This window comes from Harpegnathos saltator, unplaced genomic scaffold (assembly GCF_003227715.2).
Source record: "Harpegnathos saltator strain DR-91 unplaced genomic scaffold, Hsal_v8.6 scaffold80, whole genome shotgun sequence".
Lineage (NCBI taxonomy): Eukaryota > Metazoa > Arthropoda > Insecta > Hymenoptera > Formicidae > Harpegnathos > Harpegnathos saltator.
The window spans coordinates 975,733-1,115,111 of NW_020230649.1; the positions used below are offsets into that span (position 1 = coordinate 975,733).

General features: G+C 47.8%; 12 protein-coding genes and 1 long non-coding RNA gene across 24 annotated transcripts in view; 7 read left to right on the plus strand and 6 right to left on the minus strand.

Moving 5' to 3' along the window:
• The first annotated feature begins 7,781 nt into the window (after positions 1-7,781).
• On the plus strand, positions 7,782-9,323 carry LOC112590424 (cilia- and flagella-associated protein 251-like). Its single transcript, XM_025306817.1, has 2 exons — positions 7,782-7,846; positions 8,669-9,323. Exons 1-2 carry the CDS (start codon positions 7,830-7,832, stop codon positions 9,288-9,290), a joined length of 639 nt encoding a protein of 212 aa, XP_025162602.1. The 5' UTR covers positions 7,782-7,829; the 3' UTR covers positions 9,291-9,323.
• Positions 9,146-42,339, plus strand: LOC105182594 (transcriptional regulator ovo). Its single transcript, XM_025306820.1, has 11 exons — positions 9,146-10,370; positions 31,097-31,560; positions 32,129-32,372; positions 32,502-32,717; positions 33,277-33,826; positions 34,003-34,301; positions 35,089-35,285; positions 35,813-35,950; positions 36,066-36,356; positions 36,809-36,967; positions 37,268-42,339. Exons 1-11 carry the CDS (start codon positions 10,211-10,213, stop codon positions 37,400-37,402), a joined length of 2,853 nt encoding a protein of 950 aa, XP_025162605.1. The 5' UTR covers positions 9,146-10,210; the 3' UTR covers positions 37,403-42,339.
• Positions 42,340-43,218: 879 nt separating this feature from the next.
• On the minus strand, positions 43,219-81,808 carry Nadsyn (NAD synthetase). Of its 4 annotated transcripts, none has more exons than XM_025306815.1 (13): positions 81,658-81,808; positions 49,602-49,810; positions 49,185-49,440; positions 48,282-48,474; positions 47,900-48,140; positions 47,416-47,649; positions 47,217-47,332; positions 46,845-47,149; positions 46,233-46,441; positions 45,920-46,145; positions 45,101-45,277; positions 44,391-44,499; positions 43,219-44,147 (listed from the first exon to the last, which is right to left on the minus strand). In XM_025306815.1, the coding sequence occupies exons 2-13, from the start codon at positions 49,745-49,747 to the stop codon at positions 44,119-44,121; spliced, it is 2,241 nt and encodes a 746-aa protein (XP_025162600.1). In that variant the 5' UTR covers positions 49,748-49,810; positions 81,658-81,808; the 3' UTR covers positions 43,219-44,118. The 4 variants fall into 4 exon arrangements, with proteins under 4 accessions (XP_025162600.1, XP_011138409.1, XP_011138407.1 ...); XM_011140107.3 differs by lacking the exon at positions 81,658-81,808 and adding an exon at positions 64,133-64,328 and having other exon boundaries at positions 43,219-44,077; XM_011140105.3 differs by lacking the exon at positions 81,658-81,808 and adding an exon at positions 64,133-64,328.
• Positions 52,722-63,537, plus strand: LOC105182596 (cytosolic carboxypeptidase 2). Its single transcript, XM_025306819.1, has 15 exons — positions 52,722-53,157; positions 53,979-54,205; positions 54,409-54,561; positions 55,200-55,516; positions 55,713-55,862; positions 55,931-56,042; positions 56,446-56,691; positions 57,243-57,575; positions 57,995-58,222; positions 58,941-59,032; positions 59,432-59,663; positions 60,019-60,130; positions 60,193-60,385; positions 61,881-62,105; positions 62,571-63,537. The coding sequence occupies exons 1-15, from the start codon at positions 53,085-53,087 to the stop codon at positions 63,250-63,252; spliced, it is 3,375 nt and encodes a 1,124-aa protein (XP_025162604.1). The 5' UTR covers positions 52,722-53,084; the 3' UTR covers positions 63,253-63,537.
• On the plus strand, positions 68,417-77,699 carry Cyp4g15 (Cytochrome P450 4g15). The gene is made up of 8 exons (XM_011140108.3): positions 68,417-68,526; positions 69,062-69,297; positions 70,101-70,298; positions 74,702-74,954; positions 75,264-75,480; positions 75,552-75,740; positions 76,246-76,483; positions 76,881-77,699. Exons 2-8 carry the CDS (start codon positions 69,069-69,071, stop codon positions 77,246-77,248), a joined length of 1,692 nt encoding a protein of 563 aa, XP_011138410.1. The 5' UTR covers positions 68,417-68,526; positions 69,062-69,068; the 3' UTR covers positions 77,249-77,699.
• LOC105182597 (uncharacterized) lies at positions 77,882-86,919 on the plus strand. The gene is made up of 8 exons (XM_025306821.1): positions 77,882-78,605; positions 78,847-79,038; positions 79,438-79,665; positions 81,708-81,883; positions 84,896-85,021; positions 85,242-85,353; positions 85,765-85,899; positions 86,097-86,919. The coding sequence occupies exons 1-8, from the start codon at positions 78,284-78,286 to the stop codon at positions 86,201-86,203; spliced, it is 1,398 nt and encodes a 465-aa protein (XP_025162606.1). The 5' UTR covers positions 77,882-78,283; the 3' UTR covers positions 86,204-86,919.
• A 689-nt stretch (positions 86,920-87,608) lies between these two features.
• On the minus strand, positions 87,609-92,721 carry LOC105182579 (axoneme-associated protein mst101(2)). 2 transcript variants are annotated; one of them, XM_011140110.3, is made up of 4 exons: positions 92,276-92,721; positions 90,971-91,222; positions 90,603-90,755; positions 87,609-90,477 (listed from the first exon to the last, which is right to left on the minus strand). In XM_011140110.3, exons 1-4 carry the CDS (start codon positions 92,390-92,392, stop codon positions 87,619-87,621), a joined length of 3,381 nt encoding a protein of 1,126 aa, XP_011138412.2. In that variant the 5' UTR covers positions 92,393-92,721; the 3' UTR covers positions 87,609-87,618. The 2 variants fall into 2 exon arrangements, with proteins under 2 accessions (XP_011138412.2, XP_011138413.2); XM_011140111.3 differs by lacking the exon at positions 92,276-92,721 and adding an exon at positions 91,568-91,647.
• Positions 92,722-93,634: 913 nt separating this feature from the next.
• LOC105182580 (perilipin-1) lies at positions 93,635-97,377 on the minus strand. 2 transcript variants are annotated; one of them, XM_025306818.1, is made up of 4 exons: positions 95,915-96,612; positions 95,800-95,841; positions 95,142-95,557; positions 93,635-94,240 (listed from the first exon to the last, which is right to left on the minus strand). In XM_025306818.1, exons 3-4 carry the CDS (start codon positions 95,543-95,545, stop codon positions 94,117-94,119), a joined length of 528 nt encoding a protein of 175 aa, XP_025162603.1. In that variant the 5' UTR covers positions 95,546-95,557; positions 95,800-95,841; positions 95,915-96,612; the 3' UTR covers positions 93,635-94,116. The 2 variants fall into 2 exon arrangements, with proteins under 2 accessions (XP_025162603.1, XP_011138414.1); XM_011140112.3 differs by lacking the exons at positions 95,800-95,841; positions 95,915-96,612 and adding an exon at positions 97,129-97,377.
• Positions 97,378-97,870: 493 nt separating this feature from the next.
• LOC105182581 (TWiK family of potassium channels protein 7) lies at positions 97,871-102,097 on the minus strand. The gene is made up of 7 exons (XM_011140114.3): positions 101,736-102,097; positions 99,891-100,022; positions 99,627-99,816; positions 99,303-99,518; positions 99,087-99,236; positions 98,706-98,907; positions 97,871-98,463 (listed from the first exon to the last, which is right to left on the minus strand). Exons 1-7 carry the CDS (start codon positions 101,925-101,927, stop codon positions 98,277-98,279), a joined length of 1,269 nt encoding a protein of 422 aa, XP_011138416.1. The 5' UTR covers positions 101,928-102,097; the 3' UTR covers positions 97,871-98,276.
• A 13,200-nt stretch (positions 102,098-115,297) lies between these two features.
• Positions 115,298-117,533, plus strand: LOC105182584 (TIP41-like protein). 3 transcript variants are annotated; one of them, XM_011140117.3, is made up of 6 exons: positions 115,298-115,437; positions 115,869-116,050; positions 116,128-116,307; positions 116,381-116,603; positions 116,682-116,840; positions 117,033-117,533. In XM_011140117.3, the coding sequence occupies exons 2-6, from the start codon at positions 115,872-115,874 to the stop codon at positions 117,246-117,248; spliced, it is 957 nt and encodes a 318-aa protein (XP_011138419.1). In that variant the 5' UTR covers positions 115,298-115,437; positions 115,869-115,871; the 3' UTR covers positions 117,249-117,533. The 3 variants fall into 3 exon arrangements, with proteins under 3 accessions (XP_011138419.1, XP_011138418.1, XP_019696671.1); XM_011140116.3 differs by having other exon boundaries at positions 115,300-115,540; XM_019841112.2 differs by having other exon boundaries at positions 115,316-115,334.
• On the minus strand, positions 117,500-118,895 carry LOC112590423 (uncharacterized). Its single transcript, XR_003114193.1, has 3 exons — positions 118,705-118,895; positions 118,494-118,633; positions 117,500-118,421 (listed from the first exon to the last, which is right to left on the minus strand). It is a non-coding gene; the product is annotated as an uncharacterized LOC112590423 (long non-coding RNA).
• Positions 117,760-121,524, plus strand: LOC105182583 (uncharacterized). Of its 2 annotated transcripts, XM_019841111.2 has the most exons (13): positions 117,760-117,888; positions 117,979-118,284; positions 118,608-118,696; positions 118,849-119,008; positions 119,126-119,250; positions 119,340-119,538; positions 119,759-119,924; positions 120,018-120,172; positions 120,318-120,480; positions 120,644-120,852; positions 120,952-121,079; positions 121,156-121,273; positions 121,360-121,524. In XM_019841111.2, exons 1-13 carry the CDS (start codon positions 117,774-117,776, stop codon positions 121,422-121,424), a joined length of 1,998 nt encoding a protein of 665 aa, XP_019696670.1. In that variant the 5' UTR covers positions 117,760-117,773; the 3' UTR covers positions 121,425-121,524. The 2 variants fall into 2 exon arrangements, with proteins under 2 accessions (XP_019696670.1, XP_011138417.1); XM_011140115.3 differs by having other exon boundaries at positions 121,156-121,439.
• Positions 121,525-131,113: 9,589 nt separating this feature from the next.
• Positions 131,114-139,379, minus strand: part of sty (sprouty signaling antagonist) — a 39,713-nt gene continuing 31,447 nt past the window's right edge. For 3 of the 4 annotated variants that reach the window (XM_025306809.1, XM_025306808.1, XM_025306810.1), the window contains exons 2-3: positions 133,468-133,726; positions 131,114-133,252 (exon numbers count right to left, since the gene is read on the minus strand). In XM_025306809.1, the coding sequence (XP_025162594.1) occupies positions 131,547-133,252; positions 133,468-133,720 (1,959 nt within the window). In that variant the 5' untranslated portion in view covers positions 133,721-133,726 and the 3' untranslated portion in view covers positions 131,114-131,546. Of the gene's footprint in view, positions 133,253-133,467; positions 133,727-136,948; positions 136,972-139,379 lie in introns of those variants that run through there. The other variant, XM_025306811.1, reaches the window with a different exon arrangement.

Consider the following 139,379-nt stretch of genomic DNA (forward strand, 5'->3'; position numbering starts at 1 on the left):
GCGCCTGCGTTCGCGCTTCGGCCGATCGATCGATCGATCAATCAATCGACCGACTGACCGTTCGATTGATTGAGCGGACGAAGTCGCGCCTCTTTCAAACGACAAGCGTGCAAGCGCATAATGTACCCAACGATCAAGCGTGTTACGCACAATTAGAACATAATGCTGCAGCGCAGAGGGGCACGGCGGCGAAGGAGGGAGGGGAAAGATGTGCTGGTCGAGCCGTACGATCGACCAGTGGAGAGAATTGCGCGCTTCGGAAAATTACATCGTTACGAGGAACCACGCGAGCGAGCTCAAAGCTACACACACACACACACACACACACACAAGTCTTGATGGGAGGAGGGAGGGGCCCCCTTCTACCTGTTCCCTCTGCCTTCGCCCCTCCAACGGAAGAGGCCCTTAATTGGTCAAGCCGCCACGCCAGCGCGGGAAGCGTACGGGATCTAAAGACGTGTCTTCGCAACGAGCACGCATACACGCGTGCATCGACTGGGTCGGAAAACTGACGCACGTATGCGTGCGATCCGCCGAAGCGCAAGTGCACCCGAGGCACGGGGACTTGGCGTCGCGGCGAATCGCGTAATTTTAACGAGCCAGTGCTGAGAGTTCGACGACGAAGATTTTGCAAGAGATCGCGGTGAGATTATTTTCCAAGTGTCTCTTTCGCTGAAACTGTCGATAAATTGTAGGCAATTGTAGGCAATACCGTCTCTCAGATACAGATAAACATAAATCGCGAACGTTATTCGCTCAGAAATAACGTCGCAATGTACGCAGCCAATAGCCATTCGCGATTTACCGTATCTGAGAGACGATATTGCAAAAACTCCCCTTTATCCGGAGAGGACACGGTAAATTTGCTCAACAGCAACTCGAGGGACTCGAGTCTCCCCGAAATACAAGATTTCTCAATATAAAGAGACCGAAGTCAACGCTTCGGCTGCGGAAGCTTCCGTGACAATGGCAATTTTTACCGTACAGCGTTTTCCTTTTCGCGTGCGGCCGGTGTATTTACGGTAAACACGAGAGCGCGCAGCAACGTATAAATTTAATCGCGCGCAACAATGAGAGACCGGCGGGAGAAAAAGTGCAGAGAGATCCGCGAACAATACGGCCGACGTCTCGATGGTGTAGCGGGCGCGGAGGATGACGGGAGGAATGCGGCGCGATAAGCGCGGACGCAACAAAGTAATTTACGCTCATTCGCCATTAGTATAAAATCCACAATCGCGCGCATCTATCGCGAGCGCGAGAGCGCGGAACAGTTAGTTCGAGATGCGCTCGACACGTCCAATATGCCGGCGTGTCGTTTCTGCTTCCCCCTTTAGCCGAGCGCGATAATGCTCGCTCGCGCCGTGGACGTGAATAACACGATTGCGCAGCAACTGTTATCTCATTAAGATTTATAAATCGCCCGGCTGCAACTCGCTGATAGCAGCGGCGACGTCCGGGGAATATCGCGCGCGTGGCTCCTCGTCGCGCCGCGCCGCGCCGCGTCGCCTCCGCTCGCTCGCTCGCTCGCAGCGGCGTTACAATGCGCGCCGTCATATGCGTGTCCGATTATGCCGGCGATATTGTACGCACGCGGACGCTCCGCGGATGCCGACGCACGACGCCGTAACGCGGTGTGTGAGTGATTTGAGGCGAAGCCGGCGGCGCGCACCTGCTGTCGCCTGTCGCCGCCGCCGCCGCCGCCGCCGCCGCCGCCGCCGCCGCCGCCGCCGCCGCCGCCGCCGATGTCTTCTTTCCGTCTGGCACGCTCGCTCGCCGCCGCTCTCGACGCGAATTACACGTTAACGGTACACCGACTTGCGACGGTATTACTCGGAAATCGGCCGTACGGAGCGGCCGGTAATTGTCTCGCAATTATTCGCGTAAGAGCGAGCGCGGAATTTCGACTTTCTTGCTCGCCGGGCTCGCCGGGCTCGCGGAGCGGCGCCCGCGCTCGTCCTCGCGCAGCCTGTCGGATCTTTCTTACGCTCCCGCTTGGAGTCTCGTTGGTCCTGCGAGTTTCGCGCCACTCGGAGGATCACTGGTGTTTTCCGGGGTATTAGAGACGGCCGAGGATACTGTTTGTTGCTGCTGCAGAGAACGAGCCTTCTTGGAGAAGGAAACTTTCTCAGAATTGTTTAATAATTCGGACATCTTGACATTCCGCGCGCTATTTCCCTTTTCTTTTCTTTTTTATTCTCGCTTCGCAGTAGATTAATGAAATGTAACTTACTCAACTGTGCGGGTAAAGTACGTGCAGCGAGGAATTTAGTAATAATTAATATGTATAAGCTGTGGAACGGGAATTTTCAAAATGAACGTGGAAGCACAATTCCTTGAGACTTGAGTAATTAGTCATTATTATGAGACTGCGGTGCGTGTTGCGAGGAGGGAATCTCACTACGGCGGAGATAATGAAAAATAGAGAGAGGGCGAGGAGGGAATTAAAACTGGAGTTCACAGCACAGTGTTAAGCGTAATCTTGGAGGGATCTTCAATTTGAAAAATGCACGAAAGATATTTCCGGCTTCGTGTAAATTTTTCTCAGTTTTGCTCGTCGCTCGCCCGGAACCGAGAAAAATATCGAACTTGCAATTTCTTCGCCGGTTTATGATAAATTAGCCAGCAAAAGCATCGCAAAGAAACCTGGTTTAACGTTAGTGCATAAAAATGATCCAAGTCCGAAATCTAGCTTGATCTGCCGTCGAAAAATATGAAACCTCCAAGAAAATCCACCGACCTACGCTGCGACTTCTCTCCTCTTCTCGCGGCGCAGCGCGCCGCAGGAACGTTGCTTCGTGCCCCTTTCACCTCCGTGAGAAGGTGCTCGCGAGGACCTTTCCTCCGCCCCTTCCTTCCTTCCTCGGTGCCCGCGATCGGGATGGAAGTGGCGCGAGAGAGAAGAGATCTCCGCGGGATTACGTAAGACGGCCCGCACGTCGTGTCGGCTTTGAGTGAGGCTGGATGAGCGCGAGCGCGAGCACGAGCAACGACCGGAACTAGCGAGGATGGCAGCACTAAACTCGCAAGGGAGGAAGACGAAGACGTGTCGACGGCGACGACGACGACAACGAGACGAGACGACGACGAAACGGGCGACGCGGTGTCGAAGCGCGTCGCGAGAGAGGAGAGAAAGAGAGAGGGAGTGAGTGAGTGAGTGAGAGAGAGAGAGAGAGAGAGAGAGAGAGAGAGGGAAAGAGAGAGAGAGAGAGAGAGGCTGTCTTCCGAGACTAATGATAGTCTGGATTTTAGTGGCTCGTAGCATCAGCTGCAATATGTGTAATGACGATAATGATAATAATGATTGTAATGACGATGGCCGGGCAGCCTCGTGCGCCGTGCGCGAGACGGTCGAGTTCGCCCGAGAGCCTTCTCTTTTCGCTAGGAGACCGGCCACTTACATTATGGAAGAGCCACGCGGTTTAACTACCTGATGTAACTCGATGTGAGATCGACCGTCACAACGTGCTGCGAAATTACACGCTCGTCGCATTCGTCCTGCAGATTCCGCTGGCGCGTCGCGTCGTCGTCTCGCGGCCGATCATCGGCCGCGCGCGCGCGCGCGTTTCCGTCGTCGGACGGAGCGAGGCTGAAACGTGAAGGCGCCTCACGATCGCTCCATTATGTAAAAAAGAAAGGAAGAATATAATATTGAACTCGCGACGCGTTTGTACAAGCGGTTGTAGGTTGCGGTGGGGCTTTGGAGAATCGATCGCGTGAGTGCGATTTCTTGCCGTTCCGGAGAAATGACGCGGCAAGAATCACGAAAACTTCAGAGTAACTGCATCGTCGAGCGAAGCAAAATATATGCAAATCGTACGATCATATTAGAGGCACCGTGTCAGCCGCACGGATTCTTCAGCATCGGCAGATCGATGGTTGCTAAAATATTTCAGAAAGCACGAACGCGTCCAAAGGAAGAGTCACGTTTCCGTCTCAGCTCGACACAACAATCACTGCATTGTTATTACAGTGACACCGCACAAGAATGTCTCTCTTTTGACTGTACCTTTATTATGCGATTATATATACAAAAAATACTATAAACACTTTATTCTCCGAGTGCATATAGTTTGTCTTCGAGTTGGGCTCGCGTTGGCACACCGGGATGAATAGATGTTCACAATCACCCCACGTTCCAATCCCGACCCCGGTGACAACAATCGAGACCTAATGTCTTCAGGTATTCCCGCCGGGCGAACCTGCCGGCCTGCAGGTAGCCTCCCCACGAGTTTCTCGACGAAAGGGGGTGAAATAGGCGGAGAGAAAGAGCGCTTACCTGTGCGCGCCTTTATTACTTTCATTCCCGAACAATAGATGGTGCGCGCGTGCCCCTACGCGCCTCGTTTTATCAGGTGTATATGTGCTTTTATATCCCGTAGTAAAATAAGAAAATTTTCCCGAAGAAAAACAAAGAGAGAGAGAGAGAGAGAGAGAGAGAGAGAGAGAGAGAGAGAGAGAGAGAGAGAGAGAGGCAGAACGAGGGAGACGGAGAACGAGGGTCAATACGAAGAGACGGTTCGTCCCGAATAAAATCGCCGGTAAAACGACGAAATAAATACCGCGCGGACAAATAAATTTCGCATTGTTAATTAACCGCGCACGATCACGTCGGCGGCTCCGAAGGACCGCTACTTTTATCTCCTCCGATGTCTCGTTGCACACAGTTGTTGCAGCCGAATTTATCGCCAACGAACGGTACCGCGTGCGAAACTCACGCTACGCGTGGCATCGGCAGTCGCCGCGATTTCCACACTCTTCCTCAAAAGAGGGAGAGAGAGAGGAAGCAAGACGTGTAACAGTTGCTATCCATACCCGTTTAGTTGCACAGCTCGTCAACGAGCTGCAACAAATCCTCCCTTTCCCTCCCCTCCCTCATCGATCCGCCGCCTCACCTGGCCGCCGCCGCCGCCGCGGCGGAGGTTTGCGCGTCGCGACTGCAGGCGAACGCGGCGTTGCATAAGTGCTTCTCTCCTCGCCTCGATCCCGGCCTTGACTTTGACTTTGACTCTTGATTACGATCACGACCACGACCAAGTAGTAGCGGCGGCTGCCGACGCGCACGACATACGGTTTCACAAGCCGCGTATGGGCGGATAGAAACGGAGACCTCGTCTCGCCTCGCCTCGCCTCGCCTCGCCTCGCCTCGCCTCGCCTCGCCTGCTCTCCTCTCCTCTCGTCGCGGCTCCTCTGACGCTGTTACCTGCGCGTGACAGCATCGCGGAGTGGTCGGTGACTGCAAAACTCTGCGACTCGCGCGGTTTATCGCGCTCAGCCCGCGAATCTCACCTTTCGCCTTTCCGTCATCGGTGGACAAAGCGCACACGCGCGCTCGTCTGCGACGAGTTCCTCGCGTTCCGATCGGAACCGGACTCGCGTCTTCCGCTCGACGTTGGTACGCGGCAAGAGTCCTGTCGTCTCTCTATACGCCAGCTGTGATCAACTGTTAATTAACGATTACACGCGAGAGAAACGCTGTTGCGTCAACGAAGCCAATAGAACGCTGCCACCTACTTACTGAGGCCGATACGCGTCATAGGCGTCGTTTAAACGAATAAGTCGAGTGTTGCACGGGGCAAATTTTCCTCGAATAACACTACCGTGATTGGGCGTGTTCATAGCGAAGGGCAAATTTTTATTGCGTTGGAAAAATTAGTTGATGGTTTGTTTTTTGCATCTCACGAGATGAAAATTTATGTCGCGTGTAAAACAGTTTCCCGTACCGCCGCGAAAATACACGAATGACGATATCCGCCGGAAAAATCCGCTGCGTGCAGTTTCCGTAACATCGCTGTCGAATCAAGAAAATTCATCCAATTACGGCGTCGTCGTCCAAAATTTGCAACTTTTACAACTTGGCAGTATTTTTTCTCCCTTGTATAAGTGAATTTTCATAAATTCTTTTTTTCAATTTTACTGGACCTACATTGTTTGCACAAACTCGTGAAGTTTCTTTGCAGTAAATACAATCAATCAGCGTGCTAAAAAGTGCATTGATTCGACAGTGATGTCGGAACACCGCATAGTCTAATGTCACCGTGACGAATCAGCGTGTTGACGCTCCAGGTGAGAATCCTGACGCGAGTAACGGCCAGGCGGACGGGTAATCCGCGTGCGAGTAATTCGCTCGATTGTCCGCATACGCGGTAGAATCTGCTATTCAGCGTCCGCGGTGCGTCTCTCCAGCGAGAACGCGTCTTCTCCGGAGGATGCTCGCTCGAAGCGACCCGATAAAGCGGCGATCTCGCTGGATTTGATCTCGACCGATCGCGTTCCCGTTTCGAAAACGAAACAGGATGGGGTCGGACGAGGTAGACGGAGGGCAAGGCGGTTACACACGATAGTCGACGCGGCCGGGTCGAGGGGACATTTGAAAAAGAGAAAGTGGGCTCGCCTTCGGTTTCTCGGAGCTGAGAATTACTCTTCTTCTTCTTCTTCTTCTTCGTCTTCGTCTTCGTCTTCGTCTTCTTCTTCTTCTTCTTCAGATTCACGCGCGTCTGCGCTCGCGTGTCCAGCAGACGCGATCGGCGCTTGATATCTGAATTTCGCACGTCAAACGCGACCTTAATCGTAATTGCGAGCGTATCGGCCTGTGACGAAAAAAACGAAAGAAGGTAACTTGGAAGCGTCGGCAATTAATAATTCGCAGAACGCTCTGGGGGAAATACACGGGCGCGGATGCAATCCTATCGCGGCTTTTTTCTTTTTTTTTCTCGTCGTCTTCCTCTTTTTACATAATAGACACATGCAGCACGCCGTGCCGGCTGGAATACGAATCAATCGTGCGGGAGTGTGCGCTGAGCGTGGCAAGAGGTATTTAAGAAATGCATGCACGAAGCCAATCTTACATAATTCATTTTATACGCGCTGTCGTTCCTGACCGCGCACCGTTTAGAGTCGTCAGAGTTTTTCTGCTCAATGTCATGGATCATGGCGGCCGCGAACCCGCGACGAATTATCTCGTTATTAGGGATTCGATGATTCAACCAATCGCGTCAATTCAAGCGTCGTCGAGCGCCCATGACGCGTGTTAAGCAACGCCGCGGATTAGCCGCATAAACTGTGAACGTTCTGACGTTGGAGCTAAAGTTTTGAAACTTGGGATGATTCGGCTTAGAAGTCTTGAGGTTCTTTGAGGCAGAGATAAATTTCAAGCAAGCACTTGAGAGAGAAGACTTGAGAAGAAATAGAAAGAAAGAAGCAATATTGTGCTTATTCGATTGCACGCATTCCCGAGTTGAAATTCTACGATTTTTCAGACGTTCGATGCTCAAATCTTCGAGTATTCACATTGCAGAGGTTCATTGCTTGAATGTAATGTCTCAGAGAATTTATAGCACGAATATACTGCAAAGTGTACGACATTAAATTTATGTTTGACCGTTGATGGAAAATTTACTTGAACAACGAGAGGAATGACTGGTTCCAACGAGATTACGGAAATAATGAGCGCGGACAATACGCGGGCTCTCGGCGGAGAGTCAGGCTGAAGAACGATCCTCTTCATTACGACTCGGGACTCAAGTTTATAATTCAGAATAGCGCAAGGTCTCATTTAAATTGACCGAGGCCTCGTGTTGGCGCGGTGCACACGCGCGAAGAAAATGTTTTATGCATGACCGTCAGACGGAGAAATCTCCGAACGATAAATAAAGCGCTGATCTCTTCTTCAGGACGGCTTTCGCTCCATTCTACCTGCCCTACGCCCTCCTCGTGGGCCGAAAGATAAACGACCGCGGCCGAACGCGACGCGTCCGTCACTGCAAGCGCTCCGCGGTGCATTTGTTGTTATTTAACAATGTCCGCGTGATCGCGTGATCATCAGCGATTAAATGGACAAAAAGAACAAGTGAGTAAATTTTAATTCATTTCGATCTTGAACTCTCACACGTATACTGGAAGAAAAAATGTTTAGTCTCGCTAAAATCGTAATAATTTCCGGCGTATTGGCTTTATGTATTTCGTTGCTCTGACAAAAAACTAGCAGCGATTCGCATAATTTTTTAACTATGCGCGTTTATAGTTATAAACACCAAATACTTTTTTCTCAACGTATCGATGGATTTCGATTTTAAGATTTCGCTTTCTTCCAATTGCGCTACGATCCCTCCTCCCCTCCTTTCCTACGATCTTATCTTCAACGCATCTTTCTCCGCGTTCTCTTTCGTTTTCTCTTCTCTCCCTTCTTCTTCAGAGATCAGACTGTCCTCAGAGATTCCTCTGTCTTCGCGAATAGTCCAAAGTGTGCGTTTTGTTACGATTATCACGCGTAAGCTCTCGTTACAACCGCGTTCGCACGTCGCCTCTTATCGATTCTACTCCGTGTTATCGCAGCTGTATCTATGCATTAAAGTCACCCGGAAATCGTGAAGGGAAAATCTCCCTCTCTGAGATTTCCATCTCGTGGATGCTCCTCCCCGCGCCCGTCTATGGGACGGTCGTAAATGTTCTTGTTCTGGAAAAATATTTTGGAAATCTTCGAGATCGAGGGAGAGATAATTCGTGCCGTGTGAGGCCCGTGTGGGCATAATTCAATGTCGCGTTGCTTGTTCTAGATTGAAATACGCGTACGAGGAATCTCGAGGAATTTTGTCGCTTCCACGAGAAATTTCAGCTTCAGTTTTTCCTCTCGGGATAATTTATGACACGGGCCGATATGTGTTCGCTGCAGGGATGATTGCACCTCTACGTTATGCGATGTGACGCAACGCGGACGCTGGAGCAGTGTGAATCGGAAAGTGTGCGACGGAAAAATCTGTGTTCGCTCGACTCGTCGCAAGAATCCGAAAGAACGGATGGGGATGGAAGAGGGGAAGAGTGAAAGACCGAGAGAAAGAGACAAAGAGAAAGAGAAGGGCAGGAGGGGAGAGAGGGAGAGAGAGAGTTCCCTACCCGGAAATGCGTTCAACAGTAAAACGCTAATTCGATCAGGAGGTATAACTGGCGATGGAGAACAACTAGTTCCCCTGGAAGAAGAAGAAGAAAAAAATAACAACAACAACAAAAACAAGAACGAGGAGGAGAATAAGGGGAGAGGAGAAAGAGAAGGAGAAGAAGCAAAAGAAGAAGAAGAGGAAGAAGAAGAAGACGACAACGACGACGACGACGACGACGACGACGGCGACGACGACGAATGGAGAGGAAAGAAAGAGAGAAAGAAAAAACAATACGATCCTCTAACGAGAAAGAAAACGGGGAGCTGGACGAGCGAAGGAAGGAAGGCTCAAAGGCGCACACGTACGATGCTCCGTTACGCGCATGCGTCAGAAGCGGTTTCCAGCAACGAAGAGTAGCGTTCAGGCCCGCGCGTTGCTGAAGCAACCAAACAGTCCCGCTGGCTGGCTCCTGAGGCCCAATGGTGGGAAGATGAGGGGCCGGTCGGTCGGTCAGGCTGGTGGGGAACGAGAAAGACTGTCAACGGGGTTCGCGCGCTTCGACGTTCGACGACGGTAGGTAGGTAGGTAGGTGGTGGTTGAAGAGTGGGACAGAGGAGCGGCGGTGCGCGGAGAAGAGAGGAAAGCACAGGCGGCCGAGGCTACGGACCCAGCCAGAGTCAACGGAGCTTCAGTACCTTGTAAGAGGCCTTACGGTGGAGGTTGCTCCGGTGTGTGACGGTGAACAGTCGAGAGCCGCACACAGGATAACTGTAAATCCGAGCACGGACGGAGGAAGTGAGGAGAGAGGGACACAGCGGGAGCAAGAGAGAGAGAGAGAGAGAGAGGGGGGGAGGGAGAGAGGAGAGATACATGACGCCGCGACCGTGCCGATGTGACTTACCGCGTGTAATTATTGACAACCGCGAGTACCTAATTACCACGGTCTCGAGTTCAGTGTAAACAGGCCAGCCTGGACCCCGGGGACTTCGGGGCTGTTCCCTGGACCTCGGATGGACAGTGGAGCCGTCACGGGCGTGTCGTATAAACCGCGCGTCGGCAACTTCACCTTGACACGAGGCCGCGTTTGACATTGTCATCGTGTCGTCGGCCGCCGGTCCTCGGTGAATGCTCGACCGCGAGTGGCCACGCGCGTCACGTGGAGCAAGGACAGGTGATGGTGAATCAGCCCGCCGACGACGTGAACGCAAATGGATTTGGTAGTGCGCTCCTCTGCGGGATTCTGTGCGATCACCACGGCAACGGGACTGTTGTGCGCGCCTGACGTGCCGCGAGTGTGTGCATAGGTAAATGACAGCTCTGTGCGCAGGACCGTCAGGATGCCGAAGATCTTTCTCATCAAGAACCGGCTGCACGCGCAGCAACAGCGGCTGCTCGGCGAGTCGTCGCACCCCGGCAAGGGCGCGTTACACGGCGGCGGCAAGGACAGCCCGTTAGGCAGCTCGGAGCCACTCAGTCTCATCGTCACCAAGGAACAATGTAAGTCCTAACGAGACAGAGAGATCGAAAGAGAGAAGGAGGGAGAGAGAGAGAGAGAGAGAGAGAGGGAGGGAGAGAGAGAGAGAGAGGGAGAGAGACCTCTGATAAGGATCGCTAGATCGCGCGTTCATCTCTGACATTCATCAATTCTTGTTGACACGCACTCGAGATTCGTATCTCACAGCCACACGTGTCGATTGATGAGATTCATTTTTTACTCTGCTTTTTATTTCGAAATACAAGAGTGGAAATTATGTATCAGTTACTGAACTAGCAATATTGGTTGGCTGAATTAAAGACCACTCGTCTCTTTCTCTCTGCCTCCCCTCCTCCCCTCTTTCTTTCTCTCTTGCTTCTGGCCTCAGATTGTTGACGTTTTTGTAAATGACAAATTCTTTAATCGATTCGAAATAGACTTTTCATCGGCGGAAATATCGGTCAGCGTGCCGTTTTTTAAACATTTTTTAACGCGTCAGTGAATGAGCATGGAATAATTATTTGCTCGTGTTGGGATTGACCCCAATACCTGTCTCGTTTCTCGAGGTATGATACTTTAAGATCGAACATCGCACTGCGAATTTTGGCCCGATATAGGCTCGGCTTAATATTTGTCTCTCGGCTTGGAATTATGCTAGGTGTGATGAGATATATATTTTTCACGAGGTTTCCTCAGGTTTCGATGCGTCCTTGAGCCATCCAACGGTCGATGTAGGTCGTGTTTTCCTTTCGTAAACACTTCTCTGGTCGCGCATTCCCTTTTTTTCCGACATATTCACGAGACAAACAAACGCAAATGTTGTCACCGCTTTGAAGTCGAATCTACTCCAGATTTATCGAATACATAAAGGCAGGAGAGCGATAAATATCCGATAAATCCTAAAACGACGCTACGATGTGAAAGCTGTATGAAGCAATTGATTTGAAATGAAACAAGCCGTATTAAATTGTTTCGACTTCTATATTAGATAATGCTTGGCCTGCAAATTGTGTATTAATAAGCGATCTATGTCTGCTTAGAATACGTTTCGGCTTTTCGGGCTTTGAATTGAAAAGTCAGCATCGGCTGCAGAAAGACGTTTTCTTCAGAAACATGACCGCGTGTTCTTCCCGCTTTTATCATCGGAGCCTTTGCTCGTCTTTGCGAGGTCGACTCAAATTTCAAGGAAATGTCAAAAAGCAGTGACACGCGGTCACTCCTAAGTTGCGGTTAATGGAAAATGACGCGTGGAAAACGTAGAGACTTCTTTACGAACGCCGCTGCGACTCCGCGCAGAGACAACGAGAGTCCAATTGTCGAGTTCATTATCGCGATGTAATTATCGCTATTTCATGCGCTTAGGATTTCTTAAGATTTCTCGAGTTAAGATTTCTTCATCGCGTCTACACAGAGAAACGTTTACAGAGAAAAGTATCGTTTTACAGTTGAGAGAAGCGATTATAGCCAGTTTACGTTTTTTTTCCCTTTAAACAATGATTATCTTCAATAAAGAATATTCTCCTCACAGTGAGCTCATTACCATGTTCATAGAAGAAGAATATATATTCTCTCTTCAAGAATATTACAAAATTTATATTCTATGTAGGAAAAATGCGAACCCCCCCGAATTTTTGTTCCAATTTCACCGCATTGCTGTGATTTGATATCCTCGATTGAAGTGTCGAACTTCCTAGAAGCTCGAATGTATTTTGAGTGAATTATGACGCTTCTGACGAACTCATGACGAGAAATTCGCGTAAACTTGGGAGATACTCGGAACAAATAACGTTTACTTGAACGCAGTAGATATTTTTGTGCGTCTGAGCGGCCGATCGCAGTCGAGAATTTCAGCGCGTCTCACATTTCACACACGTTAGTTTTAACGTTCCTTTACATTCGGGTTCTCGAATGCAATCGGTCAGCTGTCTCGTTCCTTGAGCCTCGGCTGCCCACACGTTCTCTTCTATACGTCGTACGTACGTGTACGCATGTTAAATCGCGGCGAAGTATTCCCGCGCGAATATGGCGCTCAAAAGCGCGTATCATCGCCGGATTAATGAGACATGAGACAATTATCTTTATCTTTTCGGTGCCGCGCACCTAGCAATTTGGCACGGCGATTATCGGCCGATTATGTGGCCGGTACGCGCAGGCAGTCGCGTGCGGCATTGAGATACGAATCTCGCGACAGTTTAATTCGCGACGCATCTCGTCGGTAACTCCCCGACCGCGACCGGGCAGAACGGCTCGTTCATTCTCCGCGCTCACTCACTCTCCTCTCGAAAAGTCGGCTGCTGCTCTCTTTACGGTCGACGCCGAGTGGCAGATTAAAGGGAGGGAAAAAAGGAGGAAACGCACCGAAAGGAACGGGGGTGAAAAAAGAAGGGTACGAGCGAGGAGGGAAGAGAGAGAGAGAGAGAGAGAGAGAGAGAGAGAGAGAGAGAGAGAGAGAGAGAGAGAGAGAGAGAGAGAGAGAGTGAGTGAGTGAGTGAGTGAGTGACAGAGGGGAACCGAGAGAGAAGGAAAGAAGGAAAGAAAGAAAGAAAGAAAGAAAAAGCGACCCAAAATGTTACAGTTCTACTGCTGCAGGTGCAACTATATTCGTTCGGGCTACAGGTGCGATTGCAATTCGGACAAGCAGCAACTCGATCGGCCGGCCGGCCGGCGAAGGAATTATCGTCGCGTCGCGGTTGCTTCTTGCTTTCATGAATCGTTAATGCGCTCATTATGCTAATTGTCCGCTTATATAGGCGTTATGCTGTTCGCGGCTCGTCGCATTGGAGACCTCGCGAATTCAACAGGCAACGACCTCTTTTATTATATGACTCGTGGAATCTCGTGCAGCAGCGGCGGCGGCGGCGGTGGCGACGGCGATGTCCGTGAAAAACCGCGGTATAACATTATTTTCTTGCTCTTTGCGCCGTTTAGCGATACTAATTAATTCGTAACGCACTGAAGTAAAAATCGACTCGGTTCTCAAAGTGAAATGAGTTAAGTCAACTCGATCGAGAACGATACGCACGCGTCTCGAGTGAAACTGAACGCACGCACGCACGCACGCACGCACATCTCTACTTCATTAATCCTCTCGGTTGTAAGCAGGGATTGCCGAGATCATGAGGATTACAAAGCGTTCTTCGGGAATCGAGCGGGAAAATCGAGCGAAGACAATCTCGCTACCAGAATCCAACTTGCGCGACACTTGCGCGCGCGAGAGAGAAAAAGAGGGGAGGCGCGACGTGCTATCTTCTCTTTTTACCGTAATGAAATCGCTCGTTTAATGAGTCATTGTCGCACCGGGCGCTTCCTTCGTCACATGGCTTGACATAATCGACGGCAGCGACGCAGTTACAGCATCGCGAGGAAAAAAGCTCCGGCGACGAGCGCCGTCGCAATCGCGCGACAGCGGGCGTCGAGTAACGACTGACCTTTGATAGGCGGCGTACATGTCCGTCGTGTGTCCGTACACACGCCACGTGCAGTTAATTATATGGATTGCCTTACGTTCCTCCGCTCGCTCTTTCTCTCTCTCTCTCTCTCTCTCTCTCTCTCTCTCTCTCTCTCTCTCTCGCTCTCTCTCGCTCGCTCGCTCTCGCGCGGTTGCATAATAACGTTTACGTCGTTTACGAACGGTTTCGTCGGAAACAACGGTCATCCTTCCGCGAGCGTCAGCTCGTTGCCGATGAAGAACGGTATAGTGAGTAAACGGCCGTGAATAAATGTACATAATCGCGATTCGTTCGTCGCGTCGCTCGCATTTCTCGCTCTCTTTCTCCTTCTCGCTGTCCGTGTCCCTGTCTCTGTCGAGGTCGGCCGACCTCGCTGCGTCTCCAAGGAAGACAAAAAAAGGAAGAAAGAACGAACCTCGAGACGAAAAATACGCAAGGATCGAAGCTCTCGTACGCGCTCTTTTTCTCGATGCGGTCTGGAACGCAGCCGAAGCTCCGATGAGAAAACTTCAGTTGTGGGAATTAATCAGGAACAGGTTCTCCCGACCGGGCCGTCCGCTGTGTTCGGAGACCATATCGGGAGAAAAGTGTCCAAGTCGTATTGAAATCCGGGTGCACGCTCGATGCTGTGTAACGGCTATTGTAATTACGATTGCTTCCACGGCTTTTCCCAGCCTTGCGCACATCATGAGCACACACGACACCAGTTTGAATGGCCGGGCGAACACGGCCGGGAGCGAAGAAAATTCGGCTCGTACAAGCGAGTTTCTGTCTCGTCTGGCGCGAGAAATCGGTCTGATGAGAAGCGGTCTGTGTCCGTTGAATTCATTCGAGCAAAATTTGTTCCAGCGATCGAAAGTTGTCGAAGTCTCCCGACGAATATCGGCTTTTTGTCCTCTCTCTCTCTCTCTCTCTCTCTCTCTCTCTAAAGGGCGGAAATTCTATTGAGCCGATGGAACTTTTCTTCTTTTCGAGCTACATCTCGCAAATTTTTCTCGGCTTCTTCCTGTCCTGTCCTATGAGACCGCTCTTGACCGACGACTATTCGCTTCCTGCGTATCGCTGCACCAGACGCACGTGCTGTTGCGCAATCGCCCGATCGCACGTCGCTCTTGCAAGAGCGGAAAAAAGTCTCAACTCTCGCGCGACTGAATGGCAGGCGCAACCTCGTGACCCAGAAACATTCCCGTTGCCGCGAAACTCGCTTGAGATCAGCGAATATATTATAGTTAGTGGAGTACAATCGAGAGAGATGCGATCGAACAGAGGAGAACTGCGCTAACTTTTCCGTCACACATTACCGTCGAGTGTCCTCAAACTACGGAAAATCAGCCAACCCGAGCGAGCATCTCTCTTTCTTCACACGCGCAGCCTTTCGTCCGGCGTCGACAGGCGGTAAAGCCGTGAAGATGAACTCGGTCTTCAGCACAGTTGCGTAATATTACGCATGCGCGCGTGGCTGATTTTTCGCCGGGCTATTAGTCCTGCTCGGGGCGGTTGTCTAGTCGAGGTCGATTCAGGACGGTAGTTTTACAACGGTATAGTGAGTAGTAGGCGGAGAGACCGTGCGGGAGAGCGTAGTCCTAAAACTGGTTTAGGAAAGTGACCGCAGCGACTTCTCTTCTTCTTCTCCTCCTCCCGTTCCCCTTTGCCCCTTTTTCTTCCCTCTTCCCCTTTGCCCCTCTTTTCTTTTCTCTCTTCTTTCTCTTTTTTTTTTCTACTCTCGCTCTCGCCCCTTACCTTGTCGTCCCTTTCCGAACCTGTCCGCCTGTGTTCGCCTCCTTTTCTCTGCCCATCTTCCCTGCCTTTGATTCTCCTTTTGCGTCGGGCATGCCGCGCTCACGAGAGCTCACGAATGATGCGCGAAAGACGGTGTCGATGGCCTGTTACACCGGCGATCACCGCAGGTGCACTCGAGCGTCCCTCCCCGCCGTGGCCGGTGCACGCTCGCCGCTGATCCCCATTAATTATGTATGTTAATTAAATATGCGTATATATATATATATTTTTTTTTATATATGATAACGCGGAAACAATTACGTGCGCGCGCCCATGTGCGTCCCCATATCATCATTATCGTCGTTGACGTGGTCGTTGTCATCGATCTCATCTTTATCGCGCCTGCAGCGCTTGATGCATGCAAGTCGACTCGCGTTACTTCGAAACGCGCGCTCGGTCTTTTTGTCTCTGCCGCAAGTTCGCTCCTCGCCGTGTGTTGACTCTCATTTGGCTAATTAAGTGATTTCTCGGTTTCCCCCGAATTTAACGACTCGCGCGTAGATCGTCGTCTCGTTAAACGTCGGCGTGTCACGCCTCTCCGCGAGCGAACGAACGAGCCTATCTGACGGTTTTACTGGCCGCGCATACAGAGGGAACTTGCGAAGCGATAAGATTTCCGTGGGATTTCACGGCTTGCCGAAAATAACACCCGGCAATCTCCCGCCTTTTCGTTTTTCATGATTCTTCTTTTTCGGATGCTGTTTTTTTTAATATTTTATTCGATGCTATTTTCGTCTCGGAAAGTGAAGATTACGACAAAACGCGATGAAATTCGTAAGAATCGGCGCGATACTCCGCTCTCGTACGTCTCGGCGCGGGATTTCAGCGTCGGGATAATTGCGATGTAGGGTTCTCCATAGAGTGGAGTGGCGTTGCGTTAGAAAAAGAGAAGAAGAAGAGGAGTAAAAGATCGTCGTCACGCGTGCGTATCATTCTTATTTGCATTTTCCGCGTCGGCGATCAAACGGAATCCGGACTAGTCGCGCTCATGCGCGCGTACGTATGTGTGCACGTACACACGCACGCATGTAGCCGGGATCATGAAATTACGTAGTCGTACGTACTCGGACCCGCGCACGGCGTTCAACGGACATGTGCGTACGTTCCGATGCGCCCCGACACACATCGTGCCGTTCGGAGACTTCGATGCCTCGACTCGTCGATGCGGTGATTTCAATGCTCGCCACCCGGAGACTGCAATGCCCGTATAAGCGATGCGTCTCGCGCTCCGACGCCGACGCGGCAAATTCCTTGCGAGCGCGCGAAGATGCGGAAGCATCACTGTCTGTCGGTGCACTCGACTTTGCGTGTAACGCCGAAGGACAAAACTACTTGTCTGCTTACCGCTTCAAGTTCCCTCCGTGCGCAGGCTGCGCGACCGGTAAAACCGTCAGGTAGCCATACTTGTCTGATTGTTTCGACTAATCGAACACGAATCAGTTCCAATTGCCTGTCCTTATCATTGTTGAAAGTCTCGTCTTCTCGGTGAAAATTCTTGCTACAGGGGGAAACAGAGAAATTCTTAGAATTTGATGAAATTCTGCTTCCTGCCGGCAAACGCGTTCGCCTTGCATCTCATTGTCGCTTCTTAACCGGCCAATACGGCGACCAATACTTTTGGCAAGATCGCGATTTTCCAGCGAGAATTTTCTCGGCATTCGCGTGTTCCCTCGCGAGGCAGTAAACTCGGATGGTCGGTTACGACAGACGGTAGAGTCGACTCTCGCAATCTCGGCTCGAGCCTGTCGCGGATTCATGGTCATCGAGGCCTTGAAACACCGCGCCGATACGGCGCTCTTATCGCGAATGTTAACGAGTTTCGTGCGTTATATTCGGCTTGTACCGGTTAGGCAACCGTAATTCCTCGCCGTCCGTTAGAGCAGGAACCTTCGGTTTCGCGCGAAAGTTGCGCAACGCAGCGCGGCGCGCGTAAGCAGGCGAGCGAGCGAGCGAGCAAGCAAGCAAGCAAGCAAGCGGCGACCCGCTGTCAGTGATCTCCGCGGTCTCCACGACGGCCAAGGCGATCGTGCCGGCATTAGAATCTCGTCGCGGTATGTGGCGAAGCGGTGGGGAGAGGATAGAAGGACGCAGGTCGACCGGGAGTCACTGACTAGAGAGAGATTCGACGAAAGCGCGCATCTGGACGGCCAATCGAAGAGCGCGCTCTTCGATCTGATAAATTCTCCGCGGTGATTTTTCGCGAAAATGCGAGCGAAAATATTCCCGGCCGTGTTTTTCGCTATCTATAACGTCCACTTTATTCAAGCGCAGGCCGCGACGCGACGGCGCGATTTCCTGAATCGCTGAAATCCGTTGAAAAAAGAGCGATACGTTGCAAGGCACGAGAGTCGATGGACGTGAGACAGAGAGCGATGGAGAGAGAATTCTTTGCTTTCATCTTCCGCGCAACGACGCAACGATCGCCGTACTACGTATTTCCGATGCGCGACTTTTTCTCCAATTCCTCGTCCATGCGCGCGCGATCTTCGCTAACGGCGGGGCTAGAATTCTAATGCGCGTTTCTCGACTGCGGTGGACGTCAGCACCGGTCATGCTGGATCGATGCCGACGCGGTGCATTTCGCGCTCGCGCGCGCGCGCGTTTTATGCAATTGGCGGTGCGCGGCGCACGGTCTCATTCTGCTTAGCCGCTAGCCGCGCCAAAAGAGGATCGCACTGTCGCCGGACTGCGCGCGTGGAATGCGTTAAATTCGCAGGACGCGGCGCGAAGGGAGCCGCGGCAGGGCCGGCGCAAGCCGGCCGTTGCACTCGATAGGCGATGACGTTGCGAGCGATAAGCACGAACTACCGAGCTCTCTTTTGAAGACCGCGTCCCTCCTGGATCGATTGTCTCATTTGATACGGTGCGTTGGATATCTCTCTCGTGCGAAGGTATATCGCGAGGAGACGCGAGATAACAAGTGAGGAGATCGCAAGGAAATCCGCAATCCGCCTCGTGCGGCAACTCGAACGGGGCAAGCTTTCCGGGACGAGCTCGTCTCACGAGGCCGAAAACCAGTCGGTTTTTATTGTTTAGACTTTGGCGGGTAATAACTGATGAACAACCGGCGAATGAAGAAGTCACGTTCAAGAGAAACCGGTTATCGACTGTTTTCCAGCTTGTTCCCCGCCGACGACGACGACGAGATTAAAGTTCAGTCGCGAGATCTCCATCTCACAAGCTCCAGCTAAGCTTCAGGGTATCTCAATCATGAAACTTTTCGTGAAAAGTGAAAATGATTACCATATGCTTTTGCATAAAAAACTTTTCACTTTTCACGAGTTTGCGCTAGAGGAAAAGATTCATGATTGATACGCAGCTAGTCCTATCGACAATGGGTGAATCTCAGACGCGCGACGTTACTCTCGACGGGGTAGACGTAGAGGGAAGAAGAAAGGCAGAGCGAGGAAGACGGAGGTATTCGTTCGCGGAGGAAACGAGAGAGACGCGTCGCTCTCGCTCACTCGCTCGCTCGTGCCTACGTAGATGCGTATATGCGCGCAGCCATACAGATAAATACTGTTACATCCAGTGCACATGCGAGCTTTAACTGTCGTTGACACGCGGGTAATCGCGCTCGGTGACGCGCACCTGTTGCACAGGCTAGTACACACCAGGATGTGCAGTCATCGCGACGAATTACAATGCACCGTCCGTAAGCTTCGCCATGCGTGCATGCATGTCTAATCGCACGACTGTGTGTACGTGTATGTGTATTTGTGCGTGAGTGTATACGCACACACATGCGCAGACGCATAGGGGTGTACGGATCTTCGCGGCACCGTGACGCGCGCGTTGGCGCGAGCGTTGAAAAAGCAGGCGTGAAATTAAATATCTGGCAAATTTTTAATCGGTTTTCTTGTGCGCCGAGCGAGAACGTTAGGCACGCTCCGACAGCGTGGACGATTTGTACTGATTCAATCGGCCGAACTTCGTTAGTCGGTCCGCGAATTTTTTTTCTCGCGCTGCACACGGTGGCGGCGAAGGAAAACGGCTCGCCCTCAACAGTCTTCTCGTCCGTCTTTCGAAAACCTTTCCGCATTCCCTCGGGAGGCTTTCTTCTTCTGCTGGGAGAGCCAGCAGAATTCTCCCCCTTCCCCTCTCCCCCCCCCCGGATTATGTTCGATCCCCTTGGAGAGCCTTAGACCGCGCGATTTTCCCCTACTAGCTCAGGCAATATTTCGCCTCGCTCACAGCGAGGGGAAAATCGCGCCCAGATCGCTCGGGATGGCTACGTTCCTGAGGCTCACCACGCAAAGCTTACGGAACAGCCCGCACAGACACACGTGCGCCAGGCTCCACTGGTTGAAACGACACCGGACTTCTCGTCGTGCGCGGGAAACAGGTTCGACTCGCTGTCGGCCGTCGAAAGCGCCGCGAGCAGGTACACTGCATGTACGCGTTGTCGTCGTCGTCGTCCTCGTCGGCGTACGTACACACGCACGGACAGAATTTTACGGTGAGAATTGCCGTAGAACGTTTTTGTAGCCGCGCGCAGCACGTCGAGATTCTGCCCAAGTTTATTGTCCTTTCATTTCGTACGAGAGTATATTTTAGAGATTAAGCTTGAAGTCCGCTGTCCGTGTGAAACGCGTTCTGCTGTTTCCTCTCTTGAGCGATGGTCGACTTTCAGTGAGGAATGGTTTCTTGATAACAAGCTTGGGAAAAGCTTTTTAGAAAAGTTCTTCTTCATGTACTCGAAGGAGAAATTTATCCTCTCTTTCCAACGATGTATTTATTATCAAACCTGAGAATATCGTAACTCTACGTTGGGAAGGTAAACCGAGTTTTCGGTTGGATTTAATATTGAAGTAGTGAGCTTTGCTGGGATTCAGGATGTATTTTGAGTAAATTTGACGTTTCTGACGAACGTGCGATAGATCTTCGGACACATAAACTTGCGAAACGGGCAACATTTACTTGAGCGCAGTGTTTATTATTCTCTTATTGGACCAAGTCGATCTATTTTTGCGCTATTGGGAAACCGGGCGAAATTGAAAATAATTTACGTGAGGAAAAGTCGCATATGTACAAAATATTCTCTCCGTGTCTTCACACATACACATGAATATGCATGTACAAGTGACGTGTGCACACACACACATACACGCACACACACACATATACACACACTCGCACGTGCACCGGTCGCGCGACGCACACAAAGAACGGCGATTGTACGGCGGCGCGGCGACTGCTAATGGCGCAAGAGGGCCGTGACCGAAATTCTTTCCCAGCAAGCGGGCCAAGTGCACAGAAGAGAACACTCGCCGTGATAAATCTCGTTCTTCTTGTGCTAGGCGCTTAGCGAATCCGCCGCGGGAGCGCTCGCGCCGGCGGCGGCGAATTATTGCGCGGCGATTACGTCGCGGGTGTGTGCAATCACACGACGAACGTCATTACGTCTCATTACATCGCCTTGGAGATCGTCCTATTGTGGATCTCGGCCGTTAATTGCCGCCGATCGCAGCTACGTGCTTTCCCCGCGAGGCCGGAAAATTGAAGCGCGGGAGCGCGCACCTCTTGGCGACTTGCTCCGATCACGCGGCTTGAAATTGAAATTTCCTTTAATCTTCCGTCAACACATACACACACACACACACACGCGCGCGCGCGCGCACGACTGTAACGATGAGCGCGATGCGTCTGCGATAGGCATGTTTATAGCCGCTGATTTAAAAAGGCTAAAGTTCTTTCTATGTATCTTATTACATGAGGAACAATGTGCAAAATATAGGTTTCTCGTCGCAACAAAATGTGACTTTGCTTCGCTAGATTAATTTGTCTATTTAAGTTTTGTGGAAAACATGAATATTAATTACAGCTGCTTAAAAATTAAAATTTCTACTGCGCCCGTCAGGTCAGCCGGGTCTGACTGGTGATTAATATCAGTGATATCAATATTAAATTTATAATAATTATAATAAATTTTATTAATATAAAGGCTACCGGATGTTCAATCACAAAGAATTTTCGAAACCAGCAGGAACCACACGATCGTAGACGTGAATTTTCAACGTACGCGCGCTTCTTTTTAATTTCTTCTTTTCTTTCGTTTCTCCCTTCGACTTCCTCTTTCATCAGATCGACGTTGATTTCTTCGGATTCCCCCCGGCTGGCAGGAGGAAAAAAATAAATAAAAACGGCAGCGCGCGATCGAGTACGTGCGGCCACGAGGTAACGTGGCGCTTTTAACACCGGTCGACCGAATGACACCGCTCAGTCGCGACGATTTCGCCACGGTCTCCGATCCCGACCGTCTCTTTGATAAAAAAGCGACGAGGAGGGAGAAAGAAACACAGAAACGCCGAGCGACGAGGTGCCGGGAGCGCGATCGTCAAGGTGGCTCGACCGCTGCACATTTCCCTTGGCATTATTATTCCGAATAGCGCGAAACCTCACGAAGTCGCCGGCGGTGCGCCGATCCGCGTGCTGAACCCGAGGAGGATATACTTTATCTCGACCTTGCTTCACAATAACGGGCCAATCGTACATGTTAAGTATCGTGTCGCGAGTCGAGGAAATGCGTTTTTCGCTCTGTCAGCTCGAATAAATGCTGCATGCAAATGAAAAAGAAACACATACGTGTACAATGTAGTTCGTTGCTTATGAATTTACATGAATTCGATCGCGTCTTGTTTTGATATTCCCGCGCACGCACGCGCATGTGTACATCAATACATTCGGCTCGCATGGATTATTTATCATTCCTGTGATAATCGACCGTCCGTTATTATGCAATGCGCATGCAAAAACGTGTTATACAATGAAGAGTTGATTCACGCGAGTGCCTGCGCATCTATTCCTAGTCACGGAATAACGACGATGATGATGATGATAATGATACGACGACGACGACGACGACGACGACGACGACGACGACGACGATGATGATAATAATGATGATGATGATGATGATGATGACGCGAGCGCAGCAAAAAGTGTATCCCACGATGGCGTTACTGATAGCCGCGTTTCATCGTCGTTTCTGTCAGCCGCAGTCGCCGACGAAATTTCTGGTCGACGATCGCCGGAGGTGATTCGAAACGATCTCACTCACATCGGCACGCCGAAGGACGAAGCAATCGTCGCGATTCGGGCTAATCAGCGTCCACTCTGTCAAAGCGACGCGACCTGATCGCTTGGAGGCGCATTGGGAAACTTTGACAGATTCGTCGGTCGTAATTTGTTCCCCTTTTTTTTTTTCGTTTAATATCTCATCATGACACCAAAGTCTCATCCACGCGTCATAACCGCCGTGTCGATCTCGCGGTGCAATTTTCCGAAGATTTTTCTTAATTAATTTTTCTTAGTCTCTTTCCCGTAATTAGGACAATCGCCACTGCCTTTCGGCAGGGTTTCTCGCGCATGCTCCCTCGTCTCTTTCGAGAAAGCTCCGAGACAGCCGAGCGAGTGAGAGTGCTTCTCTTCGAATGGCCAGCCGCGAACAGCGTATCTCTCTCGACATTGTGCGATCTCCGGCGACACGCTCGACCGATCGCATCGGGCCGGAGCTGCACCGGTCTTCCCCCACTGACTGCATCCGCGATCTCCTCTCCTTCGCCCATGAGCTCCCTCACTGCCCCTTTAGTGCCATCGCGACTTGCGTTCGGCTGACCGCGCGAGCCCCGCCGGCGCGAAGTGCCGCGATTTTTTCCTCGGTGACTTTTCACCGACTGCCAAGGTCGAGCGAGAAACAAGTCGCCGCGCCGACGACGACGACGGCTCCGGCGGCTTCGGCGGTCTTCCGCTCCGGACTAGAAAGGACTCTGTGAAGCGTGGCGTCTCGGAGACAGCGCGCGAGGGACAACGCGTTCTCCCCCTCGGAAAGGAGGAGTCGCGCCGTGACGCCGCCGCCGTCGCCGTCGGCCGGCCGCGATCGATCCGCTCGCGGAGGAAGCGCGAATCCGAGACGCGCGTCCGGCACGCGATCGGGCCCGCCCGTGATATGGCGATAAGGGCGAGACGCGTATAATTTGGCCGTGACAAACTGCAATCCGATAAGCCGTGGCCGCGACGGAATGAAACACCGCGAGAGCAGCCGCGTCGCGGCCAGGAGGAGGTGTTTGTCGCCGAAGCGAGGCGCGCTGCGCGCTCGTCGATCGTCGCCGAGATAGCGCAAATTGAGTTACGCTATCTCCGCCAGCGGATTACCAAGCACAAATTGACTCGCGCTACCTGCGAGAGCCGAGTCTCTCGCGTGCGTGCAGGAGAGGCCCCTCGGCAACAGCGGCTGAGACGCTCCTTCTTCTTTTTTTCATATTTTTTTAAATCGCGGCAATCGATGTGTGTGTAGGGTCGACGCGTCAGGGTTGCTACCGGGGCACTCGACACGCCAGCTGTTCTCCGTTGAACTTGGCCGCTGAAGGCAAGAAATATTCGCTAGCAGAAACAATCGTTACAAATAACGTTCCGGCGCGAGCGTAGGCGATAAGGCATGTCCCGAACGGCTGTCGGCTCCGCAGATAATCGTGCTAATGCGCGCTTTAATCTCAGCTAATGAATTCCTACCGACGCGTTTCAGCGCGCGTACGCGACGAGACACTCTTGCGAGCGGCTGACAATCCCTCCCACATTATCGCGCGGAAGCGCGCTTCTTCATTTCGACCAGTGAATTTGTACCTCGCGCCGCGTGTTTTATCGGCAACGGCCGATTTCCCCGGTCAGCCCAACTTTTCAGCCGACCTTCCAATCGACCGCCGAGATTTAGCCACGGAGATTCGATTTACCGGGATTTTTGCATGATTTTGCTGTCTTTATTTTATTCCTGATTTTATTTGTTTTCCACTTTACTCAATTTTATTTCTCTCTTTGCGCGCACGCAAAATCCGCGAATGCATTCACACCGTCCAGCCAGCTCGCCGAAGTAATTATTCTGCCACGGTTATTTATTCTCTCCCCCCATTTTTTCTGCAATTGCACGCTTGGAGTGGCCTCGCGAAAATCACGCCGCCGCTTCGGTCGCACAAAGCGACGCGGCGGCGGCGGCGGCACGATCCGAACATGGAAGCGCGCGCGAATTCGACCGGGAGGACGGAGGAAACGCTCGTGCGCGTACGGACGCACGCACGCACGCACGCACACATCGCCGCGACGCACGCGTCCATTACGTAAAGCGACCAAGTGGCCGCGTATACGGTGTCACCTTGCTGTCCACGCGACGACGCCCCGACCCACGCACGGTACCGCTACGCAAACGCTACGCAGATACCGCCGCGTGCGCAGTGCGTGCGCGCTTGTGTATACGGGGTGTCCCGGCTTCTCTCGCGACGCTGCAGCCTCCGCGATAGTGGATCTCGCAGTTGACCTGTCCGCGACGAATTTATGCCTCATGCCATAATGCCTGAGTGATATCTACCTTGAATATATCGCTTGCCGAGAAAAACATTGGGCCGTAATATTCTTACCACAAGTTCGGGACGAGGCTTCGAGGAAGCTTCGATCGTTAAAAAAAAAGAAGGAGAAATATTTTCAAAACAAGCCGACGCCTCGTTAATTCCCGGAGCTGCTCATTAGAGCTGCGGTGAGCGAAAATACGATGAAAAAAAGATTTCTGAATATTTGCCGATTTGCCGATTAGTTTCATCAGCTCCCCCCGTTGGGCCACACACACATACACACACAGTCATCTCGCTAGACGCGGTTAATTAATCACGTTTGATCCGTAAATCGATAAGACGTAGCGAAGTTCCGGTCAGCAGTGACAAGTAGTGCTGCTTCCATCGTGAATTTTGCTACATTTAGCGACAGTTTCGCCGAAACTCGTGGCTGTCAAGAATGTCAGCCTCAGCGCTGCGTCACGCCCGGAGAAGAATGGTCCTCGTTCACAATGCATTCGATTCGGGAGTGGCCCAAGAGGGACCTGCTCGCCGCGTGACTTCGCATGCGAAAGGGCGCGCGCGAGTTTCAAAGAAAAGCGATCGTAGTCGCTCGCGACGGGATACGCGTGAGGAGGAGGAAGAGAACGAGAGGACGACGAGACCTGCTCCTCTCGGACGGCGATGCACCGTCATCACGGACATCGTTAGCTCGCTCGCGCGCCTTCGTAACGACCGGGCGTATCTGCTCGATCGAACGAAACGCGCCACGACTAAGCCGCCGACCCACTTACGGCCGACCGCTCCCTGCTCTCTCGAGTCCTTTTTCCAGTTTTTTCCTTTCCTTTCGGCCCAGCGCGCTCGCGCGGTTGAGACTCCTTCTCCTGCCTGCCTGCCTGCCTGCCTGTCTGCCTGCCTGCCTGCCTGCCTGCCTGCCTACCTCTGTCGCCATTCACGTCTCGCGCGGTGGCTTATCCCGCTTATCTGCATACAAGCCTGAAACAATGATGCCGAGTGATTAAGTAATCGGCGCGTTGCATTGCAACTCGCGAGCGGGATTTACCACGGCTCGCCATAAAACGTCACGGGGCGGCTGTTTTATAGCCGGTGTCTTGAGAAAGCGCCGTCGTCGAGCCGCTTCGTCGGCGCGAGGACGCGATGTGACTCAAGCGGCTCTCGCGATACCTGGGGCTCCCGCAGGACTTTGGGCGACTCGTCCCGGGACGCTGAGTGAATAACCGGACTTTGACGTCCTATTCGCGATCTAGGGATTATATGACGGACATGCGACGTTTATGTACGAAAAAGGATACTAGCCATGAGACGAGCGGGCTTAATGGGCCAAACTTGCGAGCAAAACGAGCCGCGAACGTAGAGGAAATTTTGCAGCAGGAATCGCCATAGAATTTTCTCGACGACCGACGACCATGTCTTATGTATGCTACTTAAGTGTATTAAAAATTTACTATCAAAAAACTTGCCACATCTTCCGTAGTACGGGAGCAGCACTTCTCGGTATCGCTAGAAAACACTTGATAAACTTGAAGAGAATCTCGCGCGAGAAGGATGCTACAATTTTCCCTGCGCGTGCGTAGTAGGCAATGGGAAGTCTCCGTGTTTCGCTGAAAACACCAGAACCGGAAGTGGAAGGCACTAATGGGTGCGTTGAATTCGCCGCCTCCGGCGAGTTCTCTCGGCGAGCCTGCGGAGAAGTACCGGCTCGACAAACTGAAATCCGATCAGGGACTTTGTCGTCCTCGGAGAAGTCCCGAGGATCCGCCCTCGCAGCGGAGACGTGTGTCGCACATGTCGATGCGTTTTAGCGACGGCGCGAATGAATCGCCGTAGATTCGACGGGCGTGCAGTAGCGTTCAGTGGCAACGACCTCGTATCAGGAAGTGTATGGCCCGCTCGTTGTTGTTCCAGCACGCGCGCGCTCCCGGCTTTCGCACTGCGAATTGCGAGGATTCAGCGTGGTAACATCGGCCACTGGGTATTGATCATCTCCGCTCGAGCGCTCCGCTCGGCCATTACGTGCCGCGAGGTAGCTCGTCCCGATGCTGTTTATTTCTCACACCCGCGTCTACCCGCGACTGCCACCTTCGCTCGCTGCCGGACAACCGAATCGAATCGGAACTCCTGCGGATGGTTTATGCCTCTCGCCTCGTGAGGAAACATCTCGATGGCTATCTCGGTTGTCGTGATTATCGTAGAACGCGACCGCGCACGATCGCAACCGCAGCCGAGCGCGCGAGGTATTCGCGTTAAGTCTCGGAATTCAATTGAAACTCAGCATAGTCGCGAGTCTTCTGGCTCTTGATCGCTCGGCTGGTGTTTTTTTGCAAACTGATCTTTTTCATCTCTGATCGTTGTCGAGTATCAAGTCGTAGAACGTGAGACGTGTTAGATCCTGAAGCGAAGTGGAAACCTAGCGCGCGAGTCCCTTGGACTTCGGCTCCGCCGAAGATCGGCCTGGTCTTCGCTCGTGTTTTCGTACTTTTATTTCTGAAGCAGGATTCTTGTGCGGCGAAGTGCTGAACTTCGCGGCCAAGACGAAACGACCGACCGACTCGTCTTCAATTCCGCTCAATCAGCGAAGGTGATAATTTTTCCCGGCTGCGATTAAAAAGATGCAATCGGGAGGCGAAGGCGCAGCAGCGCAGGTGGTTTCGCCGTGAAATCGAGCTCTCGAGTTGCGCTCGAGTCGCGCACCTCAGCAGGTTCCGATTTACCGGGATTTCCTCGCCGTTCCTTTCCGACCCTCCTCGCCGATCTCTTCTCCTCGTCCTCCTCGCTAGCGCGGCTTCGCTCCGCGAGAGAACGAGCCGCCGTTCCTCTCCATTCCGACTCGAAGTACCGGTTCTCATTTCGTTTTCTCGCTCTCTCCCTCCGTCCGAGGGAAGCAGGAGAGGCGAAACGACAGGAGAAATGAGAAAGAGCGGATAGAGCGGCGGCGGCGGCGGCGGCGGCGGCGGCGGCGAGGACGGGCTGAGGAGGGGAACGACGGAGGGAGTCGGGGGGGGGGGAACGAGCGAGACGGCGAAGCAGGATGGGAAAGAGAGCCGAAGATAGGCAAAGGCGTACATCGGTACCCTGGTCACGGTGTTCGCGCAGGTATTTATAGCGCGGCCGAACCTGTTAGGGGGATTTGGTTAGAGGAACTCACGCACGCCGCGGTGGTTCTCTCTCGCCGCGCGATGCCGAAGGTTGCCCAACCAACGGAACCGCCATTTTGGTGCCTCGTCTTGGTCGCCCGGCTGTTACCTTCGGGCTCCTCGGGCGCCGTGACGCAAGCGATTGCGTCAAGACGTCGTTAGACGACATCCTCTCGTCTAACTCGTCATTTCGAGGCCGGGGTCGCCGTGGATTGCATTATTCGAGTTTTCTCTCTCTCTCTCTCTCTCTCTCCCCCTTCCCTCCCTCGCTCTCATTCTCTTTCTCTCTCAGGGCCGAGCGCGGCTCTCGGGAGGAGATGAAAACCCCTCGTCGGGAACGTCGAAGACGAGGTCCTTCGAACGGGACTACTCTCGGTAGGCCGTCCTCTCGTCCCAGCGCGCGGCTGCTGTATTCATTGGTTTGCTAATTCCCTCTGAAAGTCGCGCTTACGGTTAATCGAGTGTGAGTAGAATTTCGAATCTCGTGATAACCCCAAGAGCTATCACGAGAGATGGAGAAAATCGTAGGATATACTCTAAGTTCCGCGGAGTGAAATTTCACTCGCATAGAGCGAGTTCTCCGCTCCGAACCGTCAAGTGGATTCTCGCTCGTCTCGAGCGGAATGACACTTGAGGGAATTTGGAGAGTATTCTGTCGACGACGGTACGAGTTTTGAAAAATACCGATACCGAGAATTAGACTCGGTGGGTTCCTGCTGCTTACAAGGGATGCCGGCGGAGTGACACCGGTAGGAGGATATCCCGCGATCTTTCCTTCCAGCGGCATCATTGTATTCCGCATAATGGACGTGACCTCAGTAAAACACCGCGTCCTCGCTAGTTGGTTTCCTGGTTGTCGCTCCAACGACATGATTGCACGACACACCAATACACACGCAGGTACGATGTCCTCGTGCTCCATCGGCGAAAAGTGGCCGATGTCAAAGTCAAGAGAGCGCAACCACGTACGACTGGCGACGGACCTCGGGTGGAATCGCGGTAAAAATAGCGACGTGCCGGCGCGGCGGTTCGTTGCGAGAGAGATACGGGAAGGATTAACGTGAAAAACGAAATTCCGTCCACGTGAATCGGTATCGCCGCGCCGGGGCGGACGGAGTCGAACGGGGTCGCAATTCTTCTCGCGTCACACCGCGCGAAGCCGCTGGGTCGACTTACGCTCGCTGGCAATTTACGACTTAATTTCTATTCTTTTCAAGACTTTTCATGACTTTTCATGACTTTTCATGACTTTTCATGACTTTGCGCTCGGATCAGCGGCCGCTGAAAATCGCGGAGGACGCGACGGGCAGATCACGTACGCGCGCGAAGGACGCGCGAGCAAGCGAGAGAGAGAGAGAGAGGGAGAGAGAGAGAGAGAGAGAGAGAGAGAGAGAGAGAGAGAACCCGTCATAGTCGGCATACGGTACCTGCGAATCCTCAAGGTTGCTCGTAAATTCAGCCACGGGGAGCGGGCCAACCGCCGCGGTTATGACTGTATGCGCCGTGCCGTGCATTACGTATGCGCCAATGCACTCCTGCCGATTCCCCCAGCATTGAGAATTCGATTCTCGTCACCTCTAAGCCGGCCGCTCGCGAATGCAAATTCGCGATCCGCCAAACCGTGCGAACCTTGAAAACGCGTGGAAGCTCGCTCGAGTCCCGCGCCGCGTACATACGCTAATAACGCGCTCCATGTTGATCGATACATTCGCAGGATCTCTCTCGTGTGTACGCACGCACGCACGCACATCTGTAAATTTATCGCGCGTTATCGCGGAGTGGTTACTCGGCTGATTCGCGTTCGTTTTTCGTATGTAGCGTAATGGTGAGAAATTCGCTTGATTGGTTCTTTATTTAATTTCGTAATCTTGTTTGGCTCGCGATTTTTCAGTCTTTCGTCGTAAGAAATTTTAATCGTAGAAGCCGCCGTGTAGTTTGATATTTCAGAGAGAGTATTTAAAGTTATTGGATGCGAGATTGTCTTTTTGAGCAGATCTTATACCGTCTTCCAACGTCACGAGAACCTTCCGGGCGTCTGAAAATATCGATGCCTCCGAACACGGCAAACAATAGGAAATATCGCGAGAAACAACTTTCTTCCTGCATGTAGCAGCCGCCTATATCTCGCTGATAACCCTGTCGAAATATATCTCGACCTCATAGTCCCACTTTTTTGTCTGGTCCTCACCTATGAGATACGTATTTGCATAAGTATTCGCAGAGTGCGCTAATGATGAATAATTCATTTATACTGGTCGCGAGGACCGATGCCCGATCGACAGCAGCGTGCGTAGGCCTGTGAAATAGATCGTCGTTCTTTAAGGTCCTTGACTCGACACGACCTCGGTGAACTCGTGATGCCTCGGAAACGAGCGATCTAGTAAACACCTTGCGATGTTTACGTCACACTGGGTGTTTTTTTTTTATTTTGTTTATATATCACACGTATGTATAAATGTTCTATGTAAATTGACGCGTTAATATTACCTTGAATCAATCCGCTCTCTTGGGATATCGTAAGAAAGTCACCAGTGCGCTCCTTGCGATCGGCGATTCGTCGGTTCACGCGAAGAAGAGAGATCAGATAAATCCTTCGAAGGGATGCATTATATAAATTCTTCTAATATTAAGACGCGAAAATTAGAAAATTGAAAAGAATGTTTTAATTTCCCGTCGAAATTTCGTGACATCTCTTCGCACATTATATTCCTAATTACCGAGGATTTTCAGATTTTCAAATTTTTGCAGATTTGTAGGTGAATATAATGAGCAAAGAGGTAGGACGAGTTCTCGGCGGGAAATTTGAAAATCTGCAAATTCTGCTCACTGCAAGTTTCTCGATTTTCACATTTTCGTATCAAGAGAATATTTTTTGAAGCTTTTATGGGCATTACTGGAAATTTTTATTCAGCGCGCGTGTGTCGAAAATAAAAATTAATTGGAAGTATTCGACGAGTCACTTGTTTTCGCGAGCTCACAGCGATCACTAATGGAAATAAATAAATAATAATTACAAAATAAAATAAACTCGACGTTTTTTGCTCAACAGCGGATCGTGACAAAATCGACTATGACCGCCCGAGCACCCCGGAACTCCTGCGGAGCACGAGCCCGACGTCGTCGCCGGTGTCGTCGTCGACGCCGCAGTCGCAGCTGGTAACGAGCAGCAGCAGCAGCAGCTCGCTGAGCGGCGGCGCGACTCGACCGAGGAGATTCATTTCCAGCATCCTCGGCGGCGATGTGCCCTACGGCAGTCGGGGTCACGTACTGACGCGGGCGGAGCGCAAGGAGTACAGCAGTCCGCCGATCGCACCGACGACCACGAGCGAACCGCCGCGCTTCTTGTCGCAGCCCGACAAGGTGACCCTGCCGAGGCCGCAAACGCCGCCGAAAATCCCGCAGGCCGAGCCGCTCATGAGGGTGTCGGTGATCAAGAGGGTCCCGGCCAAGGAATCCGCCAGCCTTCAGGAAGACGAGAGCAAGCTGGAGATACCCACCCCCGAGCCGGAACAGGTACGTGTTGCTTGCGTGACGCTTCGACTTGACGGAATTAGATCGGCTTGAGGACGATTAAAACCATCGCGACTTCATCTTAACAATCTGTCCGTGTTGCTGGGAAGCTATTCGTCTGGTCGTTCGCTTGGGACAATCGTCTGAACAGAAACACTCGAAAAAAGCAGAAAAATTACAAAAACCTCTTTCCGTTCTCGTCGAGGACGTTGCAACCGAGTTCTCGTCTGCTCCCCAGGTAGCAGAAAACCAGTTGCCCGATCCGGGTCTTTTTCCCGCGCAGAGACAGCGTAAACACTCGAAAGACATCTAAAGACGTCGAAACGTCCTAGAGACGTCTGAGGACATCCCATTTGCCTCAGACGTCCTTTGGGTGTCTCCGAGAGCTATTTTAGACTTGTGGCTATCCGTGCCCGGCGAACACGATGGCGTATCAATGGCGTATTAATGAGATATTTTTGACACTGGGAACCTCATTGACACATCATTGACACGTTTTCCGATGTCAGCTTGTTGGCCGGGTGCGAGCGAGATCGCGGAGACATCGAGAATGACGCGGGCAAACTTCCAGGAACATCCGATAGACTACGCGGTGCCGAAGAAGAGAAAGCGGGAAGACGAAGACGACGAGGAGTGCCGCGAAGGCGCGAAGGTCTCTCGCACCGCCGGCACCTCGATCGCCAGGCCTCTGCTGAGCGTGCCACTGCCCGGGTCACAGGTCATGCAGGCGGCTGCGGGTCACGGTAGATCCTCCAACTCGGGCAACAGCGGCTCTTCCGGCGGGAGCGGCTCCGGCGGCGGCGGCGGCGGCGGCGGTGGCGGTGGCGGAGGTGGCGGAGGTGGCGGATCCTCGTCGTCGAACAGCGGTGGCGGCAGCGGAAGTTACTGTGGCGGCGGTGGCAGTGGAGGCGGCGGGGCCATGGCGGGCGGCTGCGGTGGCGGAGGCGGCGGAAATGGCGGCGGCGGCGGCGGCGGAGGCGGTGGCGGTGCGGTCGGCGGCGGTGCTGGCGCGGGTGGCATGAATCCCGGTGGCAACGGAGGAGGCCGCGGCAACTACGGTCCGAGTTCGCCGCCGACCGGCTCTTTACCGCCTTTCTATGAGTCCTTGAAGGGCGGCAACAACCTTGCCAACTTTGCCAATCAGTACAACAGCGCACAGGGTGAGTGCGCCTGGTGTCTTCGTGTATTGGACCATGGGTATTTGTCATACATTGATCGATACGTTGGTCGATACATTGAGGCACGAAGAGAACAATTTTCGAGGATGTAGGGCTCTTTCGTGTCTTTATTTCGTTTCAGTTCATTCCCATTGTGTTTCGTTTGGTTTGGTTTGGTTTCATTTCATTTCGTTTGGTTTGGTTTCATTTCATTTGATTTCGTTCGATTTCATTTGACCTCATTTGGTTTCGTTTAGTTTCGTTTCGTCACATCTCGCTTTATTTCATTTTATTTCTCTGCTTTTCTCATCGTTGCATTCCAATGTGCTTGATTTCTTTGCTCGCTTTTCATCGCTTTGTTTTATTCGATTTTGTTTTATTTTATCTCACATTTCGTTTTTTTTTTTCATTTATGGGCTATAGCAACCTACCTTAAGTAGCGGTAGCAAAGTATCACGATTCATGCGGCACACGCTTCCTGGCGAGAGTCAAAGGTCAAAATAAAGGTGCTTCCTAAGCGATTTCTTTGCGGATGCGCGTTTCAGACTCGATATGTTTCCAGGGAATGCGTATCTCACGCCGTTGCCGGCGGTCGGCATAGAATGCGACATTGGCCAACAAGACGTGAACTCTCAGCATGTGCAGTACAGTGCGCAGGAGGGCAAGCAGTACTCGTTGCTGCAGAACGTCTGCGCCTCGTACGGCCTGACGTTCAAGGAGGAGCAAGAGGAGCTGGCGGCCTACAAAATGCAGTCGAACGACCTGCTGTCCAGCCAATATGGCCCGTACGATGTCTCGGATTCGAGCATAATGGTGGACATGGTGACTGGTGCGGTGGTGGACCCGCTGCAGCTCACCGCAACCCTCACCTTCAACCCATCGTCTGACCACACAGCGTTGCTGGAGAGCCTGAGCGACGCGGATCTCCTGCTGCCTCGACTGCAAACCGAGGACGGCGGCAGCGATCTCTTGGAGGACCCGCTGCACTCGCCCGCCTCCACCGGCAGCAGCGGGATCGGCCAAGACGCAGGTCAGATGACCACTCCCGTCGAACCCAGCGTCGATCCTTTCCCCGAGCACAGCATGGCCTTGACCAGAGGCTTTGACACGAGGTAAGCGCGCCGTGAGAACTCTCACCACTTGGCTTTGCACCTCGCGAATGCCTCGCGTTCCCATTGCTTTCATGTTCGCGCTCTCGGAAAGCCGCGAGCGCGCAAACACGCCGGCCATGGAGCTGTTTCTAGTCGCGGGCGCTTGTTAATGGGACCGCTGGCGGTCCTCCTTTCAGACACTACACCACTCCGCAGCACTACAACACGTCCAAACTGGGACTGAACTACGCGAGCGGAGAGCCCAACTACCAGCCGCTGTCGAAAGAACGGCCGGAGTTGGCGCTGCATATCAATCAGAGCCATCAGCACCAGCAGGACCAGCAGTTGCAGATTCAGGTGCAGCTGCAGCAGCAGAAGCAACAAACAGCGATGTCACCGCATCAACAGCAGCAGCAACAGCAGCAGCAGCAGCAGCAGCAGCAGCAACAGCAGCACCAGGCACTTCTCAGCCCCGGCTTGAGCTTCACCGGTAACGGTAAGTTTCAGTTTCTGCCGCTACCTGTCCGGTGATTCCTCGCGATCAGCGGCTTTTTCTTGTCGAGCACGTCGATTGCGACCCTTGACCCTTTCGGTCGTTGCCCCCAATCTCTTTTCTGGAGAGTTTCAGACATGTGTTCGTCGTGACACGCCGAGAAGTAAGTTAAACGATACTAACGGAGATTACATTTTTTAACCTGCGTGTGTAATCCAATGAGGCCGAGAGGGTCAGTGTCGAAGTGTGCAGAAATATGTTGATCACGCGGAAGAACAACGTGATATTTTTGACGGCTTAATGGACCGCACGTCCTCACGGGAATTCTCCCGTGAGGAAGGATTCGAACACAGCGAGACACAACATTGCTGCATTTTCTTTTAATTCACTCGCGCGTGTGTCAACTTGCAAGCATTTGCCCATCGGTCTAATGACGCCGAAAAGGATCCGAATAATAAACGTTCGCGTGTGATATAAATAGATACGAACAGTTGATAATTTCCTACGGACCGCTGCAAGATCAGCGTTGACTTTATATTCCCTTCGCGTTTATTAGGTACATTGACTGTACCTTTTGCGAATTCGAGTTTTTCCGTTCGCCTTGAACAACGTAGATGAAGCTACAATATGCATTGTGTAAAAATGATGAAGCGCAGATAATTACGACGACGAAATTTTTCTTGTACAACAACAATTCGGCTTCAGGTTTTCCATTCGCCAACACACACATGCACGCACGCGCACGGTCCATTAAGCCGTTGTACGCTAACATTGCGACCTAATCTTGAAGGTTTAGAACTAGACTCGGGCAGCAGCGTAGGTGGCAGCCTGCCGAGCCCTGGCGCGACCAGCTGTTCGTTGGACGGCGCCTCCACCAGGACCTCGCCGTCGTGCGCCCTGATGGAACACGCGCACAGCCCGGTGACGGTAGTGAACGGGAGCCAAGCAGCCGCAGGACCAGTCGGCGAGCCGCCGCTTTCGCAACGGGTCGGTGTACTCCAGCAAAGGGTAAGCGACCCAAATTGATCCAGGCAAAGGCATATATCTTCTCGTCTCGCGACGTTTTCAATTGACACGCCCGGGGTCGAGCTGATGAGAGAGAGAGAGAGAGAGAGAGAGAGAGAGGCAGAGAGAGAGAGAGAGAGAGAGAGAGAGAGAGAGAGAGAGAGAGAGAGAGAGAGAGAGAGAAAGAGAGAGAGAGAGAAAATATTCGCTCCTTCTCGGGCGTTCGCTCGCGCTCGCGCGAATCGTTGGGGCTACGCGTCGGACGATTCGCGCGCGGCTGTTTTGACCCGACGCGGAGAAATGACACGAGATGACAGAGAGAAAGATCTCGGAGAGTGGCCACTGCGTAGCCAAATTGAACGTCGAGTCGTAAGCCACTCTCCGCACGCGTCAACTATGCAATGTCAATCAATTTGAGTGCTTCATCCGATGCTACCTTCAGGTTCTCCTGCCCCGGTCTCGGCCGGGAAACTCGGTTCGGTCTAACGAGTCTTCTTGTCGGTTCACAGCTTGGTTTACCAAGTGACTGTCAGATAGAATTTGTTAACGGCGGTCACGGCATTAAGAATCCTTTAGCCGTCGAGAGCCAAAGGCAGGCGGCGGCCAATCGGGACGAGGACAGAGCGAATCGAACTCCGCCCGGCAAGGTAACGATTTACTTTGGCCAACTCTCTCGCGGTTTTGACAATGTCGCGAGAGTAACAACGCGAACAAAGTATAGCGCAGCCCTGACGGCATGTCTTCTGACGCTTTGATCTACAGGACGACAGCTTCACCTGCCGCGTTTGCAGCAAGAACTTCAATCTGCAGCGGTTGCTCAATCGTCATATGAAGTGTCACAGCGACGTGAAGCGCTACCTCTGCACATTCTGCGGGAAGGGCTTCAACGACACCTTCGACCTCAAGAGGCACACAAGGACGCACACGGGGGTGCGGCCATACAAGTGCTTCCTTTGCGAGAAGAGCTTCACGCAGAGGTGCTCCTTGGAGAGCCACGGGGTGAAGGTTCACGGCGTGCAGCATCAGTACGCGTACAAGGAGCGACGCGCTAAGGTATGTTATTCATCAGCCATGAATCGGTATTTCACAAGACGAGAGATGGATTGAAGTCTTCGTCGTGTTTGCTGTCGTCTTTTGTCGCCTTGGTTATTTCTTAAATTGCTTCGCATTTCATTTAGTTTCTCATCTTTCATCGTTTTAAACTTCGACGACAAAGTATCGTTTGCATTGGCAGACTCTGCTTTCAAGAATCCAGCTAAGCTATCGGTACTTGTTACTTGAAACTTGCATCAAATGAGGTACGTAGGTGTGGGTTTGATAGTGAATTACTTCCGTGTGTCTCGCTCGAGGCGAGTTCCGAGTAACGACTGTTATCGACAAGTTCGAGTCTAAGTGTCCTCTCTGACTGTGCGGGCAACATCCGTTTCCGGAAGACGCATCTGATAAGGTGGCGACGCGACGACTGCTGATTAGCATTCTGATACACGTCCATTGTTATCCGACAGGTGTACGTTTGCGAGGAATGCGGACACACTACGCATGAGCCGGAGGTGCATTATCTGCACCTGAAGGAGAAGCACCCGTACAGCCCGTCGCTGCTCAAGTTTTACGACAAACGGCACTTCAAGTTCACCAACAGCAACTTCGCGAACATGTTGCTCCAGGTGAGCACGTAGTTTCCAAACACGACATCCTTCGAACGGTACTTTCGGCCTGATGATAATGATGATGACGATGATTAGTAACAGTGGTAATAGTAGTAGTAGTAGTAATAGTAGTAGTGCTATTAACGGCAATAGCCCGCAACTTAAGCGCGTGTTCTCGCTCGTGGGCGAAGAGCAAAGTAGAGGCTACTAATTGATAGATTTCGGAGAAGGCTCGAACGTACAGATCGAAGTACAGAGTGCGGCGAAACGCGAGTGCACGAAATTCTTCTCCTGTGAGTAGTGATGTTAATTCCTCAGGGTGGCCTACTGCAACGGGACTCGCCGCGGAGCACGAGCGACAGCTGCACGGAGCGGCGGGAGACGGCCTCGAGCAACACCGAGTCGACGCACCAGCAGTCCACGACTCTCGTCGCCCAGGCCTCCAGCTTCTGAATCGCCCGGTGGTCCTGCGTTGAGAACCGTCCAAGAGATGATGACGTCACGTCAGCGGAACAACGGCGGTAAATCGAGGGAAGACAAACAAGTACCTGCATCATGCGCACCTCCCGCAGCGATAACGCTGGAACGACCGCGGCGAATTCGGACTAAAGGTCGATCGCGAGTCCTGCGCGAATCAAATCCTTCGTTAGCGCTATGAGGTGCGCGATGCTTCGCTGTGGGACTCACAATGCGAATGTTTTTCGCGCGAAGCTGCTTATGCGAAATATGAGTTAGGGAGTAGTTGTAGAGAATAGAACGAAGTAGATAAGAGGAAAGAGGAGGTGGAGGAGTACAGAAAAAAAGAAAAGGTTCTACGGAGCCACAACGGCGGGAAATCCCGCGTGCAATCCCGCGACCTCGCCGTAGGTCGCGGCGCGCATACTTCGTGCAATGAATTAGGAAATCGATTTCTACGCTGTGTAGGATTTCCGTCTCGACGACGATACGCAGGAACCTGTTGCGCGACGATTAAGTTCGCGTGTCGTTTTTCTCTCCAACAGTGGATAAGCGTCTGCAAAAGAGCCAACCTCCTTCCTCCCTTCTTTCCTCGGAAAACATGGAATGGTACGTAGTTTTGCAACTCTAACGACAACGCGTGAGATTCGTAGCAGCCGTCGAGCGGCCGAGCTGACGACTCGAGCCCGACACGTCGCTAGGGAATCTCGCCTCTACTCCACTCACGGACACGTCGGGCGGCCGACTCTGTCCGACTTTTAGAGCGTTCTTATGTCTAGTTGTAGTTGTATTTAACTGTACGGAAAATTAATTTAAAGACAAATCTCCTAGAACAAAGTTGGTACTTTAGCAGGTACAACCGCGCGACTGCACGGGGCGCATGTATAGACGCATCCGTGCTCATGCATACGCATTCACTATACATACGTATACACGTAGACACGCAACAACACACACACACACACACACACACACATGGAAAAACAGAATTCGGTTCGTGTACCTGAATTTCTGTTTTCCGGCAGCCGAACGAACCAGGGGCGAAGAGATTCCTGCAGGGGTTTTTTGTTACTACTGACAGTCGACTGTCCTCCATCCTCCCAATCTCTGTCCTCCCAATCGAGTTTGAACACAAGTTAAGTATTTAAACAAACATTTATGGTTACAGTAGCAAAAGGGAACTCCATTTTGATCATTGAGTCTTTGTCCGGTCGCCAGCGAACGAAAAGTGTCAATTCCACAAGCCGAGAATACTTACACGCGGTGACACGAGTGACAAATTTCAGTCCTTGTAACTGTATAAGGGGCCGGACGAAAACTCTCGTGAGTCAGTCGGATGACTGATAACCTCATTTGGGCAACGTGTGCGGCTACCTACAAAGTCAGCACTGAGATAATCGAGGACGGTTGACTGAGTGGGAAAATTGACCTCTTACGAGCGAATCTTTCTGTTTCTACGGCCGATTTGTTTCCTCGTCTGCTCCGCAAATAACAGAAAAACAAAGGAAAAAGGGAAAACACAGTTGCACGAACCGAGCGCTTTTCTTTTCATATATTCATATATACAGGTTACACAGGTAGGATATTAACGACGGACAGGCGGCGCGGCATCGGGCGAACCCGAAGACTCGGATTGAACGTTTCAGGAATGCCGAATCACCCTCGGCGGTCGGCCCCTCGCCCGGCCCTTCGCCGAGGGCGAAGAAAAGAGAGAGAGCGCGATTGATTGCACGGAAGACTTTTTTTCTCAGAGATGTACGGCGAGTTACGTTGCTTTCCGACTCGACGGGTGAACGCGCGCGCGCGGACGGAGTCGAGTTCCAGGATATCGGCTGGATAACCGGATGACCACACAGGGCCTTCCGCGATCGCGAAACCCTGTCGAACGCTGATAGAAACAGTCACCTCCCCGCGGCGACGTTCTCGTCTTCATATAGTTTCTGTATACGCGTTAGACACACACACTCACACATATATATATATATATATATGTATATGTATATATAAAAGGTAAGTCCCCAACCAACGCGCACTTTGGGTAATCTGTGATATGATAAGAGCGACACTGAGATTTCTTGTTTTCCCGCACTCGCTCCTCCACGCAACGGATTCCGCTTTCCGCACTCGCACCATGGTTTTTTTTTCTCGGGTAAGGGAAAGGGACAGGGAAAAGAGGGCAAGGAGAAAGAGGAGGAGGGGCATGCACCGGTCCACATCGCACACACGTACACACGCATACACGGAAAGAAAGAGTTCGGTTCGTGTAACTGAAGAGAAACCAGATGACGTGTCATTATCGGTGCGATCGACAAAACCCGTCCGGACGTTCCGAGCCGCATAAAAATCACATCGGTCGAGATGTTTGCGAAGGATTTTGACTGACTAGAAACCTCATGCGAGCGGGGGTTTTCCCATTTTGGGTCCTTATTCTTTCCAGCCGGCGAACAAGTCGGTTGCACCAATCTGTTGAATTGTTTTCTCCGTGTACACACACACACACACACACACACACGCGTGCGTGCATGCACACGCCCGACACATACATGTACAAAACGGGGTTTCGTGCAATTCTAAGGTGGTAGAGATCGCTTAGATCGGGCGTCGCTGCATTTCGCTCGACATTGATTGTTCCTTCTGTCGTCTTCGGTCGCGGAGAAGCACGCGGGTTTCAATGTTTCATTCAACTTCGCGCGACGAAGACCGGAAAGGGACTATCCCTTTGACGCGTATCGGCCGGGCCAGACCACAGCCAGATGGGTGAAAAATTCTCAAGTTTCTGAATATTGTTCTCAGGCCGAGAGTCTCAGGAATCCCGAGGGTTTCGGTAGCCTGGAAAAGTCGGCCGTTCTCGGACGATTTACTTTGCATGTAGCGATAAACATTTTTATCTAGTAACAAAAATATACTCGACCCATCTGGTGTCCGATAAACACAAACTGACAGTAACGTTGGATTAATGTTGCAATTTCCCACTCAATGCAATTGTGATATAACATATGTCGCTCTCTAAATTTCCTAACGTGGAACTTCACTCAAGACGAGTGAAAAGCGGCAGTATTTTCACTCGAACTGACTGTGGAGATAGATCCTGCCGCTCAAAATCGGGAGAGTGAATACTTCACTCAAGCTTAGAGCGGATTCTGATTCTTCGAATTCGAATGACTCTCAGTGGTCGCTCCACTTCTTGAGTGAAACTTTACTCCGAGACATTAAGGAATGTACGTCGAACAGTTGCATGGTCGAGTGAGGAACTGTGACACGTGATTTTACTATCAGTTGCTGTTTATTGGATGATGTCACTCGGCTATCAACGCGTCGCATTCACCGATTCGTCCTAACGGACGAGTTTGATTTTTTTGTATCGACCTGTATCATAGACTACGTATTGTACGATAAATTAGAGGATTATCTCCTCTAATGTGTGTACATATGTAAATACGACTAATGCTTGACGCTTGTTGTTCATGTTGCTGCCGTCGGCCTCGGAAGATGCTTCGGCGTCGAGGAGAGTCGTGTCCGCGACTTCGAAGCACAACATTGCTTAATTCTCGGGCGAGCGCGACGGAATGCTGAACGCATGACGTGTCCGTCGAGCATCTCGGGAGCGTTAAAAAGGTCTCTTGCAAAGAAACTCATGATTCACATCACTTTGTGATAAATCGCGAGTGACAGGCGAAAGTTGAAAGTTCGGCAAAAATTGAAAGAAGCGCGTGGCATGCGAACAAGACTTATTTTATTCGCGAGCATCATACTCAGCAAAAACCCTTTTTTCTCATCATTGGAGAAATCACTTGCATCAGACAGATGCAAAAATTGGCTGGGCAAAATTTCTCAGTTGGCGTAACAGAGCCTCCGCTTGGCCGTCTACCAACAGTAAATTCAGTTGCACTGAGTCGTCGGCGCCTTGCTAAAGTATTTAGCCATAATTAATAATAAAGAGTAGAAGGAGAAGAAGAGAGAGATCAAAATTGCCACGAAATCCTCGGTAAATCCGAGGAGAACAAGAGAAGAAAAAAGGAGAAAAAGAAGAGACCAACTGTCGCTCGTTGCGATTCTTCGCACTCATTCGAGCGGTCATTGCCACGCTCGGGTCAAATCAACGCTCGATGTCGTCGCGCACTTGGGAATATCGCGATGATCGTTTTCGGAATATTGCACAGTGACCAGAAGCCATCAGCTCGTAACTTATCTCAAAGGCACACACGCCCGCCCGACGATTAACAGTACGCCCCCGGGGGAGCGCTCGATGGTGTCCGCAGCATTGTAAATAGAATTTACGAACGGAGTTCTCGATATTTAATTCCTGCGTGTAACCGAACTCCTCCCCAAAAATTCCGTCGCGCTCCTCCCCGAGAGCCGCTCCTTCTCTGCGTATTGTAAATAGCCTCTTCTCGCGACGACGGAAACGGGTACCGGTTAGTCCACGGTAATCAGTATCTTGTTTGATGTACACAGTATATATGTATACATATACCAGCGTATTACTTGATACTTCTAACAACTTTTTGCGGGGCGAGAGGGTACAGAGCCGCGCGCGTGTCGATCCGGGGCTGATCGACGATAACAAGGATAACGGCGATATATCTCGCCGTACATTTTGTCAATCACGATAATATATTGCATACTAGATGGTCTTATTATTATTATTATTATTATTATTATTATATTATTATTATTGTGTTATTATCATCATCACATTATTTTATTAACATTATTGTATCTCTAAGCGACAATGCTCTTTTCTTCTGTCTCATTACTATTTAATTTACGTTCAGTATTGCCACGAACAATAGCACTTAGCCACAGTCCCGCCAGCGGACTGCCGACTTTTGGAATTCCATTAACTGTATCACCCCCTCACGCTATTGTTGCTCCGGCATATTCGCAGGCGCTATCGATTTCGCAAACCCGAAACGTTCCGCTTTTTATCACTAGCGACACAATTTTACCGTCACAATTATTATTTTATTATTATTATTATTATATTATTTTTATTATTAGAGTTCCCGAGATAATATAATCTTAGTTACTGACTCTATCATTAATATTACGTATAGTTCTGTATAGGCAGGATGGTCCACGTGAGGCAACGCCAAGCTGTCCCCACGGAAACACCCTGTATATACGTATATATGATATTTATCGTCGGATAGTCCGGTTTGCAGAAGTTTGGTGCGTGACAGAGCACGGGATTGGGGAACCGACCGCGGCGACGCAGTGTGAAAGTTGATCAATCGGTAGATTAGCCGCGTGCACAATTATTAATCGATGGCCGATAGGACGGACGAGCCCGAGTATAACAGAAAACCACGATGACACGAAGATGATCGAATCGTGATGGAAAGATGAGTTTTCCTCATCACTTTCACGTCATCATGATTTTCTGTTCTGCCTGAGAGAGACGGCAAATTGCATATCTTCGTACGATCATGTAGAAGATTGGGCAAATTTTACACTGCGGACTGGCATCATTGATGACGTACGATGTATGTCACAAATGTGTATTTCGTTATTCAGATATGAGCGCATGTGTGTGTGTGTGTGTGTGTGTGTGTATGTGTGTGTGTGTGTGTGTGCATGGTGTGTGACACAGCCTTCAAGCTACATATGCTCGCTCGCTCGCTCGCTCGCTCGCCTGTTCGTCCGTTCGCACTTTGGCCGCCTCGGCGAGATTTGCATAAACTTATATCACAGATAAATAAATAAATATATTTAATTAATATTAATATTAATAAATATATTTATAATTAGTATTAATAAATATATTTATAAATAAATAAATATATTTATTTATTTATTCATCCATTGGAACGAAAGTGCAAAGGGAGAAAGAGTGAAAGAGAGTGCGTGTGCAGCTTCCGAAGTTCCACCTGTTCGATCGAGCTCATTGTGTAAATTAGAGCGCGGCTGCGTTATCCGGACATTATCGTTTACTTATTAGCGATCGTTATTAATCGTGGCCTACGGTAAAACGTGGCTGCGCGCTCTTATGTGTATGCGAGAGGTAATAAAGATTAACGTGTAATATACACGCACGTCGATGTACACCACGCTTGCATCGCCTTGCCTCCCGTCCGGAGCGTCGCTCGCTCTCTTCAGGCTCTCCTGCCTTTGCTATCGGTCCGGGTCATCTCGGTCGATGACGTCGGAAGCGAGGAAACGCACGTCCGAGATTCTTGCTAAATATGTGAAAATCAAGATGATGATAAATGAAATGGCACGGTCAGTGATCAAACTTCATCTCAACGAATTTAGGCCGTGCGCTTCGAGCAACTCCTCGTCTCTTCCGACGTCGTGGACGAGGACGACCGCGGCGGAGAACCACGAGCCTTGATCACGTCGAATGACTCTTCGACGGGAGAGAGAAAGAAAGGAGGAAGAGGAAAGTGAGTCCCAGGAAGTGCGAAAAGATTGGGATTTACGCATTGAGACTTTTGTTTCTCCGACCATTTATTGGAAACAACTCTTAAAAGTATAATTTAGCTATCTCATGCTCTCCCCTTCTCTCTTTCGTTCGTTCGCATAGATGCTCAGCTAATCTGTCGCGGCATATCTGTCTCCTCTAACGGTGCCCATCGTCGCCTCGCACCGGCGGCAATTCTCCCTGGGCACTTTAGCGTCGTGGACGATCGAATTCGGCGACGACAACCGGTCAGTCGATCGGTCGCGGCGCTGCAATGTCAAAATGTTAAGAGAGTGCTACACGGCTACGGTTAAACTAATATTCCGGGATACTCTTTATCTGCAACAAAGAATGACGCCGGTATGGTCATGATTGCCCTGTATAGGAGCGGCGTACAAGTATGCCGGTGGATGCGTGCGAAATTTCGACATGCGATCCGCGCTCGTGTGTCCGATCGGCGATCCGATTTTCGTCGGCGGGTGCTTTAGCCATTTTTAGACTTTACTTTGTCGGGCGATTTTTTGCCGAGCGACGTGTACGGCGTGTTCATTAACGCGCGTGCATTTTGTTTTGTTTACTCACTGGAAAGCGAACTGAACGACAATTGTTTGGTCGTGTTGAGCACCTTCGGGCCGGGGTGACGCGGCGTTGACACCCGATACGGTTTCTTTTCGTTGCTGAGTCGTTTCACCTGCAAATAGGATCGCTCGAGTGAGTCGTGAAATCGTAGAGTGCAAAGCCCATATTAACAGTCGTTCGAAATTCGTCTCATAATATGATGAGCTATTTAAATTTGAGTTTAGAGTCCTTGGAGATACGAATTTCTCTCGGATCTGACCGTGAATTCAAACTCAAGCATTGACATGAGTTTCAGGCGACGATTAAAATCGATATGAACCTGCATCTACAAATCCGAGAGGCCCACGTGGGCCCCACAAAACTAGGCTTTAAGCAAAGAGTTGGCAAAAATGCCGTTTTTGCCAACTCTTTGCTTAAAATGGGTTTTGCTAACTCTTGTCTCAAAGCTCGAAGAGTTCCAAGGAAACTTCCTCCCCCGTTAACGTACTGTACAACTTGCTCTCGCCATTGACGCGAACGACACGGCACCTAGAAGGACCGCCGGCGATCTGTGGTGCGAGTTCCGAGTCTCACGTCTTCCGAATCAGACCGCGCACGACGCACCAGGTAGCACGACGCGCGAATCGACAGGATCTCCTTCCTCGACGTGTCGCGCTCGGCGGTCGCGACGTTATCACCGCTTTCTTCTCGAGCCGTCGCCTCGTGATTCTCACCTGCTCGTCAATCGCCGCGAACTGCCATTTCCACGTGTGATTGTAGAGGAAAGGCCGGTGGTCGAAGCGGTTGTCGTCCGGGCTGTAGGTCTCCGCGTGACACGACGGCGTAAGTACCGTCATTTTGTGACGGTGTATGGCGTAACACCGGTAAAAGTGCTTCACCTTGTCGGCCACCTGAAGAGAGGCGATCTCTTGGAGACTCCGCGACGAAGAGTCGATTCGTGTATACCTCCCCATCGTTTCTCCATACGTCATTTATCCTAGACACTCATTCTCCAGGTATTTCATTGTCCCCTACATTTCTCCTTTAGATATTTCATCGTCTATACGGAGAGAATTCTGTAGGAAAAATTACTGCAGAATTTTGTGGACGAGAAACATATCTACACATCCTTCCTTAATTTATTATTCTTTCGTTTTGTATTCTCATCTTGCTAAGAACAGTATAACTTTTACAGTATATTACTTTTACAGTATAAGCACATGATGAACAAAAGGATATGTGCCTCAGTTACAAAATTCCACAGTAATTTTTACAAAATCCTTTCTCCGTCTCCTACACTTAGAAACGAAAATATGGCGAACGAAAAAAGACGTAATAAAGTATCCAAAGGAGAAGCGTTTAATAAAGAGTTTTGTCCCTTGCATTTTCCGTACTGTCTTATAATCTTTCTGCTTTCCTCTTTCCCATCGAGTGCCGGATCTGTATCCACTTAATTTCCAATGCAGGCGGTTCAACTTAGTACCGCTATGAAGGATGAACCTAATGACGCACGGAGGAGCGGTGGGACAAGAGGTGAAACCGCGCATGCTCACTTCCTTCGGCGAGATATGGTCCCATAGGTGTACGAGCCTGCAGAACATGCTGAAGGGCCCGGCGCAATTCTGCTTCCTCAAGCGCCCGAATATCGACAGCTCCTTGTACGTCATACCCATGTCCACCTCGTCCAACTGAGCAAGCTGCCCCTCCTGCAGCGGTTCCAATTCAGCGGTCGGTGGCGCTTGCAGGATGTCATCGAGCGCGGATATCCCGTACTTCTGTCTACGATCAAAAAACGTTAAGCGTGAGTTTAGACACAGTTGGACCCTTATTTCGACTCGCGGAATCGCGATGTCCTTCAAGCCGCACCTGAAGTACACGAGGAACTTCTTGAGGTCGCTCTTGGAGATACCGCCGATAGGATTGATGTCAGCGCTGCTGCAATCGTACTTGGTGAGGTAACCCCGTAACGCTTCGTCCACATTGCTACTGCCCAATACTAAAAGACCGCCCGGTCGACCTCGGACCCACAGGATCAGTTGCGCGAATAGATAAGCGATCACCATCCGTAGTCGCGCCTGGAGGGCGAACGAGACTTTGGTGAGAACCTCGGAAGAGAAGTTCGCCGAGGCGTCGCGGTGGCTACACGTCAACAGTGTTGGGCATTAATCGTTGAAAATTTTAGTCGACTAAAATAGCCGAGATTAACGTTCGAATAAATCGTGATTACATATAGCGATTCTTTCTACCCATCGCTTCGATTTGATCAATTATACATTAGGTTCATACATCACTCCATTAGTAATGAGTTTCGACTGAATTTCATTGCTGAATTAATTTCACTGGTTAAATTGCTCATGATTACATACATGACGGTTGACTAATCAATCTAAACAGATTGATTTGCCGAGTATTCTAGTCGACTAAAGTTCTCATCGATCAATGTCCAACACTGCGCGTTGAACGGGAATTCACAGTCACCTGTACGTTCTGCAGGGCAACGTTCTCACGAGGCGAACCACCGTGCATCCGGAACTTAGGCAATACCCTTGAGACTTGCTGGAAGATCCCTAGGACCGCAGATACCGCGCTGTCGATCACCACACCGTGATGGTAGGAGCCGAGCTGATTAGCCAACTCAGCTGCCCGAGCCTTGGTCTCCGCCGAGGAGTTCTCCGTTCCCATGTAGCAAGTGACCAGTATGAGATTGCACAGCTCTTTCGCGCTCGCCGGTGTATACTCGCTGTCGCCGACAATCTTCCTTACGTCCGCCAAGACCTGTATATCTGGAGGTGAGACAGCGTGAAATTCGTTTTCCTTCTATTCTTGCGCAAAGAGCAGAGTCAATCTTACCACCCCTATTAATCGTGTCGAAGATCATCTGGCACATGGAGTATACTATGCACGCCGAAGCCGAAGAGTCCACACCACCGCTCAACGGTAGAAAGAAACCACCCTGGTATGCGCGTCTGAAACACGTAGACGTGCAAGTACGATGCAGCGACTCGTTTACTTCACTGAGGAGGTGAGCAATCTGATGGCTCACTCGTACCTGAGATAATCCCATAACCAACATGCCGGTGCCATTGCGATTTCCTCCTCAGGGGACTCGAAGTTCAGCTGGCTGTTGTTGTCGTCATCGTCGGATAGATCTAGTGAGGCATTAGGCGGTGGCGGAGACCACAAGAGATTCGCCGAGGTTAGTGCAAACTCGACTTTGACACGCGGGAAATTCTCTGACGCCGCAGCTGCATGCGATCGCGATCGAATGCCGTTGCGATAATGTCTGCACGAAGAGGTTTTTATATAGCTTCCTTCACATGTGAATTCTTCTTGATTTTAGGCTGTCATTTAGAGTTTATATTATTAAGGAACATGGTAAATATTTTAGCAGTACACTTTTTCGTTCCTAAAAAGGATTATTATCATTATTGTTATTATTATTATACTGAATATTTCGATGAAACGAAAGGGTGATCGATTAAGACGAAATATCGACATGTTCTTCAGTTATCTGAAACAACTCGTCTGCCGACCTTATGTCTTCCAAATCGAATGAAGCGACGATCACTTCCACCTCCTCGAGAGCAAATTGCCGGCCTCGACTCAATATGCAACCGTTCAGGGCGATGCTGGAGCCGCCATTGAAGTATAGCCTGTTGCCATCACATCCGCGTAAATTGCTGAACATGTAGCAGCCGCCGGCCTTGAAGGTGGCCGATTTGACGAGGTCCACCGTGACGTAAGCCTTACGTAGTTCGAAGTAGGAGCCACTTCCTTAAGAAAGAATATTTTACGATTCCTACCTTGCGACCGTTAATCTTAATTCCCGCGCGAACTTCAAGATGAATGGCGTTCGAGGATGAATGAACGCGAGGAGAAATCGCGAAACGCGATTTATCACCGTTATTATATTACCGTTCGCAATGATTTCCACGCCATCCAGCGACATGGGGATGTGATTGCTATTCGGGTGCCAGAGCTCCTCGCAAATCTCGAAACCAACACAGGTGTCTATCGTCGCGATGACCGCATCGCCGAACGGCACTACGGACTGCCCGGTGATCTGCGATATCATCCGTGGCAGGAAGTAATCCTCGACGGTGCGTGCCTATAAGCGCATTCAATCAGAGACAGCTCAGACTGTCATGTGCAACGACAGCGGAACCGGCTTCGGCAACCGGATCGATCACCGAGTCTCAAAATTTCTGTGAGCGAAATCTCACTCGAAACGAACGGAAATTCACTGGAGGTGATGGCGAAAATATTGCCACTTGGAATCGCAAGAGTAAACTCCTTCCTCCTTCCTTAATCCTTTGCACTCGAAAAATATTTCCACATTTCCTTTCACCAACTTGATAATTATAAATATATAATTACAAAGTTCCTAGAAGAACTACAAAAAAGGATTTTTATTTCCTTTAATGTTGTCGCCGCATTTTATTGTTTTATTGCTCTTTATTCTTAAGTCTTCTTCGTGCCAGCACAACTGGCATTCCGAGTTGCCGAAATAAGTGTTCATGTCAGCTGTGCTGGCATTCCGAGTGCAAAGGGTTAATAGGATGGATATTGACTTGATAGGAAAAAATGTTCCAATCGATTAGAACCTGTACCTATTAGACGATAGAACATATCAGATTCATCTCAATTCAATATCAAGTAAAAATAATCATTCAATAATCGAGAACAAAAAATTCGCTCCCTAGAGCTAAACAGTCATTCGATTTTGAGAAGACAGAAACTCTGCTGTCACTGTAGTTTGCGAGTGAAATTCCACTCGAAGAAATTTCGAAAATATATATTCGTTCCCGTTTCAATTACTTTCGTCCAGGGAGAGAACCACCTGCTCTCCCTGTAGTTGCCGTCCTCGCAGAGCCGCATCTTCGGTCTGATCAGCAGCAGTCGCTGGTTGAGGAATGCTACTCTGCAGTTGTAGGTGACGTTTTTATGCATGACCGGCATACCCACGTCTATCAACATATCCTCGCAAACACTGGACTTCAACAAACTCGCCAGGACCTCCCAGCAGTGCAACAATGTGTCCGACTCATGAAAATGATCCTCGCAGCTGTAGCCGCTGCAACCGAGAGAACAAACGCGCTTGACGGATCATCGTTCATCTCTCCAAAGCGAGGGACGATTTCTCATGCGAAAACTGGAGGAAACCTCCGGAAGCGAGTTCCAAGAAGTTCCACCTGAAACGAACGAACGTCGAATAAAGCCTCGCTCTCTAGTTACCAAATCTCCAACTCCGGGCCGCTCCTGTAAGTGGCGCCGGCTTCCTTCGCCTCTTGGATGCTCTGCAGGATCCTCCGGTGATTCCCGTCAAAGTCCATCGCCCACTGATTCAACGTGCAAACCGCGACCGTCACCGTGCGCCCCATCTTGTGAGTCGGCGGTCGTGAACGCGCGCGATCTTATTCCTTATCAACAGGACTCGGTGTTATCTGAAACGGACAAACGCGGTTCCGCCGCTGCCGTTAATGCCGAGATTGAGTACCCCGGCGAGGTTTCTGCCGGGCCAAGGATCGCAACGCGAGGGCAAAAGAAAGAGAGAGAAGAAAGAGGTTCTCGACGGTTCAACCTGGCAGCCGTGTTATCACCGACACTATCATCGTCTCGCATACGATTAACGCCGCTGTTATCGCGAGCGTATCGAACTGTTCAGAGTCGGCGGTCGCGTGCGAGCCCGATGGAACGATTCTGAAGCAGACTGCCGACTCTATCAATCGAGATCCCATCGATCGCTGCCGGGATGATAGCCCGCTTCGGCTCGCCGGCTAGTCTGGAACGCGTTGATTGATCAATAGTCCGGAAAACCCGGCGCCAGCCCAAGCAGACCGCCTTCCGCTCCGTGGCAACCCTCGAGGACGCCTGGGCCAGCAGGCGATCGTCCTCGGGCGAAATTCTGCCGGACGCCCTCGGGATCGCGAGGGCTTTGCAACATCGAGAAAAATGGATGCTCGCTGATTTTTACCGATCACTTGAGTAAATATGTAAGTAAAACGCGATATACACATTCGGTAAGTAAACGCGACATACACATTCGGCAGCTCGTTTCATTCTTGTACAAATTCCTTCTAAATTTTGTACAAATTTCTTTTATCGCAGGTTAAATTCGTGATATCAATTAATGAGGCAGTCACCGTGTCGAGAAAGTGAATCAGTCCGAAGTAGCTGATTTCCAACTTACTAATTGATAGGAGAAGAATTTCTCACAGGATGTTTACTCCAATCTGGAAAAAAAATTTCCTGACTTTTCCCTGATTTTCCAGGCAATTTGTTAAAAGTTCCAGGTCAAATAAAAGTATTTTTTTAACCGTAAAATTTGCATTTACTATAAAATTTGATTAAATCAGAGGTGATGCCTGTAACTTTCATTTGAGGAAATATTTTTAGGATTTCCTTAAATGGAATTTTTAGGCCTCACCTCTCTAAATCAATCAAAGTTTACAGTAAATTCTAATTGTTACTGTTTCCCAAAAATCTACGAATCGAGCAGAGGATTAAGTGTCTTATAAATGAATATATATATTTATTGTGCAACTCGTCCTTATATTTTCGATTTATAAAAGTTTAAACGATACATAAAAGTTTGTCGATACATAACAACGTAAATTACACTACCCAGCGAAAATATAATAAAAATTTACGTTGCACTTTAATATTAAAGAAATTTTCGATTATTTTTTTAAAGTTGCAATTTGCTCTTGAAGCGCTTCTGCTTCTTTTTGCGCACTTTCTAAAATTTGCATACGTTTCATTTCTAACTCCTTTGCTTCTAAATTCTTTTTTCTTTTCAAAGACCTTTCCTGTTCTATATTATTATAATATAAGAAAATTTTAAAAAGAACAAATTCAAAAAAATTCCCTGATTTCCAATAAAAGTCCCTGACTTTTCCCTGATTTTCCAGGTTTTTCCAGGCAGTAAACACCCTGTCGTAAAGGCGTCCGAATTTCTCAGAGATGTACGCGGTCGTCTCCGCACAGTCAGAACCGAGAATCTACAAATAAACGAGGTATTGCAGCATGAAGTCGACAGAAGTCTCGTCGCTGACGAGCGGTCGGCGGTTCGAGTATAAAAACTTTGCTCGAGACCGCTTCGCCGCCTTGTACCATACGGGGAAGATCCTCGTGTCTCGCGTCAATTACTCGCGGTCCCTTCGGCGCAACAAGTCGAACCCCAAAATAGAACGCGGACGACGCATCGGGGGTGAGCCGATCGACACGTGATAACAGTCGCTGTGCGAGGCAGACCCGCGAGTCTCCAGACGAGGACGCGCTCTCGTCCTCAACGTCCCTGGACGACGGATGAAGCAGTCGCAGAATGAATCGTTGAACGCAGATCGAGCAACCCTCTCCGTCGGTATTTCCCCTTACGAGTCTATGAGTCGCGGAGAAACGTCAGTGGGGCCAAGTTAGCGAGCGCACGAGGAGTCGGCGATATTATGTCGATGAGCCGCGCCGGCGGCGGCGGCGACCTTCCTCGACGAGACGGGCTTTTAACGAACGATCGTTCCCCGGCTGACTCCGCCCACGATCGCGACGGTTGTCAGGCAATCATTCGCGGAACGTTTCGCGATCCTCGACCAAGCGGCCCGAAACGTAGCCTCTGCGCGCGTTCCGGGCGAGGAGCCGACCAGAAGCAGACCTTCGCGCCGAGCAAATCGCAGTGCGAATCGCACCCTCCTGTCGGTCCCACCTGCTGGCACCCTCTAACGCCGTCAAAGTCCCTCCGTCCGCTCGGCTTCGACGCTCGCGATCCGCTCGGCGATTTCAATCGGTGAGTGGCACGATTGGGTCGGCCCAAAGTTTCGGTCAAAATTAACCGCGCGGCGTTTTGAACTCCTCTGGCGTGGTGAACTCCTGGGTTCATCTCGTCCATATTTCTATTTCTACACGGAAAACAGCGAAAATTGTCCTATTTGGAATTTCTCGAATCCTTCACTTTTGGGTCTTTTAGGGCAAACTTTGGAGCATATTGACGTTCCACGTTAATTGATTTATTATCCTGCTGTTTCGTATTTATATAATTTGTTCTTGCATCGCTAGCGATAAAGAGAGTGATCGCAATGCGATAAAGAAAAAATCAGATTGAAAAGAGTTTATACGAAAAAGTCTGTGACATTTCTCTCATGTAAAAATATATTCTTCTACTTCGGCAAATGAAAATAGAGGCTCTGTTGGATGGAGAGGGATCAATAAGAACTTTAAGAGAAAGGAGTTACTGAGTAGTTAATGAAATTAAAAAATACATACAGTAAAGTATCTATTTTTTGGTTCGTCCACAGTGCTTAGACTTTTAACGATCCATCTTCTTTTTCTTATTTTTTTGCTTCATTGTTACTTTCATCCCTTCTCGAACTTATCGGCTATCTCGGCGATCGTGCGAGTGTCGTTCCAAAGGAACGAGCATACCTAACCGATTTGAATTTGCACACTGTTCACAGGTGAAGAAGGACACCAAGGAGCGAAGATCACTGGGGAGGATCGGCTGAGGCCGTCGAGAGGAGGAAGTAGAGCGCAGAGCGCGACATGAGGGTCTCGTGAGCCAGGTCGCGGAGGATGAAGAGCCCGATCGTGGACTATCTCCTCGGGGAGGAGGTGTCGGCGAGGCGAGATCGCGGGAATGCCGCGAGCGGCAGGATATCGTCGGCGGTGTTCGACGCGGACGATCGTGACGAGCAGGACGAGGACGAAGCTGACGAGAGATAACGAAAGATGACGAAGGCGGTGTCGAGCAGCAGAGTGAGGGAGCTTCAGGCCATGCTGTTCCCGGTTCAGCCTATCCCCGGTGAGCTCTAACGCGAGGAGACGCAGGTACGAGGCTCGACCTGACGAGGTCGAGCGGCTTAATTCCCGTCCTGACGAAGAATCAAAAGCCGAGCGACGAGTTCGCGATGAGTTATTCGGAATCACGACGCGCGCGGCGGAGGGCTTGCACGGACGTTGTACCCTGACGCGGACATCGATCCTTCGCGAGCGCTTGTGTGACGTAATGTCTTCTTCGTTGGCAGCCTATCATTATGACACCTGCACAGTTACATCGGCGCGAATAATTCAGCCCCGCGAACGCCGAGATTGCGTTGCCAATTTGCACGAACTTTGCCTGGCGTAATTAAGCCTTGGCACTCGGAGCTCCGAGTTGTGCCCGTCGATACGCTTCACGTTGAGACGCGCTACGAGCGTTAAGAGTTACAAGTGGTCGTCGCTCGAGCGACCTGCGAGACACCGGAGATTGTTCGGGCAATTAAGAGTTCTCGCAAATGAGGGTTGGATTGCCTTCCACCTCGGTTTCCTTTCCTTTCCCTAAAAGCAAGGGGAAGCCTCGCCCGACTACTCGCTTTTTCATCTTTAATTCGTCAATCGATTGATTGGTTGACTGATTGAAGTCGACCGAACACGTCACTGATAAGTTGATAAATGTGGAATTGAAATTAATTGGCCGATTCAATTTGGCTTCGTCAATTTTGCAAAATTCGCGACACGAACACACCTCTTTTGTCTCGTGTACTTCTGCTACGATCAATTTCTTTGAGTAAATCAAACGATTGGGATTCATCGAAAATGAAGCGAGTGACGGAACTCGCTAACAAGTTTCTCGCGATGTCGCAGGTGGCATGCTCTCCGAGCTGCAGGTGCCACAGGAGTTGCAAGTGTCTCCGCTGGAACGTTACGACAGCTCCGTCTTGAGACGGGAGATAGAGTCAGCGCTGTTCGGGATACCTTTGGGTCTGTCCCAGCATCGATACTCCAAGGAGACACTCCGAGCAGTCCTCGATGCACGCTGCATCGTCGATGGGAGTATTCAGGAGGCGGCCAGATGGCCGACCGAGTGTCAAGTAAGAAACGATCATGCTGATCCTTACTCCTTTCTTTACTATCACTCATTCTCTCTCTCTCTCTCTCTCTCTCTCTTTCTCTCCCCCTCTCCCCCCCCCCCTCTCTCTCTCTCTCTCTCTCTCTCTCCTCTTTCTCGTGTTATTTTTATCAGCTCATCTTGCAACTAAGCGAACCTGCATTTCACCCACATGTTTTCTCGCAGGTGGTCCCAGAGCGAATCCGCCATATCGAAAACAACTCGAGCATTCCGGAGGCCTTTTACGTCTCAACGGGAAAGGAGCCGAGGCCGAAGCCGATCAGCGACGAGCTCGGAACGGTGATATTTCGCTACTGCCCGACCAACGTCACTAATTACGTAGGTCACGATGATAACGCGGTCTTCAAATTGCGCTCTCTCTTTCTCTCTCTCTCTCTCTCTCTCTCTCTCTCTCTCTCTCTCTCTCTCTCTCTCTCTCTCTCTCTCTCTCTCTCTCTCTCTCTCTCTCTCTCTCCCTCTCCCCCCCCCTCTCTCTCTCTCTCTCTCTCCTTCTCTTCACGAAAAGAACATTAAAGCTCTTCACGAAAAGAACATTATAGCTCTGGTGGATATTACGATAAATTCTCTTGAACTTCGCCGTGTTTTCTAATACTGACTAAGTACTGTGAGAATAAGTTGTCAGCGAGCTTATCTTGCCAAGAGACATGGTAAACTTCTCAACAAGACTGTAGTTTCTGAAATAAAAATGGTGCATGCAGCAGCGGTGGATGATCGATTAAGGCCGGACCTCGATGCGTTCCTCGGTCATAAAATTCTATAATGATCTTCACTATAAAGCTCTCTCCGTGTTTCTTTGGCGTAGCACGACGGCGTCTCGCTTGAGGGCTCTGAGTAAGCTCAAGTAGTAGAGCAGAATGCACCAAACAAGAGCAAAGTTAAGGGAAGAAAGAAAGAAACGTTTATTGCACGGCAAGGTCTTGATGTACTAAAACGGATGGACTCTGTCATTTCCACAGTTCAGCCGATCTTGCGTGGGTGGGAGCACGGTGTTGCCGTTCCCTACGGATTTCTCCGGAGAGTCGAGCGCGGCGGATAACAAGGAGACCACTAATGAGAACGATATCTTCTTCCTCGCCGAGGCGTCCAGCCGCCCGAAGGAGGACAGCACGGATCTGCGCTTCGAGTCAAGGTTCGAGTCCGGCAATCTCGGCAAAGTGGTGAAGATAACCGACACGTATTATCAGCTCTATCTCCGAAGGGATCTTTACACCCAGAGGCATACGCAGTGGTACTACTTCAGGGTGTCCAATACGAGGAGCAGAATCACGTACAGGTGCGCGATCGGAGCGAAGGAGAGTACGTTTCGACGGGTTCTTCCAGCCGAGGGATATTAGACCGGCTTGAAGAATGGAAAGCTTCTCGAGGAAAATGCCTAAAGACTCGAAAAGAATTGATGGAACAAACTGATTGTACAGATCGCAAGTGTTATAATCTCCGTTTCAGAGGAATGATTCTGCTTACGTTTGCAGATTCTCCATCGTGAACATGTGCAAAGAGGAGAGCCTCTACAACGAGGGCCTCAAGCCGCTGCTCTACTCTACCGAGGACGCTCGCACTCGGTCCATAGGATGGCGGAGGTGCGGCGACAACATCACGTACTACCGAAACAACGATTCATCGTGAGTACTTTTGGAGGTCTAGCTCGTGTCTCGCGACGCGTGTAAGAGCTCGCGCGAAATCCTTGCAGAAACGACGAGGAGCGAGAGAGGCACACGCTGACGTTCAATATCTCGTTCCCCCATGACCGTGACATCGTCTACCTGGCCCACTGCTACCCTTATACGTATACCGACCTGCAGGTAGATATCGACTATAACACTCGAAAATCGCCGAGGTCCCACGTGTAAAAGTGAAACTTATCGTGATTCCTTATCCGGAGAGAAAATTGCAGCCTTCTTTGTATACTAATTATTTTGAATCTCACTATATTTTTTAGTAACGGAGGAATAGACTGCAAAGAAATTGATCTTTCTAAGGAAGGCAGATTCGATGTCTCAGCAGTAGACTTCAGTTTCGAAAATGCTTAAATAGCACGCGCGATATACGCGGAAGGCTAACAAAGTAAGACACGGCATGTCCGTGAGAATACCCGCGCATTTCTCCGCGGGAAGGTCGCTTATCGCGCTCGCGATTGCATATTTACCGCGCCCCGCCGCAGATCCGATCTCGCTCTCGCTAATTACCCTGGCGTAAACACGCCAGGAGTACCTCGGCAGGATCGTGGCCGACCCCGCAAAGACGAGGTTCACCAAGTTGCGCCTGCTGTGCCGCAGTCTCGCCGGGAATGGCGTTTACTACTTGACGATCACCGCACCGATGCACGACGACGAGGCGCGCCGGAAGCGCGGTGTCATCATCACCGCTCGGGTGCATCCCGGCGAGACGCCTTCCAGCTGGATGATGAAGGGCATCATCGATTTTCTCACCGGTGACACGAATCGCGCCCGAGTAAGACTTGTCCGCGGTCCTCAAAATGCCCCGGGTTGCCGCAGAGGAATAATCTCGGGTTTCATTTCTGTTGAATTCTCTCTGTTGAATTCTGTTGAAGTAAAGTAAGCTTGATGATTCCATAGTTATCAAAGAAGAAATAGGAGAAGCTCCATTGGACGCTTATCATTTTTACGACTGAGGCGGATCCTCCGCGGCAACCTCACCGAAACGTACACGGATGGAATATCATTGCTCCCTTCATGCAGATTCTTCTCGCCTTCGCCAATTTGATCTCGAACTTTCTAACAATGAGGAAATAGACTGCCAGCAGAGTTTATCTTTTAATAAACCTAGTAACTTTTCCTTATAGTAAATTTCAGTCCCTGAAATGCAAGTAATTCGTATGAAAGTAAGTATAAAGTAGAAAGTAAGAGAAAATGTCGACATGTTCCTTGGCAGAGCAAAGAGATTCCAGAATTTTCACTGTGAGATTCTCTTCGTGTACGAGACGTTGGTACCTCAGCCCGCGTCTCGCGACTCGAAGCTGAACACAAGGTGTGATCGCGCAGGAGCTGCGGGAGAGATTCGTTTTCAAGCTGGTGCCGATGCTGAACCCAGACGGCGTGATCGTGGGCAACAATCGTTGCTCGCTGTCCGGGAAGGACCTGAACCGGCAGTATAGGACCGTGATGAGAGAGAGCTACCCGTCCGTGTGGCACACGAAGCTGATGATCCGCCGGTTACTCGAGGAATGCGGCGTGGCGATCTACTGCGACTTGCACGCTCACTCGAGGAAGCACAACATCTTCGCCTATGGCTGCGAGAGCAAACGAGCTGGATGCAACGGCAAACTGTCGGAGCAGGTGTTCCCGCTGATGCTCCACAAGAACGCAGCCGACAAGGTGAGACGAAGCGACCTCGATCCTCTTAAGTACCTTCGCCGCGCGATGTCAACGTCAGACCACTTGAAAGTCCAAATACTTGCTGAGTTTCACTGGAAAAGTGATTATCGAGTCGAAAATTCCTCGAAATTGAAGAATAAATCTGATGTAGCAAATTCACCCTGACCGATCGGAACGTTTGCTCACATCGAATCAGAGTACACTCTTCAGTGAGATTCCACTCCCAGGAACTCGAAAAGTACGAAAGTCAGGGTCAAGTCGGTGGTGACTTTCAAAGACCACGAACGTGGAAGAAAGGGGAGGAAAACAGATCGTCGAAAATTGTGTGTGACGACGGTCTGCGGTTTGGTCTGATTACCCGGTGGCTCCGCCGACTGCTGCGCGAATTACGCCCAAAGTCTCTCCTTTTGTGCTTGCAGTTCTCCTTTGAGAACTGCAAGTTTCACGTCGAGAAGGGAAAGGAAGGCACCGGCAGGGTGGTCGTGTGGTCGATGGGCGTACAGAACAGCTACACCATGGAGGCATCAATGGGCGGCTCCAAGATGGGCTCAAGATGCGGAACTCACTTCTCCACGCAGGACTACGAGCAGATCGGCAAGGCCTTTTGCGAGACCCTTCTCGATTTTTCCGATCAGGATCCCACGAAGGTAACACCGTCTCGGTTGACGCCTCGACACGGCGTGTGTTCGGCGTTCCCGTCGACCTTGACACTCACGACACCGAGGGGAAGGTTGATCGAATTAACACGCCAACGGACAAATCAATCGCGTTAACTCGACGAATCTTTCCTGCCTGCGTGGATGAACACGATCGAGAGTCTCGTCCGCTTCGTGTGCTCCACGTGCAAACGTCGTGTCGCGATTTAACGTGGCTTTTCGCAAAGTTCACTCCCGAAATTCCCCGTAAGATTCATCGCGCTAATGCGCGTGGATGATTATTTTACCCGCGAGACCAAATTGTCATCCGCGAGAGACCGTCGTGATTCCCGACGGAGAAACGCTGACGTCACGCACGCCGTGGCGGTGTTAAATCGATCGAGCCTCGTCGCGATTCTCTATTCGACGGATCTTTTTCACGCGCGCACCCCCGCACCCTCGCACGGACTCACGCTCCGGTAAGTAATATGTACACGTGGAGTTATTTTCATCGATAATGGAATTCCAATCGGTCCTCGATAAATTTAGAAGCGCCCGGCAATTGTGTCGTCCGACACAATGGCGCGCGGGAACGTCAGGCGCGTCGTTATCCTTTATCGAGGATCGACTAAATAAAGATAATAAATGTGAGAACTCTGAGCGCGCGATTGCATAACATTTCAAGACACCGGATCGACCTTGTCCCCGAACGCCAAACGTCAAACGTCAGGAGAGACTACGGAATAAGATTATAGCCAGACTGACGAAGGAAGGATCCAACGCCGAGGAGCCCACCAATATCGACCTGACCGATTACTCCAGGTGACTAACTTTCAACCTCCCGGCCCCCGCGACTCTTACCCTCTAAATTTCTCTCTAAACGAGTGGAAATATTCGCAACGACGATCCAGATGTTTTTCATATAGATTCTCTTCTCAATCTTATCGTGTCTTCTAAATCGCGCAGGAACAAACGTCAGCATAATTCATCTTACTAAATAATAAATGTCGCTAAGAACATAGTAGACTTCTTTCAGCAACAAAATTCGGTTCTTAAGATATAAATATGAAACGAGAGGATTATGAAGCAGGATGCTGTTGGATTGCAAAATTCTATAATAATTTTTATTATAAAGTTTTCTCTCTCTCTCTCTCTCTCTCTCTCTCTCTCTTTCTCGCTGAATACTCCAAAAAATTTAATCAATCCAACCGATCTAATTAGCGACGAGGGGGACACCTCGCAAGAAAGCTTTTTGTCGGACGATGAAAAGATCGAATACACGGACGTCGCATGGGCCAGCGAAGGTGGCGAACTCCTGGCGAATCGTCGGCGGTACCTCTGCGTACCTCCGCCGTCACCCACCTTTGTTCCGCCGAGGAGCGTCGGCCTCTGCAGAAGGAGAGCGCGGAGGGACATCGCAGGCAGGATTTATTTGGAGCGTAGGAGAATCCTGGTACGTATTGTTGTTGTATCTCGAGATCAACGAGCGAGTTGATCAGTATGAGAAATCACCGAGGTTAATTAATGGGACGGCACATCTGATAGCAAAAGAGCCATGAATTTCTTTCCGATATGTTTTTCTATGCGAGTACAGATATTAGATTAGATTGGATCACTCGAGACTGGAGTGAACTTGTTTCTGCGACGACAATGTCACTCTTTCATTTCAAATGAAAATATTGACTCAACGATTCAGAGCGAAGAACGAGCGAAAAACTACTCAGACTCGAGTGACTCCGCTACCGCGCTGTTTGCTTGGAATTTCATTCTGACAAGTTTACAAAGTTCCATCTCCATCACTTCGACAGGCACGACGAGCGGTGATGGACTTGCCGACGACGGATCCAGGCAGTGACCTCTGCGACCTCACCGATTCGGCAGACGAGAATTTCGTCAGGAGCGAAGGACGAGAATGCGAAGGTAACAACTTGTCTGACCCGATCGTATGAGAATATAAACCTGCACAACCATCAATCCCGTAGTTTGGAGACGAACGTCGCGTGAACGTCGCGAGGAGATCGTCGATCTCTCCGAAACGGCTGTTGCTGAAAAGGAGGAACGACGGAACAAGGGGCTGATCCTGCCGGAGATCGTGAGACCTCGCAGTGTATCCTTCGGGGAGATCCTGCCGCGCAAGGATCATCGAAAGACTCGTCAACGAACACGATGTCTTCGGTATGGCATAACCGAGCGACAAAAAGATTTTCGGTTCGGTTAATTAAATAAGGACCAGGAGAAAATTCAGTAACGGGAAATAATATCTCTGTCATCGCGATTGAGAAAATTATGCATTAAAACGCGGTCGAGACAACTGAAAACATTCAACTGATTAGAACTTCCCACCGGAATCTTCCCGCTTCTAAATTTCTTGCAGCGGAATCTCAGTCAAAACGAGCGGGAAATGGCGCGATTTTTTCATTCGAAGCGATTAAAAATATTTAGTCGACGATGGAGAATTCGCTCTATATGAGTGGAAGTTCCTCGAATTCGAGCGATTCGCTAGTGACTTCTTTCAGGTGAAATCTCGCCCCAAGAAATTTAGAGAAAGAGAGTTCAACCGAATTGGAGAAAATTATGTATTAAAATGCGGTCGAGACAACTGAAAGCATTCAACTGATTAGAACTTCCCATCGGAATCTCCCCGCTTCTAAATTTCTTGGAGCGGAATCTCACTCAAAACGAGCGGGAAATGATCTATGTGAAGCTGGCCCCTCATTATCAAAATTTGAAAAAAATGATTAGAGTTCTAGTTGCCTCCCGAAGAGTTCTAGAGTTCTCAATCGGATTTAGAAATAATTCTGGCGTTTTAAGCAGTCAAAAAGGCAATTGAAAAAAGGGGGAGGCAACTTCACAAAACCGTCCACTTTAGCGAGCTAGAACTCTTTCATGTCCGCTCGAATCGATTCAAGTCACGAGGGAAATCGATAGGACTCTTCGGAAGGCCACCAGAACTCTAAAAAAATTGATCGATTTTTGAAAAAAAATTTTCTCCTAATTGGACTTAGAAAATTCGGCATCGACGATACTCTGATGAGCTACAACTCTTTCATTTCCGCTCGAATCGATTCAAGTCATAAGAAAAATCGATAGAACTCTTCGGGGGGCCACCAGAATTCTAAAGAAACTGACCGATTTTCGAAAAAAATTTCTAAGTCCAATTAGGAGAAAATTTTTTTTCGAAAATCGGTCAGTTTCTTTAGAATTCTGGTGGCCCCCCGAAGAGTTCTATCGATTTTTCTTATGACTTGAATCGATTCGAGCGGAAATGAAAGAGTTCTAGCTCGCTAAAGTGGACGGTTTTGTGAAGTTAGCCCTCCCCTTTTTCAATTGCCTTTTTGACTGCTTAAAACACCAGAACTATTTCTAAAACCGATTGAGAACTCTAGAACTCTTCGGGGGGCAACTGGAACTCTAATCATTTTTTTCAAATTTTGATAATGAGGGGCCAGCTTCACATAGGTCGGGAAATGGCGATATTTTCATTCGAAGAGATTAAAAATATTCAGTCGACGATGCAGAACTCGCTTCACGTGGTCCCTATTCCTCCCAGGCAAGGGAAAATCCAGTTATATTGTGGAAATGATTCTTTCCGCGTGAATTGTTGACCAAAGTCCGGCAATGAAATTTCAACGTGGACACTCTGATATCTGACCGATCGATTTGTCAGCAGAGCGCTGAGGAATCCGTCGCCGGTATCACCGACGAGTCAAGAGGCGAGGATCAAGCTAACGTCACTGAGGCAACAGATTTGGACAGGTGTGCCGTGCACCGCCACCGCCGGCGAGTGCATCGACGCGGCACGTCAGGCCGACGCTTTCGTAAAGATTCCGTTGAGCTGGGGTGTTTCCAGACACGCTCTGATGCACTATCCCACGGACAGCGAGGCCACGCTAAAGTGAGTTTAACCACTTCACTTATCGCGTACTCGCAGCTTGAGGATATGCGTGTGCGGTCAAGGACGATGTTTGCAGTCCCATCTTACACTTAGGGCTGTCTCAACGCATTGCTGAGCGAATGTTAAAACAAGATTGCCAACAATGTTGGCTTGAAAAATATTAGAGACTGCTGGTCAATGATTAGTTTCAACCTTAAGATGTACAGTCAATAAAACAACCATGCAATTTTAAGTGAAAATGTATAAGACAATCTTAAAATATAAAACTGATCTATGTGAATTTCGACCTGCGTCCTGCATTGGATCGCTTAAGAATTTGTTTACTAAGCCACGCGTGAATTCACCATTTGTTTGATGTTTATATTTTTTATTTGATATTTTTAGAAAGATCATTCTTGATGAGGGAAAAATATCGTCATTAGTCAATTAATCAAACTTTGATCTTTTCACTCACTGCATTTTTAGACTACAGTCCAAGAAGCCGCAGTCACTAGCCTACGAGGAGAGCAAGGTCGATTCGAGGAAGACGCGGCGAAAGTCGCGGCGGAAGCGACAGGGCGTCGCCGCAGAAAGCCTGCCGGCGCAGCTGAAGGAGGTCGTGGATCGCGCAGATGGCTCGTCCAAGCCGTCGTCGAAGAAGAAAAGCTCCAAATTCGACTGGGTCCAGCGGGCGGTAAATTTCAACTCCCGCATGAAAGACGCGAGAGGCGCGAAGTCTTCGTTCCTCGCGATCGAGGCGGACTCGCTGAAGCTACTGACTGCGTCAACGACGACTCCGAAGAAGCAGCGAGTGCAGTCGCAATCGCAGCGGCCGCGGAAGCTCGAGCCGCGTAGAAAATTTCGCGGCATCGGCGTCGTGGCGTCCACGTGCGTAGATGTCATCAACAAGACCGGCGGCAAGGTGACGAGACAGCCGCCGAGGACACCGACGACGCGATCACGCCGTGATGCGCTCTTCCGCTGCGAGAGCTCAACGTCGGATGACGCGTCGTCGTTGTACGACGTCTCGAGCAAGCCGAAGACCGTGAAGAAGAAACAGAAGAAGAAGAAGCAGCAGCAGTTGTCGAAGAAGCAGCCCCCGGCGAACAGAACGACGGAACGGAGGAAGCGCGCCTGCAGTGCGAAAGCGTTGCGCGATAATGTTTGAGAAAGGAGAAAAAATAACGCAACAAACTGCCCTCGTAGATCTCGTAAGATAACGTCTCCGCGTGTACAGAGGATTTTACACGTCTATAAAAGGAGGTCTTTAAAAAGTCCACCACGTTCCTCTGCGAGAAAAAGGAAACTATAAACATGTTGTCCACTTTTCGACAGGTTTATCAAATCAACTTTCTCCTGTTTTCCTCCTCCCGAAACCCCGGGATTTAATTAACCGACGCGCGAAAACCGGTCATGGTATAAAATTCAAAATATACATATATAACTTATTACATAGAGCAACTTATTATATAATAATATATTGTAAACAAGAAGAGAGAGAGAGAGAGAGAGAAAAAGGGATCTCTCGGTCGTAGTATAATAAAAGGGGAATATGATACGACACATTAGTACAATAAATCCTCTACCGAGAGGCGACGATTTCACATCACGTGGAAGCAGTGACATCGAAATGTCGCGCCACCCGCTCGCGATGTTACCATGGCGACCCGATGGACGGGAGTAAACAATTCGCGCGCTTCGTCGCATCGGCGCCGATCACGTGGCTCGCGCGCGACGGAAGCACCATTAGGTTAGATGAAGAATCGCAGATAACCTGATGGAATATACTATACGGCACAGCCGGCGATCGGCGATCCTGACGAGCACACTCGACGTCGGACGGCGACGCGACACGAATGAACGTCGAAGCGTGACACGAGGTCTGTTCTTTTCGCGGCTCAATTAGTACTGCACTGAAATTCCATCTCTTTTTTTTCTTCTTATCGCAAATTGATACGCTTACTTCACTCTAACGGTAAAAAATGCAACCTAGTTCAGCTGAAGAGAACAGACCAACGACCACGTCACGGGTAGGAAGATGTCTTTACCTGCGATATCCGTGGGTGTCGATCAACAAACGAGCAAAATGCGGCGCATATTCTCGGTCGCTCACTATGAACAGGAGGTTTTGCCGTTGGGAGCGCGTGACTTAAGGAAGACAGTCGCAGTACTTCGAGACACAATGCTCGACGCTGTCGAGTTGTTGTTACCGCGAGGCTAGTTTACGCTTCGAGTGGTCAACTCACACAGAGAGGCGGCTCGCATCGGAAATCGCGCGATTCTTGTGCCGTCATCTGGCGATGGGAAGTCGCATCCGTGAACGCGGCAGATTCAAAAGTCTCTGCTTGATGGTCTTGCAAGAGCGATGTCACTGACGAAAGACTATTGGTCTTACGAGATTCAGCGTACCAGAAAAGTTCATGCCAATTTTAATTAAAAGATTTTAATTACTTGATGATTTTTCGCTTAGTCTCTCTGTTGCATTATATTGTACGCTAATGCTTTATTTCTCATAGCTTTTTCACAGCTGGATAATAATAATAATGATATTAATAATGTTAAGATTAATATGATAATTAATATTTTGTTTTTATTTGAGTTTAATTTGGTCTATATAAAGAAAAAAATATAAACCATATTTAAAACATAATTAACTGTTTTTCACAGAATATTTCCTTGCCGGTATAACGGTATATACATATATGCGCAGTCATTGACACGTATGAAACACATATTTGACCAGAGCGACATAAGGCAACTTTGTTTCTATGTCATTTAGGAGTCGGTGTGTTCCGCGCTAATTAATTATTTATTATTTATTATTCAACTAGACACATATTAACACGCTCACTGAATCAAGAAATTCACGCGAGTTGAGCGATGCTTGCGTAAAGCATGGGACCGAGAGTTTACTTTCCACGAAATAAACACTCTTCAGACAATCATCGGTGTTGGTTTATATCCCCGTGCAGAAGGATGAGAAAATCATTCATTTGCCATATTTTGCACTTTTTGCACTTTTTGCACAACGTGCAAACGCACGCGTAATGCACATATGCACAAGAAACTTCGTTAAATATGCATCACATGAGTACGCATTGGACAAAAATACACAATATAACGCATACTATATGTCAGGTCATCGAGCGTGACCTGAACATCCGCTGATTGTCAGTCACAGACATTCGTTTCTTTCTCTCACAGAGGAAATATAATTACGTATTTATGCGGAAACGATTTGGATGTCGCGTCGCATGTTCGTCGCAACACCCGCGAAATCGAACTGATTTTTTTTTATCTAGTTCGCCGCAAGTTGACAGAAGTTCGCGATCCCGTGGACCAAAGGCCGATCGCCGGGTGGATGCAGCATGACGTCTTCGAGTAATTATTAATGTGTTCAGAACGTCTGAGAGTATTTCCCAGACATTTTGGACGATATTGTTTAGGACGATATTGGGGTGTTCTGCGCTTTTTCTAATGGTGTTAATCGAAATCGATGATCGCGAGTTGTGGAGCACATAAAAACTTGTCTGTTGCTTTTGTTCAGAGCTCATTAATTTATCTTTAACAAGCCCAAATGTTACTTAAAGGGGTGTTGTTAAAGGGATGAATGAGATAGAAGAGAATATCATACTTTTATATACAGGGCGATCCGAAACAATTCCTTGTCCTTAGTATACTATAGCTTGAACAAGTTCTAAGGTCATTTTTCCTCTTCGAAAATGTTATCCGATGCTTAATTACAGAATTATTAAAATAAACACTTTGTCTATTACATGCCGGATACAGAAGCCAGGCAGGGACGGAACAATTGACTATTTACGCGCGCGCCATTTAGGCGCTGACGTTAGGCGCTTGGTACGTCGTGCTGATCGATGCATGTAATAACATTCACACACATATTTTTAAAACTTAAAAATTTCAACGTAATGTTTGAGAGTAAAATATCCGATATTGCGCGAGCTTTTTTTAACTGCAAAATAAACTATAAGAATACGAACGAGAAGAACGGAATGTTGTTACGTTTAGAAAGTATAAGTTAGAAAGTATAAGATATTCTTACTTTTAAGTGAATCTACGAATTTATACTTTAAGTTATTCTTAATTGAATCTACGAATTTATTCTTTTGTAAAGATTGTCTATCTAGAGATTAACAATTTTGATCACTTATTAGCGCACCTTCGTTCCCGTAAGATTAATGAGTTTTATTTTTAATTTTACGTCCGATTTGATCGCGGGTTACTACTGTGATCAAAAAGTATCCGAACTTTATTTCTTAAAAATCGCGGGTAAATTTTAAATCAAATCCGTTTGCTTTCTTCAGTTGTCTACACATGTCCTTCACATTTGGTGAAAAAATCATGGCGTTCCTTCAAGCCCTTTGAAAGTGGCAGTTGTTTATGTCAATGAAGATTGTTGTGCACGGCGATTTTTATGATGTCGAAAATTACGGAGCAAAGAATTTGTTTGAAATTTTATGTTGCAAACGAAATTTTGTTCAAACGCATTCAAAATGTTGCAAAAAGCTTATGGCGATGATCGTTTATCGAAAACAAGTACGTTGAGTGGTTTAAGAAGTTTCAAGAAGGATAAAAATCCGTTAAAGACGACCCACGCTCTGGAAAAAGCATTAACGTCAACGGATGACGCTCAACTGGTCAAAAAGTCAATGCAAAATACTACTTGTCCGTCATGAGGCGTTTGCGCAAAACAATCCGATAGAACAATCCGCAAAACATTAAGAAACGATCGGAATCGTGAGAAAATAACTCGTGGATTTTGCATCACGATAACCACCATACCTCGACACTTATACGTGAATTTCTCACAAAAAACTCAACGAATGTTGCTTTATAAGCATCATATTCATCAGACGTAACCCTCTGCGACTTTTTCCTGTTCTCTCTACTGAAAATACTTCGCAGACAGCATTTCGAATCGATTAAAAACATCAAAGAAAAATCGTTACGTACATTGAAGGCCGTACAGTCTGCCGCGTATGAGCGATGTTTCCAGGATTAGATCAAACGCTGGCATATATGCATTGCAAGCAATAGGGGGAGACTATTTTAAAGGAGACTATAAAAATTTTGATGATTGAATTGTAATTTTGATTTTTAAAAATAAAGTTCGGACATTTTTTGATCACAATAGTAATTACTATACAGTCTACTACACAGTATATAGTATAATTAGTATAATAATAAGTACATATATATATATAATTATATAATTGTAGACGTTATTTATTTTATACAACAACGGCAAGCAACAACGGCATCGATGCACCGTCGATTTCGGGACTTACATAACAAATCGAGACGTTATAATTTATGCTTAATGAAGTCTGTCCATTGTTTGTTAATATAAACGATAAAATTGGTTCTGTCGCGTTTTTATCATTGCACATGAGCAAATAACAATTTTTTTATTCTTTTAACAATGATCTTTTTTTATTTTCCGATGAAGAAAATGTTAAATATTTACATCGAGTCTTAAACATTACCATATTAAACAGTCATTTAGTAACAACAGTTAGATTTCTTCTATACATTGAATTATGTATACAGTGTATGGTAAAAATTCCGGGACGGCATATTATCTCAAAAGCTATTGATTTATCTAAATAAATGTTAAAGAAAGAGTCATAGAGTTTAAAAAATGTATCAAATGTTGATATTTATTTGACTGTATTAATAAATCTTAGATGGAAACATTATATAAATTTTATACAATATAAATATTAGGTGGAAACTATATTTTTCATAGCATATCCTTGTAGCTGACGTCGAGATGTTCAGCTAAAAGTAGTTTCACCTATTTTCGGTGATTCGGATATTCGGAGAACTCTCATATCATGGTCTTCAAAATTTAAATATTGTAGGCATTAGCAGACATTAGCATTACTCAAAATACCACGTGGAGGTAATCCGATCGAATTTGCATCTTTTGTATGCACGAGATATAAATCCGATCGGGCCATCTCCACGTGGGACATACACTTTGGGTGATATTTAATTTTATTTCCAGGTTTGCACCGCGAACGTTGTAGTTCACGAAACAAAGAGTGAAGATAATGAAAAGACGCGCGAAAACCCGGAATAAACCAAACATTTCTCACGTCATGTATTGACCTGCTGGCAATATTGACCAAATGATAATAGCATACTTTTGCCTGACGAAATGACCCAATCCAAGGTCCAGAAAGATTAACGGATTCGTTTATCAATACGACCGGCACGAGGATCAAGCGAGCCGTTAATTAACATCGCGACACTCCATGTGTCGATGGTGGTGGCGCGTCGAAAGCGCGGGTTATAAAGAGCCGCGGCAAGCCGAGCCGATCAGTCCAATGTTGGTACACCGTAGGATCTAATCGTGCATTTGTGAAAAAAGATTAGATATATAAATACATATATAACAATACATATATAGAGATAGGTGGGTCACAAATCGGTAAATATTTCTTTTGCCAGCATCGGCCGATGCAATTTGAATCAACACGTTCGTTATTCCGCGGTTGATTCAGGGAATCACTCCCATAGATTACCTTGCACTTTTTTCATCTGACCGTGTGAAACAGACTCGATTTGTTTACATATCGACGTAGAATTTCGCTGGCAGCGAGCCGAGTCGAAAGGACGTTCGCGAAATCCGCGTATCCGTTGCCCGCTAAACGGCACAATACGACATCCCCGAAAGTCATTGTGTTTCTGCGGAATCGTATCTTGAGAGATATCAATATATGAATGTAAAGACAGCAAGTAGATCGATCGAGTGTTTATGAAGAGGAGGGAAGTCATAGGAGAAAACCTCCGAGAGAAATTTTCCGTGTGTAAAGTTGTTTACGCGGACGTAGAAGCGACGAAACGGGAGATCGGTTTCTCCTGTCGGTCCGCCGATTTCCACATCGGCGATACTACGCGCGACCTCAAGCGGAGGTCAAGCTGAAAATCTGATCTCGCGTTGCTTTCAGGACGACCATGTCTGTGACTGAACCGAAAATAATAGCCGGCTCCGTCGCAGCAGCGGCGTCCGCCGGACTGTCGGCGACCACGGTTTTCCTCTCACTCCTGATACCCGCCCTCGTCCTGTACTACATCTACTTCAGGATCTCCCGTCGACACATGATCGAGCTTGCGGCGAAGCTACCGGGCCCCGACGGCCTGCCATTTATTGGGAATGCGCTGATGTTCCTAGGAAACTCCGACAGTAAGAACTCGCGCGAGCCGCTTATTTTATGAGTAGCGCAATCGAATGTCGCAAGAAAGCAATAGGACTGATAATCCGCTCGCTACGCTTACGAGTGCAAGCGAGGGAGAAAGAAGATAAAAACGACGGATAAAAACGACAGTGATGCGTCTGTACGGTTTACGGCGTTTGCAAAAAAGAGCGGCTAATATGAGAGATAAGCACGATACATGCATCCCCTCGTTCTACATGCTAATCCTGCTTATCGGTTCGTAATTTAGCGTAGTTTCGGTAAACGATATCGCGTGCGCGAATAAATCGAATTAATGCCACCAGCTTCGCCATAAATCGTCTGCGGAAAATGTGCACGACGTTAATATCTATCTTACGATGTTATATATTCAAGAAAGATTTGGCAACAGACACGCTCCGTCACTTTCGGCAGCAATTTGATGATACAAGCCGGGAAAATTGCTGAACAAATTGCTAAAATTGTAAATTTTACATACGGATCGCATCTTTCCCGAGGAAGGAGACATCCGAAGAGTGCGCGAATACTCCGCAAGGGGAATAAAACTAAACTTTTTCTTCCTTCACCGCATTTCAGAGACTCGTGTTGAGAATCTCTTGTATTGTTTACGCGGTAATCATCGTTAATTTTCAAAATCTATTCTCACGGTGTTACACGACAATCGCGCACCTCCTTCGCCGTACGTATTCATCTTCTCGGCTTGAATAACCGAGCGACTTTCGCCACGCGCGCTCACGTGACATCACGTAACTTCCGAATGCTCAATCACGCATCCTGTGTTTTACTGTTGCAGCCATTTTCCGTAATATATACAGGAAGTCCTTCGAATTCGACCAGATCATCAAATTATGGCTCGGGCCGAAGCTGATAGTCTTTCTCATGGACCCGCGCGACGTCGAGATCATCCTGTCCAGCTACATCTACCTCGACAAGTCTACCGAGTACCGATTCTTCAAGCCCTGGCTTGGGAATGGCCTCCTCATTTCCACAGGTGCGTATTACACATTTCCTTCTCGCAAACCCGTTTATCGCCGGGGAGAAAGGGAAAAGGAGATGAAGTAGACATTGGTTTGCTTTGGTGATTAGTTCATTCGATATCTCACTTGGCACGCAGTGTGATTAGAGAATATTAAGATATAGGCAAGCGTGTGCTAACAACTCGTCGAGAAATATATAGCAGTCATTTTGCCTTTTGCAGTCCGGTTTTCAGCCTTTTTCCTCAAGTGACTCGCAGAAATTCGCTTTACTCCGCGACGGTATCGCAATATTTCGAAAATGTAAGTGTCGGGAATTTGTACCACTAAGGGTACACACATATAGCTAACCCGTTATTAAACACACCGTCACTTCACCGTCAATTAGGCGGGGGACAAGTCGTCGTGTCTAATTTCTCTGTTGGACGTATCGCTTACCTTCTCGCCGCGCGACTACCTTTCATTACCGAGCGCCGAATATAATCTCCCGCCGCGTGAAACAGCGTAAAACTCGCAGCAGACTTCCGCGTTTTGCGAATGATAATCGTATTTTCGATGAGCGTGCGCGCGCCGGCGATTTTTCCGGGAGAAATTCGCACTGAGAAAGTAGCGTATCACGCGTATCTACGATATACTCGCGTCATTGAAAGCGTTCAAGAGTCCTGTGAGAGACTGCTTTACATATAATATAAATTCCCATACTGTCTGTATACGCGAAAAGAATCCGAGTGAACTTGACTAATTAATCGTTGCAACACATGTTTGCGCTTCGGTATAAATACATCTCCGTTGTGTGACGCAGCACGCTGCGCGATTGCGCGCGGATTGGCACTCACCAGGTAATTCGTAAGGGTGTCCTGTAAAAAAAGGGAAACACAGCTCCCAATTAGTCATAACTATGACGCCAAAGCCACAAAAGTGGCTCTCACGTAACGCTGCTCGTTAAACGCAACCGGCGCAGTCTCCTTTCAATCGACGACTTTTCTCGTCGATCTTAATGCGAAGAACGCACGAGCGGCGAGCTTCCGCTGCGCGCACCTGCGCGTATTTTCACGTCCGTCGACCTTCCTCCCTCGTGCCAGGAAATTGTATCCGAGAGCGTCGGCAACGAATTTGCATCTTAATTTCGGTGACCTCGCACTCGATCACTCGAGGAGGGAATCTCATTGTCAAAAGTGCGAAGTCCAAAGTCCGAAGGTGCGAAGCGACCTCGGCCGTGGCTCGGTGATCACTTGGTCGCTTCAAATTTTATCCTGTTTGCGTCCCGGTTGTTTAGCTCGAGAATTTAGTATTATTTTAACAGGGAAGAATAACATATACAGGTGTGAATAGCGTTGAAAAAGTTTCGTTCGATGAGCGCTCGCAGCAGCAAGAAATTGACAAATTTTGTCAAAGAAATTTTCCAAAGGATTGAAAAAGTGTAGATTGTGTTATAAACGAGATATTTTCTTCAGAAATGCACACGCCATATTTCAAGGATATACTTGCCGGAACTCAAAGTTTTTTCTTTTGTTTTTCCGCATCTTTTAATTCCCCACACTTGTCCGACTTGGACGATTGTCAGCAAAGCAATGTGTCACTTTCGTCGCATGCGGCACACACGGAGCTATTATTCGTAAACGGCACGATAATGAGATTCGCTGCGGAGTGACGTTGCGGAATGCACAACGGCGGCTTTCCGGAGAAACGCAGTCTCTCTCGCGCGGGGTGAAAACGAAAACAAAAGGAACGAGAGATGCGACGCGCGCGCGAGCGTCGACTTACGCCGCCGACTTTTATCGCAACTTTCTCGGTACCGGGATGGTCTTTTTTTCCATTGACGAAACTCTCTCGATCGGCAGCGAGCGCGTAACGACGCGTGCACGTAACGCACGCACGCGCGTGTTACCGCGCCTCGGCGAACCGGCCTCTCGGATAATACGTTCGTGCGATTTTCCAGCATGCTCGCTTGCCTGCGAACGAGATTCGCCGTTGCGCTGAAAGTAACGCTGTTTCGATCCTCGGGCTCGGTCAACGCGCGTGCATTAATTAATGCACGGGACACCCTTCGTTGACGGGCGTTATCGATCGGATCGATCGATCGGATACTCTTGCATCGATTTTTTCAATTTCAGTCCAGCGCGATCGCAAAACGTGCTGAAGTGCAATTCTCATTTTGCGAAAAGTCCGAGCTTACGAAACAATCCGTCGATCCTCCTCTGAGGGGCCGAAAGATCAAGATCCGCCGGTGTGTGTCGTCAGGTTTTGTAAAAAAGTATATTTATACAAAACGTGCCTTAACATAAGAAATTGTTAATATGTATAAATATTCATCAACAGTGTAGCCACAGGGGTGCAGCCGCAAAAAGAATATTTTTCCTCCTTTCTTCTTTTTCTTCTCCTCCTCCTTCTTCTTCTTCTTCTTCTTCTTCTTCTTCTTCTTCTTCTTCTCTACTTCTTCATCTTTTTCCCTCCTTATCGCTGCTCATTTTTTTTATCTTTGACAAATAACGTTTTTCCGAAACTGATGAATACGCATGAAGACGCAAGACATACAGCGACAAATGATATTCGCAGAGAGTTTGAAGACGTGTCGAAAAATTGTCCCTCGGTTCGCATCCGCGATTCCCTGCGGTTCTAACGCTAGTCGGACAACCGCGCCGCGCGTTTTCTCCCAAGTTTCGCGCCGTAGTTTTCGCAGTAACGGCGCGTTGTATAATGATCACATAATACAACCGTGATCGTGCCGTTTGGTAATTGCCGCCGCGCCGCACCGACGTCGCGGCTCCCCCGTTGGCGCGCAATCGAGTTTCAGCGAGCGCGTGACGACGAAATATAAACGGATACCAAAGTAGTGCAGCCATTCACGAGAACCTCGCGTTTCTTCGGGGCACGTCACATAGCGCGTAAAAAGCTGATCGGCCGATTATCGTGTGTGTTGCTCGTTTTTCCTTTTTATTAGAACTGACGCGGGTAAATCGAGCTCGCAACGTTATGCTTGCATAACGCACGCAAAACGAGCGCGTGCGGACCGACCGATCGGGTGATATAATACGATTGGATTCCAACGTAAACACGCGAAAATATATTAGAGACATTAGAACTCGGTCTTTCGCTCGGCCGACGACTTTCTCGCTGCAACCGTTGGACTGTCTGACCGCGTGACGTCGCGACGCTTCAGTCGTTTCAGCAGACAACGCGAATGTCTGAAACACGCGTTTTATAGAGACGTCGGGAACGAGCAGAGTGTCTTTCAGACATCTTTCAGACACTTATGCGTGACCGAGAAGCTTCGCTTTCGGTATCGTTCGGACGCCTCCAAGGAGCGGCTAGCGGACGTTTCACCTCGTTTCAAGCGTACCCTTTTATTCAAGCGTGACGAAAAATTACAAATGAGGCGCCGAGCGACACACATTGGCACATTTACACATTAGAATCTCTCTCTCTCTCTCTCTCTCTCTCTCTCTCTCTCTCTCTCTCTCTCTCTCTCTCTCTCTCTCTCTCTCTCTCTCTCTCTCTCTATCTGTCTGTCTGTCTGTCTTGATGTACCCCGAAAGTGGCGGGAAGCGGAGAAAGAGAGAAAGAGACTAGGTGAAATTGCAATCAGTCCGCGATAATTCGCGAGAGGCCGAGCAGGAAGGAAATTTACAAGTCGCTCGCCCGCTTGCTTTCTCTGCCTCGCATCGTGCACACGTCTCGCTCCTTCCGAGGAACAAGATAGTTGCACCGTCAGTCCGCGATTCCTAGCCCCCTTCACAATGTGTTTGAATTTCCTCTCTCCGTCTTTTTCTCTTCCCGCCACTTCCGCGTGGCTCGATGCAAAACATCCGATGCAAGAAGTGACCGAAAAACAGCCGATAAGACGCGCATCGACGGAGAGTCGTTTCTTATAGGAATTTGTTATATTATAGGCCGACGTTCGATCCTAAAAGCCAAGAAAGATTCTTCCTCAGACCTCGACTCTACTTAATCCTTTGACTCCCAGGTTTCCTCTTGTTATTTTAGAAATTTAGTGTTATTTTGGTAAAAGAGTATTTCGAAAGAATCAACGTTTTCATTAGAAAAGTGCAAAGTTTGCAGCGAGAAGAAATGTAAGAATTTTATCATTAATAAAAATGCAATTGTTTTCTTTTCTAGTTAAGTACTCAATACGAATCCAAAAGCGCTCTATTGAATGGCGTAGACAGGTGACAATGAAAATACATTTACTTTTAGAGATATTATATGCTGTATCCTCAAGGAATTCCAGGGATTAATGATGTAATAAAGATTCCAAGCCGCGGGGTCGATTCGGGATGTCGAAGATGAAGAATTCATAAGGCAGCTCTATAGCGATTTCCCGCGATGTTTCAATGATTCGGTGGAGAAACGCGATGTTTGTTTTATCTCTTGTATTAGCTTTCGTTGCGAAAGATAAAACAGCCGACGGACCATCTTGCAGGCCAGAAATGGCGCGCCCATCGCAAGCTGATTGCGCCGACATTCCACTTGAACGTGCTCAAGAGCTTCATCGACCTCTTCAACGCAAACTCTCGCGCCGTGGTGGAGCGAATGCGCAAGGAGGGCGGCAAGGAATTCGACTGCCACGACTACATGTCCGAGTGCACCGTCGAGATCCTCCTTGAGACCGCGATGGGTGTCTCCAAGAACACGCAGGATCGGAGCGGCTTCGAATACGCCATGGCCGTTATGAAGCAAGTATCCGAAAAGATATGTGGAGCTCAGCGCGACAAGTATCGTGACAACGTGTCACAATTCTCAATTAATACGTTTGTCATAATTGTCACTTTTTTAATTAATTTTTGTCAGTCTGGAACTCCGATGGATCTCTAGTCCTAGCAACGACGTCTCAGAGGATCTTAAATTAAAGGAAATTCATACAAAACATCGTCGTTTTTATTTGATCAAATTTCTACTTGTCGCGTCGGAGTCTCGAACTTGGTACTCGTGAAATGTCTGCGCGAAAAGATCGAGAATGTCATAGTCCGCCGTTGTCATTAAAGGATGTGCGACATTCTGCACCTGCGCCACACAAAGATCTGGCTGAGACCCGACTGGCTGTTCAATCTATCGAAATACGGCAAGGACCAGATCCGTCTGCTGGAGATCATCCACGGGCTCACGAAGAAGGTGATCGCGCGCAAGAAGCAGGATTACAAGAGCGGCAAGCGCAACCTGATCGATGTCACCATGCAAAACGGCACCGTTCAGGCCGCCAAGGTAATCAACAATAATGACGATGAAAATCGTCGTTATTTAATATGCAACACGATACGATGCGTCGTTTCTAGAACACCACCGTGGAAGGGCTCTCCTTCGGACAGTCGGCTGGCCTCAAAGACGACCTCGACGTGGACGATAACGACGTCGGCGAGAAGAAGAGGCAAGCCTTCCTCGACCTGCTGATGGAAGCCGGTCAGAAAGGCTCCGTGCTTACGGATGAAGAAGTTAAGGAGCAAGTCGACACTATTATGTTCGAGGTAGGTGTTATGGACGCGCTCGTGAACTTTAGAAAGAAGATTGATGATAAACTCTTCTCCTTCGCGATATACGAAGACGTTAAATTCTCGGGAGTTAACGATAAACGAGATGAAGATGAATTGCTAGTACGATTTTCTAGCTAGATATAAAATTTTTGCACACGGGGAAGAAATATTATATATATATATATATAATTTCATGCATAAAACTATAAACATGTGCACATGAAAATGACACGGCAGGACAATAAAATAAGGCAGAATATCGGTGCACTTTCTCTCTTTCGCTCAACTATAAGAGTCATAGTAGTTTTTACTACGAAATTCTCTGTGTATAAATCAGCGTAAAGGATAACGATATCCTTAACAGCGAGAAATCTTCGATCGATTGTTCTCTCAAAATTACCCTCACTCCTACCGCAAATGCTCCGGCAAATGTGCGGTATTCGTGACTTCTTAAGCTTCTTAAGGGTATCATCATCATTCACTCGCGTGATCTTCGTAGGGACACGACACAACTGCGGCCGCGTCGAGCTTCTTCCTATCGGTGATGGGTTGCCACCTGGACATTCAGGAGAAAGTTATCCAGGAACTCGACGAAATCTTCGGCGACAGCGACAGACCCGCGACCTTCCAAGATACGCTGGAGATGAAGTATCTCGAGCGGTGTCTCATGGAGACTCTCCGCATATATCCGCCTGTGCCGGTTATCGCACGGAACATCGACAAGGACTTGAAACTCGGTGAATTTCCGCGACCGAAAGTTGCATTGCTTTCCTCTAAGCCACGCAAGATGTCTTTAGAATTCGAGAAGTTCAGAAGAATGAAGCTCGGTGTATCTTTCTCGAATGTGCTTATGAGTCAGTTATTCAGAAGAATATTCACAGTTTTTACAAGTAGACTTTTCAATTCCTAAAATAGAAGTGGCCTATACGAAACATATATGATAATGGAGACCAAGGCGGAACACATCGCGATGTATCCCTCAGTCACAAAATTCTTGCTGTAAAATTATCTTTGCATATAGAAGCTGTTGGACTAAATTGCAAAATCGGCAACACGATAACGTAGATTTAATCGATCGAATGATGCTTCACTCTGTCTCTCGTCATCAAATGTTAACAACGACCGTCCTTTCAGCATCGGGAGACTACACGATCCCGGCCGGCAGCACGGTCGTGGTGACTACTTTCAAGATGCACCGCCAGCCACACCTGTACCCGAACCCGGAGGTCTTCAACCCCGACAACTTCCTGCCCGAAAAGACCGCCAACCGCCACTACTACGCCTTCGTGCCGTTCTCCGCCGGGCCACGCTCCTGCGTGGGCCGCAAGTACGCCATGCTCAAGCTCAAAATCATCCTGTCCACGATCATGAGGAACTTCCGCGTCAAGTCCGACATCTTGGAGTCCGACTTCAGGCTTCAAGCCGACATCATCCTCAAGCGAGCCGAGGGCTTCAAAATCAGACTGCAGCCGAGGAAACTGGCGGCCACGGCGACCGCTTAGGCTCTTCGGCTCGACTTCAAAGGTGTCATTAGTGCGAAGAGTAAACGGTGGTAGAGAATAGCAGCGACGAGAAGGCGCGAATCGCGTGTTTGAAGCTTCGAGTCGGAGCGGAGACCAGAGTGTCGGAAGGATCGCACATCGACTTTTTCCTTGATGAGTATCTGAACGGAGTAGATATGAGGGCAAGGTTTAATTAGCATTTAGAAACCCTTTGCCTTCATTGACAGCGCATGCTCCGTGCAGACATTCAAGTCGATGGGGATGGCGTCTCGCCCGAGAAGAATAAAACAAACGCGTCGGATCGCGTCTGCGCGAATGTGTATTAGACATTGTATAGACCGGTCCGTGGTCGTTGATCGTTTTAAGACACGTAGCCTTTACACCCTGATTACTTACGTTGATATTTATCGTCTCGCAATAAATTATGCGGCGCGAATGCCGCGAAATCTGATGCACACACATACTATTTTTCCCGTCGTGCCTCCATCCTGCTCTGCGATCCTCGTATTATCGCGCGCTGACGAAAAGTCGGGACACGAGCATGCGGAAACTCGACCGAGGAATGAACGAGATATCGGCACGGAAACATTACGATGGAAAGAAATTGCCGGAGGCCGGCTCTAACATAGGAGAAAGCGAGCGGGGCTCGGCCGAGACGGCGATTGTTAAAACTCTCGCCGGAGTCCGATGGCACGAGAGGGGAAAGGTTAAGGACGAGTTGAAGGTGATGCTTCCGACGCTGAAGCCTTCGGAAGTGACAAGGTTACTTTGGCTATGAAAATGAAGAAGGATACGCTGTCGGTATCCTTTATCGCGATTGCCGAAGCTCGCAATTCCAGCATTTGAAATATCGGAATATTCGGAATAGATACATGAAGAGAGTTTTGTAGCAAAAATTGTTATAAGGTTTTGCAACCGAGAAAAGCACACCGACATTGTTGTCTTAATTTATTGCATTTCGATTTCTATTATTGAAAAATTTATTATGCATCTTAGCACTGCAAATTCCATTTAGTATGGTAAAATTAAATTTATATGAAACAAAGATATAATACCTTGCTCGTGCTACAAATTTGCGCTCGGCGAAGGTCAATCTTTTCATTATTTTCCATTGACGTTCCGCCGACAAGATTTTACTTGCCACTTCACGAAGCCATCGTTCACGAACTCGAAGAAAATGGCTACGATGAGTCGATCGGCTATTTGAGGGAATTATTGGAACTAGATGAGGAAGCTCGAAAGGGAGCTGGTCCCGGGACGTTGGCGTGGAAGAAACCGCGTTTAAAGGACAATAAGAGCGCGCTGCTGCATCTCAAAGAGGGCTTCTTCGCCTTTGAGCAGGCCAAGAACGCCGGTGAGTGACAAGCCGCATGTTTCCAGCGATATAATAACATGTAAACATTCCACAAACACGAAAGATGTGTTCTACACTTAATCATAACGCTAAACGTATGATATGAGAAATATCCCTTTCCTAACTTTCTCTTATTAAGCTCCAATACTTGATGAATGAATCACATTCTTTATGAATCGCATCCATTATAAACGCTATGACCGCTATCGCTAAATTTAGCAAGAATGACGTTTCATAAATGCAGGAGACTCGGTGTCTATGACAATGGCATTCCTGCATACTGCGACATCGTTCCAGACAATGGCGTGTGAATGGTGGTGGGTGGCGGAGCGACTTTACCGGAGCGCGATAACGAACGCGGAGGTCATCGAACACGACGGCCGGCGGACAATCACCGTGACACGCTATTTATACGGTCGATTCTTGTTCGAACAAAGTTAGCGGACAATATAATAATGCAGTCATACGCCGCGTGCGAATTGCATTGTCGCGGCACACGCTTTAAAACGAGCGGCTCTAATTCTTCGAGTATTTTTTATCTCAGAAATTCAATTGCGTTGAAAAAGAATGTTTTATCTCGGAAATTCAATTTCGTTCGAAAAGAGTAGTTTCAGCAAGGAAGACGTAAAACAATTTTACTCCAAGACAAATTAAGAAACTGACGATATGGCGGCGAGGATACGCCGGGAGTCAAATAATCGAGTAGCCTTGATCTGTCTTTCGTTCTCGTTGAATTCGACTAAAGAGATCCCGAAAATGAACTTAATTACCGGCATAGAGATATCTCATAATCACGAGCGACGAAGTCAATTATACACGATCGCGGTACCGTTAGTGCAGAATACGGTAGAGTCGTTGGACCACTTGAAAGTCGCGCGAGAGACGTCCAAAGGGAAATCGTGGAACTCGTCTAAGCTGACCGGTCGACAAGAGCAAAGCATCTTCCGCGAGTGCAACGTGCTGCTATATAAAACGCTGCTAATGCACGCGCAACAGGCCGATCCTGACCAGCCGGATGTCGCCGTGAAAGCGTGCACCGAAGCTCTCGCGCGAGCGACGGATTGTAAGCTATAGCTGACGAGACGCGCGAACGATGATGCTGCTTCGAATTTTGTCTCGTATATGGTAAAGGTGCGAGAGATCTCTGGTCTCGATCGTAAATCGATACAAGCGGAGCGCCGAGAGTGTATCTTATCACACAAATATTGGGTTGGCAACTAAGTGATTGCGGATTTTGTCGACAGATGGATTTTACACTTTCTTTTGTTTCGTTAACGTATTCAAAGTACCTAACCTATATTTTTTTCTTATTGTTTGGACTTCTACCTTTCATTTAGTACAAAAATTATATCGATTAGTTCTTTAGTTTTGTTTTTATCCCAATTTGAAAATGGAAGAGCAAGACGTGCACTTCAGACATATTTTATTGTATTATTTCCGAAAAGGCAAGAACGCATCGCAAGCACACAAGAAGTTATGTGCCGTATATGGGAATGAAGCCTTGAAAGAAAGGCAGTGTCAAAATTGGTTTGCCAGATTTCGTTCTGGTGATTTTTCATTGAAAAATGCTCAAAGATCTGGCGGTCCAGTTGAAGTCGATGAGACCCATATCAAGGCCATTATCGATTCAGATCGTCATAGCACAACACGTGATATTGCAGAGAAGCTCAATATATCGTATACATGCATTGAAAAAAATTTAAAAAAGCAAATTTAAAATTTTGAATTTTCATTCTCATTTAAAATCCGCAATCACTTAGTTGCCAACCCAATATTTGCTCTTGTCTTCCTTCGCGATAAACGTTAATTGACGTGAGCATGAATCTTGTTCGCGCGGTTTCAGGCTGAACTCATTCTGAGAAAATCGCGCAAATTCCAGCTTGCAGAATTATAGAAAATTCCAGCCTTGAAATTATCCAGGAGAGTCAAGTCGGAAATGTTTATGGATGTTTTTCTACCTTATTTTGCGCGGCCATTGGCCGCGATTCTTTTTTTAAATCCTTTTTTAATCTTTTTTAATCCTTGTAGTCGATTGCCTGGATACTTCGCGAATTGGCTGCATCTCAGGCTTTGTGGTTACGGATAGATTAATACGAGGGTAGTCCCAGAAGTATCTGACCTGACGTATAGATAGCGGTTGTTGTTTGAAAAGAATGACTATGGTAGAAAGTACCAACTTTATAATGCTTAAGTTTGAAGTTTGACGACGCTACGTTGTTTAGTATTTGTTTGGCAGCCATCAATAGTGAACGCTCTCAGTGAATTTGTAAACATGGAAAAAATTAGTCATCGTTATGTGATACAATAGTTTCATTTGAAAGGCCTCAGTCCAACCAATATCAAAGTGGAGCTAGATTCTACTCTGGGGGAATCTGCTCCTTCGTTTACAACAGTAAAATATTGGGTGGCAGAGTTTAAACCGAGTTTAAACAGAGTTTAAAGAGACCGTACGAACGAACTGCGAAGACGAACATCGCAGTGGTCGACCAGGTGAGCACGCCAGAAATGGTGAAGAAAATCCACAAAATGGTATTGGATGACCGTCGACTGAAAGTGCGCGAGTTAGCAGACATAGTAGGCATTTCCAAAAGTGCTGTACGTCGCATATTGACTGAAAATTTGAGCATGAGAAAGCTGTGCGCAAGATGGGTGCCGCGATTGGAACAAAAACAGCGTCGTGATGACGTTTCAATCGAGTGTTTGGCGAAGTTTCGCAGCAATAAAGCCGAGTTTTTGCGTCGATTCATAACCATGGATGAAACATGGGTCCGTCACTTCACACCTGAGACGAAGGAACAGTCAAAACAATGGACGAAGATGGCTTGATGGCTATTTTGAGGAGCTCGGCGATTCCCACTATAAACAGGGTATCGGAGCTATTGAACATCGCTGGGAAAAGTGTATTGAACTAAAAGGAGACTATGTAGAGAAATAAAGCTTTCCCAAATTTTTTGTGTTTTCTTTGTTCAGGTCAGGTACTTCTGGGACTACCCTCGTATATGTATACGAGAGTATATATATGTATACTCGTATTTCGCGTATATGATGGACTTACCGTTGTCGAGCGATGCACTCATCCTGGCAACTGAACCATTATTCCGATAGCCGAGCACCGCGAATACATCGAGAATGCGTTGCACGAGCTGGGCCAGAGTCAGAGGAGGTCGGGCGACGTAGAGAGTGCTCTTCAGAGTTTTTCCAAATTGCTGGCGATGGCCAAGAGAGTCCCAGATCCACAGGGAGTGTGCAACGCGCACATGGCACTGGCATTGGCATATAAAGTATGTATAATGCAACGTGATTTTAATCGGAGCGCGATGGAAAGTCAAACCACGATAGCAAGGAGCAACGAATAGGAACGAATATGAGATTATGTACATAGTATGTCGAAAAAATAACGGAACTTTTTAAATTAAAAAAAAAAAAAACAATTAGTTATTTTGCCAAAATTATTTCTTTTTATTCAAAATACATCCCTTCCGCATCAATACACCGCTGGGCACGTTCAACCAATGCTAGCATAGATTTTTTTATGTCGTTTTTCGGAATCGCCTCGGAATGACCCTCGTCACGGCTTCTTGGACTTGCGTAAAACTGTCATAAAACGTTCCTTTCATGACCAGTTTGAGTTTCGGGAACAGAAAATAGTCACACGGACATAAATCAGCGAATACAGAGAACTTCCCGGCGCTCGATATTCGGGCAAAATTTCGTGAATCATGTCTTTGGTCGTATTTAATTCCTCCGCTATCCAATCCGCTCACAATCGAATTCGCATCGTAGGCGATCATTTCACGCACTTTTTCCACCAACTCATCGCGATTTTTGTTTTTTGACCGGCCTGGCTTTGAGTCGTCTTCCAATACATCACGACCGTCCCGGAATCACTTATACCACTCGAACACACGTGTACACTCGTGAACTAAAAGGTATATGCACCGATTTTTTGTTGATTTCGGAACGCGCTCCAACTTGAGGAGAAAGACAACCACTGCTTCATACGTCAGCGCTATCACTTATTACGAGAGCAGAAGGATGGCATATACGAGCGTCAAATAAGTAGTGATTGTGGCGTAGACACAAATGTCTTGGAGACTTTGAGTTATAATTGAAGAAATGAAAAAAACAAATAATGATTGTGAAGAAAAGTGGCAAAAGGCTTCATAAAATTTGTAAAACAGCATATTAAAGGAGAGTATTAATGGTCTAATAATATTTTAAGTGAAAATTATTTTTAAATTTGAGTGTAAGTTAAAAAAAAGTTATAAACCATAATTTCTTTAATGTTAATAATTTTATAGCTATAAATTTGCCATCGACGTTAAATGAATATGTATGTAATGCTATATCATTTACATAGGTGGAAAATTATGTTATTGCGCTCATAAAAAATAAGCAGCAGACCAAGTCGAGTGATATTTTTTTAACAAGATACTCATATCACTCAACTTAGTCTGCTGCTTACTTCTGCTGAACACAATAATATAATTCCTCACCTATGGAAATAATAGCATTATATATATATATTCATTCAACGTCGATGACAAATTTATTAACATTAAAGAAATTATGGTTTATAACTTTTTTAACTTACACTCAAATTTAAAAATATTTTTCACTTAAAATATTATTAGACAATTAATACTCTCCTTTAATATACTGTTTTAGAAATTTTATGAAGCCTTTTGCCACTTTTCTTCACAATCACTATTTGTTTCCTTCATTTCTTCAATTATAACTCAAAGTCTCCAAGACATTTGTGTCTACGCCACAATCACTACTTATTTGACACTCATATGTGCCATCCTTCCGCTCTCGTAATAAGTGACAGCGCTGACGTATGAAGCAATGGTTGTCTTTCTTCTCAAGTTGGAGCGCGTTCCGAAGTCAACAAAAAATCGGTGCACATACCTTTTAGTTCACGAGTGTACGGTCGCCGACATAAAGGTTGTCACTTTTTTTTTAATAACTTTCGGGACACATCCCGACTTGAGGCAGGCGGAGCAGCAGCTCTCATCTTTCTCGAGTCGGGATGCGTCCCGAAAGTCATTAAAAAAAAAGTGACAACCTTTATGTCCGCGACCATACGGGATAAGCAATCATCACCATAAACTTTTCTCATCAATTCAAATGTTTCTGTAAAAGTTTCACCGAGCTTGAAACAAAATTTAATATTAGCTCTTTGTTCCATTGTGATGTGACGACGTGACAAAAGGTATTATCACTTTAAGCGCTATAAATTCACAATCCGTTGATCGATTCTAATGATGGCGGTCTCGTTTTGTAAAGGAGATATGCAGCTTTCAGATTATATATTGTTTCAATAGGTGGCGTTAGTAGTTTTCTTTAAATTTAAGAAGTTCCGTTATTTTTCCGATATACTGTGCAATACACTAATTCTCAAAGTGAATGAAAAGGGAAGCACTTTTAATAACTTCGAGTCTCTCCCCACTTCGAAATTGTTAAGATCACCCCGAAAAAGATTTGTTTGGCAAAGGCTTGAGTCCAGGTCTTAAGCCAACGGCACATGAGCTTGTTTTTGTGTTGGATCTAGTAAGGTTTAGTAACATATTAAAAACGTACCAATCAGAGCTTAATACTTCTAATGGACTTCACTAAATCCAGTTCGAGAACAAGCTGTTCACTATTAAGTTGTCGAAAAATACCTATTCCTTGGCCTGTAACAGTTAATTATATTATAATATTGCTGCGCCCGTGTCTTTGGGGGACATGTTATCCCCACGCTCCTGGGAGTGGACTGCAAAGGAATCGAGTAGAGATTGTTTGACAGCTGTTGTTGTCAAGGAGGTTGTTTAATAAATAAAGGAAAGAAGAAGAGATGAGAGAGAGAGAGTCGCCCTAGTCTCGTCACGACGAACGGACGTATTAAAATAAAGCTTCTTTCGTTTTGTTAATTCCGTGTTATTTTTCTTGCGCAAGGGCGCAACAATATTATATATAAATGACGATTTATAATTTCCTCCTTTTTGCGCTTCACGTCGCTCGTCGGACGGATCTCGAATTTCTGTCGCTCCTCCTCACGACTTGCACTTACAGCGAAACTCGACAAAATCTGCACACTTTGGCCAATTTTCAGTTCGCTCCAACTTGCACTGTTCTTCTTACGTTTTCTCTCGTGCCCAATAACTGCACGAGGCTCAGCAACATACGACGCGTGAACTTGTTCCCAATAGCTTTCCACGTCGCCCATGAGATATTATTGTTGCGTTTTTTCCGCTAGACAAAGCGAACTCGGTCAAAGTGTGCAGACTTTGCCGAGCTCTGATTTACAGGAACTGGACAACGAGATGTACACGGAGAAGCATCTTCGCCTGGCTAAGGAAAGGGCGGCCGAGTTCGGGCTCACGCTGCAACTTGCGCAGGCACACTATTACACCGGCGAATATTTCTTGAGTAAGGTACGAAAAACGTCCGCGTCGCGTCGGAAGTGCACGATTTTCTCTGATTACTTCCTTGAACGTTGATGGTCTCGCGAGAAGCTACGAAAATCGTAATACTGTAAACATGAAGAGCAAAAATTATTACATCTCTTCTAGACATCTTACCGCGAACATACGCTAAATACATATACATTTTCTTCAGCACTTTCATTAATAACGATAAAACTGCATTTTCCAGAGGAGACCGGATGTGGCGACTCCTCATCTGGAAAAGTCTTTCGATCTTTACAATGAACTCGGCTTATACGGTGAGGCTAACAAAGCGCGGATTATCGCCGGAGTTTCGAGAGGTACGCGAATCACGAGACAAGTTGTTCAAAGCGCGAATAATTTAGGATCCAAACAGCACAAATTTCTAAATGATATCTTGAAGACCGCAGCTCTTATCCGGGCAAGGATAAGCATATAAATTCCTAAGTACATATATTTATAACGCAGCCGGGCAAAGTTGCAAAACCAAAAATACTTCTTGAGCATATTTAAAGCGCTCTGCAGTCTTTCGTTTTTCGTGCAAACCATTATATATTGAGTTGAACAGAGCCATCAAATTCCGGCGGTGAGAAAAGTATGAATTTCGCTCAACACGCAAGTGACTTCGCAAATGGACTTCACTTGCCTGGATAACAGTCCTTTAGAAACCTAAGGTGCTGTCTGAGGGGGATTTACAGATATTAAATAATTTCCTCGCCTCTATTTCACAGGACAAGGAAGCATCGATAAGTACATTGATCTTGTACGGCGGTGCGGAACGGCGGTCGGCTCGAAGGCAATATCAACACTTTGTCAGTGGAAAAATCGCAGGAACACTTTTTTCACCGAGACAAAGCTGTGTACCGGTGAGTCATAATATTCAGGAAGAGAGACCACGCAGAGGATTTAGAAACAAAATCTCGCGACAGAATTCATTCCTCAATACCGCGAGCATTTGATTGGTTTCGATCAACTTCAAGATGTACAATATTTTAATTTTCGCGTCCGAATTTTATCGCAAGTAACAAATACGTAATGCGATATCACTATTCTTTATTCTCAGAAGATTCGGAAGATCTCGATGGCGAACACATTGACGAGACGATGTCTTCAGCACCATCTGTCACTACCATTACCGCGGACGTCGCGAAAAGCAATATTGATAATTAGATTGATTAATTAATTTGATGAACTAATTTTATATACGTCTGATTTGATCCCAGTGAAATTTTACACTACGATATCTAGCGACAAATACAATCTTTCGTATATTCTACAGTCGGTCACTATTTAAACAAAGACAACAAAATCGTTCACTTATTGTTTAAATCAAACACGGTGTTACATTATTGATGTGAAATACTTGGAAGATACATTGTAGCAGAAGCTTTTAAAGTTTCACACTGAATATTACAATCGTATATTATATCTTAACAATTTTCATTTATATACGTAATTTATCCTCGCGAGTCTGTTCGTTAATAACACATACATCTATGGTGCATTACGTGTAATTAATGTAACAATGAGATTACGCATTCACGCATCTTTTGTCGTACGATGGTTTTACATGTTTATGTTTGACGTTTCAATGACCTCGACTGCGAAATAGCGACGTGCACAGACAATTCATTGCTTGACACAAAAGTCAAACAATGAAACATGAGCAATGCATGAGAGAATATTATAGAGAATATGTATTTATTATTAATACGTATTTACATAGGTATTTAAAAAATTATGACATTCGCAAGTCGACACTATATCTGCATAGAACATATATTTGCTATGTCTGCATAACTATCTTAGAATGCATACATCATAGAATACGATAACACTATTATTATTAATATGTATATCATTACCAAATTTTGATATTAATGGTATATATAATAATGTGCATCTTATTAATAATGTAATATTTCGTTTATTAATAAACATATAACATCCGTTTCTTACGTCAAAACTTTGTCTTATCATTGAAATTATATCCGACTACATTTTCAATGATAATATTAATTTCCATGTTAAAATCTCGTTGATGAGAATTAATTATTACATATCAAGTGAAACGCGATGTACGAGTTTTCGATAAATTATGTGCGAGTTTCTTATAATATGCATACACATATCTGTATAAATACTTCAATATACTATGTATATCATACAAGTGTAAAACTTGTCTCTACATGACATTGAAGTTTCTTTCTTTTTTTTTTCTTTTTACGTTATTAGAATCCCTTTATTGTTGATGCGATAAAGTTATATTTAACAAATAAAAGAGAAAGAGAAAAAGAGAAAAAAGGGTAAAAAAGTGAAGGACAAGTTATCTTTAAAGATATCCATGAACCTCAATCGAATAAAGATACATGTATATTATATGTATATATATATATATATGTATGTGTGTATATATATATATATAAACCCACTTGCTCAATGTTTGAATTATTTTTTCCAAACTCTCGTTAAAATTAGATGTCACCCCCGCAACTGTAACAGGCATTGCACAAGCGGCTGAATAATTATATCGCTTGAAAAGGTTTATACAACAAAATCATAGATAATTTGTGTCATAGACAAAATTAATTCAACCGCATGATAACATCCTCGTCATTTATCGATATAGCGCCAACCGGATCTAGAGAGGGCATATCAGCACTGTTACGTATCTCACGCGAGATATTCTCCAGAGTCTCCATCTCGATATCCTCCTCGGAGTTTATTTTTGCATCGTTATTGTCCTTTCGCTTTTGCACCTCGGCGGCTGCAAGGTCAAACACCTCGTCCATTATCTCAGCAGATGTATCCATGGAGATGTTGTTCAAGTTTTCGGACACATCGCTTCGATTCTTATTCTTCTCCTGTACTTCACACTCCGTACTGTTCTCTTCTATCAACTTTTCGATATCGTTTTCCTCCACCGTTGGTGTTTCCTCCTCCGTTGTCAAGTCGCACGTCATGACCGTTTCCTTCGTGACTCCTTTCTTCGATTTCACGAGAGCCTCTTCGCTAATGTCCATCATATCAGTTGCAACATCCTCAACCTCCTCAACGTCCCCAACCGTCTCAACTTCTTCAACTTCCTCGACTTCTCCAACTTCCTCAATCTCCTCGATTTCCTCAATATCTTCGAGCTCTGCAACGATTTCAGAATCCTCAACGATCAACGTATCGTCATCTAACGTCTCGTCGTCCAACGTCACGTCATCTAATGTTTCACAATGCAAAATATTCGATTTGGTAGTATTCTTCGCATTATCGTCAATTTTTTCGATGTCCGTAATAACCTTCTCGGTCTCCGCGTTTTCTTTGTCGACCGCATCCTGTCGCTTCTTCGGATTCTTGATAGTCAAGTCCTCCTCGTCATTCAACGTTTCGTTACTGATATCTGGCATGACTTTGTCTTTCTCTTCCGATTTCTTTAGACTTTTCTTCTGAGAATCATCCGGTAAATTTACGCACGGTTTTATATCTTGGTCTACGGTCTTAGTTATCTTGTCCTCATCATCTTTGCGGCTATCTTCAAGCTTATTCTCTAGATTCTCATCGTAATTTTTATTGTACTCAGTCGTATCATCCTTATTCTTATTATCCTCAATTGTCTTATCATTAAGGGTGTCACTCTCAACGGTATCTTCCTCCTTTTCCGCAGCGGGTGCTTCTTCCGAGCAATCTTTGAGATCAGTCGAGTCTTTGTTCACCTTCGCACCCTCGTCTTCTTTCTCGCCATTCGATACCTCTTGATTCTCAGCAATATCGACGGTATCTTCAACAGTGGCCGAACTTGGCTCGTCTTTCCGCGCTTCATCACCTTGATCCTGTAACGCATCGACCTTTTCGTTCATCACTATTTTCGTATCTCTGTTCTCCTTGTTCTCTTCGTTCACCTCGGCCGCCGCTGTCGTTTCATTCGACACAGTCGTCGCGTCTGCACTCTGTTGCGATTCACTCGTTGTTGTCTCCTCCTCGATTTGGGCTTTCGTAGATTCATCTTCCTGCGACTCATTTTCCTCCGCGGCCGATTTCTCCGCTTCATCGTCCTTTTTGCAGTCTTTCTTGTGTTTATTTCGAACGTCCTTATCGTCGATGGTGTCATTGGGATTAATGTTGATTTCCTCGGACTGATTACCAAGCTGACTTTTGTCAGTCAACGCGGTTTCGCCGGTTTCCGCTCCTTCGGCGGAAATCGTTTCGTCCTCTTGAGAAGCAACTTCCAATTCACCTTTCTTCCAATTCATAACATTCACTCTCTCTAGATTCAGCTTAAGCTGCTTGAGATGTGTTAGCTTGTGCTCAGTGTGTGCTAGTTTCGTGTCGAATTTCTCATCACATTTGTCGCAAGTATACTCCTGCGGTAGCACGAATTTCGGGCTTTTGAATTCTACGGGCGGCGTCATTTCCTTGCTGGATATGGACACCGATCTCGTTCGATTGCGAGTCTCTCGTTTTTCGGCCTCTGGCTTCTTCGTGTCCGCTGTCGACGCAACTGGTGTGCTGGCATTTTTGGTGATTTCCTTGGAGGTGAATCCTTTCTGTCTCATGCTGATTCTTCTGTTTACATCTTCTTCGGAAGTTGACGAAAGAGCTTGTTTTGAGGAACTAATTTGTTTTCCGCTGCGTGTCGTCAACTTGCTCTTCATATCTGACGTCTCTTGATAATCGGAGTCTGAACTCCAATCGGTGACAACTTTTCTCTTGCGTTCCTGTTGATTCTGGAAACTGGTAGACGGCTGATCCAAATCAGACAACGCCTTCGCCGATCTAGTAGTCATAGACACGGACATTTTCTGTAACTTCGACGGTGTGCTCTCGACATCACTGTCGATTAATCGTTTCCTACTGCGTATAGCTGTGCTACCATTAGCGATCGATTTGCTGCCAATCTGCGACAAAGTGCTTGGACCCTTATCCTCGTTTTGCGAGCTGTCGTCCGATACAACGTACACTGTCTTCGCTTTCTTGTTGTCAATTTTATTCATGTTGTCACCATTGTGTGAGCCTTCATTCAACACGTCTGTCAGACAAACTGTACACAATTTCGTCTCCGCAGAGCTATTGTACGTGTGCCTCTTTTGTTTACTCTTGTTCGGATCCATTGTTATCCAACAGCTTTTGCAGACAATGTTACCCGTTTGATAAAATCTGTACATATCCTTGCCGTTTGCGACGGAGTTGTTACAACTGTCGCAACGTCGGTCCTTCGATTTAACATCGACTTGCGATTTCTCACGAATATTGTTCTTTATAGATTGTTTAATGCGCACTTTGCTATGCACAATGTTGCGCGATTTATTGCGCAGCGACTTGTCAGAGAGTTTGCGACGTGATTTGCTACGTGCCATATCGCTACCGCTGTCACTGTCGGAACTTATTAATCCATATATTGTGGTTTCTGGGAACGTAGTAATAGTTGTTTTGCGATTTACAACATCTGTGTACACCTGAAATTTAAAAAACTTATGTTTACGATATATTTATATATATTTATAAGTAAAGTATCAATGAAAGTAACAAAATATTGATATAACGAAAATATGCGAACAAGCATAAGCAATATGTTTATTACCTTGGGAAAACCTGAGTAATCCAATTCATCATTGACTAACGCTTCTAAATTGTTGACTGATTGCTCATGTAGCTTCTTTAGATCATACAAAACATCTAAATTATACCGACACACCAGACACACCAATTTAGAATTGTTGATTTTCCTGGCAAACTGGATAAAAAAACAGAATAATTATAACATAAGCATTATATTTACAATGAAACAAATAAGATCTTTGCTTTATAACATGCAATAAGTATTGCTATCTGCACTTGAATGATAAAATAGATATATATGTATGAGACTTGATGATTAAGAAAACCAGACAAGCTATAAGATTGATTCAGAAAATGCTATAAAGAACAGCTTATTTAGAGTGCACTTACTTCCTCATCAAAAATCTTGCGAATCTTCTGTAAAGGGCTAAATACTGAGCGATTGTCCTCAGTAATGTCAAAAATATGACCACTTTCTACAGACTCAAGGCATAAAGAGCAATGTGGCACTTGTGTCTTGTTCTTTGGAAATTTTGCAGCATCTTCCAACTTCTTGCTCTTCTGTAGAAACTTGGCGCACTGATCTAATTCGTATGCACACTTATAGCATATCTTATTAGACAGCTCGATGGTTTTGTTGACCTAAGGTAAAAGAACAAATGATAATCTCGAGGAACATTATTAAATAAAATACTGAGAGAAAACTGAATTCTTTCATTTCAACGGACGATAGCTAAGTATCAACCTCGCATGTTTTGAACAAGTGCAAAATTGTGAGAAGCGGGAATAATTCGATCAAGTACGCCTGAATTTGTAATGCGCTTCTCGATGATAGTAATCTTGTTAAGATAGTCCACAAAAGAGACACAGGGCATCAAAAAGTATATATTCAACTCACCCGTCGCGAGCGTGCAAAACGAAAGTTCCCGCAATTTTTCGCGAACGCGGCTTCGCTCGATTGTGCGGAAAAGTCGAGTCAAAACTCACATCATTCATCACACGTAGAACGAGAGTCTTTTTTCTTATTTACGATACTCGGCGATATCCTACTCCGCATCATCAGCAGGTATGACCGTGGACAGAAAGTCTGTCCGTAATTGATGTAACTTCGGAATGTACTCGTCTACTCCAATGGAGAAATTTGTTTCCCGATGGAACTCCTCCATTGGGCAAGATGGATGCGTTCCGAACCTCACACGAAATGTTACAAACAATCTTGCTGTCCACGACTGTACCGTACTTTCTCAACATAGGTCAGATAATCTGCGATAAATATATCCATACGAATATTTTACGTAATACGTAATTGAAGAGTACGATAAATAAATTGAAGAGTAAGATAAATAAAATATTTGTGTCTTCGCTCAAAATAGCGAACGACGTATGACAAATTAAAAAAGTCCAGGCTACCACGCCGCCTAGTAGCCTTGAGAGGTGAGAAACTGACCAACCTACCTAACCTAAATCGACTTACTCTTAATCTAGAATTTCAAGTATGCTACAAAGGATAAAAACAAGAACGCAACTACAGAATCATACATTTTGTCATCATACATTTGTTTTTGGCTGCGACTTCTTATTTCCAATATATGCGTTTTATTTGCTGCAACCGCGAAAAGTGCAAATCACACGCATGTGTTATAGGTTATCTCTATAGAAACGCGGCTTCGTCTTATAAAACGTCGAACGCTTTACCTTTGTTGACAAACAAGCCTCGATCTGGCCGCCGAACGCCACGCGAACGCTTTCCAGTGTTATTTCCAAGAAGACACCATCGTCGCTCGCGCATAAAAAACAATAGCAGCGAACCATAGTGGCGCGCACAGACGTAGTCCTGGGAGCTAGCAACGTTGACAAAACGCACGGCGGGACAGGGAAGACTGTTCCTTTCTCGCGAGCACCTTCGCGGAAGTTTGCACACGCGATCGCGCCACTACGTTGTACATCAGAACCGTCTTCCACGCCAAATTGATGCCGCTACTCGCTAAATTGGCGGTAATCTGACCAACTAGAAGATGGCGGAGCCACACGAGATATATCGAACGGTTACGGCTCGATAACGCTTGTCGATATCCTCATACCGCAATCTCCTGGAATCGGAGGGAAAATGGCACCGCGATGACGACGCTACCATCTAGGTGCCAATGGGTGCACTTAGTACGACACTGAGCTCTTGAGTCTGGTTGGTTATATTCTTTCGAATATAAAACGAATATACCAATCGGGTACAAGAACTCGTTGAGCGGTTGCGAACGCCTGTCGTTCAAAGAATAACGGCCGAACGATTGATTCTTCAAAAATCTCTAAGTAAATTATTTATACTAAACGATTATATAATTATTATTGTGTTTTCTCCAACGCACACGCAGTGATTGCGCGGCGCTCGACCTTGGCGATGTTTTCTTGGATTTCGTATTGTTCACGTTGGACAATACGAACCTAAAACCTCATGGAAACATAAAACCAATTAGTGTCTTTAGACGTAATTAGAATGCGGCCTTGACCTTCCGTCTCTTTCGATCTGAGCTTTGCTGTTTCTTCCTGCCTGATCCTTCCTTCGTCGTCAAAACATTGAGCCACGATTTTATCGTCTATTCTTATTATTTATGAGGAGCGTAAACCAATTTGACAATTCTCGGTATCGTAATTAGAAGATGTCTCGAGGACGTCTTGCAAACAATGTCTTACTTTCTCAGTTGCTTCTCAGGCGTCCTTTAGTAGTTGCCGCTATTTGGATACGACGGTTGTAGCAGCGGAACTTATTAAATTGCTCTTATGTCGCTCGTGTAAATATAGACGTATATTATTGAAGCTCTTACCAGAGCCGAACGCTGAACGCACATGCGAGAGTTAAGTATGCCTTTTTAATTTCGAGTTTCTTATATTCCGCATATATGAAGTATTTGAAGTGAAAAGGGCATGTTAGATTTTCGCATGTAGTCTGGAATAAGGCCCCTGATTTTAGATTTCTGTGTCTGAACACGATAGTCACTCGTGATTTTTCTCTGTTACAGTATGCAGTGATCCGTGAACACGTAGCAAGTAGATGCAACGTCGGAAACACAAACGCAGGATTTATTTGCAGAAACAACGCAAAACAATCATCGTACAAAGGTGCGCACCACCACGTCGTCAAGCAAACGCCAGACAGACGACTTGTTCGTTTATCTTTAATTTCGCGACGAAAGTGAGAGTATCTTTACATCTATGTGCGACAATTCGTTTGCCATTAGTCGCGGAGACACTGCACCACCGCGGTCGTATATATTCTTTTGTAACGCGATACTCTGTCTAAAAGTGTCGACACCAGTTCTCTCTATCCAGTGACGGTCGCGCGGAATCTGTTGTCGAAACGTGGAAATTCTCGCAATATATATATATATATAATCATATATATATATATATAATATATATATATATATACATATATAATAGATATATATATATATATATGTATGTATATATGTATTTCGCAAACAAAAATTCCTAAAGTAGGTATAAATTATTCCTCACACACACACACACACTCGCGCTATTCAGCTGGGTACCCTCCGGGTCTGCTCTTGTGCGTTCTCACTCGGAGCCGGTGAGCCCTCTATTTGGTTTTTCGGTCCGCCAAACAGAAGCCTGAAGGTCTCCAATGCTGACGTGAAAATGCTCCTACAATACAGAACACACACGTGCGAATTACATATTTCTCAGCGACGTATCATCAACGGTGCATCATGCCTATCAACCAGGCAATCGATCGCGAAGCTTCCCCTCCTTAAACACTTTCAAATACTTTCAAGTCAGAAAGTTTTCACTCTTTGCGTTTTCACTCACGTTGGAGGGGAAGATTCACACGATCGATACCTAGACGATACCTAGACTTCAACTTCATTCCTCAGGCAATCGCACATCTTCAAGCATACAAAGGATATTTGGAAGTATTTTGCGCTTATTTGATCTTTACAGGATAACGCCTTATCGTGTCGCGTTGGCTGAATAATTAGCGAAGGTGAAACCAAGTTACTACACGAGAACAAGCTACAACTCGCTTCCAAAGCAACTCTTGGGACATAAGTTATTCAGCAGAAATTTTTAAAAAACGTCTCATTCATCTTCAAGTTCGGCATATTCGTTACGTAGTTGAGTATATTTACCTTCCCGCTTAGTTTAAACTTTTCAAAATAGGGCAATTTTAAATATAAGATTCGATTGTGAATACTGTCCGGCGACGTCTTTTAGAAATTTCTACTATCTGCACGGAGAAAATATTGTAGTAAGAATTATAACAAAATTGTAATCTTGGATTATATAGAGATATCGCCGAAATTATTTATTTAACAATGTTTGGTTTTTTATCACACAATATTGTAATTCTTTGGATGTTCTATTTTGTTTTTTTCTTTGTTCACTGTTTCTGTAATTATTCATACAATGTCGGTATAGTCCAGCATTACAAAAATTCAAAAAGAAATATAATTTTACTCTGTCTCGCTCTTTACTACAACATTTTCTCCGTGTAGGCCATTAGCGAATTCTTAAAGAAACAAGGGCAAGAGAAAAAGGCTATCACCTCACGCAATCCCTCACGTTCGTGTAGATTTGATCGGGCGGCAGTTTGACGGAGGGCACTTTCTCCTCCACGTAGTCCAGGCCGATGCAAACGACGTCGTCCACGGCTTTGAGCGGCGTCTTCAAAGCGTCGGCGAAGCGCTCGGTGACAGGACTAGCGAACTGCAGACCGGCGCACACACCGTCCTCAGCGTAGCCGAGTATCGTCGCGACCGCTTCGTGTGAGCCCTTCGTGACAGCGTAAGCGTTACGGAGGGTCGATGTCACCGCAGCGAACAAGGGCAGATCCAGCAAACGTCGCGTGCAAACCATGTTGTGTGCGTTCACATCCGCGTTGTCCGTCGACAAATCCGCGGCGCTGCTCGCCGCTTCGCCAAATTCGCGGGGTTCGCGCGTGCCACACATGATGCTCAATTGCTACGGAAAAGAACAATCGGGACGACAGGTGTGTGAGAGCGGCTTACGCACCGGCAGACTGCCGCGCAACGCGACTTTCACAATTCTCGAAAACGTTAACCCTTCAAGCGTTAATCTTTTTATTTTTCGTTGGCTGTGAGTTTTTTTATCCGTAAAAGAAAACTTAGAATATATTGATGTGTAGAAGAGAAAAAATTTTGTAGAGACGATCAAAATTGTATTTGGAGAATTTCTATTGGTACCTAATTTGCTTATTATATCACCGGTTAGCAACCGTCTTGCATCTGCGGAAAGAATCAGGAAATAGACTCCTCGTCAAAAGGCAAATATAGTGCTCGAAGGATTGAAGGTCGAGACCTGTAGCACCGACGAATCTCGATCTTCGAGGCAGCGCGTGGGAAACTTTTTGTTTCACGTCGGACGATGTGTCTTGCATTTTTATTCGCGAGCGAGTTGCGGGAATTGCACTCGCGTATGTATATTTAATTTGGGTTTCTTCGATGCACTTATATATATAGTCTTGGCGTTTGCGCGCTGTCGCGGGGAGGCGAAATAAAGCAATCAAGTCGGCGTCGCCCAGTCTGAACGGGATTGCGTTGGCGGAAGAAGCAGTTCGCTTTGCGCTGCGCTGCGCTGCTGATTTCTGTTGAACGTTATTTGACGTTCCACGTTTTTTCAACGACGTTCATTGAATGGTGAAGTATAGGAAGATTCTGAAGAACTAGCCGCTATTTAGTAAACGCGTTGAAAAAGCGGAAACGACAAATGTCAGATTTGTTTTCTATCGCTACATTAGTATGTATTTTCGGAACTTGCAAAGAGACAAATATATGATCGAATTGATTGAAAAAGAGAGAGAGAGAGAGAGAACTGTGCGAAGAGTACAAGATGGTGCAGTTAATTCGGCAAGAAAACAAACCTATTTAGCATAAAATTTCACAGCAATCGGCAGCGCAGCTTAGTGAGCTGCTTTTTCTACCGAACACAGTCAATGCCTTGTCCAGGCAATTTAAATAATAAGCGTCCTTATATTCACTGCAAATTTATGACAAAATTTGTAAAAATGTACAAACATATTTATAATCTAATTTCAGAGTTCGTAACATAAACTATAGATGTTTTATATTAAAATAATATCAGAACGCGATCACATAATTGCATAATGCATGTACGCGCGAGGAAGTGGATTCCACCTTTGTGTCTAATACAAAGGACATCCTTTTACTCCACGGGTCACAACCGGTTGACTTCTTGGCGCATTACGCGATTATGCAAGTTTGGATAAGGATGTTAATACGGAAATTGGCGCGACTAGTCGCGCGGTCGGCCGGCTCGAGTCCACCACGGTCTCCGACAAAGTCACGATGTCGCGAAGGTCTCTCCACGATTTTTCACACCGCGGAGAGTCTCGCCACGGCGAAGACCTCTCTTCGAAGACAGCGCAGGCGAGCCGCCGTGTTCGGTGACGTTTCAGCCGAGGTGTAACATGCAAAAACTGACATACGCGTCGAACGCGCGGCGCGTGCAGGAAGATCGTCTGTCGTCGTCGTCGTCGTTGTCGTTATACGCACATGATATGCGATGCGCATGATACTCGACGATTGTTCACTGATGTCGCGCGACGTCTCGGAGGCTGTCATCGCTCTTGCCGCACACGGAGACGGAGACCTGCGACTACGAAGGACGACTCCGCCGAGAGAGGTCGAGGTTCCCGCGTCGTGTCCTAAATTTAGCCCAACGCCTGCCCGCGCGCACTGGCCTTTTTACCTTGGCACTTCGCGTCGAGTCAGTCGAGGCTGATCGACGCAGGTCGCTGGTCTACATGCGCCTTCGGTGCATGCTCTCTCATCGACCCGTCGTAGAATGCGGTCCGGCAACCGCTACAAATGCTTTGAAGCGTTTCTCTTTCTCGTTCTATTTCTCGGATGCAAACGAAGAAAGAGAGAGAAGTAAAAACGCTTCGAAGCATTTGTAGCGATTGATGGACCGCACCCGTAATCGTGCGCGGAGGGCGCGCGCGAAATACGAAGCTCGTTTGCAACACAAGCCCCCTAAAAAACATCGAAGAATAGAAGCAGCGTTCTACGCTGCTTTAGACATATCTTAAATGTCTTCTAGACATCTCTAAACGTCTATTAGAGGTTCATGATGTGATGACAATATAATCAAAGGCCAGAATTTATTCGTACATAGTGTTTCATGCTTTTCATATACATACGTCCAGTTCATATTTAGACGCACTTTTATTTTTGTTTTCTAGTACATTATATATTGTAATATTATATGATATATAAAATATACTTTACAATACAATGTTACAAATTTAGATGTAAATATAATGCAAGTGTAAATCGTCTTTATGCTGTAAATATCTATATGTACATAAACTCGATAACACGTCGGTAACGGGTTGCCTACTTTTTGGCGATCTCTACGTCATCATTTAAGGAGATTATCATCTACTTTAGTATTTTCTTAATACAATATAGTACAACGTTCGATAGTCGAGAGAAGAATTTGTCTTCTAGGAAACAAAGTAGGAATCCTAGAAAATTTATTCTCTTATTGAAGATTAGATCGTTGTATGTCGGGTACAATGTAGTCTCAGCTGAACGAGCTTCAAATTTTAATTGGAAAAAGATCAAGTGTCGACTAAATGATTCTTGTTAGATTCAAAGCGTCTTTCATTCGCTCATATGCACACTTAAACACACATATATTAGACGCTGGACTCGTAAATGACGATTTGCACAATCGGCTTTCTAGGCGGTGGTGCTGTTGCGGATGCGGCGATGTCGCGCAGCACCGCTTCTACGGCTTCTTCCCAGTCCTGGTCCTTAGAGACGTCTTGATCGATGGACGAGGACCATTTCAAACGCGGCATAGATATAACTGTCAGTACTTTCCTGAAAAAAGAATCCCCGCGCATTAATACCCAGACACGAGAAACCTCTAAAGACATCTTGAAGACATCTAAAAGACATCTGAGAAGATAGAACGTTTTTACGGTGCTTTTTAGAAATTTCTGCTACTTGAGACACCATAAATTGTTATGTATGTAATTCAAATGAATATTAAAGTTAGAGAAATTTATCTACATGTGTCATCACAAGATCTTACACATGGCGATAACGTTGTGAAAACATACCTTAGATCAGAATGAAACGCGGACATGTCACCACCCGCTTGCTCACCGAGTTTTCTAAGAGTCTCGGCCAATGGGCCGCTTAGTCTCTGCAGTCTTCTCCAGGACTGAGCGTATTGTCGTCTCACCAGCTCGATGATGGTGCTGGTGAGCGCCAACCCGACCAAGATGTACAAAGTGCACAGCAGAGTATACTTGGGTTTCTCTGAAGGAAACCGACAAAGATTAACGTGCGACTAACTTCTAATAGCCTTTTCGTTTGAAGTGCTATAATAAAGTTAAACTCAAAATAAACTCAACAAAGAAAACTCTACGATAATTTTAACGGAGTGTTAATTACATTTCCATTCTCTCTTGCAGAAAATGCGAAAGATCGTCACTTACTCGGCACCAGGTCGCCGAAGCCTATGGTCGTCATCGTTACAAAGCAGAAGTAGAAGCCGTCGAAGAAGTCCCAATCGTCCTCCCACAGCATGAACATACCGGCGCCGCAGGCGAGGTACAAGAAGAGCAATCCGATAGCAGCACAGGCACCTGTAAAGAGACCACCGTCGGAACAAGTAAAAGTGAGAAGGGCCAACTCAGCCGAGTTCAACTCACCGAGCGACCGACGACCGGTCGCGTTCGACGGGATGCACGGGAGCTTGGCGTCAAACGGAAGTCTCGACTTCAACGTCAACGCGACATGCACCACTGCTCCGGCGAATAGCTTGCCCAAGTCGGCGATCACAATCAGGGTGAGTGGTATGCCGACGAAGGCGAAGAGAATGCAAAAGATCCTGCCCCAGTTAGTCGAGGGCACGACGTTACCGTATCCTGTCGAGGAAGCAGATCGAACATCAGGTACGATTTAGCAAAAGTAATATTTAGCAAAAGTTTAGTAATCTTTGTCACAAAATTTTGCCTGCATAGAGTTCATCTTACCAATCGTTGTGAGGACGGTGCTGGCGAAGAAGACCGCCTGAAGCACGCTCCATCTTTCTGTCATGACGGGCGGCAGGTCCGTATCGGCCTGATCCTGCTGGTCAACAGTACTCGCCACGAAGCCGATCAAGAGACCCGCCTCCGCCGCCTCCTGGACCGCTTCCTCGTAGCCACGCAAGTTCACGCTCACCTGGAAAGCTCGGTTCGCCGCGACATTATTACCACGGATGAGAACTCACGGCGACGAAAGTAGACGTTACTCACCAAAGTGCGTAAGTTGGAGACGTCCGTATTATTGCAGACGGATTCCACGAAGCGATATCGCTGCGTGCGTAATCTCGCGCGCAAACGCTCGAGCCGTCCGAGCTCCGCCGGAAGTTCGATTTGCCGAAAGACCTGCGGGCCATTTAAAAATTCGTCGCGTTTGCGACTTAGCGAACTCGGCCGTCAGCCGATTTCCATCAACCGTCGACATAAGTTGGCACAATTATCATCGTACCTTTGTCGCTTATTGAATGTAGAAGAAGGACTGAATTATGCTTGGTGCCGACTTGTGTCGTTAAATGGGAAGCATCTGCTATCGGCGACATCGATTGCATCGACGGTCGAAATTATCGGATCAACATATCACAAAAGCGTACAAACGCGTCACTTCCCCTCTCTTTCTCTCCTTTCTCTCTCGAGTCTCGAGTGCTGCGCGTACTTCGGGCTAATGAAGAGTAGCCACCGGATGTGCATTTGCGCATGTTTGCCGAGCAAATGCACATTCTGCCGCGCTGTTTGCAAAGGTCGTTGATGCTGTTTATTGGCGGCTGGTTATTAATAAACCGCCGGCGGTTATCAATGCCACGCCGTCAATTGCTTTTTCGCTTGTCGTACAATATTGTAAAATGCGTGCGTGGAGATAAACCGATAATTTCGACGATCGTCGCTTGTCGTTTGACAACCGACCAACGACTCGCGTTCGGTGCGACGAACGATCTCGTGATTGAACGATCTCTTGATTCGCTTTCCAATTCGAATCTGGATTTTATTGCGATTTGCATGCAGAATTGCTTGTTATCGCTGGAGTGCGAATTGTTTCCTCGCATAAGGAACTCGTCGACGCGAATGGATCGCGGCTGTGGGACGAGAAAGAGAGAAAGAGAGAGAGAGAGAGAGAGAGAGAGAGAGAGAGAGAGAGAGAGAGAGAGGGAGGGAGGGAGAGAGAGAGAAAGGGAGGAAGGGGCGAAGCTTGAAACACGTACGTCTATTTTCGCTGCTATGATATTTGTGTGCGCGCGCTCAAAAAACCATAACTATCATGATTTCGACGCGCACGGTATTTTTACCAGACTTCATTGAATGGCGCCCGGTAGTAATGCACTTGTTACCAACCGGCTGAGCCGATTGGGCCGCCGCTAAAAATAAAGGTGCGATTCGGTGGGCTACAAGTCCGTCGGTTATTGTATAGAATGTAAATATTTATGGAACATCGAATACATTTAACTCTCCATACTGTGAAAACCTCGGCGTTTCACCGAGTGAAAACTCGAACGCACGTCGGATTCGTGATCCCGTCGGCGCTTCGCTCTCGTGTGTCCCTTTTTTCCCTCTTTTCTTTTCTCCCTCGAACGTTCGGTCGAGCGCTCTTCTTATGTAATCCGACGAGACTAGAGTTTATCCGAAATGAAACGAGAGTCGAATATTGTTCGCCAACTGTCATGATTAATTAAACGTAAATAGAGGAAGCTTGTAAAGTGGACAGTTGACTGAATGCAATCGATTGTCGATTTTTCATAGAGGAATATTTCGACCCGTAATTCGCGATCTAAGAGACACCCCTTATCGTTTTGCAAACACATTACATTTTTTTCAATGGATGTTTCCCATTTGACAGATAAATAAACGAGTGAACAAACTTCGATTGAACGTTCGATTGAAACAAACGTTCGAGTGAACGAACTTGAAGAAACTTCCCGCGGAGAATAACGTTTTCACAGGTCGTTCTTTCCTTCTCTTTCCTTTTCTCTTTCTCTCTCTCTTGCTTAGTTTTATATTTTCCAATTCGGATAGAAGAAAGAATGACCGATACAACTTCCCACTTTTATTCCTCTCTTCGCCACTCACCAGTCCGCCGATCACAGTGTAGAACATCAGCATGATCAGCAAGCCCACGTGTCCGGCGATCGACTTGAACCTTCGCACTGTCTCCTCCTTGACCAGTCGTTTCGCATCCTTGCTGTCCGCCAGGAGGCTACTCGTGCGACCGAGTTCGTGCGAATCAGCGGCGGATGCAGTGCACTTGCTGCCACTCATCATGGTTCATTCACGGCCGCGTTTCTCACGTGCGACGTAAACGCGCCGGCTACTCGGGAAAGACTGATCGGCACACTCTACTTTGCGATCTACCAGCACCTTTGTCGTCTTGCATCCCGAATTGCACGCGGTATTGTGTGAAAATTGCACGGGAGATTACGTATAATAATATCGATTTTTACAAAAGAAAGAAAAAACGCCGAATACATATGAAAAGAAGTACCAAACCAAAAAATAAAAAAAAACACCAAAACAAAACGTACTATAACAAAAATATAGCTAAAATATATATAAATATAACAACACAAAAAGTACAAAACGAACATGTAAAAAAACGCAAATGTTTCATTAATTTTGTTAAAAAAAAATGCGATCAATATAATTAATCAAGTACATAATATTTATTATATTTGTATTACATTTTATTATTATATTTTTATTAAACGGTGAAATATCTAGTTAAGATACCGAGGAAAAACTTAACATCGAGATCAAAAACTCGGCGTGCCCTGAGCGTTTAAATATATAATATTTAAATATATTACTTTTCATTATAAATATTTAGAATGCTACGAATAATGTTATGAACAGTATCAGAAATATATGTTGAAAACACTAAAAAATATACATATGTATATATATTTGTTATGGTAAAATTTATGTTAATTTTTTGTGAATTCAAGTTCGTATGATCGCCGTAAAATTAAATTTTCTATATGATATAATAACTATTATATAATAAGTATTATATAATAACTGTGTTATAATAACTATTATACTTTATATGAGTTTTAAATTTTATATCAGTTTTCATATGAACTTTAACATTTTTCTGTATGTTGCTTCTCTTATTCCATAGTTTAGAACGTAAATTGTGTGTGTGTGTGTGTGTATGTGTGTGGTTATATATTTGTATATATTTCATATTGTATATGTTTCATATTTTTGTATATGTATGTATATACATTGCAACGTTCACAGCACGCCGAGTTTTTGATCTCGATGTTAAGTTTTTCCTCAGCATCTTATCTAGAAATTTCACCGTTTAATAAAAATATAATAATAAAATATAATAAAAATATAATAAATATTATGTATTTGGTTAATTATATTGTAGCATTTTTTTAACAAAATTAATGAAACATTTGTATTTTTTACATGTTCGTTTTATACTTTTTGTGTTGTTATATTTATATGTATTTTAGCTATATTTTTGTTGTAGTACGTTTTGTTTTGGTACGTTCAGTCTTAGTATGTTTTTTTTTTTATATTTTTTGATTTGCTACTTCTTTTCATATGTACTCGGCGTTCTTTTTTCTTTTGTAAAGACTTTTTGTTATGATTTTACTGCTTTTTGAGTAAATTATTTATGTACAAATCTTATTATATTACTCTTTTTCAGCAAAGAAAATATATACATTTTTGGAATTTCGAGGCTAATTACATTTTTTTATTTTAAAATTATTAATATAATCCATTCTGTGCACTTAACACGAACGACGTTTGTGTAATGTCCATCGGTTATGCTTTCACCATTATGGAAAATTGCACTAATGATTTTATATATATCAGTGCCTAAATTATATTTAACTATTATCTAAAATGGAAATAGTCGGTTCCGCGAGAGAAAATTTGACTGAAAGGAACGCGATTTGATTCTGGATCAATCGGTCCTTCACGAAACTTCCTTCCGCATATAATGAGCAATAAAGAATAGAATGACGCTTACATAAGTAATGCGTAAGCATCTAAAGCGAACGCAGAGATAATGAAATGCTTATTTATTTCAACCTGTATGTTGCAAACACATCTGATAACAAACTCGCATTACTTATGTTCGTGCATATATGTGTAATCTGAAGCTAACATCGCGTGGCAATGCAAACGCAACTTGATGGACAAACTCGCTTTGCTTGTGTGCATATATGTGAGATCTGAATCTGAAATTATTAGAGAAAAGAAAAGGACCTTTTTGCAGGTGAGATTTCGAGATCTCCGTATTTCCTGCACCAATCTTGATTAGGCTTATTGCAAATTACGCGCGAGATAGACATTATATAAGAAAAATGTCATCAGACCTTTTATTATAATTTCTATGCTTGAAATATTTGACTCGGAAGACCAATCGATTCTGAAATTCCGGAAAAGCTACCACGGTCGCTTTTGTTTCATATGTACTCGGCGTCGCGCCGCGACCGCGGCGCTTGATACGCGGTCGCGCAAATTGAAAGAAAAGGAAGGAGACAGGAGGAAAAAGAAACGCAAGGCTGCAAACAAGATTGCGCGGCTTCGCGTTATATTTTACCTCCTATGTTTCAATCAACGAAGGGAGGAACTTCGACTGATCTATAATTTTTAATCTCCAGCTTTTAAATTAAAGAATTATAAACCTATGCGACATCGAGAAGATATACATATATGTCGTGCCATTCGAATTCCGAGTGCGCGAGCCCTCAGGCAATGACAATTATATTTATCTTCATTCGATAAGCGTGTGTTTTAATGCGTTTAAATGCACACATCTTTGGCGCGTCGAGTGATCCAATTCGTACAACTGTATGCAGTCTGCGCTCAGTCGATAAGTTAAAACTGCAAGCAGAGCAGCGTAGCATCGACGAAATACTATGAAGGCCATTGGTCTTACGACATTTGCATAGAAACAAGACAAAAATATTAATATTCGTATTGTTTTCGGGATATGCGAAATAGTCAATATTGTCATGAACGATCCCAGGCCTCTTAGGACCCCTTTGCCAATTTGAAAATTTACTCAGGGCTGATAGTCCAACATTACCACCGACGAGACACTAATAAAAATTATTGATCCTACTGGATTTATTGTGGGTTTTTCAGCGTTTTTCATTGCTTTTTTGTATTTTTCGACGCTTTTCGGCGTTTTTATTCGTTTTTCTGCGTTTATGTACGTTTTATGCGTTTTTCTATATTTTCCAGCATTTCTCCGCGTTTTTCAGAGATTTCCAGCGTTTTTCGGATCAAGAGAATATGATAACCGAAAAGGTATTATTAATTTCTGACGGGATCCTTCTAGAAGATTCTAAAATATTTTACCACGTTCCAAAACCTTCTAGAACATTTTACAACCTACTAGGAAATACTCAAATATTCTAGACAATTCTGGAACCCTTTAGAACGTTTCAGCACCATACAGAACATTCTAAAACCTTCTGGAAAACTCCAGAAACTTCTACAACATTCTGGAATTTTTTGAAAAAGAATTCTGCAATCTTCTAAAAAGTTCCGGATTTTTAGAAAGTTCTACAATTTCCTAGAAATTTCGAGAATTTTTCTAGAAGGTTCCAAAATATTCTGAAAGATTTTAAAATGATTTAGAAGATTCTAGAATGTTCTAGAAAATTCTATAGTCCACGTGGACGCTGGCCATGTGTGACCGAATCCTCGACAGTGGTTGGCCGAACTGGCCGATCCGCGAGGATTCGGTCGCCAGACGGCCGAGGCTGTCCGCCCCTGCCTATCGGAAATGGTGGGCAGAAGGGGGCGCGGACTTTCCTTCCACATGCAGGTGCTGACCAGGCATGGATGCTTTGGGAGGTACCTGCACCGAATAGGGAAGGAACTCACCACCGAGTGCCACCACTGCCCGGAGCCGGAGGACTCGGCGCGGCACACCCTCGCAGAATGCGAGGCGTGGAGCCAATCCTGGGCCGGGTCCTGGCCCGGACGATGGGGTGCAATGTGGGGGACCTCTCGCTCCCGCGTATGGTTCGCGCCATGTGCGGGAGCGAAGAGGCATAGGGGGCGGCGGCCTTCTTCTGCAAGGACGTTATGTCCCAGAAGGAGGCCGCCGAGTGGGAGCGCCCGCCTAACCCCGTCCGCAGGACGCAGAGGGGTAGAAGGCGGCGCTCCCCGGAAGATGGTAGCAGCCCCGAGGTGGCGCCGGCTGAGGAGGAGCGGCGACCGGTTCTCCGGAGACCGCCCCCACGGCCGCTTCGGGGCCGACTTCGGACGCGCGGGGGAAGGACGTCGGGAGGGGGCTGAGAACTCCCGCCCGCACTCCCTCGCGCGTCGGTAGAGGGTGGAAAGGGGGAGCGAGGCCCTCTGGGAAAGGGCCACGCTCTCCCGCCCCCTCCCCGGAGTAGGATACTCCGAACGGGAGGGGGGCGGGGAGGGAGGGTAGGCATGTCCCCTCTCTCCCATAATTGTAACCGCAAGGCCAACCCGCTCGGCTTAGCCGATCGGGGCGCCGCGCCCTGAACCTTGTCCTCAGGGAGAAGGGGGCGCGGCACGTGGGCGTGGGGTTCGACAAACGAGCCCTGGGGCCGGGATGTCGGGGAGGGAATGCTGGCGCAGTTCCCCTGGCTCCCCCCATCACGGTCTGACTGGTAGACATCCCGCAGAGCTTTTAATGAGTAAGAGTCTCACATAACCCTCTGCCCCTCCCAGGGGGCGGAGGGTATCCATGATGGGTTTCCTCTGCGTTAACACAAAAAAAAGAAAACGATGGCCATGTGCCTCGGGCCTGCCTACGTCCGCGCAGGAGGGAGAGGGCGACGGACTTAAGGCCCGCGTCCCTCTGTGCGACGGTAAAGGAGGAAAAGGGAGAGCGGGAACACCGTTTGAGGACGGGACACGCTAAATCAACACTTTCTGGTAAAAAGGGGCTAGGAGAGAAGGTGGGTGTCCTTTCTCTACTCTGTTAGGACCAGGTGGCTAACCAGACCGGGCAATCGGTCGGGGAGCCACGCCTCGCACTCTTATAGGAGGGGCGCGGCACTTGGCGAGGGGCTCCCTCAAAGCAACACGCCCGGGGTTTCGGGGAGGGAATACCACCGTAATTCCACCGATACCCCTCACCGAACTACGCCCCGCCTGGCAGAAACGCCGGTGGGGTTTTAGCCGGTAAGAGTCCGGCATAAACCCGTCACTCCAAGGGGCGGCGGTATCCATGAGGATCTCCCCACCGTCATAAAAAAAATAAAACCAGCGGCTATGTAATCAGACGTCATGTAAAACAACAACCACGTTAAACGACGAACACGTGGCCGGTGACCACGTCACAATCTTCTAGAACATTCTGGAATATTCTAGAAAATACTATAATCTACTAGAACGTTTCAGACACGACAATCACGTGGCCCATGGTTACGTCAAGAACATCTAGAATATTCAGGAATCTTCTAGAAAGTACTAGAATTTTCGTCGTTGGCCGACGCTACAACGTCGCCATCGCTCGACTCAGTCGCCTCGCACCGTCATCGCTGCCACGCGGTCTCATTAGCTTTGCTACCAGCCGCGCGGCAGCGTCGCTTCATTAGCTTTGCTACCAGCCGCGCGGCAACGTCGCCTCATTAGCTTTGCTACCAGCCGACGGTGAAAACGAAGTTAATTAATATACATACATATAGTATATAGTATATTATATTAGTATAATATTTTATACTATATGTATATATATATACACACATTTATTTAATTATTTTATTGTCCCACATTTGAGCGACAATGACTTCGATTGACAATACGTATATATATGGTTATTTATAATATATCAAAGACGAGCGGCGCGCGGCAATTAAAATTATTGTCGCACAAATGCGGGGCAATAAAATAAATTTCCGCGAGGACAAAATGTCTGAGCATCGTATATTCTCGTCTCTCTTTCGTGGAGCAACTGCTCCAAATAACTAGTTGAATAAATGCCATAAGCTCTCCGAGAGATAGTACTAATAAAATATGTATAGTACTAATAAAAAAATAATACTTGATAATTCTTAATTTTTATTTTGTTAATTTTTGTCTTTAGGAAGATTCTCACTGTCCGGTCGCCGCTTGAGGTGGGAGACTTGAATCGCTCGCCATGTCCAGGTAATAACGCAAGTTGCCGCGTGACACAAAAAACACAAGCCAAGGAATGATTCACACTAGAAAATCGTGAATTTCATATATTTTATTATACATTTATTATTATGTTATTTATTACCTTGTATTATATATATTATATATTATTTTATGTACATTATATCTTATGATATGTTGTATTATATTGTATCAAACAAAAAAATAAAAATAAACTAAAACCTACGTCAATTCTTTTCATTTGTAATATTTTCCTTTCCTTATTCTTTCCTAGTATCAAAATGCGAAAATCGAGGAGCCAAATAAAAAAAATTTCAAGTCTCCCGCATAAAATACGTGTTATTTTTATGCGGATTATATTCTCCTTATACTACTATACGAAAATCAGGATTCTCGCACTTCTCGAATTAGATTTTCAGTATATATACCAGGAGAATATAATCAACGAAGAGGTAGCACAAAATTCTGGCGGGAAACTTTGAAATTCCAATTCTGGATTTTCGCACTTTGTATCAGGAGAATATAATTATCAAAGAGGTAGCACGAAATTCCAGCGGGAAACTTTAAAATTCCGATTCTGGATTTTCGCACTTTGTATCAGGAGAATATAATCAGCGAAGAGGTAGCACGAAATTCCGGCGGGAAACTTTAAAATTCCGATTCTGGATTTTCGCACTTTGTATCAGGAGAATATAATCAGCGAAAAGGTAGCACGAAATTCCGGCGGGAAATTTAAGTTTTCTCAGTTTCCCGATTTTCGCACTTTGTATCAGGAGAATATAATGACCGAAGAGGTACCCCGAATTTCTGGCGGGAAATTTGAATTTTCTCAGTTTCCCGATCTTTGCACATTGTATCAGGAGAATATAATGACCGAAGAGGTACCCCGAATTTCTGGCGGGAAATTTGAATTTTCTCAGTTTCCCGATCTTTGCACATTGTATCAGGAGAATATAATGACCAAAGAGGTATCCCGCAGTTCTGCGGGAAATTTGAATTTTCTCAGTTTCGCGATTTTCGCGCTTTGTATCAGGAGAATATAATGACCGAAGAGGTATCCCGAATTTCTGGCGGGAAATTTAAGTTTTCTCTGTTTCCCGATTTTCGCACTTTGTATCAGGGGAATATAATCAGCGAAGGGGTAGCACGAAATTCCAGCGCGAAATTTAAGTTTTCTCAGTTTCCCGATTTTCACACTTTGTATCAGGAGAATATAATGACCGAAGAGGTATCCCGAATTTCTGGCGGGAAATTTAATCGCCTCGCCGCTACCAGCCGCGCGGCAATGCCGCCGTCGCTCGGCTCGGTCGCCTCGCGCCGTCGCCGCTGCTGCGCGGCCTCATTAGCTCGCTGCCCATGAAAATACAAACATGGAAGGTACAAAAATGATGGTCCCATCGACCATATATGGTATATGGTATGGTACAAAAATGATGGTCCATCGACCATGTATGGTATATGGTATGGTACAAAAATGATGGTGCCTAGCGACGGCGACACTGCTGCGCGGCTGGTAGCAAAGCTAATGAGGCCGCGCGGCTGGTAGCAAAGCTAATGAGGCCGCGCGGCTGGCAGCAAAGCTAATGAGGCCGCGCGGCAGCGGCGCCGGCGCGAGGCAACCGAACCGGTCAACGATGTTGTAGCGTCGGCGAACGACGGAAATTCTAGTACTTTCTAGAAAATTCCAGAGTATTATAGAAGTTCTTGACGTAACCGTAACCGTAGGCCACGTGATCGTCGTTCCTAGAGCGTTCTAGTAGATTATAGAGTTTTCTAGAATATTCCAGAATGTTCTAGAAGATTGTGGCGTGGTCACCGGCCACGTGTTTGTCGTTTAACGTGGTTGTTGTTTCACATGACGTCTGATTATATAGCCGCTGCTTTTATTTTTTTTATAACTTTGGAGAGAACCTCATGGATACCCCCGCCCCTTGGGGTGACGGGGTTTTACCGGACTCTTACCGGCTAAAAGCCTACCAGTATTTCTGCCAGGCGGGCCGTAGTTGGATGAGGGAGATCGGTGGAATTACGGTGTTACTCCCTCCCCGAAACCCCGGCCACGCGGCTTTGAGGTAATGGGAATGGCGGTGGGCGGGTAAAGTCGAAAATCGGCCGTCGCGTGTACATTTTGCCGAGTTCTGGTCTATGGTATTCATAGTCTGGTCTTATATTGTGCGACGTTTTTCACGAATTGGATAGATTCCCCAACGATCCGCGCAAGATTTTAGCGTCGCCTGAAATTCCGCCGGTAGCAAAAGCGGCGGGCCCGATCCGCCCGAAAACACTGATCCGCGAAAGGTCATTAATGTATTGGGCGCCAGGTACGGAAACGGCCGTATCACCGATCCTCGCAATTGTCGCTAACTCCAATGTCGGATCGCAATCCCCGATTTTCGCTCCGTGCGGGACTGACTAACTCGACTTCCGTTAAGTCGGAGATGGGCGGGCTCGAAAAATAGAGTAGGCGCAATAAGAAAACTGGCTCGTCTGTCTGTACAAACATGCAACATATATTATCTAATTTTTACAATGCCGCCTTCGACGGCTACTTCCGTCCGTCAGACGGCAATCGCGATATAAGTATGCTCGGCCGTAGGCCGTTCGAGCCGTCGACGGATTCGCCGTCCGACCACTAGCGGTCTCCGCTAGTGGCCGCATTCGCTACAAGGGAGTTGGATCTCGGCCGTACTAACCGTCCGGACCACAACGCCAAGTTTTCCGACGGAACGCGGACTCGGCCGCTCGCCGCGGGCCTCAGGGCCCGTTCCTTTCCGCGCCGTGCGACTTGCGAGGCCGACCCGATTTGTCCATTGCCGCCGAACTCGGACCACGGATCTCACTCACTAAGAATTTTAATTAGAGAGATCCGGCCACGTCCGGCTGCCTCATGACGGCGTGACCGTGAAATTCGCGAAATGCGTAATATCGGAGAGAACTTATGTGGCTGCTTCCTCCTTCCGATTCGGCTCCAACCTCGCTCGGACCCCGTTCGCTCGTCGACTCCCTCGCGCCGGGAATCGCTCGCTCGTCCTTCGCTCGCTCGTTCTCCGCTCGCTCGCTCAGATCGAGATCCCACAGCGCAATAGGCCGAATCCTTCCGGCTTCCGCAGGGACATCGGCTCCCTGGGAGGCTCCTCACTCGCGGGGCCTTCCAGGGAGCCTTGCGCGGTCCTGCCGCCGTGCCCCGTCGCCCTGTGATGACAAGCAGTGATGATAAGTCGTAGGAAAAGTCGCGCACGCGCACTGAGCAAACGCTGTGGTAGCTTCATGGACATATATATTTGAAGATATCGTTAGGTCCCCACTATGAAAGAAATGTGAAGGAAATTATAGGGAAGGAAAAGAGCTTCTGTTAAATAAATATAATATAGTTTACATATGAATAATGAAAGATAATAATAAAACTTATTAATTTGTAATTTTTTACATCTGCAGCCAATATATTGCATTTATTATTCCTATTGCATTTATTATCACAGTTCTTTCTTAACTTATCGCTACACTTATCACTACATTTATCGCTATACTTATTTATTATAACATTTTACATTATGAATATATAACCTAAGTACTCATGGGAAAAACGCGAAACAACTATAATGGACAGCCGCGCGGGACCTTTCGTGCGCACTATTTGCACCTACTATCTGCGTTTATATCCATCACTGGAAACGCTTGCGTTGAGCTCTTACGTCATGCTCACGCATGCGCACAACGGCTCCCATATGGGAAAAATTCCCACGACTTGTCATCACTGCCGTCGCCTTGCCGAATCTCTTCTCCGTCTGCCCCAATCGCCGGGAAGACTCTCTGCGTACGTCGACACTACATCGTAGGTCTGGAGTCGTGCCGCTCTAGGATCCCCTTAAGCGTGGTCTACAATGGCCGCAAGCAGTAAGAAGTAAGGCCCGATCTACAATAGATAAAGTAAGGAGTAGGAGTAGAAGTAACGATTTTGGCGTAAAGATGCTTACGGTAGTCCTGTCTACAATACGATGCAATAGGAAAGATAAGCCAATCAGAACGCAGGAGGAAAATTGTATCGACTGTGCGGGTGGTCCGATTGAACACATCGCGATTGTACACAGGACACAGAGTAATGATTGGTTGGATTTAAAATTCACCAGATAAAGCTTTGCACCGGTTGGTTGTGTCCAATCGTGTAGGCAATCGAGGTCCTCTCGAGTGTGCGAGAGTCGATTAATTACTTTTATACTTAAAGATTCGCACAAGTCAGTATTCCATATTAACACATCGATCAATAAATCCCGGGACTAACCAACAGATGGTGCCTCTAATAACAAATCCATATCATTCTCAGTTAGTACCAACCTTTAGAAGTTACGTGTTAAATTTTCATGACATTCCGACATTGTGTCGTTGAGTTACAGTGGTTTTAGTGACGCTACTTTTGCTATTTTCAAAACAATGGAAAAAACCGAATTTCGTGTGTTAATAAAATATTGCTTTTTAATGGGAAAAAATACCGGGAAAAAATTCAAACTCAGCGATGGCTTGAAAAGTGTTATCCGGGCTCTGCTCCGTCAAAAGCAACCATTTGTCGGTGGTATGCTGATTTCAAACGCGGTCGTACAGACACAAATGATGCTGAACGCTCTGGTCGTCCAAGTGAGGCTTTTACACCAGAAAACATAAAAAAACCCTCAAAATCGTGATGGAAAATCGCAAAGTAAAGTTGCGTGAGATAGCTGACATCCTGAAGATATCATTTGGTAGTGTTTACACTATTTTGCATGAACATTTGGTCATGAAAAAGCTTTTTTCGAAATGGGTGCCGCGTTTGCTCGGAATGGAACAGAAACAACAACGCATCGATGATTCAGAGCGCTGTTTGGCACTGTTTACGCGAAATGAACAAGAGTTTTTGCGTCGATATGTGACAATGGTTGAAACTTGGATCCACCACTATACTTCGGAATCAAATCGGCAGTCAGCTGAGTGGAGAGCAGCCGATGAAAGTCGTTTAAAAACTCAACATTCGGCCGAGAAGGTTATGACCTCCATATTTTGGGATGCGCATGGTATAATATTCATCGATTACCTTGAAAAAGGAAAAACCATCAATAGCGAATATTACGTAGCGTTATTGGAGCGTTTGAAGGCAGAAATTGCAAAAAAACGGCCTCATATGAAGAAGAAAAAAATTCTCTTTCATCATGACAATGCACTGACGTGTCACAAGTCGATGGTAACGATGGCCAAATTGCATGAGTTGAATTTCGAATTGCTTCCGCACCCACCGTATTCTCCAGATTTGGCCCTCAGCGATTATTGGTTGTTCGCAGACCTCAACAAGATGCTCCAGAGAAAGAGATTTGGCTCCAATGAAGAAGTGATTGCCGAAACTAACGCCTATTTTGAAACCAAAGATAAATCGTTCTACACGACTGGCATAGAAAAGTTAGGAAAGCGTTGAAATGAATGTATCGCTATTGAAGGAGACTATGTTGATGAATAAAGAAGAATTTTGGCAAACAAATGTTGTTTTAGTAGTTAGTCGCGGGACTTATTGATCGATGTGTTACATCTGTGTTTTCTTCAGAATTATTGGCGGTGTACATATGGATGGATATGTTGCAGGTGTTGGTATGGCACATTGTGAACTGGAATGCTGTGAGCTGGCAAGTTGTGAGGTGCTAAAATGCAACAGTTACGAAGCCATAGCTTTCTTGTGCTTTAGAATAGGCTAGAAATTTGATAATGTCCTGCACAAATATAATTCATCTTAAACATAAAACTTATGTAAAATAGATCTTTCAAATTTGTTAAATTAAAAATTGTAAAACAAATGCAAAATGCAAGAATAAATGTTATAGTTATCATTTATATAATGATTTAATTACTGTCTAGGTTGAATATGATCAGCCAGAAACATTAGATCTTTATATAATGTCCAATTAGATGTATATGGCACATGATCTGCATCTGCGCCAGATCTTGCCTGCGACTGTATTGACTTTCCGGCGCTCTTTTCTGAATTTTTGACGTAAAAAACGTTTTGACGTATAAAATGTTTTTTCTGCATCAATTCCTGCAAATACACAGTATTGAAAAAGAAACCTTATCCAGAATACAATAGCTGTAAAGGCTCGTCTACATTAGCTGTAAAGGCTCGTCTACAATAGCTGCAAGAGTAAGGCTGTAAGGCTGTAACGTAAGCTGTCAGCGAATGAAAATATTTCATTTCGTGTCTTGCAACCTTACAGCCTTACTCTTACAGCTAATGTAAACGAGCCTTGAGAGTAAGGCTGTAAAGCTAAGACTCCATGCATGCGGTGAGCTCCGGCAAACGGCTGCGGTAACCAATCAGGAGACAGACGCATGCCGGAGCTTGCCGCAACCGGACTTGCGCCTCCCTCCTGATTGGTCACCGCAGCATTTGCCGCAGCTCACCGCATGCATGGAGTCTTAGCTTAAGGTTGCAAGACACGAAATGAAATATTTTCATTCGCTGACAGCTTACGTTACAGCCTTACAGCCTTACTCTTACAGCTATTGTAGACAAGCCTTAAGAGTAAGGCTGTAAGGCTAAAGCGTGGTCTACAATAGTCGCAAGCAGTAAGAAGTAAGCATGAACACTAAAGCTAAGACTCCATGCATGCGGTGAGCTCCGGCAAACGGCTGCGGTGACCAATCAGGAGACAGACGCATGCCGGAGCTTGCCGCAACCGGACTTGCGCCTCCCTCCTGATTGGTCACCGCAGCATTTGCCGCAGCTCACCGCATGCATGGAGTCTTAGCTTAAGAAATGGACTAACCACAGTTGATTATTTTTGTCATAATCGACTGTGATTGGTTTATTTCTTACCGCTTACGCTTACCGCTTACTTCTTACTGCTTACTGCCATTGTAGACCACACTTTATATTACATTTGTCGTACGACAATCTTTTCGAATACGTTGATTGGTTAACAAGTAGAATATTTCTAGGATTGCTTCGCGTACGCCAATTAATGTATCCGAAAAGCTTGTCGTACGACACATGTAATATTAAGCTAAGGCTGTAACGAAAGCTGTCAGCGAATGAAAATATTTCATTTCGTGTCTTGCAACCTTACAGCCTTACTCTTACAGCTAACGTAGACGAGCCTTTATCCTATGGCATACGCTCTGTAACGGGCGCCCCAAGCTGCCACGTTACAATTGGGTCTGTTTTTTATAGCTTCACTGTTGAACTAGTGAATGTTGAACAGACCCATTGATTGGTCTGTTCTTTGTAGCTGCACTGTTGAACTGGTGCAATAAGTTAAAGTGAGACAAATATAGGTTTTCTCACTCTAGCTTATTGTACCAGTTCAGCAGTGCAGCTACAAAGAACAGACCAAAGTATAGGTTTTCTCATTCTAGCTTATTGCACCAGTTCAGCAGTGCAGCTACAAAGAACAGACCATAAGCTGTCTTAAGTTCATTTTCAGATACCCCATAGCCAATGAAATGATTTGTACAGCATCTGAAGATAAACTTAAGACGTTCTTAAATATAAGATCCGACTATGAATACTGGCCATATAGTGTCTCATTGGTGCCTTTAGAATGCGATTGGTCATTTGGTGATGTGGGTAATTTATAAATTCTTGCATTATTTGCCATCAAAACGGAAATACATGTCTACGCGAGCGTTTGCCGAAAATTTAGTTCCACTGTGGGGATTGATATAAGTGAGTGACGAATGTATTCGACAGTGTTCAACATGTGATTAAGCTGATTTCAATTTTTAACTTTCATAATAAAAATTGGCTTCTCATCCTGACATTGTAGAAGGTCCTCGAAAATATATAATAGATATGACAGTTGCAAGTGCATGATCACTTTTGTATTTTCCAAGAGATCACGTAACCTGTACTACCTGTAATTTTAACATGTTCACCACTACACATACGATTCATTCAGAGAACTCTCCCCAGAGTCCTTATCTTTTTTTTATGTAATCGTATAAAAGAAACTTGATTATTTATATAAATAAATCGAAAATTTATCTCTTATATGACTGTGGTCTTCTATGAGACATTGAGGTGTTGGACATGTTTAACGCTTGATGGCAATATATTAATGTTGCTCACAATGTACTGATAAGTTTCTTTACTTTTAGGTCATGACAGCTGTAAAGGTACATGGTGGAATTGACATCTTGAGGTTGCCAGTGAATGAAGAGGTTTATGTTTGTTCACCATGGCATATCAAGTATACACAGTCTCATATACTGCATTCCAAGTGTTCCAAAAGTGAGAATGGTTGCAGTAACAAAGACAATGAAGCTTGTCAATTTTGCGTGTATGTGTTTTGTTAGATTTATTCCAAAATTTATGGTAACACGAATAAACATTGAGAAATATGTATTTATCTTTCAGCTACAATAATACATTAGAGCTGCCACATATGCCTGATATGGTATTCCCCAATAATGTATTGACTCTGACACATCAAGATGGAGCATTATTGCAGTTTAATGCTTTAGATGCACTAAGGCATGTATCCAATGGGAAAATCAATGTACAATTGGCATGTGCAGAAGCATGGAAGGAATCTAGGTATGTTACAATTTACACCTATTTTAATCTTACCTATAGCTCTTACCATACTCTTGGTTAAATATTTCAACAGATCGGACAGCAGTGAATATTTAGAAGAAAAAGTGAAACCTTTTGATTGGACATTTACTACAGATTATACTGGTACAATATTTGGTTTTAAAATTGAGGAGACAAATGAGAGAATTGATATGGATAAACTAAGGCAAAGAGATAAAATATTGTTTTATAATGACTTAACCCTGTTTGAGGATGAACTTCATGACAATGGTATTGCGGTGAATTCAGTAAAAATTGTAAGTTACTTCAAGTACAAATTTAAATGGCAATGTGTACAATGAGATTCTAATTATTTCAATTCTTATTCTTTACAGAGAGTCATGCCCAGCAGTTTTTTCATACTGTTGCGATATTTTTTGAGAATTGACAATGTAATGCTAAGGATAAATGATACTCGTATCTATCACGAACTTGGCAAAAATTACTTGTTACGCGAGTTTACGTCGCGGGAAGCCAAGGTTCAAAATATTCGAGTAAGTAATATTAACTTTAAGTAACAACTGTAGAAAGTAGCACTTGAAATTTTAATATGTTCCCTATCAACACCATACGTATGCAAACATATCAAAAACATAAAAATATTTTTATTAACGCATGGATATAATACTTCATGTTATGTATTGTTCTGTAAGGTATCACATGTATTAACCTAAAATATTCCACAGGTCTCTCCAGCGCTCTTCCTGGAGCCAAGTGAAATAGCGCCTCACTTGCCATTGGTCGGAAGTCACTACCACAAGTTAATAATACTTGAGAAGGAAGTGTCTAAATTAAACGAAGATACGATCAACTCCCGAGATGCGGAAAAGCAGGGTACATCCGCGAGCGAAGAAAAACCAGCAGAATCTAGTGAACACACGACAGACAGTTCCATTACTTAAAACTTTTGTGCCGAAGCGCCTGTGTTATGTGATATTGTATTCGTGAGGAAACATCAATGAGGAACTCACTTGTGCAGATCATAGACTCTCATCAGACTTTGATCATGATAAAACCCAAGGTTCTATATTTATGCATCGAAAGTAAAACAAGAGAATTATTTACAATGGCTTTTATCTCGGATTGATCAGTATCAAGTCCTCAGTTCGAAACAGATTTCGCTCTTATCATGCTTGTCACTTTAGTATCTACGTTTTTCTTCTCGTATCTCTGATTTTTAATAAAGATCTTCCCAAAAGAATTCGGTTCATCCCGATGTCGACGTAAGCTCTGCGGTATAAACTTTGCGCATCCGAATTATTCATTCGGCAAGGTACACGCCTCTATCGCGGATCGACACGTTGACAGAGGAGTATTAACAAAATAGAACGCACTTTTTACGCCCAGAAGTCATCTAGCGAATACGCTTATCATTAATTATCAACAATAGACTCTATCTGTTTGATAATCGCATCTACCTTTCTGATATGACACTTGCACAGTGTTCCTGTGTTCTACATTTTGCGAAAATGTGCCGTACCGTTCACTTGAGGAGCCTCATTGTGCTGAGTGTCGCTTTGCTCATTCGCGACGTCGACGCAGGTACGAGTTCACGATCGAGCGCGCGTACAGTTCGCCAGCCGTATACGGAGGTCACCGATCATTTCTTACCTTAACATTGTTCTGCGTCAGAGAGGAGAATCTTACCTACGTCGGTAGAGGTCCAGGAGGGCCAAGATGTCCAGGTGCAACTCCTGCAGATTTTAAAGGACGAAACATCGTGTTACGTGAGGACTCCGCTTCTTAACACGTGCAACCTCAAGGTAGCCGGCAGCGAGAAGAATGCCAGTTGCGACGATAGAATGTACTATTGGCCGGTGAACGGTGCGTGCGGCTTCTACGTGAAGAACGTGCAGAAGCAGGATCATGGGTTTTGGAGACTCATCTCACAGAACGAAAACTCCAAAGTGGTGGACGTCGTCATGATCACGGTGTTAGGTAGAGATCCAAGACAGCTCCGAGTTGAATTGAGTGACGAGCTCCAACTGACGGCAACGTTCCACCAATATTGTAATCTCTCGCTCGAAACAATGTAATACGACTCGCGCGTAGTCTGCAAGACGTTCAAAGGACATCTAAGGAAAAGTAGGACATCTTTAAGACGTCTCATTGTTGAACGAGAGATTATGACATTCGTGTGATCTTACTGTTACTCGATGTTCAGCGGGACTAACCGCGGGTATTCCCCACGTCGGCTACGATGTGGCCACGCGCACCGGCAGGACGGCACGGCACTCAGCATCGGGAATTCTGTGTTTCAGATCAATTCGACGCATCGGCGGAATCGCTGGAGATAACAAAGGGGATGACATACACGCTCACGTTCTCCGACATCAACGAATACTGCATAGTACGTACATATGCGTTCAAATGTTCCTGAATAGAGACCTACGAAAATTAACTCTTCGCGCGCTCACGGTGCCGTTATACTCGGTGCTCTTTCCTCCCGTGATCGTCCCTTCTCGTACGATCCTCTAACTCCGCGGGAAATTGTCGAAACAGGTACGGAATCCGCACGAACCCTTCAGCGTGATTGTGAACAATGTGTGCGGTGTGGAAATCGAAAAGGTGTCCACGGTGGACCATGGAAACTGGAGCGCCATAATTGGCGTGAGGGGCCGGATCGAGGAAACCATGAAGATGATCAACGTGTCCGTGTTCTGTAAGTTATTCGCGTGATATGACACCGAAACATTGCGGGCTGTAGTTACTGAAGCTTTAAGTCGGAGACTCGTTGTTATCGGCTGCTCATCGTTGTTGTCTTGTTCTTATCTCTCAGCTGAACACGTGAGTTCCGGGTACACCATCTCTGTTGACCCCGAAGCCGTGCATTTGTACTGCAACTACCAGGCACTGGACAAACACTTGACCCTGTGCAGATTCACGAAGTCCTCAGTCGACCAGGTATTCTCCAGGATGATCCGTAGGCCACGATGAGTTTAACGCGAGTGTAGGTTGCTTGGGAACCCAATAACCTCGACGCTCTCTTGCAGGTGGGATTCAGACTACGCGAAGGTATGCGCAAAGGCCGATACGAGTATTACGGTAGCGGGCTGGATGCGGGAGAATGCGGCCTGACGATTCAGTCTCCGGAGGAGAAGGACTACGGGCTTTGGTACTGCCTGATCAATACGCCGAATAAGTCGCCTATCGTGACAGCCATAATGGTTTCGAGGACTTTCGCGAAACGAGGTAAAACAAGAACAACGGAGGGAATTAACGTAATAATAAACGACGCGCAAATGCTAAGTGCAAACCCTGTCAACGATAACGAACGTGATTATGCCAATTACGAATGTAATTGGTGTATGGAACAGAGAACTCTTTTCAGCTACGAGATAGCTCGCGTATGGCGATCAACGTGTAATAGCAGTAATAGCAATGACAATAATGGAACATTCCATCGCGACAGCCGCGGACAGTATAACTCTCTCGACCGCCACCTCGCCTGTCATCACGACCGAAGGAAAGTTTCTCAGACTGGAATGCTCCTTGAGCGAGCCGTTAAGCTACTGTTGGTTCTCCGAGCCGAACGGGAAGATTCACCAGACCACGAATGAGACGAGTATGGCACTCAGGTGGGTACACGATTATAACAATTAGATTCGGAGTAAACGTCGATTTGTGATGAACCGTCGCTAGAAGAGCTTAACCGAGCGGTGTTGTTGCAGTAACGGTCCACAGGTAAATACTTATTGGTTCGGTAACTGCTCGATCGAGATTCCTGAAGCCAACAAGGACAAGCACAACGGCACATGGACTTGCCACATGGGACCCGCTTCACCCGGCATAGAGTTTATCGAAGAGATCAACGTTCGGATAGCAGGTACGGATGGTGTTGTCTAGACTCGACGCGAACTCCGCACAGTCGTCGAGTGCTACACGCGACGATTGTGCGAGTAAGGTATCGTTGCGAGGTCAAGTTGGTAAGTAAGTGACTCGGATGCTAAATATCACACGCGCGAATCCAGATACATCTCTGGCGGCGGTGGAAAAGTTCGTGTTTTCCGTTGACGACGACAAAGTCATCTTCCACTGCAAAACCGTGCCGCACGTGATGGCCCTCAATTACTGCAGGTTTCAATTGCCGATTGGATTCGGCATACATGTCACCGAGTACATCACCGAAAGCAAGTACGAGATTCCGTATACATATTTACGTATGTAATGCCAGAAGACATGTCTAGTATTCGACTTTTGCAAATAAAGAAATTGGGAGGCTCATACCTAACGAAACGTTTACTATATCGTTAATTGTACTGCCGTTATCTTTCGCATTACGTCGGAATTTTTGCAGTCCCCTCGTGCAGGACAACGTGCGTTATTGGTATAACGGAAAGGGCCTCGCGGCTGGCGATTGCGGATTGGTCGTCGAACCCGCAACTTCGATACACAACGGAAACTGGACATGCGGGGCGAAAATTGAGCTCATACCCGGCGATAGCGAGTCATTCGATACGATTTATTTCTCTTACAATAAGCCCCACAACATGGGTTTAATTACAGGTGAGAACATTGAAATTCTTCCTGCGTTACATGTAGCGTTACAAGCGTCAGCGAGAAAAATCGTACTTGATACTTACGTTTTCAACATGACAAATTCAGACAACACTTCGGGTATCGTCGGCATCGTTTTTGGTTCCCTGGGATTCGTTGTAGCTCTGGGAATCGTGATAATGTTCGGTATCAGGTTCAGAGAAACATACCGGCAGCACCCACAGCAAGCTCAGGATGTACGTATGACTGTGTTCTTATTTTTTAACAGGCGACACAATGTTCATCTCAACCGTAATCGTTGTTTCTGTGTAGATCGGCGATTTTATGCAGATGCCAGAAGAGCTCTCTCTAGATACAATATCGACCAACGCTTCGAGTTTCAATAGACAAAATATTAGCAGAAGCAGCAATAATAGCGGCAATAGCGGCGGTAACAGCGATAGAAGTATTAAAAGTAGTAGAAGTAATACCACTAATACCAACAGTAGTAACAGTAGCAATATCCTTTTCCAGCAGCACCTGTAACCAACAATTTCCGTTACGTAGTTAAATTATACACGTTACATCGCTGGGTCTGCTGATCGATAACTCTAACGAATAGAATATTGTGATAAGTCGTATTTGTCATAAATGTTGTATCAGCCACGTTTTTATCGCGTATCGAGTTTTACAGTAGCGCGGTGGATTAAAGATCTATGTAGTACTAAAGATCAATAGAGAATGATAAAAAAATTGAGATACTTATCTTGCAATCAATTGAAGGAGATAAACAAAAGTTTCATATGCGTCGCTTCCTTCTTTTTAGGCGTCGTCAATCATTGTCGGTTTGTATCCTCGTACTATCCGCTGCATAATACCTGGAAAGAAAAGATAGGTTAGACAAATGAGGAAAATATAAATGCGGGGAGGATCATGTCGCATGCGGTGCGACTTGAATGCTCAAACGCGGTCATCTTCGCCGTTCAATTTCATGAAATGACGTCGCGTAAGAGCATGCATTGCGACGTTGTCCCATGTCGCGTTCTCTCTCTCTCTCTCTCTCTCTCTCCCCCACCCTCCCTCCTTCCCTCCCCCTCCCCCTTCTCTCTCCCCTCCCCCTCTCTCTACCTATCTTATATGAATTTTAACATCATATCAAAATTTCAGCGCGTTAACATAGAGTCGAGCGAGCGACTCATCTGTCTGCGAACTCGAGATTCCGTTGTCGAAGTAACGTCTTAAGCGAGATTTAGTCAAGTCAAGGGCTGCGTGTCCCATTGTTCTCTTGCACGGTTTGACCTTGGGAAGGTCACGCCTGTTATACGCGCCTCACGTACCAGAAATTCTCTGCGCGCCATTCTTCGTGAATTCAAAGAGAAGAATGCATGCTAGAGGCGAGTCGCGTCGACGAGAGATTTTTTTCCTTCACGAAGAAGACTCCACGGAAGAATATATGTCGCATGTTCGTACGCTACGTCGATCGATCAGTATCGAGACGGAAAGAGAGAGAGAGAGAGAGAGAGAGAGAGAGAGAGAGAGAGAGAGAGAGGAGGAGGAGGAGGAGGAGGAGGAGGAGGAGGAGGAGTGAAACGTCCCGAGTAACAAATGTCGAAGACCGCGTACCGATAAGACTCCGATTAGACCCTGCGCGAAAGCTCCGGATCAATGCGTTCCGTTATAAACATCATCGCGTTTCTATCCTCTCCCGCCTGTCTTTCTTTCTCTCTTCTTCTCTCTCCCTATCGCCAGCCGCGAGTAGAAAATAAATATCAAAGGGAAAAGGAAGGAAGACACTCCCTCCCACCCGGCCCGGAGGAGAAGAGAACTGATCGGCTTTCGAGCCGGGGCGTCTTCCATCGTACGTTGGTGTTTATTCGCAGGCGCAAAAAACTTGGATGAATTCCATCGTACAGACTGGACGGGGCGGGAGGACAGAGAAGAGAAGTAAGAAGAGGAGAGGAGAGGAGAAGAGAAGAGAAGAGAAGAGAAGAGGAAGAGGAGAAGAAGACGACGACGACAACGATGAAGAAGGAGGAGGAGGAGGAGAAGAAGGAGAAGAGAAAACGGAGTGAGGGAGAGGAAGAAACGCAACAAGAGCAAGAAGCAAGGAGGTCGTCGACGACAGCAATCTCTCGTGAGTAGGCTTCTCCCATTGCCTCCGTCCCACCTTATAGCGCTCTCACACGCTACCAGCGGACGCGTAGGTGTTTCCGGCCGGCTGAAGAAGCACGCCCGTCTGCGCCCGTCGATCCAGAAGAAGACAGTCGATACAAGAGGGGCACAGAGGAGGACAGAGAAGGAGAGAAAGAGAGAATGAGATAGATAGAGAGAGAGAGAGAGAGAGAGACTCACGAAGAAGGAAAGGAAAGAGATGCAGAGAGGCGGGAGAGGGGGGAACGCAGAAACGACGAGGTGGTGAACGACGTAGGAAGAAGGAGATGGAGCGACCGAGAGGGAAAGGGAGACAGACGGGCTCGACCGAGAGACAGAGAACACTCGGCCGGAAGCAGTTACTCGCGCGATGTAACGAAAATATCAGGGCGTCCGTTTCGCAATCGGTCTGCCCGTGTCCGCCCGGGGTTTAATATAGAACACTCGCGGCCGGTCCCGTCGCGAAAACATCACGCTGACGTCGACCGTGCGCGAGTTCTTTCTCTGTCCCTCTCCTTCTCCCTCTCCTCCTCTCTCTCTCTCTCTCTCTCTCCCCCCCTTCTTGCCTCCCGCTCCTCATTCTCTATTCCACTCCGTTTGCTTGAGAAAAACGTCTCCTTTCCGCTCCGGCCGTCGTGAGCGCCGGCTCCCGGCCTTCTTCTTCATCTTCGTCTTCGTCTTCCTTCCTTCGGTCGGACGGCCGACTAGACGGCCGCGCGACTCGCGCGAGTCTCTAAAATTAGGCTCGTGTCCACTCGGCTCGGCGCGCCGCCACGGCGACGGATGACACCCGCGGCCCGAGAGTCGCCGGACCCGTCGAAGGTCTTTGTCCGTGACAGTGGTGTGCTCGCGGTGGCATGTATGCGACCTTTGAGTATAGCGGGAACAAGGTGGTCCGGCATCGCCGACGACCGGACCACGCCGCGTCACGCCGCGAGTCCGCGTCTTTTCGTCTCAGCATCTCGAAGCGAAGCGCGACGACGACGAAGACGACGCGACGACGAGGACGGCGATGAGAGAAAGAGAGAGAGAGAGAGAGAGAGAGAGAGGCAGCCAACGACGTCGTTGTCGTCGGGTTCTTTCTGGAACTCTGGCAGAAGCGAGAGGGGTCGCACGACGCTTTGCGAATTTTTACACCTCGACAGATTCGAGGACATCGTTCTATCGGATGCGAAGCGACGAGTAACGTTGCGTCACTGCTGCGCGCTCTTTTATCGCGACACATCGCGAAACGGGAACGAGCGACGTTACGTATGTGTATGTGTATGTGTGTAGACGTAACACATCCGGTCTATGACGTTCTCGTGTCGCGGACGCGACGCTGTTCGCGACTTTCAGAAGAATCCGTTCTTCCCAGCCGCGCTCTCCGCAGCCTCCCCGCGCCGCCTCGGTCACATCCCGCTTTGGAAAGTCCAACAGATGGCCGTTTCCATCAGCGTCGATTAAAGCTCAACCTGAGTCTGAGTCTTCAAGTTCTGAGTAGAGTTGAAGTTCAGGTCGAAGCTTTACCCAGGATCGACGTTGACAGGAACGAACAAGGACAAAATATGAGAGACCCTTAGGTCATCCTGCAGTGTCCTTGGGAGATTCTGCTTAGAGTGACATCAGCAGGGTGTCTTTGGCTAATTGGGGATGGTGATCGACACAATCTCGAATCTACGCTGCATCGATATCATTCCTCTTATCCGATACGCTCGACAAATAAATTTCCCGTCTCCCTTCGCTCCGCTTCGAGCATATAAAATACTTGTTGTTTCATTTGATCGAGGCTCGCGCGATAATAATACCTTATCGTAATCGATAATGCCTCACTCGATGCACTGAATATCCGTAAATGCGTCGGAAAAATAAATCGCCCCTCCATCTCCCGAGTTCGTACCCGCTCTCCTCTTCTCGGCCGCGGTTTCCGTAATCTCTCCAAGATTCCTTTGCGTGTCCTTCCTACGTCCTACGAAGCAATCTCGCCCCGAACACAGAGGGCGTAACGGCTAGGAAGAACAGACGCGCTATTGACAGCCGCGCGACAACTCCCACGCTTCATCTGTCAGACCTGGTCAATTGGGATATACGGAGGAGGAGGTGGATGATGATGACGACGACGACGATGATGATGATGATGATGATGATGATGTTGATGTTGATGATGAGAGGAGGGGGAAGAAGACCCGTATGATTTTCACGGGATCTCCCGGCATCGTGCTTCAAACACGGAACTCCATTGTTCACCGTGTCCCTCGTGACGGCCCGATGTGTCTTTTGACATGCTTAACGAGTCGCTAAGAGAGGCCAATCTTCCGTTGTTGCTGCTGTGTTCGTCCGAGCGTGGAGGAAGGGATAAGTAACAGCTCGGCGCGCGGGGAGGGGGCGAAGAGGGCGAGGGGCAGGCTCAGGGGGAAGGTGGAAGAGGGAGGGCTGGTACTGGCTCCTCGAGGCTTCGTGGAAGACAACGGTGGTGGTGGTGGTGGTGGTGGTGGTGGTGTTGCTGGTGCTGGTGCTGGTGCTGTGCTGGTGGACGGGGAGGCGAGGAAGGAATGCCACTTCCGGTCACATGACACCACTGGACCAGCCGGCCACTTTGCTCTCTTCTTATTTTCGGCTCGTTGCGCGCGCGTCCGGACCTTTCCACGCCTCCTTCCTCCCGACCGACCGCCGCGCTCCTCTTTCTCTCTTCTTGATTAACGCGCGGCATCACAAATCGGTCACGAACGAGAGGAACGGATGGACTGATGGATGGATGAATGGATGGATGGACAGACGCGGACGACCGTGTTCCTCGACTTTCGTTAACGAATCCGCTCGATCATTTCGGGCCGCACCCGCGAGCCATCAAAGGCTCGAGGAAAGTTTGGACAACGCGTAAAAATGTCGCCCTATTTTCCTTTCGAGCGCTGCGTGATAATTTTTGCTATTAAACGAGAGAAAACTCGAGGGGATATGATTGGCAAAGACGAAATAACGGTAAAAATGTAATAAGAAATTAAATTTTACGCACCACACGCACACACTCTCTCTCTCTCTCTCTCTCTCTTTTCCTCCCGAAATTTCTCGAAGTGATTTCTCACTCGCGAAGGGTCAGAATTTTCACCAGTTTTCTCGGACTTCGAGAGCCTCGCCGCGTGACATCGCTCCTCCCGTCGAAAACGCCATCGAGTCGGCGACGGAGAAGAAGCGGAGGTGCCGGCAAAAATCTTCCCCGAGGAAAATTCCGCTCGTTACCTTCCACGTCGCGACCGAGCAGTCCGTTAATCCCGTTAGCGGCATAGCACCCTGCGTGCACACAGCGGCGAGCTTAATCTTCGAGATAATTATTAATTACGCTCGTGTGACGTATTATAATCCCGCCGTTAACACCTCCTAACAACCGCTATCTCTCGGGTTTATCCTTCTGTCTCGGGGAAGAGAGAGAGAGAGAGAGTGAGAGAGAGGAGGGGGGCGGAGCAGACAGACACAGAGTGAGCGAGAGAGAGAGCGAAAGAGAGAGAGAGAGAGCGTGAGAAAGAAAGAGATAGAATGAAAAAGAAAGAGAGAGAGAGAGAGCGTGAGAAAGAAAGAGATAGAATGAGAGAGAGAGAGAGAGAGAGAGAGCATGAGAAAGAAAGAGATAGAATGAGAGAGAGAGAGAGAGAGCATGAGAAAGAAAGAGATAGAATGAAAGAGAGAGAGAGAGAGAGGGAGAGTCGCTGCTCCTGCTCGACTCTCCTTGGTTGCGCTGCCAGCAACGTTACGGCAGAGCTGCATGGCGCGCCGGGCTAACGGGCTTACATCCGCTCGCTTCCTCCGCCGCGCGCCGTGGTGCATTCAATTGGCCGCTAATGATGATCTGGAGCCACTCGGTAACGATCGGCTTGTCGATCGGCCGCAAAGCAAATATCCGCCCGGTGAGAGCCGCGCGCTACCCGACGACGCTTGGTGTGCTGGCCCCGGCAACGAGAGACGAGACCCTCAGAAGGATATGTATTCCTGGATGTTGCACGAGCGAGCGGCACCGGAGACGAGAGAAAAAGAACATACAGGACGGGCCGCGGTGTGTCTGTCGACGTAGCCGCTGCGGTTTCCAGCTGAAACGCTCCCCGCTCACGGTTTCTTTCTTCTTCCTCTGCCTGTTCTCCTTCTTTTCTCCCGCTTGCGATCGCGACACGCGAATAAAGTACCGATACTTTATTACGATCGTCATCCTCCACTCCTCCTCCGGGCCGCGCGTCTCCGCACGGAGAGAGAGAGAGAGAGAATTTTGCAGCAAAACTCGCTTCCGAGTCTACATCCTCGAGCTACTTTTCGTAGCCGGGGAAACTGCTTTTTGTGCTCGACATTCTCCCGTGCGATTTATTACCCCTCCGTCTCACGTACGCTACTTTGGATAATTTAGGACCTGAAAGGAGATCTACCGTTAACAAGCTTACCGCGCAAATGTTGCTCAGCAAGATCGGCTCTCTCGGCGAGACTCTCGTCGCGCTCTGCCAGAAAGGACAATAAAATTGAGGGTCCCGCATGAAGAAGAAGAGCCGCAATATTCTCTCCGTGTGCAGCGCGAGGTGCTGGCGGAGTCACCGTCTGGTCCCGTAACATTTCAATGCGCACAAATAAATAATCGAGGCGAAATGTCAATGACGTAATGACATAACGTGAGGCGTGTATAATCGACGGCGATACATCTTCGCACGTGCGAAGCGGCGTCACTTTGCATGTATTCAGAGGCTGCGAACTGTACACTTACACACGTGAGAACAAAGGAATTAGCCGGCCACGTTCGCCACGGCGTCAACCGTTGGGGAGCGCAAAAGTTGACCAGAGTCAGCAGCAACATTCGCATCGGGGAATTAACAGTACGTTAATTAACATTCCGTCTTGCGTACGCGAGCCCGCTCTGATTCGCGACCTTGATGCACGATCGCGAGCTTCGCTGCGAAGGAAGACGAAGAGAGGAGTCGTGAAAAGAGGAGGATCGAACAACGTTCGGATCGGGATGGAGAAACAGCATCACGAAAACTGTCTTCTGCGAACGTGCTGGATATATAAATGCACAAGTATATACATAGTCTATGTATGTATGTGTGTGTACATATATATATACATATGTATATGTGCGTGCATATATATATGTATACATATATATATATTTACAAGACATATATATATATACAGAAATATAGACTTAATATTAATAAAATCTTATCTTCTTTCGCGCTCGCTCGAGACACACCCGCGCGCACGTGCGCACAACGCGAGGCGCACGCGCACCACACACACACACACACACACACACACACACACACACACACGGCTCATGCACCAACACATACACAACATACATATACAGACTCACGCGCCTACATACACACGCACACGTACGTATACGCACGCACTCGCGTTCCATTCACGCCCTCGTTACCCCTCGTGTCCTTTCGCGCCACCGCCAATCGATCGGTATGTGTGTGCAATCGCATTGTCCTCGGCGAACGTGTACGTTCAAGCGGCAATCTCGATTCGGGTCGTGCATAAATCTGTCGTCGATCTCGCGATCGATGCGCATTAAAAGACGAAGTTAGACGGACGAAACACGAGCGGGACGAGGTATCGCGCAACTCACGTTGCAACCGATGCGCGGCTCGATCCTCGAATGGTACGATCGCAAACATTTCACCTCCCGGTATAATATTCAATGCATGAAAATATTGCTTTTGTATCTCGCCGTTGACATGCTCGGTGCATACTCGTCTAGCGCAACTTTCATCGTACCACTTGAGGCTCGAGGGCCTCGACAATGAACGTTCGCTGAAGCCACTTGAGCGACGCAAAGGTCGAAAAGACGCGGCAAGCCTGGGGAGGCTCGGCTTCAATTCTATGTTCTGCTTTTCGACACTAGGTGGAGCTCGGAACGGCAACGGAACAGCGAGCCGACGGGATTGACGTTTCAACTCTTTCCTAGTCGACTAATTTTCATCTCTCTAATTTTCTCTCTTTCCTCTCAGGCTTTGAATATAAGATGATCTTTTCGACAACAAAACTAATTCTTTTTTTCATAAATAAAATCGTCAAGTGTAATGAAGTATGACGACTGTTTTACCGATACAAGGAGTCGATGTCTTGTCGGAGGAGGAATAAAACTTGCTGTCTTTCGGACGTTTGCGTCAACTCTCGTCGTGCGTTTCATCCGTCACTCTCCGAATTCAACAGAGAGAAAATGCTCTTCGGAGAGCAGCCAGAAGGGCCGTTGGCACCGTCGTCTTAATTGGCTCAAAAGTCGCGGAAGGACAGAGGTCCGCTCATTTCGCTTCGCTTCGATAATCGCGGTTCCGGTCTCTCACGTTGCACTCTTCGCAATCGCCTCGCATTCGAAGTGCTTCTCCTCGCGTCGTCTCGCCGCACTCTCGCACTGAGGCCATAACGAGATCTTCCCGAGATCTTTCCCTCCTCCGTCGCGTCTACGCTCTTCTTGTTGCCATTGTTCGCAATGTCTGCCCTTTGCAAGAAGGGTGAGCGAGCCGCCGAAAGAAAGAGAGAGAGAGAGAGAGAGAGAGGGAAGGAGAGGGGAAGAAAGATGCCAAGCTGTTCTTCCGCGGCAGAAATCGCGCTCGATATACAGCGTCGTTGTTATTCCGAATGTCGAAAAGCCTTAACGATGGCTCTACTGTGAAATCGCGCCAGCCGCATATATGTTACCGGAAAAAAATAAAGAGTAAAGAAGATGAAACGACGAGAAGAATATTTTTAATTCGGTGAGAAATAATATGAGTGTATCGTCTGCGATATATCACTCGAGGAAGATGAAGAGAAAGAGTGAGACCGAAAGATGAAGAGATGAGAAGAAAATTCCAAATTCGGCGAGAAAGAGTGCGAGTGTATCCGCGATGTTACCGATTATGAGTCCCTATTTATAGGCGAACGAAGGCGAAGAGGGAACCAGGCACAGGGGATCCCCCCCTTTCTTGCGTCTCCGCTCCCGCACGCACGCCGCACGGCCCGTTTCTAGACGACAAACGCCCCGACTGAGGGAGGGAGGGAGAGAGAGAGAGAGAGAGAGAGAGAGAGAGAGAGAGAGGCGGAGAGAAAAAGAGAGAGAACGCTCGCAGGACTAGATAATACTGGAGAGAAAAATATCGACAAAATGGAAACGTGAAGTCCTTTTCGCGACGCTTCCATCATTTTCCGTCTCGCGCATATACCCCCCTCCTCGTCGCCCAACTTTTGTCGAGATATCCTCGTCGCTATCTACAAATCTTACGAATAAAGCCGCGAGTTCGCACAGCACGAAAATTCTATCGCCTTCCGTTATATCTTTCTCCGTTTCTTTCCTCTCTCTCTCTCTCTCTCTCTCTCTCTCTCTCTCTCGCTCTCTTTCCCTCTCCTCCCACCGACTTCCGTCCTTTTTATCGCCGGAAAAGCTTTGTTACGCTTACGCGGGCTTCACTCAGCGGCCATATTGGTCCATGTCATTGGTACAATTCGCCTTACGCCTCCTCCTTTCCTCACCCCCCCGTCCCTCATTGTTCTATACCAATTCGCATCTCGCTCTATGATGAACCATACACTTAGCGTTACAGCCGCAAATAAATTAACCGTATAAAAGTTTGTTCTTTATACAAACATAATATACAATATACATTTCTATCTATCTATATATATATTTATATATTTATATATATATATATATAATATATATACTTTAGTTTTTTTATTTACTTTGTGTGGAGTGTGTCTGTGTCTCTGTGTAAGCATGTGTGTGTGTGTGTGTGTGTGTGTGTGTGTTTGTTCGTCTGTTGCGTGTCTTTCTATGTGTGACCCCCCTCCCCCCGACCCCGATATATTACCGTCCGCCCGATTTCGCTCGACGCGCGAATACGTACGTACGACTCGCGCGCACGCACGATGCGTATAATTCATTATGTATAGAGTTATCTATGCGTAAGTGGTATGTCTGGACGATACGCTGGCACTCTCGCGTACCCTCATTCCTCTCGACCATTCCGTTCGCCATACAACGCGCATGTGAAACGCACGAACACGCGTACACGCACATGCGAGCACACATTTACTCACGCACACGCACTGCTCTCCCCCCCCTCACTCGCTCTCTCTCTCTCTCTCTCTCTCTCTCTCTCTCTCTCTCTCTCTCTCTCTCTCTCTCTCTCTCTCTCTCTCTCTCTCTCTCTCTCGCACCCAACAGACACACACGCACACACATACACGCATACACAAACGCGCACGCACTTTTCGTTCATGGAAGAATAATAAATAAAGATATTCGCGATCGACACGTCAGACGTACAGTTTCGTCAAAATCCGGTATCGTTCTCCTCGACTTAAATGCAGGTGTTGTACTTGATGCAATTCACTCTTGCTCCCTCTGCGACCGCACACGCACGCACGCAGCCTGCCGACGTCCGACGACGCGGCGAATGGATCTCCACCCCGACCGCGCGGTGTGTCCACGTGTTTATCGCACCTGGGACGGGGGGAGAGGGCAAAGTCCTTGACAGGCCTCCTCCTCCTTCTTCCTCCGGTGGCGAACGCACGCATCGAGAACACCACGGGAGCATGCAACAGCCTACAACCCTTACAGGCCTCCTCTCCACTCAGAGTTCCGGCGTGACCGGGTCCAACAACCTCTTCTCCGGATCCCTGGAGTCCCCGATGTCGCCGGCGATCGGATGGTGCCTGCCGCCGGCGCCTGAACCGACCGTGCTCGGGTTGCAACGGCAGCCCTGCGCCGCGTAACGCGCGTAGCACGCCTCGCAGAGGGTGACGCAGCCCTTGAACGGCCAGTAGCACAGCAGACACGGCATGATGAGCGTCAAGGCGCCCAGGCAGGCCCACCTGGAGATCTTGCGGTGGCCGGTGCAAGAGCACGGCTCGTCGGAGCAACTCGCGCCGACCTCGCCGTCCACGCCGCTAGCCACGCCGCCGCTGCCGCCGTCCACGCAATGGTAGAAGAGACCTTTCACACAGCACAGGCAGGAGGCGTAGTCCAATATGGTCTCGGCCGAACAGAGGCACGTGTTGTCGCAGAGCCACCTGCTCGGCAAAGGCGGCGGCTCACGGCACGATTCGCAGCGGCACTTGTCGCAAAAGTCACATATGATCGACAGACCGGCCGGATCGTAGGGTGCCCGTGCGCCGAGGTTGTTGGCGGGTTCCTTGGTGAAGGAGACCGGCTGCTTGGTGACGGCGGTGCCGGTCGCCGGCGCTGTCGTCGTCGCCGACGTGGCGATGGAGGAGACACCGGTGGTGGCGCCGCCGTTGAAGCCACTACGCAGACCTTGGTGATGGTTCCTCGCGCGGCCACGTGTCCGATGCGTCGGTACCAAGGCGGTGTCCGTCACAGTCTCGTGATGAAGCCGCAGGTGGTGATGATGGTGGTGACTGAGGTGCTGATGGTTGCTATGGTGGTGCCTCCTCTCGATCTTCGGGCAGTCGCCGACGACCTTGTTGTCGGCGTCGAGACGTCGTTCTTGGTTGCAGCACGAGTGCTTAAACGGCGTCTCGACGTACTCGTTGATGGTCCGCTCGCCGTCGGGTCGTGGCGTGGCTAAGCTCACCTCGCCGAGCGGGCTTCTGGGCGACGACGACGACGACATTGTGGTCGTTGTCGTTGTCGTCGTCGTCGTTGTCGCCGTCGTCATCGTCGTCGTTGTCGTCGTCGTCGTCGTCGTCGTGACGTCCGCGGGTGACGCCAGCAGGTTCCTGGAATTCGCGTCGCTCGACGTGTCCACGTTCTGCGGACGACGCAGGGCCGGCCTGCTCCGAAAGGAACTCGACAACGGAGTGAGGGGCATGGTAAGGGGTGCTATTCGGGACGTCGGTGTCCCGGGTACCGACGCCGTCGTCGTCGTTGTCGTCGTCACGTTCGGCGGGGGTGGCGGTGGCGGCGGCACAGACGGTAGCCGAGGCGGCGGGAATGGCCGACTGTGATCGTGCACGCACTCCTCCGCGAAGACGACACGCGGGTGATGATCCGCGGCGTCCTCGCCGGTGCCACAGTCGTCGGCACCGCCGCCGCCGCCGCCGCCGCCGCCGCCGTTGCCGCCGCTGCCGCCACCGCCGCCGGCAGTGGCGGCGGCGCTGCTGGTGAAGCTACCAGCGGCGGCATTGTTCGTTCGCGAGGAAGGGTGCCGCGTGAGCGGCGGTATCGCATCGTTACGCGACATCGGCCGACCTCTCACTTCAAGACGGCCCGCTGCTGTTGCTAGGCTACGCGTCTCTGGACGACGCTGCTGACGGTGGTGCTGATGCCAGTGATCCTGATGACACTGCTGCTGCTGCTGCTGCTGCTGCTGCTGCTGTCGATGCTCCACCTTCTTCGTCGCCTCCAGCTCCTCCCTCTCCTCCCAACGATGCTCGAGACGGAGACCAGCGGTGCTGGCTGTTCCGCGGACTCCTCGGTCCGCTGTGCTGACGAACGCGAGTCCACCTGGTGCGTTTGACACCGTTGTTGCTGCTGACAACGACGCTGATGACAATGATGATAATGATGATGAAGAAGATGATGGCGATGATGCTGCTGCTGCTGCGGCACGACCCGTCCAAACCGGTACCGCCCGCTCGCTAGCCCATTGTTCGACAGCCGTCGGTGGTGTACCTGGGACCGATGGACGCTGACTTGACGTTGGGGTAAGTGTCGCCTCGGTAATCCGCACTGCCCAGCCCGCACGAGGTGGTGGCACTCTCGACGAGGGCGTTCCATTAGCGAGGATGGGGCTCGATAATGCTCCGCGTCCGCTTCCTCTCGCCCTCGCGACACGCGCTTCATCCCCACCTGAAAGCACCATAATATCGAGATGTGATTATATATCGTGTGCAGACATGAGAAGGGGAAGAGAGAGGGGGAGGCAAATCAGCGTGCAAACGCGGGAGAGCCTGCGTTCTGCAGGCCTCGAGCAGAAATCGAGCCTCGTGGCTGGAAAGTCTCAACTAAGGAAGCCAGGAAGATCGAGCAATCACTGAAACTCGAATATCTTATTGTATTGTAATTCTATTGTATTGTAATGTATTGTAAAAGATATCTTATTGTAATTCCCCCATCGCTTTAGAAAAATCTTTAACGAAATGACGTGGCGGACGACAAAAATCGATTGCGAGCGTCAGCGGCCAACAATGAGCCAACAACTGTTATCGCTCAAGTACGACCGCTTGGTCCTACTTCTACTCGAGTATCTACCGCGACTCGCTCTTTCGTCCCAGAGGGAAGTCCGGAGCGTCCTCCGGAGCAGCGATATTCAGTCGTCATCGACACGACTTTATAGTCGTAGTAGCCTCGCGCATTTATCCAAACTGTACTTTCCGCCCAACGTTCTCGCTCCGGCGCGGAATTCCCGCGCAAGGTGGTAACCGCGGCGCGGTGGCAGCGGTGCGGCAACGCAGCGGGGATTGCGATTTTTCAGCGCAGCTCGGAGGAGAGGAGAATCCCGGAGGTGGTCCCAGCATGCGCGCGCGCGCGCGCGCGCGCGAATACGAGCGGCGGGTGAAAGTGAAGCCTCGGCGCGTAGAGTTTCCCCGCGCGCGGGCCGAGAAATCGGGATGGCCGCAGGAGGAACGAAGAAACGTAGGACGCGCGGCGGACGAAGGAGATACGAGCGAACGGGAGTACCCGACGAGGCGTCGGCACGGAGCTCTCTCAGCTCAGCTCGGCTCCGGCACCTACGCGGCCGCGGACGGAGCTTCGACGGTCTCTCGACGTGGGCGAGAACGCGCGCGAGTGGGCCGCGGAGTTCTCGATTCGGTGGTCAGCAACCCACTCGCAGCGCCCACGGCTTGTGCGGCGGAGGTACAGAGGAGCGAGGCGAGCTCGAGCGAGCGCGTCCGACCTCCTCCTCGTCGCCGTCGCCGACGACGACAACGACGACGGCGACGCAAGCACCGGCGTGCGCGCGCCGTTATACGTCGCGCTCACGAAATCGCGCCGGCTTATCTCGCGAAACTGCGCCGTTGTGCTTTAAATTTGACTTTTATATTTCCCTAAGGTAAACCAGATGTAATCAGGTTGGCTCGGCGAGCGCGCGCGGGCCGGGGAGGAGCCGACCGCGTCGCCGAGCGGTCGCTCCTCGGCTTCGCGACACGGCCGAGAACACTTGTTCAATTATTTATACTTCCGCCTGTGTGAGCGGTAATTTACTACGAGCGAAGATTGTTAATATTATACCGCGAGTGCGAGAGAGAGTCGGAGGAGAAGATCTCGCGCGATTAGAGTCCACCCGGCGGCGGCGGCGGCGACGACAACGACGACGACGACGACGACGACGACGACGACGACAGAGGCGAGCGCGCGCTCGTTAATCCCTGCGCGAGGCGAGACGCGCGAATCTCGCGACGCCGCCACGGATTGTCAGCCACTGCCGGTCTTACGCGCCGTTGTGCGAGCGCGAAGCTGCCTTCGAAATTATATTGTTGTCGCGCTGATTATATACCTGCCGCCGCCGCCGCGCTCGCGAGCGTCCGCTCATTCACCTAAAGCGGCGTCAGCGCGCGCCGGTAATTGAGGAACAGCTGCCCGGATCCGAGAGAGACCGCCGACGACGACGACGACGACGGTGGCGACGACGACGTAACCAGACTCGCGTCGTCGGCGTCTTCAACTTTCAAGCTCGGCTCGTGCGCTCGATTATTACGCGTCTTCCGAGAATCGCGCATGTGTGTGCGTGTGTATGTGCGTATCGAGATCATTAATCGTGGATGCTCCGCGAGCTTCCTCTGGCTCCGTTTTATCAGTCGTTCCACTTGGTCGTCCCCCTTGATGCAGACGCGAGCTGTATTAGGGTTGCCCATGAGAAATCGAGTGTTTCAATGTGAAACTCACTCGCGTGTCAGCGTCCGCGGACGCGGCTTTTATCGCGCGTTTCTCGTCGATGACGCGATAAGCTGAGTACCCTTCAGGAATATCGGTCTCGCGTATCGTATCGCGCGCGCGCGCGCGGCTCGGCTCGATGAGAGAGATTCATCGGAATCGGCGATCCGAAGCTTTGCGGATACCCGGGGCTGCTTATGAAAGCGCGAAAGCCCGCGGCGGCAGCATTCGCTACGGATCTCTCGGATCTATTCTGCCGACCTAACGTTTTATTTACGTCACCGTGTACGTGCGCGGTCGTAACTGCACCGACGTATTTTTACCGTCGCGGCGACGACGTGCGCGCGACCGGCTCTCCTCCGAGCCGGTCGGGAGAATCGAGTATCCTCGCGAGCGATACACTGCGGAAAACAAAAAGAGTCGTGAGAAAATCCCTCGCTCTCTCGGATTTCATTCAATATCTCTCGCGGGCGCGGCGCAACAACCACCGCTCCTCCTCCTTCCTCGCGCCGCTCTCGCGCGCGGAAAGGAGCGCTCTGTGACGCACACGCGCGCAAAAAATATATGTGCACGCGTACGTGTGTGCGTGATACACACACACACACACACACACACATATCCACGTCCATGTGTCCCACCGAATGTGACATTGCTAGTTCCCCATCGACCGTGCCGTTCGCGCCGTCGAATCCGTGATTCTGGCCGCGTCGAGGCCCCGATTGCGTCACTCGCCTCGCCGCGAGCACATACATTCATACATAATCAATTAATTTTTCTGCAAAAGAATTATGCCTATCGGACGAACGCGAAAGAAAGAGAGTCATTGACGGGCGTCGCGGTGCAGAAAAATGATTTCGTTAGACACGATTTATCCTCGACACACGATCGCCGCCATCGCTTCCCACTGGAGGACGATAAATTATTAGTCGGCGGAATAAACAGGCAGTTTCCCAAAACAAAATCACCCGCTCCGTCTCTCTCTCTCTCTCTCTCTCTCTCTCTCTCTCTGCACCCCGAGATGCGGACTTGCGCGCTCACCCGATATATACACGCACACGTAGAGCGAATCCGCAAAGAGCACGCGCCGGCCTCTTTCGCGTCTCTTTGCATCCGCCCCGACAGATCGCGCACAACTTGTGTGTGTGTGTGTGTGTGTGTGTGTGACATCATCGCGTCTCTTTCGAAAATTCGACTTACGCCACTTTTGGGACGAGCGACTCCGGCCGCGCTAGACGATGCCAAGGAGCGGAGCTCGCGCGCTCCCGTCACGACGCGCCGAGTGAAACAGGCGGGCCATTCAGAAAGGGTGCGCTCTCGCGGAGTGGAATGCGCGCGGGTCGGCTATCGTCGACCGACTGCCATAGGTCAAAGCTTTTAGCCGCTCCGCGCCAGCCGTCGTCCGCGCGCAGATAAGACGAGAGTGTTTCGCGAGCGAGCGAGCGAGCGCGGCCGGCCGGTGCGCGAGCGACCGATTTGCTTCGAGCGGATCGTACGACCTCGCATCGGCAGCGCGACGACGCCGACGCCCGGCGTCGGCGTCGGCGTCGCCGACATCGCCGGCGGCACCGTTATAGTTACAGTTCCCCGTTGAGTTTCTCGTGAACCGCGACGTGAACCGCGGCTCGTCTTTTCGCGCTGAATATTGTTTTATAGTTGATCTGTGGAGGGAGGGGGAGGAGGTTATGCAATGTTCAATTGACCCTTTCAGTTCGGCCGTGAGTCCTTCCGCAGGTTACTTGTCCTGGGAAAAGAGTTGACGACTCTGAGGGTTCGTCCATTTCCTTATTTTTTATGAATGGAATTTTTTAACTCCTTTCTCGCGGAAAGGATTCTTTCTGAAACATTACTCGAACCGGGCTCTTATGTTTTTATTGAGATACCTCTGAGTTTTCGAGAAAGATTTCATGAAATTTTCAATGAAAAGCCCAAAGGGAGCCAACGGGATTATGACTTTGAGTGATTTTCGCCGACTTTTCCGCGGCGTTGAGAGTTCCTCGCGGTCGAAATTTCGGTCACCTTAAAGTTGATGCAAAGTACCGCTGCGGGGTGTTTTCCTTTTCATTCGTTACTCGAACGTCTGCGAGGCTGATTTGAAAGTGCCGCGATCGTATTTTTCTCTGTCTCTCTTTCTCCCTTGCTCGCGGAGATATTCGAGTTATTTCATCGCAGATACGCGCCGGTCGACCGCGTTCGCGGATTTTCTCGGTAACGATCAAACGAACATTGAATCAATCGCGAACCGCGCGCGAATGGAATGGACTTCGGGGAAAAATCCCGATAAACGAATCGATGACGGTGCGATGATCGATACTACATCCGCCTGCCGCGCGCGTTCATCATCGAATTGAACACGCGAGCGTGAAATCGAACGTTGAGAACGAAGAGTTTGAAGAATAAAATTCAACAAAATCGCATCGATCGCTCCCCGCAGCTCTGCGGGCGCGCGCGCGCTCAAGCGGAATTTTATAGTAAAAGCTTGGTAAAAAATGGTAAAAATTTTACAGTACCAGTCCAGATTTTTCCCTTTACCGCCAAATCGGAGGAGAGACACATTTTACCTGAACTTCATGCACGCGCTATTTATACACTTGAGAACCTCGCGGACGTTTATATCGTCGCAAAAATGCATCGCGCTTCTCCGCGCGAGATAAACTCTACCGATAAACTCCACTTCCGCGCCAGCAGAAAAAATGGAAAAATATATCGCGGGGCGGGAGTGTTTAATCCGGGAGAAGCCGCGGTATGCTGCGCACGCCGCACGTGTGCGCTTTTTATACTGACGTAAGCGAGTATCTGCAAGCCCGACGACGAGAAAAATGCTGTTTGCGATTGATAAACTGAGAATAGATCCGATAAGCCGGTCAATTAACGTCGACAAGTGAATTTTAACACGTGCGCGCGCCCCCGGCCCCGGGGCTCGCACCGTCGAGAGCTGGACGTCGCGAACGATCCCCCCCCCCGCGTCCTCGCGCATTGTTCGCGAGACGATTCTTCTTCTTCGCCGTGCATCGATAGACGCGCCGGGCGTTTTTCCGCTCGAGTCGAACGCGCGGCGCGGCCGAGAAGGCGCTGTATTGCGCGGGAATGCGCTCGCGTACGGACGCTCGCAAACGACAAGCACGCGCGTGCGCCGCCGCAAACAGTTTATCAACGGCAGTCGGAAACGCGTTGACGATAAGACCGGATAAGTCCTTCCTGCGATATCGGTTTCCTCCGCGTGGTCTAAATACGTAAAAATCAACGAACCGTCGCAGCGGCAAGTTTGTCGGATTACACGCGCCGATAAGGCGAAAAGAATTTCGGAATATTTACGAAACGTCCTCCCCCCCCCTCTCCCTCTCCCTCTCTCTCTCTCCCGGCCGAGCGAGCCGTAATTACTCGCGCGAAGCGGCGTTATCGCGAGAAATTGTGCAAAACCGTGAAGATCCCGTCGCGACGTGATAAACTCGCGACGGTCTCAGGCAAAATAGGTCATAGTGGACGTGTCGGTCGCAAGGCGAGGCGATATTATCAGAAGTTTCATTGAGTCGGCGATATTTCGCAAAACGCCGCGAGTGACCGCGAGAGCGTGTGCGCGCGCGGCAGCCTCGCGGCGGGAAGGACAGATTATTGCGAGACGAGTCGCGCG

Excerpts from the sequence above, each read along its gene's own strand:
- LOC105182594 (XM_025306820.1), top strand. The coding sequence starts at position 10,211 with ATGCCGAAGATCTTTCTCATCAAGAACCGGCTGCACGCGCAGCAACAG. Across the intron at positions 31,561-32,128 it reads CCACCCCCGAGCCGGAACAG|GAACATCCGATAGACTACGC; the intron begins GTACGTGTTGCT and ends GCAAACTTCCAG. Across the intron at positions 32,373-32,501 it reads CGGCGGCGGCGGCGGCGGCG|GCGGCGGAAATGGCGGCGGC; the intron begins GTGGCGGTGGCG and ends GCGGTGGCGGAG.
- Nadsyn (XM_025306815.1), bottom strand. The coding sequence starts at position 49,747 with ATGGGGCGCACGGTGACGGTCGCGGTTTGCACGTTGAATCAGTGGGCG. Across the intron at positions 47,150-47,216 it reads CGACACGATTAATAGGGGTG|ATATACAGGTCTTGGCGGAC; the intron begins GTAAGATTGACT and ends TCTCACCTCCAG. Across the intron at positions 46,146-46,232 it reads AAGTTCCTCGTGTACTTCAG|ACAGAAGTACGGGATATCCG; the intron begins GTGCGGCTTGAA and ends TTTTGATCGTAG.
- LOC105182596 (XM_025306819.1), top strand. The coding sequence starts at position 53,085 with ATGACGAAGGCGGTGTCGAGCAGCAGAGTGAGGGAGCTTCAGGCCATG. Across the intron at positions 56,043-56,445 it reads ATACGTATACCGACCTGCAG|GAGTACCTCGGCAGGATCGT; the intron begins GTAGATATCGAC and ends TAAACACGCCAG. Across the intron at positions 60,386-61,880 it reads CAACGAACACGATGTCTTCG|AGCGCTGAGGAATCCGTCGC; the intron begins GTATGGCATAAC and ends ATTTGTCAGCAG.
- Cyp4g15 (XM_011140108.3), top strand. The coding sequence starts at position 69,069 with ATGTCTGTGACTGAACCGAAAATAATAGCCGGCTCCGTCGCAGCAGCG. Across the intron at positions 75,741-76,245 it reads TCGACACTATTATGTTCGAG|GGACACGACACAACTGCGGC; the intron begins GTAGGTGTTATG and ends TGATCTTCGTAG. Across the intron at positions 76,484-76,880 it reads CGACAAGGACTTGAAACTCG|CATCGGGAGACTACACGATC; the intron begins GTGAATTTCCGC and ends CCGTCCTTTCAG.
- LOC105182597 (XM_025306821.1), top strand. The coding sequence starts at position 78,284 with ATGAAACAAAGATATAATACCTTGCTCGTGCTACAAATTTGCGCTCGG. Across the intron at positions 85,022-85,241 it reads GCGAATATTTCTTGAGTAAG|AGGAGACCGGATGTGGCGAC; the intron begins GTACGAAAAACG and ends TGCATTTTCCAG. Across the intron at positions 85,900-86,096 it reads CGAGACAAAGCTGTGTACCG|AAGATTCGGAAGATCTCGAT; the intron begins GTGAGTCATAAT and ends CTTTATTCTCAG.
- LOC105182579 (XM_011140110.3), bottom strand. The coding sequence starts at position 92,392 with ATGGTTCGCTGCTATTGTTTTTTATGCGCGAGCGACGATGGTGTCTTC. Across the intron at positions 91,223-92,275 it reads AGGCTTGTTTGTCAACAAAG|GTCAACAAAACCATCGAGCT; the intron begins GTAAAGCGTTCG and ends CTTTTACCTTAG. Across the intron at positions 90,478-90,602 it reads ATTACTCAGGTTTTCCCAAG|GTGTACACAGATGTTGTAAA; the intron begins GTAATAAACATA and ends TTTAAATTTCAG.
- LOC105182580 (XM_011140112.3), bottom strand. The coding sequence starts at position 97,197 with ATGACAGCCTCCGAGACGTCGCGCGACATCAGTGAACAATCGTCGAGT. Across the intron at positions 95,558-97,128 it reads TCATGCGCATCGCATATCAT|CAATTGAGCATCATGTGTGG; the intron begins GTGCGTATAACG and ends TCTTTTCCGTAG. Across the intron at positions 94,241-95,141 it reads AACGTGAGGGATTGCGTGAG|GAGCATTTTCACGTCAGCAT; the intron begins GTGATAGCCTTT and ends TCTGTATTGTAG.
- LOC105182581 (XM_011140114.3), bottom strand. The coding sequence starts at position 101,927 with ATGATGAGTGGCAGCAAGTGCACTGCATCCGCCGCTGATTCGCACGAA. Across the intron at positions 99,237-99,302 it reads GACCGGTCGTCGGTCGCTCG|GTGCCTGTGCTGCTATCGGA; the intron begins GTGAGTTGAACT and ends GTCTCTTTACAG. Across the intron at positions 98,464-98,705 it reads GCGTTTCATTCTGATCTAAG|GAAAGTACTGACAGTTATAT; the intron begins GTATGTTTTCAC and ends TTCTTTTTTCAG.
- LOC105182584 (XM_011140117.3), top strand. The coding sequence starts at position 115,872 with ATGACAGCTGTAAAGGTACATGGTGGAATTGACATCTTGAGGTTGCCA. Across the intron at positions 116,308-116,380 it reads GAAGCATGGAAGGAATCTAG|ATCGGACAGCAGTGAATATT; the intron begins GTATGTTACAAT and ends ATATTTCAACAG. Across the intron at positions 116,841-117,032 it reads CCAAGGTTCAAAATATTCGA|GTCTCTCCAGCGCTCTTCCT; the intron begins GTAAGTAATATT and ends AATATTCCACAG.
- LOC105182583 (XM_011140115.3), top strand. The coding sequence starts at position 117,774 with ATGACACTTGCACAGTGTTCCTGTGTTCTACATTTTGCGAAAATGTGC. Across the intron at positions 119,251-119,339 it reads CGAAGTCCTCAGTCGACCAG|GTGGGATTCAGACTACGCGA; the intron begins GTATTCTCCAGG and ends GCTCTCTTGCAG. Across the intron at positions 120,481-120,643 it reads GAGTACATCACCGAAAGCAA|TCCCCTCGTGCAGGACAACG; the intron begins GTACGAGATTCC and ends GAATTTTTGCAG.